The following is a 144179-nucleotide window of genomic DNA, read 5'->3' as shown; positions in this document are numbered from 1 at the left end:
ATAAATTGGGATCATGGTTAAAGGGCCGTGTAATCGAAGTCCATCAAGGAAAAGATGGTCAAATAAGGTCGGCCAAGATAAAAACTTCGCAAGGCACATACTGCCGGCCAGTTACCAACATAGCGGTGTTGGATGTTTATGACAAACAAAAGGCTAATGAAAGCGAAGAATTGCCGACCAAGAAAGGTAATGAGGATCAAACGAATGAGGAATTGGTTGAAAAAAAGGACGTAGAAACTAACTTTCTGGGCATTATCCAAGAAGGTTACAGCAAAAGCAAAGAAGATCACATCGGGAGGGATGTTGATGAAAACCCAAGAAAGAAAGAAAAACAACACCTTGTATATGGTCCTCAAGGAGACTTCAGGCAAGCAAAAGGAATGTTACTGCGGTAACGCAAGTAAATAAAAACGTACAAATAAAACGTACTCACAAAACAAGGATACTATCAAATACATGGAACGCTTTACTAATAATGCTTCTTCTATTCGCAGCACAAGCCTTTGGAAAAACAATCAATGGATTAATCGCTTACGACTGCGCAAATGCTAATATCAACATAACTAGCTATTCGTTGATGAAAGTAGCTTCTTACATGCCTCAAACAGAAAATATAACTACAATAGAGACGAAAATTCAGGTATTACAACGCAGTCCGAAAATATTAACACATGTTCGTCAATGCAAGGTAATAATTAAACGCTCGATCAAACACTGCGGGGCTTGGTCTCATACCTCTGAATATGAAAGGGGATTCGCGTATATATTAAAGGAATTTACTCCGGATGAATGTAGGCATGCTCAAGTGGTAGGTGAAATTTCACTCTCTTATAATTATAAGATTAGGGAATTACGTCGCAATCACACCACCAAGCAAGCATTAATCGGCAAGCATTAATCGTCGGCAGCGTCACGGGCTCATCGTGCGACGGAGGTGTCTATACGACACCATCTTACACGTGGACAAAGGCGCTGGTAACAGGTTGGCTGATAAATCCCCGGTCTAACAAAGAAAAACACATTTTTTTGTCAAAATTCGTTTTTATTATTCAACATAGTTCCCTTCAAGAGCGATACAACGATTATAACGACCTTCCAATTTTTTGATACCATTTTGGTAGTACTCCTTCGGTTTTGCCTCAAAATAGGCCTCAGTTTCGGCGACCACCTCTTCATTGCAGCCAAATTTTTTCCCTGCGAGCATCCTTTTGAGGTCTGAGAAGAAGAAAAAGTCGCTGGGGGCCAGATCTGGAGAATACGGTGGGTGGGGAAGCAATTCGAAGCCCAATTCATGAATTTTTGCCATCGTTCTCAATGACTTGTGGCACGGTGCGTTGTCTTGGTGGAACAACACTTTTTTCTTCTTCATACGGGGCCGTTTTGCCGCGATTTCGACCTTCAAACGCTCCAATAACGCCATATAATAGTCACTGTTGATGGTTTTTCCCTTCTCAAGATAATCGATAAAAATTATTCCATGCGCATCCCAAAAAACAGAGGCCATTACTTTGCCAGCGGACTTTTGAGTCTTTCCACGCTTCGGAGCCGGTTCACCGGTCGCTGTCCACTGAGCCGACTGTCGATTGGACTCAGGAGTGTAGTGATGGAGCCATGTTTCATCCATTGTCACATATCGACGCAAAAACTCGGGTGTATTACGAGTTAACAGCTGCAAACACCGCTCAGAATCATCAACACGTTGGTGTTTTTGGTCAAATGTGAGCTCGCGCGGCACCCATTTTGCACAGAGCTTCCGCATATCCAAATATTGATGAATGATATGACCAACACGTTCCTTTGATATCTTTAAGGCCTCTGCTATCTCGATCAACTTCATTTTACGGTCATTCAAAATCATTTTGTGGATTTTTTTTATGTTTTCGTCGGTAACCACCTCTTTCGGGCGTCCACTGCGTTCACCGTCCTCCGTGCTCATTTCACCACGCTTGAATTTTGCATACCAATCAATTATTGTTGATTTCCCTGGGGCAGAGTCCGGAAATTCATTATCAAGCCAAGTTTTTGCTTCCACTGTATTTTTTCCCTTCAGAAAACAGTATTTTATCAAAACACGAAATTCTTTTTTTTCCATTTTTTTCACAATAACAAAAGTTGCTTGACAAAAGACGCTCTGTCTCACAAACTAATTGACATACAGACGTCAAATTTTGACACGAATCATTTGAAGGTTGGTACTATATAAAAAATAATATGCATTTAATACTAGCGGCGCCATCTATGTGTCAGACCGGGGACTTATCAGCCAACCTGTTATATTACGAGTACGAGATCAGCATGTATGACTACGTGACTACAGCGGACATCGAGGAAGATCAAGTGACGCTTCGAAGTGGCATCGTGTGCCCGTACAGTGTTGGTTGGTGTTTGGATGCGGAATACGGCTATCTCACATGGGAGGTAGATCATCATGGGAGGCTGTGTGAGAGGACCGACTTTGAGATCATCAACGAAGGCACGGTCAACAAAACGTTTAACAGCAACAAAGGCGACAGCATAAACGCCGTGTATACCTTGATCACTCACGAACAGATGTTTTCGATAAGAGCGCGTGATGTGAAGCAGATCTGCGGGTTCGATCATCGATCATCGGGTTCTTCATCCTTGAATTAAACGATTATCAATCGCCATTTAAACGCAAGGCGGTAAATGGGAGAAACCTGGATCTCTTTACCTACTTTAACTGCAAAATAACATTGGTGGAAAGCTACCTAGGAAAGAAACTCAACGACGTATATACCACAGTGACGACGGAGATATGCAAGGTCGATAAGGCGCTGATGGAAACGAAATTAACGTTAGCTCGTCTCAATCCTAACGAATTCGTCTCTAATTTAATAAAGCGACCAGGGCATACAGCAGTAGTTGCCGCCGAAGTACTGTACATCCTTGAGCGCAAGCCAGTTTTCGTCACCTACGAGAGGAAGGACGACTGTTATCAAGAGATACCGGTACAGTACAACAACCGGTCGATGTTTATGGCACCAGTCACCAGAATGTTGCAACTACGAGGTACCCAAATAGATTGCACTCCTCTACTGCCAGCAAAATTCAATATCGGTGGAAGATGGTATACCACGGATCAAAGACTACGAGAAACCACACCACCGCATGAGATATCAACGGATGTCGTGACAAGCTGGTCATACACTCCCTTGCCAAGTCTAATGGAAAGCGGCGTGTATGATTACGAGAATCTACAACGAACGAAGGATATGGTATACGAACAGAGCAACAAACGAATTACTTCATCAGTTGTGCACAAGATGATATCCGGCCAGCATCCCAATCTACAAGGTTTCTCTTTCGAGGCATTAGTCTCCGAAAGCATCATTTATTACGCCTTTCACAAGTATTGGTCAAAACTGCTATCATGGTCAACCTGGCTGGGCAACGTCACATCCACGGCGATCGGAATCTACATGTTAACCAGAGCGCTGAAATTCATCATAGACACCATAATACACGGCAGAATCCTGTACGATATCTACGGCATCGGATGGCAGCTTTTGGCTTCATTCTGGGACTCACTGACGAACTTGCTGTCGCATCGCAACCACATGAAGAGGGGTCAGCATACACACGTCACACCGGCATCGGCTCCAACAATTGATTATCAAGACACTGAAGCATCTTCGAATCGTCTACCAAACACCAAAACCACTCATTATCCTGATCGCAATAGGGAATACGATTGTCGCAAGGACAGGAACGTTGTGGTCCTAAACCAACTACGCCTATCCGCTTAGATAATTAGTTTACAACTATCAACATAGTTTACAGCAAATGGCATATGCGCGCGCATCGGGAATGGAAAGATCCAAAACAAACATAATTCGACGAAGCCACATCTAATAGCGAACGCATAAACAAACAAACAAACCAGCACCCAAAGCAAGGGCATAAGGCATGTAAATGCAAGTAAGGAATAAACAATACAGAACCTACTAAGTGGCCTAAAATGCAACAGCCTAAAAATACAGAAAATGCAATGCACTTGACAGGGTAAACGGAATACGCCGAATGGACGGGTGATAAAACTCATTAAAACATATGGCCTTTGACAAGATAAACAAAACACATGGCTCTAACATTACAGAATAAGTTTTAGAAAAGTACAGCCTCCCCGACGATGTAAAATGTGGGAAAAAATAGTTCTATCTCATTTCGATCTTTTATTTCATTTCAACCCACAAATCTTAAGACACTCTGTTAGTATATAAGCAGAAAAAATTGTTAATAAACTTCACTTGTACTTCAAACCTTAACCTGGTATCTTCAAGTCATTGGGTTGGCAATCGAGTTGAACGGAGGTCCACATTTAGATACTTGTTCTGATTTTATTCAGAAGAAAAGGCTACTTGTCCGACCCGAACAATTTCGAGCGCCTTCACTTCCGTAGACATTCCAGTGAAAGCAAAGGTCCACCGTTAGAAACACGCCCTGGAAAACCAGGGAAATGCCTAACGTCCGATCCGAGTTGATCTGAAAGGTCAAACGAGACTTGGGGGAGAGTTTCAAGGTAGACCAATCTTCGCGTGGTCGATCCTACCAACGGCGGATCTCGTATCCAGTTTGTTCCCGCAGCAACAAATACAATAAACAACAACTATTGAATATGAATAATAAAACCAACTAAATATAAAATAAATAAATAAATAAACCTTCCTACGTTAGACCCACGCATATCTTCACAACTCCAACATATCGGTATTTTGAAACATAATAGCACAGAAATGAAAGAAGAGGTTGCACCCTTGGATAAGAGCTTCGCAGAACTTTGCGCGATTGAAATGGATGAAAGGAAGGAACCGCATATAAATTACAAACTTACAAAGGAACGAATAGCTACCCTTAAAAAACAATAGACGCTAATTATTTTCACATTCCTTCAGACCAAATTAAGTTTCCTGACCATAGTATGAAAATAAATCTCATTCATGACACACCAATACACTGTATACCACGACGTCTATAATACGCGAAATGGGTTAGGAAAATAGTCAAAGACCTGCTAGATAAAAATATAATTCGCCCTAGCAATTCTCCTTACGCTTCAGCACTCGTTCTAGTACGCAAAAAGAACGGAGAGATTAGGAAATGTGTGGACTATAGACCAATCAACAAAATAACAATTAGAGACAATTTTCCAATTCTTTTAATAGACTCATGTTTAGAATATTTAAGCAATAACATTTTTTTTAGTTTATTGGATTTGAAAAGTGGGTTCCATCAAGTGAAAATGCACGAACACTCTGTAAAGTATACATCATTCGTCACACCAGACGGGCAATATGAATACCTAAACATGCCGTTTGGTCTTAAAAATGCCCCATCGGAATTCCAAAGATTCATTAACTCAATTCTTAGAGAATTCATAGATTCTGAAAAATTAGTTGTTTATTTAGAAGATATCATTATTGCTTCAGTAGATTTTAATACCCATATTCAAGTATTAAGCGAAGTTCTTCGCAAAGTTCGTCAAAGTGGCTTGGAATTGCGTCTTGATAAATGCCATATCGCTCAAAACGAACTAGATTATTTAGGTTACAAGGCAAATTCACATGGCATACGTCCTAGTGATAAACATATTTTGGCGATCAAAAATTACCCTGTACCTAAAGATACTAAACAAGTTCAGAGATGCATCGGACTTTTCTCGTACTTCCGCCGTTTTGTACCTTCATTTTCCATTCTTGCTAAACCACTTACAAATTTACTTCGATCAGATAAGTCGTTCATTTTTGACTCAGAATGTACAATCCCTTTTGAAACCCTTCGGCAAAAACTAATTGAGTCTTCAGTTCTTTCTATTTTTGACCCAACTCGTGAAACAGAATTGCACTGTGATGCGAGCACAATCGGCTTTGGATCCGTATTATTGCAAAAGCAAGAAGACAACAAATTTCATCCCATTGCCTATTTTTCAAAAGCCACATCTAAAGATGAGTCCAAACTACATAGTTATGAACTAGAAACATTATCTGTCATATATGCTCTCAAACGATTCCACAGTTATGTTCATGGTATTCCAATAAAAATAATCACTGATTGCAATTCTCTCGTAGAAACTTTGAAAAACCGTAATGCTTCCGCAAAAAATAGCACGTTGGTCTCTTTTCGTTGAAAATTATAATTACACTATGCAACATCGTCCGGGAACTGCAATGAGCCATGTGGATGCTCTAAGTCGTTCATTTTCTGTGAATATAGTAAAAGAAATAGATATTGATAGCCAATTACAAATAACGCAATAACCCGGGACCCAGACATAGAAGCACTAAAAAACGAATTGGAGACTAGACCTGTGAAAGGCTATGTTTTTCAAGATGGCTTAGTTTACCGACAGTCACCTTCAAATAAACTGCAGCTTTATGTGCCTAGAGAAATGATAGATAATGTAATTCGATATACCCATGAGAAAATAGGACACTTAGGAACTGGGAAGTGTTGTGATCAAATGAAAAATTTCATTAAAAATAGCCTTAAATGTATCATTTATACTTCACCTGTAAGAAACAATAATCTCCATAGTATCATCAAAATAGCAACTCCATTTGATACAATACAAAAATATGTATTAGTAGTAATTGATGCATTCACTAAATTTGAAAAATTATACCCAACAGTTTCCACAAATGCACAAGAAGTTTTGCAATGCACTTTCACAATATATGGCTTATTATAGTCGACCTAGTCGTGTTATTAGTGATCGAGCCACGTGTTTCACATCTGCACTATTTGAAAAGTTTTTAAATGAACGAGGAATTTGTCATGTTCTAAATGCTACTAGTTCACCACAAGCAAATGGACAGGTAAAGCGAATTAATAGGGTTTTACGACCAATTTTAAGTAAACTTTCCAACTCTATAGACCACGGAAATTGGAGTTTTCAATTAACCAAAACAGAGTATGCCCTGAATAATACAGTTCATGCGTCAACTAAATTTACACCTTCAGTTATGCTTTTCGGAGTCGAACAACGTGGTCCTTTAGTCGATGAACTGACTGAATTTTTGGAAATGAAAAATGATACACATTCTAGAAACTTTGAAACCATACGTCGCCAAGCTTCTGAAAACATCGTTAAATCTCTGTTGTGGACAGAACGTCGCTCGACATGCCGTCTGGGTTGTCGCTTCAATTGACAACCGTCAGACGTTAGGCTGTCATCGGTCCACGTGCGACGTCAGGGCGCGGCCATATTCACGATCGCGTGTGCGGATGAGCACACACGGCGACAAGCAGGCAAGCGATCAGCAGGGTACGTTCGGTTAGGCTAGGCTCAGGTTTTATGTTAGTTCTTATTTTAATTAAAAGTGTAAGTAACAAATGTTTTGCGACTTTTGCTAAATTTGTGTTCAACGGACGAAAGAACATAAAAATGGCGACGAGGATTATTTAAAGTTTCTCATCATTGAGTCGAACCGGGCCTATATATATATTTAAAAAAAAAAATCGTCTCATCATCGAGTGCAGGAACATTTTTGCGAGGCCATAATCGTAAGCTCCTCATCATTGGGTTGAGCCAAAAGTTCGTGTGTAGTTTTTATTTGTTCAGTGTTGTGAAGACGTCACATATAAAAAAAATGAACTTAAGTCCAAATGAAGAGAGACGCGCTAGTGGAGTTTTTAGTGTCCATCCATCGACCGCAACGCACCAGCTACAAAATGGTTCCGGGGACCCGCCATTGCAACATCCTCCATCACTAACGCCGCAATTGCCGCCGCCGGAAAATATATCGATGGTACAAATTTTCCAACTGATGCAGCAGCAAATGACCCAGCAGCAGAATATTTTGGCGCAATTGATGCAACAGCAAGGGTCAAGCCAAAATCCTTTTTCATCGCCAGAACAAATTCTGGATTCGCTCTGCAGTCATGTGAAGGAATTCAAGTATGATGCTGAAGCTGGAACCACATTTGCCGCTTGGTATAGGCGTTACGAAGATCTCTTCGAGAGAGATGCAGCCCGCTTAAGTGACGAAGCAAAAGCCCGTTTTCTTATGCCCAATCTAGGAACCCTCGAGCACGACCGGTATGCAAATTTTATTTTACCTAAACACGCACGAGATTTTTCGTTTTTAGATACGGTCGTCAAGCTCACAGATTTGTTCGGCACAAAGGAATCCCTATTACATAAACGATATAAATGCCTGAACACGCGCAAAGAAGGATCAGAGGACTACTTGGCGTATGCTTGCCGTGTAAATCGAGGTGTGGTCAACTTTGAGCTGGGAAAATTGACAGAGGAGCAGCTGAAATGCCTCGTGTTCATCTGCGGAATTAAGGACGAAAAAGATGTGGAAATTCGACAAAGATTGCTAGCCAAAATCGAGGATCGTCCGGAAATTACAATGGAGCAAGTCACAAAGGAATGCCAGCGCATCATCAATCTGAAACACGACAGCGCTATGATCGAGCGTGAGACGACTGAGCAAGTAAACGCAGTGCAGCATAGAGGAAGACGTTTCCAGCATCATCGTCACCATACATCTGCCAAACCTTCATCCTCTATAAAACCTAGCAATCCCTGTTGGCTGTGCGGATCATTACATTGGTCTCGTGAATGTACGTATCGTTCCCATAAGTGCAAAAAATGTGGAAACGTAGGCCACAAGGAAGGGTTTTGCAAAACTAAGACTGGTTTTGCAAGCACCAACAATTATAAAGCGCATTTTCGTCGAAGACAAACCAACACCAGAACGGTTACAGTTAATGTGCAAAACGTCCGCCAGAGAAGGAAATACGTGCCACTCAACATTAATGGTATGAGTCTACAACTGCAGTTAGATACCGCTTCCGACATAACAGTCATCGGCAAAAGCGTATGGAAGCATATCGGAGCACCATCTCTATCAGCGCCATCAGTGGACGCTAAAACTGCTTCAGGAGGAATATTATCCATCATTGGCGAATTTCGAGCAAACATCATCATCGGAGAAAAGCAACGAACAGGAACTATTTATGTCTCTGAGGCAAATTTGAGACTGCTAGGTACGGATCTGGTCGAGGCATTCTCATTGTGGTCAGTGCCTATTGACCAGATATGCAATGCCGTCTACACATCATCATTCAAGGAGTTACAACAGCGTTTTCCTAAGCTTTTTGGAGTTGGAATGGGCCTTTGCACAAAGGGAAGCGTTACTCTGCAACTAAAGGAGCATCGTCGTCCGGTTTTCTGTCCAAAGCGTCCGGTTGCGTACACAATGTTGGATGCGGTTGATAAGGAGCTTGACAGGTTGCAGGAGTTGGGAGTTATAACACCGGTTGACTATTCCGATTGGGCCGCACCTATAGTCGTTGTACGCAAGGCAAACGGTCAAATAAGAATCTGTGGAGATTATTCGACCGGACTTAATGGAGCCTTGCACCCCCAGGAGTACCCGCTTCCATTACCAGCAGACATATTCGCCAAGCTAGGTAATTGTACTCACTTCACACAAATTGACTTATCGGATGCTTTTCTTCAGGTTGAAATCGATGAGCAGAGTCGAAGCCTCCTGACCATTAACACACACAAAGGGCTGTATTCCTACAACAGACTGCCACCGGGGATCAAGATAGCTCCAGCTGCATTTCAACAGCTTATGGACAAGATGCTTGTTGGCATACGTGGAGTCTCGAGTTATATGGACGACATCATTGTCGGAGGTAGGAATCATAAGGAACATGACGAGGTTCTTAATCAAACGCTCAATCGCATACAGGATTACGGTTTTACAATCCGCGTAGAGAAATGCTCTTTCAATAAGAAGCAGATCAAATATCTAGGGCATATCATAGATAGGAACGGCATTAGACCCGATCCAGCAAAAAATTGAGGCTATAGTCAATCTGCCTCCACCATCCGATGTCAGTGAGGTTAGGTCATTCCTCGGAGCAATCAATTACTATGGCCGTTTCATACCGAATTTACGCAACTTACGATACCCGCTAGATGCTTTATTAAAAGAAGGGAAAGGGTTTGCTTGGTCAGCACAATGCAAAAACGTTTTTGAAAAGTTCAAATCAATATTGTCTTCAAACCTCTTATTAACTCACTACGATCCACGACTCGAAATAGTGGTATCAGCTGATGCGTCTAGCGTCGGTCTGGGAGCAACGTTGAGTCACAAGTTATCTGATGGTACTATCAAAGTTGTTCAGCACGCGTCAAGATCCCTCACAAAAGCGGAACAAAAGTATAGCCAGATTGACAGGGAAGGCTTAGCCATCATCTTCGCCGTCACGAAGTTTCATAAAATGATATTCGGTAGACATTTTCGCCTTCAGACAGATCACAGACCCTTATTGCGGATATTTGGTAACAAGAAAGGCATCCCTGTTTATACGGCTAACCGATTACAACGTTTCGCCCTAACGCTATTAATGTATGATTTTGATATCGAATATGTGTCCACAGAGATGTTTGGCAATGCCGACATACTATCAAGACTGATAAATAAGCACGATAAGCCGGATGATGACTATGTCATTGCAAGTTTAGAATTAGAGAGGGATGTAAGGTCAGTCGTCATAAGTAATATTTCATCTCTACCAATTAGCTTCACGGAAATTGCTAATCAGACACTGAAAGACTCTATGCTACGCAAAGTACTAAATTATACACAAAACGGCTGGCCACAAAATACTACTTACGCAGGAGAGTTATCAAGTTTTTATACAAGAAGAGAATCTTTGTCAGCAGTCGAAGACTGTATATTATTTGGAGAGAGAGTAGTAATTCCTAAAGTGCTTCAAAAATGATGCCTTCGGCAGTTTCATCATGGACACCCAGGCATTCAAAGAATGAAATCGCTAGCTCGTAGTTACGTATACTGGCCATACATTGATAGGGACATAAGCGAATGCGTTGCTTCTTGTGAAAGTTGTCAGGCTGCAGCAAAAACGCCGGCACACTCAGCTCCCATTGCTTGGCCGAAGACATTGTCTTCATCGTCCAATTCATCTTCAGTGTATACCTCATGCTCACCTTCGTCAAACGAGGAATCTCCTGTCCTGTTAGCTACCGGCAATCCTACACCAGAAGACAACAATGAGGAAACGCAGCTGGTACAAGCACCACGTAGATCTTCTAGGAATAAAAGACCTCCACGTTGGTTGAACCAGTACCAGCTATCTTAAAAGGGGGAGATGTTGTGGACAGAACGTCGCGCGACATGCCGTCTGGGTTGTCGCTACAAGTAACAACCGTCAGACGTTAGGCTGTCATCGGTCCACGTGCGACGTCAGGGCGCGGCCATATTCACGATCGCGTGTGCGGATGAGCACACACGGCGACAAGCAGGCAAACGATCAGCAAGGTACGTGCGGTTAGGCTAGGCTCAGGTTTTATGTTAGTTCTTATTTTAATTAAAAGTGTAAGTAACAAATGTTTTGTGACTTTTACTAAATTTGTGTTCAACGGACGAAAGAACATAAAAATCTCAAAAAACAAACGAACAACAATTTCTTAAGAAAAATAATCCCGCACCAGTATACAACATAGGAGATTACGTAGTCATAAAAAATATAGATACGGCACCTAATTCAAATAAAAAACTAATAGCAAAATACAGAGGACCGTATATTATCCACAAAATCCTACCAAATGATCGCTATGTAGTACGTGATATTGACGATTATCAAGAAACCGAATTACCATTCGACGGAGTCTTAGAATCAGACAAATTAAAACACTGGGAGCAGCCACACTCGTTTCAAAATATCGAAAACTCTCCAGGCAACACGTTGCCGTTACGAATTCAGGCCGTAATATAAATTAAGAGAATTGAGGCCAATTCATTTGTCAGGTTGGCCGAGTTGTAGACGGTTCAAAATTATAAACCTTGACCACTTATGTATATATACTTATCCACTTATCCACCTTATGTATATAGGCCTTGACAGCTGTCACAATGACAGCTCAACATACGCCTGAAATTACGGCACTGAAAATAAATTATTATCGTTTGAGCCTCGAAAGAGTGAACACCTTCAGCCTTCAGTTATACTTCCGTTATTTCAAATTATCCGCCATCTTTACACTAGGAAAACTCAATACAAAGCTACAACATAAAAAATGGAAGTTGATACATAAACTAAAAGTCGGCTCTCAACCAATAAGAACTTTTTGAATAATTGTTGTGTAAGGTGTTCTATACACCGTGCGCGCAGCGTTACTTGCCGTTACTCGGTCCTGTCATCGTGATGACACGTGACAACTACCGAGGTATGCGGTTGCGTTCGGCTACCTTCGGCTGCGCGCGCCTCCATTTATAAAAGATCTTTTTTTAACGCGGCCACCCTAGCGAGCAGACATGTCCGCAAATGTCATGACGTCCTGTGATAGTTTTAATATGTTGTGTAAACTACAGGTTACGCAGGCGTTGTGATCAACACCAATGGCATCATCACTAATTGTTGCCAAACAGAATCCCAACACCAAACGCATATGGATACACTTGTCCGGACTAGAAAACACCGTTACCGCCGATGATGTTGTCTCGTCAGTAGTTGAACTGCTGGGAACAGAAGATGTGATCGCATTGGCTGGGCATACACGGGACGTCCACGTCCTGCCCACGTCCACATCGAACTTCGTGCAAATCCGAACATAAACGCCTATCCTTTACCGTACGCGAATTATCGGAACAACACAGAATCATAGATACGCGATTGACCGGATGACGATGCTGTGTTGGTTTGGGACTGATACCGTTGAACAGTTTTGATAACTAAACTGTTCAACGGTATCAGTCCCAAACCAACACAGCATCGTCATCCGGTCAATCGCGTCCGTACCTGATTCTGCATCCCTACAACGGTATCAGCCCTAAACCAACATAGCATCGTCATCCGGTCGATCAAGCGTCCGTACCTGGTTCAGCATCCCTTCAACGGTATCAGCCCTAAACCAACACAAGATCGTCATCCGGACGATCACCGTTATCTACGTCCTTTCTCTATATCCTTCCTTTCATCACCCGATCCCTTTTGAACACGAAACTTATATTTAAATCTGAATAAAGCAAAAGGACGCCACTCTACGTCTAACGGTCAACTGAAACGGTCATAGTTCTCTGCTCCGCAAAATCACGTCCGGACGTCGTAACCCGAAAGAAAATCTTTCGAAAAAGTTAACTGGCGCCCGAATAGGGACCTCCAAGTCTAAAAGTGAGGTGATATAAAGTTATAAGAAACCTGCACGACGACAACGAGGAAGACGTGACCAGCAATTCGTGGACAAGTCTCCCGAACAGACGCCGAAGGGTCCTCAGTAGGCAGTGCCAAACCGGATCAACCCAGAGCATCGAGCATCGGTCATCGGACGCAGCATGAGATTCAACATTGGCGCAGCATTGTTGATCGTATCGTGAGTCACAAATTATTATTCATAAGTGAGGAAATTAAAGTGAAAGTTAAATTTGATAGAAATCAGTTAAGAGTTATAATCAGTGTTTAGATCAGTGAAAAAAGTGAAAAGGGAACAAAAATTAATATTATTGTCATATGGTGAACGATAGGAAAGATAGAAGGTTTAATTGTTTCGAAAAAATAGAATGACTACTTCTGCACCTTCTAGTACTATGAGCTATGACGAGTTTGTTAGCATTGGGAAAATTCCCGACTATGTACGAGATCTCCCAACCTTTGAAGGGAAGGCGAATGAATTAATGGCGTGGGTCATGGAAGTAGAAAAGGTTCTACATATGTACGCTAGAGTCCCACGAGATTCCACCTTTTTTCATATAATCGAAGGAACAATAAGAAGAAAAATTAAAGGCGAAGCAGCCGAAGTTATTAATACCAATGGAATAGCTGGTGATTGGTCATCCATTAAAAGCACTCTTTTGCTCTACTATAAAGACAAAAGAGAACTGAAAACACTTGATCACGAACTTACTGGGATCAGTAAAAAAGCAACAGAGCCATTAAGCAGCTACTTCAGTCGTGTTAACGATTTGCAAAGTGCAATTATAACCCAAATATACACCGACCCGAAGTACTCTATCAATGCTGAAGCACACGCTTCTTACTTTAGAGAGAAAGCGTTAGAATGCTTCATTAGAGGTCTAGAAAGTCCTCTTTGCTTTTTATTAAAAAATAATAGTCCACCCAACTTAAATGCTGCTTTCAATTATTGCCTAGAATACTGCAATATGAACATGAGATCGGCACCATTTAAGGGTGAGACTCGTTCGAATCAAATACCTAGACCAAGAGATCTACACGTACCATCTCCCCAGCGGCACAGTTACCATAACAATAATGTGCATCAAACACCACCACTACCCCCAAGATATCGAAACTTCCAAGGAAACCATTATCAACAGAGGAATCATTTTCCTACAACTACCTATAATCAACCTGGTCCAAATCAACCTCGAAACAATCTTCCAGAACAGAATCTTAAACCGCAACAGAAAATTAACTATCCTCAACCGATGGAAGTCGATCCATCCCTACGATCGAATGCTATTAATTATGCCAATCGACCGGTATATGACCATAATGGAGCTCAATCTTCTCCTTGGCAGCAAAAGCAAACCTATTCAGTGGATGCTCCGCTTGAATATGTCCAAACGGCACCACCATTAAATGAAACAAATCTAACAAGTGTAACCCCTGCTGTCAGGAACGAACCAGAAACTAATTTTTTACACACATTAAACACAAGGAGAATTTCCCTTTTTAATAGACTGTGGATCAAATATCAATTTAATTTCACCCAAATTAGCTTTAGCCTACAAAAAATCTAAACCATATGATTATTCTAGTGGTACCATTAAAAGTGCTAATGGAAATTTTAAAGTAACCTCAGCAATTGACATAGCATTTTTTTAACCAAAATCAAGCCTGAAGTTTCAATTTGTTATGTATGATTTTCATCCATTCTTTCTTGGCATCATAGGCACCAGTATGCTTAAAACACTCGATGCTAACCTTTGTTTCAAAACAGATGTTCTTACAATAATAACGGACGAAGGTTATCCTTTCAAAATACCGTTGCTTACCTATGAAAATAAAAAGGAAAATCATTTACTTGATTTTCGTACCAATCATTTAAATGAAACTAACAGGAAAATGCTGACAGATGTGCTGTGTAGGAATAAGCACGTTTTTCATGAACCAAATTTAGCATTAACCTGCACTACAAATGTCGAATGTACAATAAACACCACCGACAGTATTCCCGTCCATCAAAAAGTGTATCCTTATCCTGCGGCATACACAAGCGAGGTAAACAAACAAATAAAAACTCTTTTAGAAACGGGACTAATTAGACCTAATTAGACCAACTAATTAGACCATCCCGATCAGCTTGGACATCCCCAGTCTGGATAGTACCAAAAAAGGAGGATGCGTCAGGTCAGAAAAAATTTAGAATGGTAATTGATTATAGAAAGATAAATGAAAAAACTATTAGCGATCGTTACCCTATGCCCGAAATAACATATGTCCTAGAACAAATGAAAGGGCAAAAGTATTTTTCAACTCTGGATCTTGCCTCAGGATTCCATCAAATAAAAATGAATGAAGATGACATTGAAAAAACTGCATTTTCTATAAATAATGGTAAATACGAGTTCGTAAGAATGCTATTTGGTTTGAAAAACGCTCCAGCTATATTTCAGCGTGCTATAGACGATGTTCTTAGAACACATATTGGAAAAATATGTTATATATACATGGATGATGTAATCGTATTTGGTAAGTCGGTAGAAGAACATCTACTGAATTTAGAAAAAAATTTGAAAACTTTAGATTCTGCTAATCTTAAGGTTCAGTTAGACAAATCAGAATTCCTCCACAAAGAAATAGAATTTCTAGGCCACATCATATCATGTGATGGAATAAGACCTAATACCAAGAAAATAGAAGCCATCAAACTGTTTCCAATTCCCAAAACTGTTAAAGAGCTAAGATCTTTTTTGGGATTAATGGGCTACTTTAGGAGATTTATTAAGGATTTTGCGAAAATTGCCAAACCACTTACTAATATGTTACGAGGTGAGAAAATGCAATCCAGTAAAAGAATATCGCTTGTACCAGCGCAGATCGTATGTTTTGAAAAAATGAAAAATATTTTATCCTCTTCTGATGTTTTGATATATCCAGATTACAGTGAACCATTCATTTTAACAACGGATGCTTCTGATTACGCCATTGGAGCGGTTTTATCGCAAGGAGAATTAGGAAAAGATAGACCTATTCATTTTGGATCACGATCTTTAACCAGAGCCGAAGAATCGTACTCTGTTCCTGAAAAGGAAATGCTTGCCATTATATGGGCACTGAAAACATTTAGAAATTATCTGTATGGAGCTAAATTTAAGATACTGACAGACCATCAACCGCTCACATTTACACTTTCTTAAAGAAATACTAATGCCAAGTTAAAACGATGGAAAGCATATTTAGAAGAACACGATTACGAGATTTTATACAAGCCAGGGAAAACTAATGTAGTCGCGGATGCCTTAAGTCGAATGGTATACTCCATGACAGCAACGCAACATTCAGCTAATGACAGCGATGATTTCTTCATTCCATCAACTGAAGCGCCTTTGAATGTATTCAGGCATCAAGTTATCCTTGAAGAGGGAATTGGAGATATTCAGACAACTGAACCATTCCCGAACTTCAAACGAATCAAAATAATGATTTCAAATACAAGCGAACAAACATTACTCAATGTCTTAAAAACTTATTTCGATCCTTCGAAACTTAATGGTTTATTAACCAGCGAATCTATGATGGGGAAACTACAAGAGGTATACAATAAAAACTTTGGAAGACAAAATATGTTAAAAATCCGATATACTCAAAGGATATTGGAAGACGTACCAAACGTTAAAAAATACGATACCGATTCATAGAGCCAAAAGATGGGACACAATAGGAACTGTTTGGAAATTCATTGCAGGAAGTCCTGATGCAAATGATTTACGCCTGATAAATACTACATTGAACGGGTTGATTACGAATAATAACGTTCAAGTGAAAATAAATAAGGATGTTGGCGCTAACGCTTGCACCTACGCCTGTAAACGTGGGTTGGATGGTAAAACGTCAGGACACGCATCCGGTTAAGGAAATGTGCGTGCGCTGCGTCAAGCGATCACTCTCTTTTCTATCCAACCACCGAGGAGACAGGACGAGTTTTAGTGCTCGCATCACCCCGCTCACACTCAAAACACCTGTCGCAGTAATAAACGTAACAAAGCTAAAACTCAGTAACGTTTCTCGTGTAAATCTCGTGTGAAACTAAATGGAATGGAAAGTGAGCATAGTGAAATTTCGTCGCCTCCTGCTAACTTGGCGATCGATCATCACGAAAGTAGTGGAATCTCGACGCCTCATGCTAACCTGGCGATTGATGAACCACAGAGGAAGGAAGTGGAGCCCCACGCGGGCAAATACGGTTCGGCGATATCGCTTTCTCTGTCTGACAGCAGCGATAACGAACATGTGCGCCCAAAGTATGGGCAGCTCACAGCAGCAGAGCAACGCACTGCAGATGAACGGATAAGGAGAAGAGAGGAGCTGGCGATTAAAAAAAAGCTCCTCGAGATCGAGCTCGAAATGTTGCAACTGGAGAACGAGCACGTGGAAGGCGAACAACGAGATGATACGCAACTATCATCAGACAAGCCGTCTACAATGATATCGGCAGCGATTGCAACACATACAAAGGCAATCCGTAATACATCGATAAGCATCGGAGACGCATCAAATTCGGCAGCGATAGCCGTATCCTCGGGAGAACCGAAGCTGTCCAGCACGGCGTTTGAACGCGGCAAGGTGTTTGACCTTACAACCGACTTGGTACTAGGCGCTACGATGACGATGAATCCGGCAACCGATACAACCATGGGCAGATCGGCGGAACGTGTCGCATATTCTGCAAACCGAGCAACGGCAGCTGAAACAACGAGTGTCCCATCGGCGTTAGACCGCGGTATGGTGTGCGATCTGACGTTAGATCGTGTACCAACCGCTAGCAAGGATGATCAGGTAAGATCACGTGAAGCAGAGCCTACGAGTGAACAGAAAGAAGCAAGAAAGACAATGCCTCGTGATTTACCGTCCTTTTCCGGAGCGCCGGACGATTGGCCATTCTTTATAAGTAGCTACAGACGAAGTAACATAGTGTGCGGTTATAATAATGAAGAGAATCTAATCCGACTAACGCGATGTTTGAAAGGCAAAGCATTAGAAATAGTGAAAGGTCAATTAATATTGCCTGCATCGGTACCACGTGCAATAGAGATACTTAAATTTCATTTTGGAAGACCAAAGGTAGTAGTAAATGTATTATTGAACAAAATCAAAGCGACACCCCCAATAAGAACGGATAGAATTGAAACCCTAATGAATTTTGGAGTAGCTGTCGGAAATGCGTGTGATTATCTAACAGCAGCAGAAATGGAAAGCCATTTGGGTAATCCTATACTTCTAGAAGAGTTGGTTGATAGATTACCAGGTCATTTACAACTAGATTGGGCATTGTCAAGCCAATGTTACACAGTGGAAACGGGTAGAGAAGTATCGATAAGGGAATTTAATCGTTTTATTCAGAATCTTGTCGCTGCTGCTAGTAGTTTGAAAACTCGTACGGATGTAGTACATTCGAATGTTGAAACCAAAAGGGTGCATGGTCGCGTACAACTACATGATGCGGAAAATCAGGCGAAAATATTACATTGTGCAATGTGTAAAAAGAACGGGCATGAGTTAAGGAAATGTAAAGAATTTGAAACATTGGAGCTATCTAGAAAATGGGATGTGGTAAGGCAAATAGGTTTGTGCAGAAAATGTTTAAAACCACATGGCAGAAGACCGTGCAAATTTCCTATAAAATGTAGGTTAGAAAGTTGCTTGAGGGATCACCATCCTCTACTACACGCTCCCCCAATTACTAACGCTGTCAGTACAGCCGTTCATAATGCTTATCATGTGGATCCTATACAATTACTTTTTAGAATGATTCCTATTACATTGCACAACAAAGACAAACGGGTACAGACGTATGCATTCATAGATGAAGGTTCATCATTGACACTCATCGACCAATCCATCGCAACCACTTTAGGAATAACAGGTACTAGAGAACCACTTTACTTAAAATGGACCGGTGACGTTACACGTGTTGAGGAAAATTCTGAAATAGTTTCAATGGAAATTTCTGGTAAAAACAAATCTAAACGATATACCTTAAACAATGTGAGAACAGTAGAAAATCTTAGCTTGTTTGAACAAACCTTAAGCAAACAATTTTTGGCAAAGTTTAAACATTTTGAAGGAATACCTATCGAACCCTATTACGAACAAGTACCAAAAATGTTGATAGGTATAGACCATCTTAAAATTGCCGGGCCATTGAAAATAAGAGAAGGCGAGGATTTGCAACCAATAGCGACAAAAACACGATTAGGATGGTGTGTTTATGGTGGTAAAGCTTTCGCAACTGAAGATTATCCTAGTTTTCATGTACATGGAACATTCGATACCAATATCAATACACAATTAAGAACGTATTTTGCAGGTGAAGATTTGGGAACTAAACCAGTGCCACTGCCTGCAACGAAAGAAGAAGAAAGAAGTCGCAAAATTCTCCATGAAACAACTAGGAAAGTAGGAGGAAGATATGAAACAGGTTTATTATGGAAATACGATGAAGTTGTATTTCCTGACAGCTACGGCATGGCGTACAAACGGCATAAACAGTTGGAAAGGAAACTTTTGAAAAATCCTAACATTAGAGAAAACATAACTAACCAACTGCAAGATTATGTGAAAAAACAATATGCGCACGTAGCCAGTAAAGAGGAACTGACCTCTGTCGATCAGAGAAAAGTATGGTACCTCCCGATAGGCGTCGTAACCAACCCTAAAAAGCCGAACAAGGTTCGGATTGTATGGGATGCGGCTGCAACAGTAGGTGAAGTATCGTTAAATAGTATGCTTATGAAGGGGCCTGAAGAACTGATCGTCACAATCTTACCATCTATATATTTTAGGTTCAGACAGTATTTGTATGCTGTTAGTGGTGACATTCGAGAAATGTTCCACCAAATCCGAATCAGAGCAGAGGATAAAAATGCTCAACGATTCCTATGGCAGTCAGATCCGGAAAAGGAACCCGACATTTATATAATGGATGTAGCAACCTTTGGTTCAACTTGCTCTCCAGCGTCGGCTAGGTATGTGAAAGATCTGAATGCGCAAACATACGAAAAGGAATCTCCAAGAGCTTACGAAGCGATAGTCAAAGAACATTTCGTAGATGATTTCGTAGGCAGTTTTGAAACTGTTGACGAAGCCAAAAGGGTTGCCCTAGAAGTTAAGTACATACACGCGCAAGGAGGGTTTGAGATGAGGAATTGGATTTCCAATAATGATGAAATATTATCTCATTTAAAGGAATTGAATCGAGTTGATGGGAAAACTTTAGGCGTGCATGGAGATCAGTGGAGTGAAAGAGTATTAGGAATGTTATGGCTACCCTGCAGTGACACTCTTGCCTTTTCAACAGCAATTAGTGATGATATTAAGAATTTCATTAACCTCAAGAGTAAGCCAACCAAAAGACAAGTATTGAAATGTCTTATGAGTATTTTCGATCCATTGGGCATGATTAGCCATTATACAATACAGGGAAAGATATTAATGCAAAATATTTGGCGCAAAAAACTTGAATGGGATGATGAAATAGGTGAAGAACATTACTCTACGTGGAAAAGGTGGACAAAACTATTTGATAAATTATATATATTAAGAATACCTAGGTGTTATTTTATAGGTGCATCTAGCCAATTGTATAATTCTCTACAGATGCACGTGTTCGTTGATGCTGGCGAAGAAGCATATTGTAGTGCAATATATCTCCGCGTGGAAGAGAAGGGAAAGGTGCAATGCACATTAGTTTCCGCGAAAGCGAAGGTAGCACCTTTGAAAATCTTATCAATACCAAGGTTAGAGTTGTTGGGAGCTGTGCTTGGAACAAGGCTAGCCGAGTTCGTACAAACTCATCATACCATACCTATAACGAAGCGATATTTCTGGTGTGACTCCAATACGGTTCTTTCATGGATTTTTGCGGATCATTGAAAATATAGTGCTTTTGTAGCCTGTCGTGTGGGTGAAATACTCAGTACGACCAATCCAACTGAATGGCGCTATGTACCTTCGAAGGAAAATGTTGCTGACGACGGCACAAAATCCGTCAAAGAACCGAATATGAATTTCGAATCCAGATGGTTTCAGGGGCCTGATTTCTTGTACGATCCTGAAAATGAGTGGCCACAGCTAAAGACGAATACCTTAGTTTCCGTAGAAGAACTTAAAAATCAACAACATTTACATGTGCCAAGCGAACCTTCAAAGATAATTGAATTTGAAAGGTTTAGTAATTTTAAGAGACTTCATCGAACCTTTGGTTGGATTCATCGGTTCATTAGTCATGCTAGATTACACAAGCGCGAAAACGAACACTCGCATTTAACTAGAGAGGAATTAGCGTTAGCAGAGGAAACTATTTGGAAAATCGTTCAGAAGGAAATCTATCCTAAAGAAGTTTTGATTCTTAAGTCCAGCACGGAAAATCTAAGATGTATTCCCAAAGATAGTACACTGTGGCAGTTATCCCCCTTTATGGATGAAAAGGGAATTTTACGTTGTGAGGGTAGGATCGAGATGATGGATGATTTAGCATTCGATGTGAAACATCCAATCATACTACCTCGCAACCATAAAGCAGTTGAACTACTGATTCTAAAGTATCATCAAAATATGAAACATGCTCATCAGGAAACTATAGTAAATGAACTTCGTCAAAAATTCCATATCTCTAGGATGAGGACAGAAGTGAAAAAAGTGATTGGAAATTGCCAGTATTGTAAGATCCGTAAGGCAATTCCACATACGCCTAGGATGGCACCTTTGCCACCGGCTCGTCTAGCAGTTTCACATAGACCGTTTACCTACATAGGTCTGGATTATTTCGGACCTATCTTAGTAAAAATCGGTAGAAGCAATGCAAAACGATGGGTGGCTCTATTTACGTGCCTCACGGTAAGAGCTATCCATCTAGAGTGTTGGCGCTAACGCTTGCACCTACGCCTGTAAACGTGGGTTGGATGGTAAAACGTCAGGACACGCATCCGGTTAAGGAAATGTGCGTGCGCTGCGTCAAGCGATCGCTCTCTTTTCTATCCAACCACCGAGGAGACAGGACGAGTTTTAGTGCTCGCATCACCCCGCTCACACTCAAAACACCTGTCGCAGTAATAAACGTAACAAAGGATTTAACGCTTCAGCTAACAGAAACTTTGAAAACAATCAAAGATGCGCTTAGACTGTCACGAGATTCTTCAATAGAGTTCTTTTCCCTCAACATTCTCCTTAATCTCAAATACTTGGTCGATAAATTGAGTTTGGTAGCAGATAGTATTACTCTAGGGAAATTAGGTATAGTAAATCCTCGTATATTAAACCGAAGTGAAATAGATTTGTTAATGAACGATTTACAAAAACAGAATATTCCGTTTCAAACAGTTTCAGAAGCGCTATCATATGTGACTACGAAAATAGCAACAAATAACAATGAACTGTTATTTATACTTAGCTGCCCGAAGCTGACGAACGATTTATATAAGAAAATTGAATTGTACGGTATAACGCATAAAGATAAGAAAATTCATGTTCTCAACCAATTTTACCTATCCTTAAAATCACAACTTTTCATCGTCCCGAACTTTAACAAGAACATTTACGGCTTAGAACAACTACAAGAAGATAACGGAAAATGCGTACCAGCTATACTCAGAGGACAACAAGCAACATGTGACTTCATAACAAACCCAGCAGCGATGGAAATTCTCCAACTCGATAGGACACACATTCTGATCAACTCAGCGGCAGAATTCACTATTAAAACAACATGTGGTATTAAGAAGAGAAACTTGACAGGCTCTTTTCTCCTATCGTACCAATCATGTGACATATTCGTTAATGACGAAGAGATTTATGGTATAAACGTCACATCGAAAAACCACATGCTGAACCTTACTCTAGAACATCTACACACAATGCATATGGATTTAAGAAGCGAAATGCATCAAATACGGCTAGAAGCCAAGAGCTTCACATGGAACAATTGGTCCATAACAAGCGTTATGAGCACACCTGTAATGCTGATTATTGCCGCATGTATTTACTACATTGTGAAGACCCAGAAAACGAAAACAGTGATCAACATAAACGGACAGAAACCGGCCATATCACCGAACTCAAACAACGACAACGATAACACTTGCGAAGAGAACGAGCCAAACACCCAGATAAGTCCAAACTTTCAACCGCCCACAATGATGGAAGTTTTTCGTACGGAGCCTCAAATCTAAGGAGAGGCAAGTTAACAAACGTTCAAAACAAGTACGATCACGTTCAAGCGATCCTTCACTTCCGCCGTCCTAAACAAATAATTATTCATATTCCGAGATAAAACCGTTATCGCCGTCGACCCTCGGACCATCAACGATCCTTCGCTTACCTGTTCTTGTTGTTTTTCGTTTCCTTCCACATCCTTACTTCCCGACCCAAAATATTTTGTAAAATCTTAGAAATACACCACTCTACGTCTAACCGCCAACTGAAACGGTCATAGTTCTCTGCTCCGCATAATCACGTCCGAACGTCGTAACCCGAAAGAAAATCTTTCGAAAAAGTTAACTCGCGCAAGCGAGACACAATAGTCGTCCGATCAGCCCGTATGATCCGTACGCGTCATTCTAATAGAAGCATACGCAAAATTCAGAGAGGATCTAGGATCTTACCCCCTAGTTCCTTTCATAAACATTTTCTTTGCGTTTTGAACTAAACGAATACGTTTATATGCTGACGTTAGACAAAAAAGAGTTGTAGAAATCGATAAACATTTTTCTGTGAAACTAATGGTTGTTTTGGAAATGGCTTATGATAATGAGCAAATTAAATCTTCTATTTCTGCCGGTAAATGTAAAAAAAAAACAGTACTATCGAGCATTTCCGTGTGCTTATTTCGCGTAGTCTAAAATTTGTTCATGTAATTATATTTTTTATGTAGGTTTAAGATAAACCATTGCAAATATTGAGTTCTTAAAAAAATAATATTGTTTTAATAATATCGGGAACCGCTTCGCAATGTGTTTGTGGTGTTCAAACATTCCATCACAAAAAAAACAATGCTTTTTTTCCTAGTTCTCACAACGGTTCGATCATAACACATCTGTTTGCAATCCATTCTTTTCACTTTACAAGAGCAAGGCTGCGTAAGCGGGTCGTAAGAGCAAGCCCGCTGATCTGCTCTCATGAGAATTATTTCCGATTCCTCTTTCACTTCGTGCTTTGTGGACGCCTTGTGGACGCGTCCAAGGTAGGACCTATTTTTTTTTAAATTTTTGTATGACTTCGTGGATTTCGGACGTCCAGTGGACGTACGTGTGTGACCAGCCATTCACCCTACTGTGAAAGGGCACCGTTCCCAATACAGTACGAACGCAATCTTTCAAGGTTAGAATTCCCGCTACATTCCGTGATAATGCCCTTAACCCCAGTACTTGGCCGGCTGGTCTGTATGTAAGAGATTTTATATTCGATGAACGGCATGCTAATCCGAAACCGACAAACACAAACGCTACTACCAGGAAATTCAACATGCAGCACACACCACGGCAAATGGAATTCCCACGACTACACGCACCGAGCACCATTCGCACGCAGCATCCACTACTAACACACAGAACAAGCCCGACGCACTGCCAAAGACAAATCAACCCACACTAGAGCACTTCCTTCGTAAGTAAAGACTGTGTTTCGAAAACAATACAAATGCCACTTGATGTTTATCATACGACGTTGAAACTAGCACAAAACTGCGATTCGCAATCTATCAAGTTTTACTACCAAAACACACGTGGACTTAACACAAAGATGCATGAATTTTTTCTCGCTATTTCGCTGCACGATTACGATATCATCGCATTAACGGAGACTTGGTTGGACACTTCTACACCATCTGGCTTATCCTTCGTTAACAAATACTCTGTTTATCCCACACATCGCAACATTGTTTTAAGGTTCGATATACACTTCTATTTATTCTTGATCGACTGTCTTTTCCGAGTGTCAACCAGTCAACTACCCAAGGGAAACATTTAGACCTAGCGCCATACAGAACTCAGAAGTGCTCGCTCTCTCGCTCACCGATGGGTCGACCGTTTTGAGAGAATTCTCTCACGCTTTGCATTTCTCCTGCGTCATTCTCGCACACTTGTACACGTAGCGCACATCGGTCTTGTAGGTATAGGTGAGTTTAATGAATGTGTCTTCCTTGCACATGTCTTTCTTCTCCGTCACACATAGGCGAATCGTCCAGCTGAGCGTTTTGTGACTACGAATGGGGTAGATCACGGTCTAAGCCAGTTTTTTTGTATGCGTTTTGACGTTTCCAGGCTTATCCGCTTACAGCTCGCCATACAAATGGCAAGCCAAGTTAAGCCTAGGAAGGAAGGATTAGATTGGTTTCTCAATGAAAGTACCCAAGTACCCAAAACCCAAACTCGACAAATGTCAAAACAAAGAATTTTGCTAGCTGGTCTGAGCCAGGTTAGGCCATGTTTCCTGTGTGCGAAAAAGGTAAACAATTTTTTTTTAACGAAAAGAACTGAAAAAGGATTTTTTTGATAATCATACTTGTATATTATTTCAAATACATTGAAATTAAAATTAAATTATTAAACTTAAATCGATTTTCCTCAAATTGTAGTTTACAAAAATGATCCCTTGTGTCATTCTTTATGTCAAAATGCTATGTCCTTTACAAATCTGTACAGAATGATACAGCCCGGTACCTGGATTATTTGGCAGATACAGGCTTAAAGCTTATGCTTTCTAACTTTTGGGATGATCTACCCCAATAAGTGTGTGACCCCATGTGATAATGCATTAGCTCCGCACGATTTGCCTTGTTTTAACCCAACTTTTTGATCGTGGATTAGCCTGCACCAATGCATCGCTAACAAAAAAATATTTGAAACTATGCAGTGCAGTCAGAAACGGTTCACGCACTACGCAAATTAATCGGTCCTGGAGGACTCGAGGAGCAAGAGGCTCTGAACATCAATAATACCAACACCTAATTTCAACTAATTTCCAAAGAGCATCATCCGCTATAGAGTGTAATTTTGCTCACTTAATGCACTTAAGATTTTCACGCATAGTGAGATACTGTGCGTATCAGCCATTATCCGTCCGAACGTTTTTGTTTCCTCTTGGTCCTTCATTGCCCAGTAAAAAATGCTAACACTTCTCGAATAGTCGGCTTCTTTCTAGCACACAACAGCGAAATTTTTGTGATTTGTGATAAAAGTGATTTTTTAATAAGGTTTTGAATAACTGCCAGTTAGCTTTTGAATACAGTAGGTCGCCGCTTTACGCTAATGTTTGAGACCGAACGTTTTAGCGTATATCGAGTTTTCGCGTATAACGAGTTTCCTTTGACATATCGTTTATACTACACATTGAAGAGGTGAAGAGTTGAAGAGTTGACATAAATAAAACACCAAACAAAATTATGTATTTAATCAAAGCAAGTTAGATGTTCTTTCCAGAATAATTATGACTACTTCATTAGATCAAACTATGATAAAGAAACTAATAACACATTTAAATAATAATTTATAAAACATTCCATTTATTTCACAAATGTTCAATGTTGTACGTTAAGACAAAGCTACGATGTTTGAACAAAATTATCCATTAATAGTTGTTTTTAATCAGTTTTCTTTTCATTGTATATGTTTTTATAAACCTCTATTTCCTTCCTAACTCGGTTGCTTACATTTGTTGACCTTTCTTCGTCTTCAGCCATCGCTTCAAATTCGGATAAGGCCTTTTCAATGTTTTCAAAGGCAACCTCTAACCTTTTTGAGTTGAATTTGTTTTGGTTTGATTCCTGATTTTTTTCATCGTACTCCTCGTTATATTCGTCCAGTACTTCTAAAGTATGCATTTGAATTAAATAATTGGGTGTCCTGGAGCGTTGTTTAGTAGTAAAAGTGCCTTAAATGGAATGCCATTATCTCTGCAATACTTTTTTATCTCTGGCACAAAGTTTTGATGAAACCATGAATTAAAAATGGAACGAGTTACCCATGCTTTCTTGTTTGATTTCCATATTACCGGTAAGGACGCAATTTCGACGTGTTTAAATGCTCTTGGTTTTTGCGAATGGTACACTGCTAAAGGTTTCAGTTTTAAATCACCCGTCATATTGCCTCCAATCATAATCGTAATTCTTTCTTTAGATGACTTCAAACCAGGCATTTGTATCATATCATTGAAAATATCGCTTTTTGTTGGCATCTTTTTCCAAAACAATGCAGTTTCATCAACATTTATAATTTGTTCCGGAAGAACCCCTTTTTCTACAATTATCTTTTCCAACAAATAAGGAAAATTACCTGATGCTATTTCGTCAGCACTTGCAGCCTCACCATGAATCTTTATGTTCTTTAGGTTTGCACGTTTCTTAAACCTTTTGAACCAACCTGTACTGGCTTTGAAAGAACATTCCGAATTTTCCGAAACTTCAGTACAGCCTTCTATAATATCTTGGTACAAAGATTTTGCTTTGATTTGGATAATTTGTAAACTGATAGGAATTCGCTTATTCATCATATCTTTTATCCATATAAGTAACAAATTTTCCATTTTTTCTATTGCGTCATTGCGTTTCCGAGTTGCCATTGAAAATCTGTTCGCAGAATTCCGCAAAGTGTCTTTTGTTTGAATGATGGTCCGCACAGTTGATTGTGGACGTTTTGTTTGCCGGGCTATTGCTGCATAATTTTTTCCTTCCTCGAACATTTGTATGATTTCGAGCTTTTCTGCAATGGATATCGCACACTTTTTTCATACATTTGTATTGTTTGCTGCCATTTCCGACGCTACAAAACTGCTGCTTTGAGACACTAAACTTTTTTTAAAAACCAGTACAGCTCGTGTGTTGATCGGAAAAACAATCTAAAATTTCTTTGAAATCCAGTTCGTTACAGGCTCATTCGTTTAATCATGCATGTTGAAAACTTCATCCACCCAAAACACAGCAAAATTGCCCGAGTAGAAATCAAACAACAATGGTAAACGCTATGACCTGTCATGTTTTCAAAAAATCCCGTATTGCGAAATCGCGTATATCGAGTATGGCGTACTGCGGCGATCTACTGTAGTTAAATACTTGTCTGTCAGGTTAGTTAATGGAGGTTTTGTTTCTGATTTGAAAGGAAACTGGAAGATGATCGGAAGTTAGTTCTGTGAGTGTAACTGGGTTGGAAATATCGAGGTTGTTATTTGTTAAAACTACATCAATCGTCTATGGTGAGCAGTTCGAATTTAGGCGAATCCGAAAAGTATATTGAAAATTGACCTTTTTGAATTTCCTCAAATAGGGATTTTTCTGCTTGATTAGCAGATACGTAGTTTCAAAATCTATGCCGTGCGTTAAGGTCTCCGGAAACATAATAATTATTAGCTGTATTAGTTAATTTTTTTATGTCTTTCTTGAAGTTAGCGATATTGGAATTACCACCCGGGTGATATGCGGAAATTATTGTTACAGGAGTGTTCAGAGTAAAAATCTTTACTCCGATGGCTTCAATTACCTCCAACTTAAATCCAGGTAACAATTGTGCTTTATACAGCTTCTTACAAGCAATAACGTTCCTCCTTTGGGTCCCTGAAGTCTATCAAATCTATAAACTTGGTAGTTTGGTATACTAAAGCGTTGATCAGGTTTTAAAAATGATTCTGTTATTGCCATCACATCTATCGAGTGAGTGGTAAAAAAATTAAATAAGTCTAGTTTTTTGTTTGTAATGCTATTAGCATTCCAGTATGAAATATTGATATTAGCTGTATTATTCATTTTAAGGGAAAAAGAGTTTTTGAACTATTTTAAATACGACCATGATTTGGTCTTCTTTGGATGAACATCTACGAAGATTGGCAAAAGTTTCGGTTTTTATTACCGCGAGTTCGTCGGGTCCAAATAAATATTTTTGGCTAGTATTTGTGACATCTGCGTACGATGCCGATTGAGGAATTTGTGTGAAGGAATGCGAATGTTATCTGTTTTGTGGTTCTGGAACAGGGAAGAGGTTGGGTTCATGAGGAGAGGAAAGTTATTATTTGAAAACGTTACCTGTCTAGTTTGCGTTTTTCAGGTTCGTTGATTTCCCTTTGTTGCTTCTAACTTATTTCGATTTGGATAGCCGGTGTAATTGGCTGTGTGGTTACCTCCACAGTTCGCACACTTTAACTTGTGCGTTGGTATAATCCCATCGGTACATTCTTTCGCTAATGGGCATGATGTAGAAGTGTGATTGTCACCGTCAATTTGATACATTTTGGCTGTCTAAAGCAATAATCCCCGCCGTGGCCGAAACTCTGGCAATTTTTGCACTGCATTACACCGCTTCTATTGGAGTAATACTTCCAATTCACTTTTTGATGGTCGAGTGCAGTTATCGTGCGTAGCACGTTAACTGCACTCGACCGTTCCTTTGTCGAAATGTTACAAGTACGCAGTTTGTTCGTCGTAGCGCTTGTGCTTTACTGCTAACTTTTTAATTGTCACTGGAGTCAGTTTCTCATCCATTAGAATTTGTTGTAAGTCCTCGATTGGCATGTCCATTAGTCCGAGCAGGACGATTTTCGTTGTCTTATCTTCCTCAAGTTGATAAGATCCACTCTTATCAACTGAGGTTTATTTTTTTGAAGTGGTTGAGGAGCTTTTTGTGGGTTCGATGGAACTCGTACGCACTACTATTCCTTCAAGCGTTACGTTGGTCGTGTATCGCACACCAGAAGCAATTATCTTTTTATGTATAGCCGCACCGTTGGTACTGGCCACAGCTATTGGTGGTGGTAGTTTCATCGTTTTCGCGTATCTTATGTGCGTAGTCGTATTCACATCGATTACGTCGTCGTCAATAGATTCGAGGATACTAGACGGATTCGTATCCACTTTTTTTCACTGATTTGGACGGAAGGCCTACCACGGATTTATGGAATGTGCCAAGAGGCAAAGAAGCAAGCCTCTTAGATATAACACTTCTAGCCCGGCCCATGATGGTCTAAGCGAAAAGATGTTTTGTTCAATCTAACCCTGTATATGTGTTAGGTGTTCCTCGGGAGCTAGCTGATGCACGTCCGTTCGCTATCGACAGTGAAAATGTTCTGATTTTGTCTTGTTATTGTTCAAATGTTGTATAAAAAATCATCTTCTCATTCTTGTCGAAGATAAGAATCATTATTGGATGCACAATTAGATTGTCATCACGCAGTTAGTTGCTGCATTTGCATTATGGTGCAAACAAGTAATATATTGATGATGAATGGGGATTGCTACTAAAACATAATTCACAAAAAAGAGGCTAGGGTTGTTTACGCTTTGCACATCACACACTGTTTGTTTTTGTTGTGACGTTTTTTGTTGACTGTCCCCACACCTGTTCTTAATTTATGAATATTTTCACTGGAGCAGCGTTATCGTTATTTTGGCTGCGGTAGTGTTACGGCCATTTCGGATGCGTGAAATTACCATCGTTGTACAACGAACCACCGAGAAATAAAGCTACACGTACGCCAAACGGCCAACCCGGAACAATCATTTGAACATTTCACTGGTTTTGACAGAAACACTAAAACACAACGTAGGGATCGATCGCGAACAACACATACAAAAAAACTTACTTGCAGCATGATTCCGGCCAATTATGGAAATAATTGTATTTTATTTTAACTTTAAATTCCCCGAATCAAACATCAACACTCCAACCCCCCTTTCCTTCGTCAGAGATCAAGGATCATTCGTTCCCATCCGATCTCGGTATCGTATAAATTTACACAATCCCAACTTTGGGATCATTTTCCATCACTAATCAGGAGCTTGTGTATCACCGGCTAATATGCCAGTCACAGGTGGCATTCGATGATCATCTTCAATAATTCAACGCGGGAATCGAAACTTGAGCTCTCAGATGGTTTGCTAAGGTGCATCTTATCCTTTTTGTCTAATCGTCTCTATATTGTTCGTGTTGATAGTTCAGGACATAGAACAGTTATTGGTCTGCCTGGTGTACTGCAAGGAAGTGTCCTTAGTTCCCTTTTATTAATTTGTATTGGATACTTGCGTTATGTAGGCGATTTCCAAATATGTCTTCTCTTATCTTCGACTAACGATAATTGTTTGCTTCAGTCCTATTTTCACTCTTTCTCTTCGAGATGTGCGTCTAATGGCCTACACCTTGCGCACTAAAATGTTGCTCAATAAGGTCGGTTTTCTGTGATAAATTGTCTTGTCTTCTGTTTGTATTGACTGTTTGAGCAATGCGCTTTTACGAAAGGCAAGCTTTCAAACACATTATCGGGAATTTGTATTCTCCAACCCAAATGAAGACTCGTATTTGTCAAACTGTTTTCCGTCAACTAATTGTTACGGAAAATTTCCTCACTCCCTTATTGTTTAGTGCTTTTGTTGTGCGTTTTCTACCAAAATGTACATATTTTATTTTAGAGCGAATTTAGAAGTAAAGAGTGATACGAGTGTGCTAGTCGCTGGTGATAGCTGTTACAGTTGATTCTGCTGTAGCAGGTGGTGTTATTGCTGCTACTTTAGCTAGTTTTGCAAAGCTAGTGTGGATAATGTGGCCGTTGTGAATGGCAATAGTACGATAACATGATGCATTGTCAAGCGCATCCGTTCTGCGTACAACAATAACAGCAGCGGGCTTCAACCAGCAGCGTCAGCGATTTCTTCGACAGTCAATAGTAGCAGAATCGATTTAGCAAAGTCTTATTCCACGTACACGTACCTTACGATAACGAATCACGGACCGGATCAATCGGTTGAACTTATGATTTCTTTCCTCTACTAGAAATCGTACGCAGCAGCCAACAGTTGGCAGTTGGCCTTTGGCAGTTCCAACAGTTCCACAGTATCTCCTACAACTTACTATCTCTTTGGAACCTTCACTTGATATGTTTTTAATTTAAATTTCAATTATTTCTGATCACTGAATTTGAAATAATACCCCAATTATATGTGGAATAAATACATGGCCAGAATCAGTGCAACCCCGAAGGTTTGCAATTACCCGTTCTATGCGGTGTCCTTACTAGTGTTGTGCCTAATTCATTACATCGTTGGCTCAGGCTTCATTTATAGCAGGCTTAATACTAGGGACAATTGATGCGCTATCGTTATTTGAAAAAACTCGTTTCTCAGTCCCACACTCGATATCTCGACAACAAAATTAGGCTACATGAAACTAGGCACACATACGGCACACAAGGCACACATACGGTGGGAACGTACCTATGAATATAATGACGCGTCGATTCAACGAGTATTCGAGCCACTTTAAGTTAAATCTTTCTAAATAAACAAAGTGAAAGTGGCGATCACTACAATAAAAATCAGTTCGATCTGTTTAAGCATTCTTGCTTTAAGAATGCTAGCAGTGCTAATAATAACTTCATATGTATAAAATTTCTTATTTTGGACGCAAAAATAATTAAAAAAAGTCTCAAATTATGTTTCCGGATGTTATTATGTTTTTTGTTGTATTATGTTTTTGTTTATGATGTATGTTATGTTTTTCTCAAATTATGTTTGTTATATGGACCTAAAGTTGAACCGGAAGATCTTATTGGTTTTTAACAATAAAAAATTTTACAAAAAAAGGAGTTCCGTGTCAGATGTGACCAATAAACTGTTAACTTCAAAGAACAATGTACGCACACGAAGAGCAAACGACGTCTTAGACCGATTCCTGATTTTGGTTAAGTTACGCTAGAAATTTTTCATGCCACCTCAAGGCTAAACACAGATCGGCTGAGACAAACTGATGTGGCAAGAGATTTCCCGATCGCGCTTGAGGAAGCGCTGCCGAAGGATCCCACTACCGAATCGATAGCGCTCAGAGGAGACCACCACTATGACAGCCAGCCGGACGATGAAGAAGTGCCCCTGCCATCCTTGGACGAAGTCATCAGCGCCATCAAACAGTGGAAATAGTGCCGAGCTATTCAAGATGGCGACGGAGAGGCTTGCTTCTATCATAAATCGGCTGATTGTAAGGATTTGGGACCAGGAAGAACTATCGGACGAGTGGAAACTGGGATTCATACACCCATTGTACGAAAAGGGCGGTTTGGATTGTGCTACATTCCGAGCCATCACTGTCCTGCATGCTTCCTATAAGATCCTGCCCCGAATATTCTTCTGCAGATGTGTGCCCCTTGCTTCAGATTTCATTGGAAGCTGCTAGGTTGGGTTTGTTGGAGGTAAATCGACCACCGATCAAATCTTTACTCTACGGCAAATCCTTCAGAAATGCCGAGAGCACCAGAACAAGGCGGCCTATGATTGAAGGCGGATATTATATAGATCGGATCGAGCTATGGAACATCATGGAGCAGTACGGATTCCCTGGGAAGCTGGTACGACTGTTGAGGGTCACTATGGACGGGATGCAGTGTAAAGCGAGGTTGTCGAACATGGAATCGTTCGAATCTCAACGGGGTCTGAGGCAAGGGTCGAGCTCTCGTATTTACTGTTTACTGTCTGCATCAAAACAGTTTACTGCAGCATCGTTCGTTCGATTTTGTTGTAGCCCTACCGCTATTACTCGCCTAGAGAGCGTTTAACGCAAGCTAACTCGGTTTGCCCCCTGGTTTCTATACTGACGAGATCGTGCAAACCTTCCATGTTATGCTGCACGTGGCCGGCTTGTAGGTCTTGAGCCTTTCGTCGTCAGAAGACGTAATGCTACGTGCATGTTGACCTGCTCAACAATACCATACTGATGTCCCTCATTGACATCACCGCACCCTACCGACGTCTCAGGACTAGGGATTTCCTGCGATTATCCCAGCCCCGTACCAGTGCTGGTCGGTGCGATCCGATACTTCAAATGTTTGCTGAATTCAATGCAATCTCTGATCTTCAATGCAAATCTTTGAATTCTGCATTTCATCGCATCATTTCAGAGATAGACTTCGTCTCCTGCCATGACCATCGAAACTCCACGGCTTCGTCCTCATTCTTTCTTTGCTTCATTAATTTTGCTTAGTAAATTCTGTAAACAAAATGTACATCTTAATTAGGCCTCGAGGCGCGTTCAAGATTAGTAAACACAGTATATAATTAACATCGCTCTGGAAGGTGTCATGCGTTGCGTGGGCTTCGGCATCCGTGGTACGATTTTCACTCAATCCCTGCAATTCCTAGACCTCGCGGAAAACATCCACATCATCAGAAGGACATCTGCGGCAGTGTGCGAGGCATACATCCGCCTGAAACGTAAGGCCAATAGGATTGGAATGAGGATCAATGCGACGAAGACAAAGTACCTGCTTGCCGGGAGCTCTGATTGTGATAGAGCCCCACTCGGAGGCAGAGTATCAGTGGACGGCGATCTCAAGGTGGTAGCGGAGTTCTGCTACCTTGGTACGATCATAACTTCGGACAACAATGTAATTAGCGAAATCCGGCCTGCTTGCCGGGAGCTCTGATTGTGATAGAGCCCCACTCGGAAGCAGAGTATCAGTGGACGGCGATCTCAAGGTGGTAGCGGAGTTCTGCTACCCTGGTACGATCATAACTTCGGACAACAATGTAAGTAGCGAAATCCGAAGGCGCATTGTTTAAAGAAATCGTGCCTACCACGGGCTGCACAAACTCCTGCGTTCCAGAAGACTCCAGCAACACACGAAATGCATAACGTGTTTCACACTGATACGTCCGGTAGTCCTCTATGGGTACGAGTCCTGGAATATGGTGACGGAAGACGCCAATATACTCGCTATTTTCGAACAGTGGGTGCCAAGGACTATCTTTAGCGGTGTGTACGAGCAGGGCGTGTGGAAAAGAAGAATGACCCCGAGCTCGCTGTGCTATTTAATAGAATTGATATCCTGACGGGAGTCAAAACCAGAAGGATACGATGGTTGGGACACATGGCATGCAGCCTGCAGTGGAGGAGGGCAGCGTTGGATCGAGATTCCTGAAATCGGATCGGTGACCTGGCCATGTCAGCACGATGTGCTCAACTGTGAGCAGATCAAGAAGAAGAAGAAGTCGAAGAACAACGTTCAACATGCCATAGCAAGGATCCATTTTAAGACCTTTAAGAAGTAGATAGAAAAAACGAAGTGACAAGCAGGCCACGTCCGTTAAAGCGCAAGCTCGAAAGCTGTATCATAATCTACTGCGTAGCAAATCCGTATGTGTTGTCGTGGACGATGAGTTAAATTCGACTACAAGACGCTTCTGAGAAGTCAATATTGCACGATGTGTGAAGGCCAGGATGTCGATGATGCCGATAAATCAATAATTACTGAAAAATTCGGTTAACAGAGTATGTGTAATGTGGTCAGAACCATTTGTGACATGAACGAAACTGCGCTCCAAAGAAGGACCAATCGAAACCAAGGGATACCTCAGAAAACTCGTTAAAGTAGCGGAAACAATCGAAACTTTTGCGAAAGATTTGCATAAGGTATTCAATATAGTTGCGAAGAAGTCTGTGCTGAGCCTGAGCAGTAGCGTTAAGGCAAAAGTGCGGTCGTTGGCACATGATTGACATAGTTGTTATTTCTTTCTATGCAATAAACTAAGAACACGATAGTGACATGATTATTAACTAAACAATACACATTTTGCCAAAAGTTGTATATTTTTCCGTATTTTTTATGGTGCTTATACTGTCTGGGGCATCCTATACATGGCCAGAGAAGCGCTCCGAAACTGAAACTACACCATTGTTTGGTGATTTTGTGCAGAAACGTGGATTGGAGCGTTCTCTTGCAGTCTCTTACTCTTGCTTCAAAAGATGTAATACTTTGATTCGTCACTAAATAACCTTACTTTGCACTCCAAGAAGCGTGATATATCGAAAGATTTAATTTTTTCACAACTAATATATCTTTTTCTTTTTCGCCGGCCATCGATAGTTTATCCATTTTTGTATAATCCGTTGTCTGACTATTAATAGGTCAATGTTCATGGACATTTGGTTCTAGATTTGGTCATTCATCAACTGAAGATATGAAAGGAGTTTTTTACGATGTTAACAAATAATGAAGTCTCTCAGGTTGTTGGTATTGACTTATATCGTGTCGCAGACATATATTAGGTCAACAAATGAAATTGTATAATCCTCACGATAAGGGTTAGTTGTACGTTAGTGTACATATTTGTTAGTGTACACGCATGATCAAATGTTATTAGAATTAGCAATGTTAAGCCTTATTTACACGTTATCAAGGCATTAGTAGTACACGTGATGTTAATAAAATCGCTCATCGCTTTTCAAATCAAATAAAGAATACAAATAAAATATAAATAAAAAGGAAGCGTTCGTAAGAATATGATTAAAAAAATATGTGACAACATTGTAAAAATAGCTTGCAGTACGTCCTTTATACCTTTTTCAAACTCACTCCGTATTTGGTCCCAATAAATAAGATTTCAATCAGCACAATCTAATAAACTGGTTCAGTAGCACTTGTTTGTCCGTTAATCGTTCTTCATGCTGACCCATTTTGTTTTTGAACCAGGATTATAAATGATAGAAAAACCTTCTTTAACTAGTAATGAAAAAAAGTTCAAATTTATGAATTTTTTCTCACTGTTCACTACGAGTTGCACTTCTTTTGTCGGATACTGAATATAACCATCGCCTTCTCTGCTTATTCCATTTTGCGATACCACGGCCTACCTACGGCCAAAACGATCCGTTTTGCGAGTGAAACAATAATTTAACAGCTATGCTCTCTTTACTCTTTTCATAACGATAGTTGCCCACCGTACAACTACTCATTTTTACTTTTTAATATTAGATTATAAGACTATAATTGCTAAGCCTAATGAGTGGACATATATTTCTTGAATAAAGGAGTAAACGAACGATTAAACTTGATTAAAATAATGAATGTTGTGGACTGCATCTGCATTTGATGGAAGTTTTGAGTTACTGTGCAAGGAGGAGTTCAAATGCTTTGATTAGACAAATTACAAAATGAATTGTGACCAGCTGAGACATCAGTCCTGACTATCAACTTAAATTGAAAGCTTTTCCCTATCTACCGCAATAAGGCCGATGTCGATTTCTTTCGGCATTAGATCGCAGTAACATTTTCGATGATCATCAAAGCTGGCAAGTTGTAGCTTGTAGACTTGTGGTTGGAAGTTTTGAAACTCGCATTGCTATTGGCTATATCTATAGCAGATTTGCCATGGAGCACTTGCGCAATTCATCGTCTGCTAGCGTGAGTTTACGGGTCGCATAGGCATAGCGAAGGGTAGCCTGTTGCGCTTACGTCGCTGTGTTGCTGCGTTTTATTGTAGCTGTAAAAGATAATTAAATGTCTTATTCATGTGTTTAGCGCTTGTGTTATAGGATTTGTTTATTGATCTCACATCACCTTGACACATTTGCATAATCGAGCTCATTGACGGATCTCAGACACAAAGGTTAATACGGTAACCCCTCACGTTGATTGAATCCTGGGTCGCTTCGTAGGTTTATATAATAGGATATTTCCAGCTGCAAACAGATTCATTCATTGTAGGTTGTAGATCGACAAATTGTTAAGTACACTACAATAACAGTTTAACGGTCTAATGAGAACACTCACCAAATTCCACTAAATACACACAGCTATGTTCATTATCACTCTTTTCCGTCCAAAACCTTCCAAAATAACTGTTTTTATCGAATTGTTTTGAGATTTTTTTTGTTTTAAGGACTCCGTGTCACGAATTGTTTCAGATTTCAAATCTTCCATCTCCATTCTGTTCCAATCGCTTGCGATTTAATTATCTTCTTATCACGTCGAAGTTCTGCGTATACTTTCCTCAGTTGCACAATATAGCATTATGTGGGCACAACTTAGCAACCTTCGGAAATGAAAAGTCCGATTTGCTTCATGATTGGCTCTACGAAGCAAATCACTTGCACTGGAAGTAAAAAAATCTTTTCTTTCTGAAGGTAATTCAGATTCGTTCACAATTATCCAAATTATCACTACCACCAAATGAATAGCTTTTTTCAATATACGGTTCAGATTTGCATTCAGATTTGCATTGTTAAATGCCCTTCTCCTTCTGTTATTCGCGTTCATTGTTCAGGACTTCAAACTCTTTCACTTCAAAAAGGGTTAACTTTAACTTGCACTCCGAGATATTGCTTGCTGTTCCCTGTGACTGTTCGCTCTGGTGGTGCGGATTATAATCACTCTGTAAGAGTGAGTAAAAGAGTATTATCACTCTTTTGGGATTGTAAGCACCGAGGATGAGTGAGAAAACGTGTTTTATCACTGCTTTTTTTTACTGGACGTTTTCTCACTCATCCTCGGTGCTTACAATCCCAAAAGAGTAATAATACTCTTTTACTCTTTTTACTTTTAAGAGCTTCACATGGAACAATTGGTCCATAACAAGCGTTATGAGCACACCTGTAATGCTGATTATTGCCGCATGTATTTACTACATTGTGAAGACCCAGAAAACGAAAACAGTGATCAACATAAACGGACAGAAACCGGCCATATCACCGAACTCAAACAACGACAACGATAACACTTGCGAAGAGAACGAGTCAAACACCCAGATAAGTCCAAACTTTCAACCGCCCACAATGATGGAAGTTTTTCGTACGGAGCCTCAAATCTAAGGAGGGGCAAGTTAACAAACGTTCAAAACAAGTACGATCACGTTCAAGCGATCCTTCACTTCCGCCGTCCTAAACAAATAATTATTCATATTCCGAGATAAAACCGTTATCGCCGTCGACCCTCGGACCATCAACGATCCTTCGCTTACCTGTTCTTGTTGTTTTTCGTTTCCTTCCACATCCTTACTTCCCGACCCAAAATATTTTGTAAAATCTTAGAAATACACCACTCTACGTCTAACCGCCAACTGAAACGGTCATAGTTCTCTGCTCCGCATAATCACGTCCGAACGTCGTAACCCGAAAGAAAATCTTTCGAAAAAGTTAACTCGCGCAAGCGAGACACAATAGTCGTCCGATCAGCCCGTATGATCCGTACGCGTCATTCTAATAGAAGCATACGCAAAATTCAGAGAGGATCTAGGATCTTACCCCCTAGTTCCTTTCATAAACATTTTCTTTGCGTTTTGAACTAAACGAATACGTTTATATGCTGACGTTAGACAAAAAAGAGTTGTAGAAATCGATAAACATTTTTCTGTGAAACTAATGGTTGTTTTGGAAATGGCTTATGATAATGAGCAAATTAAATCTTCTATTTCTGCCGGTAAATGTAAAAAAAAAACAGTACTATCGAGCATTTCCGTGTGCTTATTTCGCGTAGTCTAAAATTTGTTCATGTAATTATATTTTTTATGTAGGTTTAAGATAAACCATTGCAAATATTGAGTTCTTAAAAAAATAATATTGTTTTAATAATATCGGGAACCGCTTCGCAATGTGTTTGTGGTGTTCAAACATTCCATCACAAAAAAAACAATGCTTTTTTTCCTAGTTCTCACAACGGTTCGATCATAACACATCTGTTTGCAATCCATTCTTTTCACTTTACAAGAGCAAGGCTGCGTAAGCGGGTCGTAAGAGCAAGCCCGCTGATCTGCTCTCATGAGAATTATTTCCGATTCCTCTTTCACTTCGTGCTTTGTGGACGCCTTGTGGACGCGTCCAAGGTAGGACCTATTTTTTTTTTAATTTTTGTATGACTTCGTGGATTTCGGACGTCCAGTGGACGTACGTGTGTGACCAGCCATTCACCCTACTGTGAAAGGGCACCGTTCCCAATACAGTACGAACGCAATCTTTCAAGGTTAGAATTCCCGCTACATTCCGTGATAATGCCCTTAACCCCAGTACTTGGCCGGCTGGTCTGTATGTAAGAGATTTTATATTCGATGAACGGCATGCTAATCCGAAACCGACAAACACAAACGCTACTACCAGGAAATTCAACATGCAGCACACACCACGGCAAATGGAATTCCCACGACTACACGCACCGAGCACCATTCGCACGCAGCATCCACCACTAACACACAGAACAAGCCCGACGCACTGCCAAAGACAAATCAACCCACACTAGAGCACTTCCTTCGTAAGTAAAGACTGTGTTTCGAAAACAATACAAATGCCACTTGATGTTTATCATACGACGTTGAAACTAGCACAAAACTGCGATTCGCAATCTATCAAGTTTTACTACCAAAACACACGTGGACTTAACACAAAGATGCATGAATTTTTTCTCGCTATTTCGCTGCACGATTACGATATCATCGCATTAACGGAGACTTGGTTGGACACTTCTACACCATCTGGCTTATCCTTCGTTAACAAATACTCTGTTTATCCCACACATCGCAACATTGTTTTAAGGTTCGATATACACTTCTATTTATTCTTGATCGACTGTCTTTTCCGAGTGTCAACCAGTCAACTACCCAAGGGAAACATTTAGACCTAGCGCCATATAGAACTCAGAAGTGCTCGCTCTCTCGCTCACCGATGGGTCGACCGTTTTGAGAGAATTCTCTCACGCTTTGCATTTCTCCTGCGTCATTCTCGCACACTTGTACACGTAGCGCACATCGGTCTTGTAGGTATAGGTGAGTTTAATGAATGTGTCTTCCTTGCACATGTCTTTCTTCTCCGTCACACATAGGCGAATCGTCCAGCTGAGCGTTTTGTGACTACGAATGGGGTAGATCACGGTCTAAGCCAGTTTTTTTGTATGCGTTTTGACGTTTCCAGGCTTATCCGCTTACAGCTCGCCATACAAATGGCAAGCCAAGTTAAGCCTAGGAAGGAAGGATTAGATTGGTTTCTCAATGAAAGTACCCAAGTACCCAAAACCCAAACTCGACAAATGTCAAAACAAAGAATTTTGCTAGCTGGTCTGAGCCAGGTTAGGCCATGTTTCCTGTGTGCGAAAAAGGTAAACAATTTTTTTTTAACGAAAAGAACTGAAAAAGGATTTTTTTGATAATCATACTTGTATATTATTTCAAATACATTGAAATTAAAATTAAATTATTAAACTTAAATCGATTTTCCTCAAATTGTAGTTTACAAAAATGATCCCTTGTGTCATTCTTTATGTCAAAATGCTATGTCCTTTACAAATCTGTACAGAATGATACAGCCCGGTACCTGGATTATTTGGCAGATACAGGCTTAAAGCTTATGCTTTCTAACTTTTGGGATGATCTACCCCAATAAGTGTGTGACCCCATGTGATAATGCATTAGCTCCGCACGATTTGCCTTGTTTTAACCCAACTTTTTGATCGTGGATTAGCCTGCACCAATGCATCGCTAACAAAAAAATATTTGAAACTATGCAGTGCAGTCAGAAACGGTTCACGCACTACGCAAATTAATCGGTCCTGGAGGCCTCGAGGAGCAAGAGGCTCTGAACATCAATAATACCAACACCTAATTTCAACTAATTTCCAAAGAGCATCATCCGCTATAGAGTGTAATTTTGCTCACTTAATGCACTTAAGATTTTCACGCATAGTGAGATACTGTGCGTATCAGCCATTATCCGTCCGAACGTTTTTGTTTCCTCTTGGTCCTTCATTGCCCAGTAAAAAATGCTAACACTTCTCGAATAGTCGGCTTCTTTCTAGCACACAACAGCGAAATTTTTGTGATTTGTGATAAAAGTGATTTTTTAATAAGGTTTTGAATAACTGCCAGTTAGCTTTTGAATACAGTAGGTCGCCGCTTTACGCTAATGTTTGAGACCGAACGTTTTAGCGTATATCGAGTTTTCGCGTATAACGAGTTTCCTTTGACATATCGTTTATACTACACATTGAAGAGGTGAAGAGTTGAAGAGTTGACATAAATAAAACACCAAACAAAATTATGTATTTAATCAAAGCAAGTTAGATGTTCTTTCCAGAATAATTATGACTACTTCATTAGATCAAACTATGATAAAGAAACTAATAACACATTTAAATAATAATTTATAAAACATTCCATTTATTTCACAAATGTTCAATGTTGTACGTTAAGACAAAGCTACGATGTTTGAACAAAATTATCCATTAATAGTTGTTTTTAATCAGTTTTCTTTTCATTGTATATGTTTTTATAAACCTCTATTTCCTTCCTAACTCGGTTGCTTACATTTGTTGACCTTTCTTCGTCTTCAGCCATCGCTTCAAATTCGGATAAGGCCTTTTCAATGTTTTCAAAGGCAACCTCTAACCTTTTTGAGTTGAATTTGTTTTGGTTTGATTCCTGATTTTTTTCATCGTACTCCTCGTTATATTCGTCCAGTACTTCTAAAGTATGCATTTGAATTAAATAATTGGGTGTCCTGGAGCGTTGTCTAGTAGTAAAAGTGCCTTAAATGGAATGCCATTATCTCTGCAATACTTTTTTATCTCTGGCACAAAGTTTTGATGAAACCATGAATTAAAAATGGAACGAGTTACCCATGCTTTCTTGTTTGATTTCCATATTACCGGTAAGGACGCAATTTCGACGTGTTTAAATGCTCTTGGTTTTTGCGAATGGTACACTGCTAAAGGTTTCAGTTTTAAATCACCCGTCATATTGCCTCCAATCATAATCGTAATTCTTTCTTTAGATGACTTCAAACCAGGCATTTGTATCATATCATTGAAAATATCGCTTTTTGTTGGCATCTTTTTCCAAAACAATGCAGTTTCATCAACATTTATAATTTGTTCCGGAAGAACCCCTTTTTCTACAATTATCTTTTCCAACAAATAAGGAAAATTACCTGATGCTATTTCGTCAGCACTTGCAGCCTCACCATGAATCTTTATGTTCTTTAGGTTTGCACGTTTCTTAAACCTTTTGAACCAACCTGTACTGGCTTTGAAAGAACATTCCGAATTTTCCGAAACTTCAGTACAGCCTTCTATAATATCTTGGTACAAAGATTTTGCTTTGATTTGGATAATTTGTAAACTGATAGGAATTCGCTTATTCATCATATCTTTTATCCATTTAAGTAACAAATTTTCCATTTTTTCTATTGCGTCATTGCGTTTCCGAGTTGCCATTGAAAATCTGTTCGCAGAATTCCGCAAAGTGTCTTTTGTTTGAATGATGGTCCGCACAGTTGATTGTGGACGTTTTGTTTGCCGGGCTATTGCTGCATAATTTTTTCCTTCCTCGAACATTTGTATGATTTCGAGCTTTTCTGCAATGGATATCGCACACTTTTTTCATACATTTGTATTGTTTGCTGCCATTTCCGACGCTACAAAACTGCTGCTTTGAGACACTAAACTTTTTTTAAAAACCAGTACAGCTCGTGTGTTGATCGGAAAAACAATCTAAAATTTCTTTGAAATCCAGTTCGTTACAGGCTCATTCGTTTAATCATGCATGTTGAAAACTTCATCCACCCAAAACACAGCAAAATTGCCCGAGTAGAAATCAAACAACAATGGTAAACGCTATGACCTGTCATGTTTTCAAAAAATCCCGTATTGCGAAATCGCGTATATCGAGTATGGCGTACTGCGGCGATCTACTGTAGTTAAATACTTGTCTGTCAGGTTAGTTAATGAAGGTTTTGTTTCTGATTTGAAAGGAAACTGGAAGATGATCGGAAGTTAGTTCTGTGAGTGTAACTGGGTTGGAAATATCGAGGTTGTTATTTGTTAAAACTACATCAATCGTCTATGGTGAGCAGTTCGAATTTAGGCGAATCCGAAAAGTATATTGAAAATTGACCTTTTTGAATTTCCTCAAATAGGGATTTTTCTGCTTGATTAGCAGATACGTAGTTTCAAAATCTATGCCGTGCGTTAAGGTCTCCGGAAACATAATAATTATTAGCTGTATTAGTTAATTTTTTTATGTCTTTCTTGAAGTTAGCGATATTGGAATTACCACCCGGGTGATATGCGGAAATTATTGTTACAGGAGTGTTCAGAGTAAAAATCTTTACTCCGATGGCTTCAATTACCTCCAACTTAAATCCAGGTAACAATTGTGCTTTATACAGCTTCTTACAAGCAATAACGTTCCTCCTTTGGGTCCCTGAAGTCTATCAAATCTATAAACTTGGTAGTTTGGTATACTAAAGCGTTGATCAGGTTTTAAAAATGATTCTGTTATTGCCATCACATCTATCGAGTGAGTGGTAAAAAAATTAAATAAGTCTAGTTTTTTGTTTGTAATGCTATTAGCATTCCAGTATGAAATATTGATATTAGCTGTATTATTCATTTTAAGGGAAAAAGAGTTTTTGAACTATTTTAAATACGACCATGATTTGGTCTTCTTTGGATGAACATCTACGAAGATTGGCAAAAGTTTCGGTTTTTATTACCGCGAGTTCGTCGGGTCCAAATAAATATTTTTGGCTAGTATTTGTGACATCTGCGTACGATGCCGATTGAGGAATTTGTGTGAAGGAATGCGAATGTTATCTGTTTTGTGGTTCTGGAACAGGGAAGAGGTTGGGTTCATGAGGAGAGGAAAGTTATTATTTGAAAACGTTACCTGTCTAGTTTGCGTTTTTCAGGTTCGTTGATTTCCCTTTGTTGCTTCTAACTTATTTCGATTTGGATAGCCGGTGTAATTGGCTGTGTGGTTACCTCCACAGTTCGCACACTTTAACTTGTGCGTTGGTATAATCCCATCGGTACATTCTTTCGCTAATGGGCATGATGTAGAAGTGTGATTGTCACCGTCAATTTGATACATTTTGGCTGTCTAAAGCAATAATCCCCGCCGTGGCCGAAACTCTGGCAATTTTTGCACTGCATTACACCGCTTCTATTGGAGTAATACTTCCAATTCACTTTTCGATGGTCGAGTGCAGTTATCGTGCGTAGCACGTTAACTGCACTCGACCGTTCCTTTGTCGAAATGTTACAAGTACGCAGTTTGTTCGTCGTAGCGCTTGTGCTTTACTGCTAACTTTTTAATTGTCACTGGAGTCAGTTTCTCATCCATTAGAATTTGTTGTAAGTCCTCGATTGGCATGTCCATTAGTCCGAGCAGGACGATTTTCGTTGTCTTATCTTCCTCAAGTTGATAAGATCCACTCTTATCAACTGAGGTTTATTTTTTTGAAGTGGTTGAGGAGCTTTTTGTGGGTTCGATGGAACTCGTACGCACTACTATTCCTTCAAGCGTTACGTTGGTCGTGTATCGCACACCAGAAGCAATTATCTTTTTATGTATAGCCGCACCGTTGGTACTGGCCACAGCTATTGGTGGTGGTAGTTTCATCGTTTTCGCGTATCTTATGTGCGTAGTCGTATTCACATCGATTACGTCGTCGTCAATAGATTCGAGGATACTAGACGGATTCGTATCCACTTTTTTTCACTGATTTGGACGGAAGGCCTACCACGGATTTATGGAATATGCCAAGAGGCAAAGAAGCAAGCCTCTTAGATATAACACTTCTAGCCCGGCCCATGATGGTCTAAGCGAAAAGATGTTTTGTTCAATCTAACCCTGTATATGTGTTAGGTGTTCCTCGGGAGCTAGCTGATGCACGTCCGTTCGCTATCGACAGTGAAAATGTTCTGATTTTGTCTTGTTATTGTTCAAATGTTGTATAAAAAATCATCTTCTCATTCTTGTCGAAGATAAGAATCATTATTGGATGCACAATTAGATTGTCATCACGCAGTTAGTTGCTGCATTTGCATTATGGTGCAAACAAGTAATATATTGATGATGAATGGGGATTGCTACTAAAACATAATTCACAAAAAAGAGGCTAGGGTTGTTTACGCTTTGCACATCACACACTGTTTGTTTTTGTTGTGACGTTTTTTGTTGACTGTCCCCACACCTGTTCTTAATTTATGAATATTTTCACTGGAGCAGCGTTATCGTTATTTTGGCTGCGGTAGTGTTACGGCCATTTCGGATGCGTGAAATTACCATCGTTGTACAACGAACCACCGAGAAATAAAGCTACACGTACGCCAAACGGCCAACCCGGAACAATCATTTGAACATTTCACTGGTTTTGACAGAAACACTAAAACACAACGTAGGGATCGATCGCGAACAACACATACAAAAAAACTTACTTGCAGCATGATTCCGGCCAATTATGGAAATAATTGTATTTTATTTTAACTTTAAATTCCCCGAATCAAACATCAACACTCCAACCCCCCTTTCCTTCGTCAGAGATCAAGGATCATTCGTTCCCATCCGATCTCGGTATCGTATAAATTTACACAATCCCAACTTTGGGATCATTTTCCATCACTAATCAGGAGCTTGTGTATCACCGGCTAATATGCCAGTCACAGGTGGCATTCGATGATCATCTTCAATAATTCAACGCGGGAATCGAAACTTGAGCTCTAAGATGGTTTGCTAAGGTGCATCTTATCCTTTTTGTCTAATCGTCTCTATATTGTTCGTGTTGATAGTTCAGGACATAGAACAGTTATTGGTCTGCCTGGTGTACTGCAAGGAAGTGTCCTTAGTTCCCTTTTATTAATTTGTATTGGATACTTGCGTTATGTAGGCGATTTCCAAATATGTCTTCTCTTATCTTCGACTAACGATAATTGTTTGCTTCAGTCCTATTTTCACTCTTTCTCTTCGAGATGTGCGTCTAATGGCCTACACCTTGCGCACTAAAATGTTGCTCAATAAGGTCAGTTTTCTGTGATAAATTGTCTTGTCTTCTGTTTGTATTGACTGTTTGAGCAATGCGCTTTTACGAAAGGCAAGCTTTCAAACACATTATCGGGAATTTGTATTCTCCAACCCAAATGAAGACTCGTATTTGTCAAACTGTTTTCCGTCAACTAATTGTTACGGAAAATTTCCTCACTCCCTTATTGTTTAGTGCTTTTGTTGTGCGTTTTCTACCAAAATGTACATATTTTATTTTAGAGCGAATTTAGAAGTAAAGAGTGATACGAGTGTGCTAGTCGCTGGTGATAGCTGTTACAGTTGATTCTGCTGTAGCAGGTGGTGTTATTGCTGCTACTTTAGCTAGTTTTGCAAAGCTAGTGTGGATAATGTGGCCGTTGTGAATGGCAATAGTACGATAACATGATGCATTGTCAAGCGCATCCGTTCTGCGTACAACAATAACAGCAGCGGGCTTCAACCAGCAGCGTCAGCGATTTCTTCGACAGTCAATAGTAGCAGAATCGATTTAGCAAAGTCTTATTCCACGTACACGTACCTTACGATAACGAATCACGGACCGGATCAATCGGTTGAACTTATGATTTCTTTCCTCTACTAGAAATCGTACGCAGCAGCCAACAGTTGGCAGTTGGCCTTTGGCAGTTCCAACAGTTCCACAGTATCTCCTACAACTTACTATCTCTTTGGAACCTTCACTTGATAAGTTTTTAATTTAAATTTCAATTATTTCTGATCACTGAATTTGAAATAATACCCCAATTATATGTGGAATAAATACATGGCCAGAATCAGTGCAACCCCGAAGGTTTGCAATTACCCGTTCTATGCGGTGTCCTTACTAGTGTTGTGCCTAATTCATTACATCGTTGGCTCAGGCTTCATTTATAGCAGGCTTAATACTAGGGACAATTGATGCGCTATCGTTATTTGAAAAAACTCGTTTCTCAGTCCCACGCTCGATATCTCGACAACAAAATTAGGCTACATGAAACTAGACACACATACGGCACACAAGGCACACATACGGTGGGAACGTACCTATGAATATAATGACGCGTCGATTCAACGAGTATTCGAGCCACTTTAAGTTAAATCTTTCTAAATAAACAAAGTGAAAGTGGCGATCACTACAATAAAAATCAGTTCGATCTGTTTAAGCATTCTTGCTTTAAGAATGCTAGCAGTGCTAATAATAACTTCATATGTATAAAATTTCTTATTTTGGACGCAAAAATAATTAAAAAAAGTCTCAAATTATGTTTCCGGATGTTATTATGTTTTTTGTTGTATTATGTTTTTGTTTATGATGTATGTTATGTTTTTCTCAAATTATGTTTGTTATATGGACCTAAAGTTGAACCGGAAGATCTTATTGGTTTTTAACAATAAAAAATTTTACAAAAAAAGGAGTTCCGTGTCAGATGTGACCAATAAACTGTTAACTTCAAAGAACAATGTACGCACACGAAGAGACCGATTCCTGATTTTGGTTAAGTTACGCTAGAAATTTTTCATGCCACCTCAAGGCTAAACACAGATCGGCTGAGACAAACTGATGTGGCAAGAGATTTCCCGATCGCGCTTGAGGAAGCGCTGCCGAAGGATCCCACTACCGAATCGATAGCGCTCAGAGGAGACCACCACTATGACAGCCAGCCGGATCTTCATCGAGTGCCCCTGCCATCCTTGGACGAAGTCATCAGCGCCATCAAACAGTGGAAATAGTGCCGAGCTATTCAAGATGGCGACGGAGAGGCTTGCTTCTATCATAAATCGGCTGATTGTAAGGATTTGGGACCAGGAAGAACTATCGGACGAGTGGAAACTGGGATTCATACACCCATTGTACGAAAAGGGCGGTTTGGATTGTGCTACATTCCGAGCCATCACTGTCCTGCATGCTTCCTATAAGATCCTGCCCCGAATATTCTTCTGCAGATGTGTGCCCCTTGCTTCAGATTTCATTGGAAGCTGCTAGGTTGGGTTTGTTGGAGGTAAATCGACCACCGATCAAATCTTTACTCTACGGCAAATCCTTCAGAAATGCCGAGAGCACCAGAACAAGGCGGCCTATGATTGAAGGCGGATATTATATAGATCGGATCGAGCTATGGAACATCATGGAGCAGTACGGATTCCCTGGGAAGCTGGTACGACTGTTGAGGGTCACTATGGACGGGATGCAGTGTAAAGCGAGGTTGTCGAACATGGAATCGTTCGAATCTCAACGGGGTCTGAGGCAAGGGTCGAGCTCTCGTATTTACTGTTTACTGTCTGCATCAAAACAGTTTACTGCAGCATCGTTCGTTCGATTTTGTTGTAGCCCTACCGCTGTTACTCGCCTAGAGAGCGTTTAACGCAAGCTAACTCGGTTTGCCCCCTGGTTTCTATACTGACGAGATCGTGCAAACCTTCCATGTTATGCTGCACGTGGCCGGCTTGTAGGTCTTGAGCCTTTCGTCGTCAGAAGACGTAATGCTACGTGCATGTTGACCTGCTCAACAATACCATACTGATGTTCCTCATTGACACCTACGCACCCTACTGACGTCTCAGGACTAGGGATTTCCTGCGATTATCCCAGCCCCGTACCAGTGCTGGTCGGTGCGATCCGATACTTCAAATGTTTGCTGAATTCAATGCAATCTCTGATCTTCAATGCAAATCTTTGAATTCTGCATTTCATCGCATCATTTCAGAGATAGACTTCGTCTCCTGCCATGACCATCGAAACTCCACGGCTTCGTCCTCATTCTTTCTTTGCTTCATTAATTTTGCTTAGTAAATTCTGTAAACAAAATGTACATCTTAATTAGGCCTCGAGGCGCGTTCAAGATTAGTAAACACAGTATATAATTAACATCGCTCTGGAAGGTGTCATGCGTTGCGTGGGCTTCGGCATCCGTGGTACGATTTTCACTCAATCCCTGCAATTCCTAGACCTCGCGGAAAACATCCACATCATCAGAAGGACATCTGCGGCAGTGTGCGAGGCATACATCCGCCTGAAACGTAAGGCCAATAGGATTGGAATGAGGATCAATGCGACGAAGACAAAGTACCTGCTTGCCGGGAGCTCTGATTGTGATAGAGCCCCACTCGGAAGCAGAGTATCAGTGGACGGCGATCTCAAGGTGGTAGCGGAGTTCTGCTACCTTGGTACGATCATAACTTCGGACAACAATGTAAGTAGCGAAATCCGACCTGCTTGCCGGGAGCTCTGATTGTGATAGAGCCCCACTCGGAAGCAGAGTATCAGTGGACGGCGATCTCAAGGTGGTAGCGGAGTTCTGCTACCCTGGTACGATCATAACTTCGGACAACAATGTAAGCAGCGAAATCCGAAGGCGCATTGTTTAAAGAAATCGTGCCTACCACGGGCTGCACAAACTCCTGCGTTCCAGAAGACTCCAGCAACACACGAAATGCATAACGTGTTTCACACTGATACGTCCGGTAGTCCTCTATGGGTACGAGTCCTGGAATATGGTGACGGAAGACGCCAATGTACTCGCTATTTTCGAACAGTGGGTGCCAAGGACTATCTTTAGCGGTGTGTACGAGCAGGGCGTGTGGAAAAGAAGAATGACCCCGAGCTCGCTGTGCTATTTAATAGAATTGATATCCTGACGGGAGTCAAAACCAGAAGGATACGATGGTTGGGACACATGGCATGCAGCCTGCAGTGGAGGAGGGCAGCGTTGGATCGAGATTCCTGAAATCGGATCGGTGACCTGGCCATGTCAGCACGATGTGCTCAACTGTGAGCAGATCAAGAAGAAGAAGAAGTCGAAGAACAACGTTCAACATGCCATAGCAAGGATCCATTTTAAGACCTTTAAGAAGTAGATAGAAAAAACGAAGTGACAAGCAGGCCACGTCCGTTAAAGCGCAAGCTCGAAAGCTGTATCATAATCTACTGCGTAGCAAATCCGTATGTGTTGTCGTGGACGATGAGTTAAATTCGACTACAAGACGCTTCTGAAAAGTCAATATTGCACGATGTGTGAAGGCCAGGATGTCGATGATGCCGATAAATCAATAATTACTGAAAAATTCGGTTAACAGAGTATGTGTAATGTGGTCAGAACCATTTGTGACATGAACGAAACTGCGCTCCAAAGAAGGACCAATCGAAACCAAGGGATACCTCAGAAAACTCGTTAAAGTAGCGGAAACAATCGAAACTTTTGCGAAAGATTTGCATAAGGTATTCAATATAGTTGCGAAGAAGTCTGTGCTGAGCCTGAGCAGTAGCGTTAAGGCAAAAGTGCGGTCGTTGGCACATGATTGACATAGTTGTTATTTCTTTCTATGCAATAAACTAAGAACACGATAGTGACATGATTATTAACTAAACAATACACATTTTGCCAAAAGTTGTATATTTTTCCGTATTTTTTATGGTGCTTATACTGTCTGGGGCATCCTATACATGGCCAGAGAAGCGCTCCGAAACTGAAACTACACCATTGTTTGGTGATTTTGTGCAGAAACGTGGATTGGAGCGTTCTCTTGCAGTCTCTTACTCTTGCTTCAAAAGATGTAATACTTTGATTCGTCACTAAATAACCTTACTTTGCACTCCAAGAAGCGTGATATATCGAAAGATTTAATTTTTTCACAACTAATATATCTTTTTCTTTTTCGCCGGCCTTCGATAGTTTATCCATTTTTGTATAATCCGTTGTCTGACTATTAATAGGTCAATGTTCATGGACATTTGGTTCTAGATTTGGTCATTCATCAACTGAAGATATGAAAGGAGTTTTTTACGATGTTAACAAATAATGAAGTCTCTCAGGTTGTTGGTATTGACTTATATCGTGTCGCAGACATATATTAGGTCAACAAATGAAATTGTATAATCCTCACGATAAGGGTTAGTTATACGTTAGTGTACATATATGTTAGTGTACACGCATGATCAAATGTTATTAGAATTAGCAATGTTAAGCCTTATTTACACGTTATCAAGGCATTAGTAGTACACGTGATGTTAATAAAATCGCTCATCGCTTTTCAAATCAAATAAAGAATACAAATAAAATATAAATAAAAAGGAAGCGTTCGTAAGAATATGATTAAAAAAATATGTGACAACATTGTAGAAATAGCTTGCAGTACGTCCTTTATACCTTTTTCAAACTCACTCCGTATTTGGTCCCAATAAATAAGATTTCAATCAGCACAATCTAATAAACTGGTTCAGTAGCACTTGTTTGTCCGTTAATCGTTCTTCATGCTGACCCATTTTGTTTTTGAACCAGGATTATAAATGATAGAAAAACCTTCTTTAACTAGTAATGAAAAAAAGTTCAAATTTATGAATTTTTAGTTTAGTGAACTCGTAGTTTTATGAAAACTACGAGTTGCACTTCTTTTGTCGGATACTGAATATAACCATCGCCTTCTCTGCTCATTCCATCTTGCGATAACACGGCCTACCTACGGCCAAAACAATCCGTCTTGCGAGTGAAACAATAATTTAACAGCTATGCTCTCTTTGTTCTGTTCATAACGATAGTTGCCCACCGTACAACTACTCATTTTTACTTTTTAATATTAGATTATAAGACTATAATTGCTAAGCCTAATGAGTGGACATATATTTCTTGAATAAAGGAGTATACGAACGATTAAACTTGTTTAAAATAATGAATGTTGTGGACTGCATCTGCATTTGATGGAAGTTTTGAGTTACTGTGCAAGGAGGAGTTCAAATGCTTTGATTAGACAAATTACAAAATGAATTGTGACCAGCTGAGACATCAGTCCTGACTATCAACTTAAATTGAAAGCTTTTCCCTATCTACCGCAATAAGGCCGATGTCGATTTCTTTCGGCATTAGATCGCAGCTATTGCTATTGGCTATTAGATATTGCTATTGGCTATATCTATAGCAGATTTGCCATGGAGCACTTGCGCAATTCATCGTCTGCTAGCGTGAGTTTACGGGTCGCATAGGCATAGCGAAGGGTAGCCTGTTGCGCTTACGTCGCTGTGTTGCTGCGTTTTATTGTAGCTGTAAAAGATAATTAAATGTCTTATTCATGTGTTTAGCACTTGCGTTATAGGATTTGTTTATTGAACTCACATCACCTTGACACATTTGAATAATCGAGCTCATGGACGGATATCAGACACAAAGGTTAATACGGTAACCCCTCACGTTGATTGAATCCTGGGTCGCTTCGTAGGTTTATATAATAGGATATTTCCAGCTGCAAACAGATTCATTCATTGTAGGTTGTTTGTCGACAAATTGTTAAGTACACTACAATAACAATTTAATGGTCTAATGAGAACACTCACCAAACTCCACTAAATACACACAGCTATGTCCATTATCACACTTTTCCGTACAAAACCTTCCTAAATACTTGCTTTTTATCGCCTTGTTTTAAGTAATATTTTTTTTTTTCTTTTCAGGACTACATGTCACGAATTGTATAGATTTCAAATCTTCCATCTCCATTCTGTTCCAAACGCTTGCGATTTATTTATCTTCTCATCACGTCGAAGTTCTACGTATACTTTCCTCAGTTGCACAACATAGCATTATGTAGGCAAAACTTAGCAACCTTCGGAAATCAATTGTCCGATTTGCTTCATGATTGGCTCTACGAAGCAAATCACTTGCATTGGAAGTAAAAAAGTCTTTTCTTTCTGAAGGTAATTCAGATTCGTTCACAATTAGCCATACTATCACTACCACCAAATGGATAGCGTTTTTCAATATATGGTTCAGATTTGCATTCAGATTTGCATTGTTAAATGCCATTCTCCTTCTGTTATTCGCGTTCATTGTTCAGGACTTCAAACTCTTTCACTTCAAAAAGGGTTAACTTTAACTTGCACTCCGAGATATTGCTTGCTGTTCCCTGTGACTGTTCGCTCTGGTGGTGCGGGGGGATTGTGTTTTGGAGGCATCATCCAATTCTAATTATAAAGATGTTGCTTCATGGAAACGACCCTTCTCGGATGATTTCATCGATTACATAATGCAAAATAAGCCTACAAATTATGGAAATATCGATAGCTCTAAAACGCTGTATAAAGATGGGAACAACGTGTACTACAGAAAGCTCACTAATGGACATTTTTACCGAAACAAAAATAACGGAGCCTTAGAAGAAAGAACATGGCTAGTTTTTTCGGAAACTACTAAATGTATTTACTGCTATCCTTGTATCCTATTTTCCAATACATCTTCAAAATTAACCACTGGTTTTAACAATTGGAAAATTATAACTCACCACTTATCTAATCATGGATTATCGAAAGAACATATCGCATCTATGTGTTCATTGTACAAAAGGACTAGCAGATCGCAAACTATAGACACACAGTTATTGCAAGAAAGGGAAAAGGAAGAAAATTATTGGAGAGAAGTGCTAAAACGAGTTGTCAGTACGATTAAATTATTAGGTCGTTTAGGTATAGCTTTTCGTGGACATGATGAAAGCATGGAGAGTAATAGGAAAGGGAATTACATGTCCCGTTTAGAATATTTAAGTGAATATGACGAATTTTTAAAGTTACATCTACAAAAACACGGTTATCAAGGTCGTGGACATGTAAACTATTTATCGCATAACATTTGTGATGAATTCTTAGATATCATTAGCAATAACATTCAACGCAAAATTGTAACAGATATTAAATTCGCACCTTATTATAGCATCATAGTAGATTCAACTCCTGATGTAGCACATATTGATCAATTAACTTTTGTTTTAAGATATGTTACATCTGCTAATACACCAGTTGAACGGTTTTTGGGATTTATTCCGATCGATAAACATAATTCTGCCTACTTAGAACAAGAGGTTTTAGATAAACTAGAAACAATGGGTTTGGAAATTGCAAACTGTAGAGGCCAGTCATTTGACAATGCATCGAATATGTCTGGTAAATACTTGGGCCTACAAGCACGCATTAAACAGCATAGCCCAAGTGCAGTTTACATCCCATGTGCAAATCACTCACTAAACTTAGTTGCTAATTTTGCAGCTGAAAATTGTAAGGCAGCAGTACATTATTTCAGCTTTCTACAAAAATTGTTTACATTTTTTTCCTCTTCAACTCGTCGTTGGAAAGTTTTGACAGAAAATTTGAAAAAGGAAAACACTCAATCTGTAACATTTTTGAAAAGGTGCTCTGTGACTAGATGGTCGGCTAAAGCAGACGCAGTGTTAGCTTTGAAAAAAGGGTACAATGAAGTCAAAAATGCATTGACAGAAATTTGTAAAGATAAAGACGAAAAAGTAGCAACAATAGATGAAGCAAACGCACTTTTCAAGCAAATATGTAAATATGAAGTTGCTTTAATGACCGTAATATGGAACAGTCTGCTTCAGAGAATAAATGCTGTAAGTAAGTCGCATCAAACAGTTGAATGTGAACTATTGCAAGGATCAGTGTTGTTGAAATCGTTAGTAACATTTATCGATAGTTTCCGCGCAGATTTTGCAAGTGTTGAAACAGCAGCTAATGAGTTATCTGGTATTTCATGTTTTCCAGAAGAAAAACGAACACGTAAACGAAAGTTATTTTTTGAAGAAACGCGAGAAAATGAACATCAATTTTCAATTAAAGAAGAGTTCATAGTTAATACATTTTATGTTATATGTGATAATGTAAAATCTCAAATTTCTCAAAGGGCAGAGAAATACGAGTCAGTTTTAGAGCCCTTTAAAATATTTTATGACTGGAATATGTACTCTGATAGCAAAAACAAATGTATAAAACTTTTAACCGAAATTTATAAAGATGATATTGATTGTAGTGCTATAGAAGACGAAATAAAGCACTTTGTACTTTTTCTGAAAGACAACAGAGAAATCTCGAAACCATCTGCAAACCCAGGTATGCAAAATGATGAGAAGGTAGAAATTAAAACTATTTATAAAATTGCTAAAGATATGTCATGTACGTTCCCCAACACAGAAACGTTGTTAAAAATATTTTTAACCATTCCTATTTCAAATGCATCAGGAGAAAGATCATTTTCGGTTTTGAAGAGAGTAAAAAACTATTTGAGAAATTCTTTGGGTGAAACAAAACTCAACAGTTTAGCGATATTGTACATAGAGCAGGATTTGATGGAAAAATTGGACATTTATACTTTTTTAATATATTCTCTGCAGAACGGCCAGACCTGAAATAATTGGTTCTTTGCTGAAAATAAATATAGTAAAAAATAATATATTCTGAGACGTCATAATCATCTATAAATAAATAAATAAAAAATAATATATTAATATAATTTGAACAAAACAAAGCATCAAATATACATTCTTCTTTCTTTTTGGCAAATCGACCTACCCGGTCATGCCGGCCATCAAATGGCTTACTAGACTATTAGATACCACGTAGTTGCATAGTCTGGTCGTGTTGGGACTAGCGCCGTTTACAAATACAACGACGGGACGGGCCGTCTCAAATATATACATTACAGATGGCGATTATTTACCGAGCAAAAGATTATGAGATTCTAGTAGATAACACGATTTTTAGTGGGAATCATTTGAGAACTGCTGCTAGCTTCAACTTCTACAGCCGTGTTCAGACGTACGTAGAAACAGGCGTGAACGAGCGTGAACGCTGTCAGATTTCACGCTAGCCCGACGTCACGCCAGATCCTGCAATGCAGGAAAAATGAAGCGCGACGCTGCCATCGAACCGTTAACGACCAACTTTAAAATTAAATAACTTTTTAATGCGTGATCCAAAACGGATGAAATATTGTAGTGAAAATTAAGAAAAAATTATATCTTTTTAAATCTGTAAATAGTTTTCCTCAACTCATTAAAAATTATAAATGAAAAAACAGTGTCAACGCTTATGAACGGTTATGAACCGCAAGTGAAGACTCCAAAACGAATCTTTTGTGGCTAAAAATCGTAATGCTATTGCCAATCATTCTTTTGTGGTAATCGCCTTACGCATCAACGTATCCTTAAGCTGTATTTTATTTTCCAGCAGCGAGAACAGATAATAAAAATCTGCTTATGTCATCCTAAAATACTGCTCAATGGATTCATCCAGGTTTTCCTTCGCTAGTAGAAGAATTTTACACAACATTTTCACGGATAGTTTACCTTATTTATTTTTGTTTGATAAATTCAAACAAAATAAACATAACAACTGCCAAAATTTTGAAATTTGAAACGCATTTGAAACGGCGACCAAAAGTAGGTGTTTAGACGTACGTTGGACGATTCGGAGCGTGAACGGCCCGTTTGACAGCGTTCGCGCCTAGTTCACGCCTGTTTCTACACAGGTTTATGGTAGAATATGTTTCAATCTGGTTTTGTTTGCCTCAATCAATTCAACACAATTTTTTCTTATTTTTGACAACTGTCTCGCTTGCAGTTTGTTACTATGCACGATTTAGCTGAGAAACAAGCTGGGCTATTTAGCTGGGTAACAAGACGATTATACGTTTTATTTGAGCAATCTCACTTGGAAAGTAAGTGTCAAAAGTGCTTCTAATAAAAATTAATTTTATTTTAGGTAATTTTAGCGTTTTTAATAACTTCAACCCGTTTTTAAACGCGTCAACAAATAAATATTTGACATTTCTTAGCAACTCTCACCAGAATTTTTTGTGTGCAGTGTATCGTACGGTTACCGTGGAAATTGACGTAGAGTGAAATTTCTCGCCGCAAAATTTCAGTCCGTACTGGAGCTGAAGCAAATAATTGATTAGTATATAAACAAGGCATGGTGATTTTGATTTGTTCAAGTTGATGGAGTGTTTTCTATATATGGACTTAATATCGCATTTCATCAAATAAAAGTGAGAAATGTCGCGGCGAGAAATTTCGCTTCACGTTTATTTGACTGAACGTGACTATTTGGCTGTTGTATACAGCAATCAGGGTTGCCTGGGGGTTTGTAAATCGCAATTATTAATACTAATTTTATCGATTTTTTGAAAATTTTCAAACGTGCCACATCCCAACGAGCAAAATCACCATTCCTTCTCGTTTTAGCAGCTTTAATTGTGTGTTGGATAAAGCGAGATAGCATGCTGATTTTGCTAGTTAGGATATTCCTAATAGAATAAAGAAGAAAACTATTGGACGGATTAATTTTTAAGCAGAATAAAAATAAAACAAATGAAAATCGAAGTAAATATCCATTTTTTTATTCATAAGAAATGACCTGGCCGTATTGCTAAGTCAATTTCCAATATTAAACATACAGGGTTTTTCACCTGGTAGAATAACGAAAGGGACTATCACAACAAACGCAGCACATGACATCTGATCGGCCTTAGCTGGTACACGAAAGGCAGGAGCCGTAGCGTAATGATTGCACATTCAAATCAAATCGCCAGGAAACCAAATTTAAACAACAGTAAGCCGAGGTCAACAGTGTACGATTTTGAGAGTAAAAACGCGTAGTATGCGTGTCACTCACTAGGCACACATATGACTGCCCTACGTATACACGCATACGATACTGTTGTTTAGATTTGGTTGGCTGGCGATTTGATTTGAATGTGCAATCGTTACGCTACGGCTCCTGCCTTTCGTGTACCAGCTAAGGCCGATCAGATGTCATATGCTGCGTTTGTTGTGATAGTCCCTTTCGTTACTCTACCAGGTGAAAAACCCTGTATGTATAGATAAATTATTGCATACTGCCAAGTGCTTGGAATGAACTACCACATGCTTTCATTATCGTGTGACTGTTGCGAATGTCGTGTTATCTAAAACAGTTTATATTGCTTTGCTGCTATACAAGCCAGGGCTCTCATCCCGTACCCAAACTTATAAATGTAGGTACTTTAGCGTTAATAAAACCTCTTCTACCATAACACCGAATAACACCACTGGTAAATATTAAACGCAAAAAAGGAATTATCCGAAAACTTCCGCGATTGAACACCGCGTATGTGGAATCTCGTGTGACACGTTGTTTACGTGTTTTGTTAAGGGGTCGACTAAAATATTAATCTCTTCTATTTATTCTGAGAACTCAAATACAGATTAAATGAATGATAAACTGGGAGATTTTTATTTTAATAACTAAACAAAAGTTTACCAAAAGTAGTTATTATAGCAATAAAATAAAACAAAATTTTGGAGCAATATTATTGTAACACTGAGGCGGCTCGGTGGTGTATTTGGCAACGGCGCTAGTTGCCAACACAACTGGACCTGGTTCAAATCCCATTCGGACCGTCTCCCCGTAGCACGGTCTGACTAGCCTGCTACGTGGTAAAATAAGTCTAATACGGCCAGGCCGTTCTAACATAAATAAAAAAAAAAAATTATTGTAACACTAAAGTTAACAAAAACCAAAAACTTTACAAATTTCAAATCCCCGTATCTTTAAATCTACATATGTCGAGACGCCACGAAGACGCCACGCCAGGTGAAGACTGTTTTATTTGAGTTAAAATGTAAATCCCATCCGGACCGTTCCCCCGTAGTGAGGACTGGCTATGCCACCACGTGGTATCTAATACTGTAGTAAGTCCCGATGGGCCGGCATGTACGGGTAGTTCGTTAATCCAAAAAGAAGAAGAAGAAGAAGAAATTCATCGTATCATGGCGACATTGACGCCCGTCTTCACATGGCAAGACCAGGTTTCAAATAAGTCGTTAAAAAAACATGCGGTGAACTTGATTCATAAAATTTCGAAAGGTTGACGAATGAAATGTACCAGATATTCTAGCATTTATGTGACCGTCTCCTTCACTGATAATTTCATCGTTCTACTGAAAGTGCATGTGAAAGCAACCCATTACATCCGTTATATACAAAACCTTAACCCAATTAGGATGATACTGCATAATCCATTAAGGAACGCGTTTGGCCTCTCCTATATAATTTTAAATCTAATAATCTTATCATTAGGGTAATTTGCCAATTGTTGCACACTTCAGGAGACTTTTCAAAGATTTCATGTGTCTGAGACAGATAGTATCACCATTTTTACATCATGTATGCTAAGACCTAACATTTTTGATTAAAAAATACTATAAATATTTAATTTAAGCAGAAATTTTGTTAAACGTATGAAGCACAATAATAGAGATCGATGAACTATATATGATTATTGAACAAATGAAAAATAAGGGATTATTTAAAAAAAATAGCTATTTAGGTTAACTAATCGTATGAATGATCAGTTAAAATATATAGTTCAAGTTAACCAAATACGAACGGAATAAGGCCAAATTCTAGAAAATGCCTTGTAATTATTATAAAAAGGTGCTGACAATACGGCCAAAGTGGTCATAGTAAATTATAAAATAAATTGCAAATAAATATACAGTTGAAGTGGTAAACATGGTGAAATAATCTTCATTTCCTGATACAGGATTCTTAGCCGCTTGGCCTTGAACCGATGCGTTTTGACTGGTGCCGTAGTCAATATTTTCGATGGCACTTAAAAATACGGTTTCCAGATTTTGAAATTAATCTACGCATATGTAGCATAAATTTTTAATATTTCAGGCACAAAATTCAGTCAGACATTCATATGTACTAAACATTGCGAATTGAGGCACTTTAAACACAGTGTGCAACAATTGGCTAGGCAAAAATTAAATTAATACTTAAAAATAAATACAAAAATAATAATATTAAATTTTTTTTCTGCTCTTATTTCTAGCAAATTCATTTATAATAGAGTCTATGTCCAATTCTTCCATCAAATCCTGCTCTATGTACAATATCGCTAAACTGTTGAGTTTTGTTTCACCCAAAGAATTTCTCAAATAGTTTTTTACTCTCTTCAAAACCGAAAATGATCTTTCTCCTGATGCATTTGAAATAGGAATGGTTAAAAATATTTTTAACAACGTTTCTGTGTTGGGGAACGTACATGACATATCTTTAGCAATTTTATAAATAGTTTTAATTTCTACCTTCTCATCATTTTGCATACCTGGGTTTGCAGATGGTTTCGAGATTTCTCTGTTGTCTTTCAGAAAAAGTACAAAGTGCTTTATTTCGTCTTCTATAGCACTACAATCAATATCATCTTTATAAATTTCGGTTAAAAGTTTTATACATTTGTTTTTGCTATCAGAGGACATATTCCAGTCATAAAATATTTTAAAGGGCTCTAAAACTGACTCGTATTTCTCTGCCCTTTGAGAAATTTGAGATTTTACATTATCACATATAACATAAAATGTATTAACTATGAACTCTTCTTTAATTGAAAATTGATGTTCATTTTCTCGCGTTTCTTCAAAAAATACTTTAAAAAAATAAATAAACTTTCGTTTACGTGTTCGTTTTTCTTCTGGAAAACATGAAATACCAGATAACTCATTAGCTGCTGTTTCAACACTTGCAAAATCTGCGCGGAAACTATCGATAAATGTTACTAACGATTTCAACAACACTGATCCTTGCAATAGTTCACATTCAACTGTTTGATGCGACTTACTTACAGCATTTATTCTCTGAAGCAGACTGTTCCATATTACGGTCATTAAAGCAACTTCATATTTACATATTTGCTTGAAAAGTGCGTTTGCTTCATCTATTGTTGCTACTTTTTCGTCTTTATCTTTACAAATTTCTGTCAATGCATTTTTGACTTCATTGTACCCTTTTTTCAAAGCTAACACTGCGTCTGCTTTAGCCGACCATCTAGTCACAGAGCACCTTTTCAAAAATGTTACAGATTGAGTGTTTTCCTTTTTCAAATTTTCTGTCAAAACTTTCCAACGACGAGTTGAAGAGGAAAAAAATGTAAACAATTTTTGTAGAAAGCTGAAATAATGTACTGCTGCCTTACAATTTTCAGCTGCAAAATTAGCAACTAAGTTTAGTGAGTGATTTGCACATGGGATGTAAACTGCACTTGGGCTATGCTGTTTAATGCGTGCTTGTAGGCCCAAGTATTTACCAGACATATTCGATGCATTGTCAAATGACTGGCCTCTACAGTTTGCAATTTCCAAACCCATTGTTTCTAGTTTATCTAAAACCTCTTGTTCTAAGTAGGCAGAATTATGTTTATCGATCGGAATAAATCCCAAAAACCGTTCAACTGGTGTATTAGCAGATGTAACATATCTTAAAACAAAAGTTAATTGATCAATATGTGCTACATCAGGAGTTGAATCTACTATGATGCTATAATAAGGAGTGAATTTAATATCTGTTACAATTTTGCGTTGAATGTTATTGCTAATGATATCTAAGAATTCATCACAAATGTTATGCGATAAATAGTTTACACGTCCACGACCTTGATAACCGTGTTTTTGTAGATGTAACTTTAAAAATTCGTCATATTCACTTAAATATTCTAAACAGGACATGTAATTCCCTTTCCTATTACTCTCCATGCTTTCATCATGTCCACGAAAAGCTATACCTAAACGACCTAATAATTTAATCGTACTGACAACTCGTTTTAGCACTTCTCTCCAATAATTTTCTTCCTTTTCCCTTTCTTGCAATAACTGTGTGTCTATAGTTTGCGATCTGCTAGTCCTTTTGTACAATGAACACATAGATGCGATATGTTCTTTCGATAATTCATGATTAGATAAGTGGTGAGTTATAATTTTCCAATTGTTAAAACCTGTGGTTAATTTTGAAGATGTATTGGAAAATAGGATACAAGGATAGCAGTAAATACATTTAGTAGTTTCCGAAAAAACTAGCCATGTTCTTTCTTCTAAGGCTCCGTTATTTTTGTTTCGGTAAAAATGTCCATTAGTGAGCTTTCTGTAGTACACGTTGTTCCCATCTTTATACAGCGTTTTAGAGCTATCGATATTTCCATAATTTGTAGGCTTATTTTGCATTATGTAATCGATGAAATCATCCGAGAAGGGTCGTTTCCATGAAGCAACATCTTTATAATTAGAATTGGATTTTGAAACAGGTATTTCTGTTACTTGACTTTCTGTTCCACAAACAATAGATTTTGTTTCTGGATCCGGGATGCTCGGAGCATTAAAAACGGTCGAAGTGCTTGCATTTTCATTGTCAACCAAGTTCGAAGTTTTTGAAACGGTTATAAATTTATCCAAAGCATGTTTTTGTGAATTGATAAAATCTTCTTCTTTCTTCATTCTTTTGCGTTTCGCTGCTCCACTTTCGAACCGCTTCATTGTTAATATTTATTTCAAATTTTAATTTTACTTACCAAACTATGTATATCACTTAACACTTAACACTTAATAGGTATATGGTCTGGCTGGCCAGAGATGAAAAATGAAAAAAAACTTACCGGATATATTATGTTTAATAATTTTAAAACTAAAAAACTAAAAACTCTTCACTTTCACTGTGTTATGATTTTTTTTATTCTTGAGGAACCCTCACTTCTCTAAACAAATACTTTCTAAAAAAACACCACGTAAACTGAACACAGCTATATCGATCGAAGATCACAAGCCAACTAAAATAATGCATGCAATCGACCAATGAAGTGCGAAAAAGTAGAAGTAAGGTGGAACGAATGACGGACATGCAACAATTGGTAATTCACGGAATTTTTCTACCATTGTTAAACCGTGTTATGGTAGAAATTGTCTTGCTCTAAATCGTATACCTTGCTCACTGTGGGTGCTTTGATAACCTCGCGATTTTACTCCTTCGGCTACAAAATGCTCGGGCTCCCTCTACCACAACTTAACGCTTGAAATGAACCGTTTTCTGTTGTACCATTACTTCTCCTTCTTCGTTTAATTGTTCTCACTCGATTCTCGAAACGCGCCGCGCACGAGGTTGTGGGACCGTCGCGGGAGAACTTAGCGAAAACAAGCGAGGAGAAGTGCATTCACAAGCGCACAACAGTTGGTGACGCCGCTGTATCGTAGGTGATAATCGGTTTGTGTGGCAGAAGTGAAAGATGTACGCCGAGAAGGTATGTGTTAGAAGAAGACAGCTTTAAAAATTGTTTACCTCACAGGTTGCATGTGGTTCGGCACTAGACTAGGCCCCTTTATGTGTGTATCTGTACCGTTTTCGCGTGGAGGCCCCCTATACGGTGCGGTACAGAGGCCCGTGCTCGCTACCGCTGTTTGAGCGGGCGGGGGGGGGGGGGGGGGGGGGGGTTGTCAGGGCATGCAACGTTTCGTTATTCCTGGTACAAATTTCGGTGCTTTGTACTCGCGGTCTTCCTTTGCCAGCACTCGTGTAGCTTTTTTGGATTTACGGGTTTGGGTTCTCCGGCCGATGAGGCCCCCCTGATCGGCGAGGCCCCTGGCGGCCGCCACCTCCGCCCATAGGTTAATCCGCCACTGGTTGCGATTGCTGATTCATGTGTTGAAATTCGCTGAAAAAAACGCAAGTGTTCGAAGGACGGATTCCTCTGTTGACGGGAAACTCAGAGATGGAAGTTTTGTACATGTGTCGCGTAACTGTATGTAAAGAGTAGTATCACTCAATGATGGCTTTTGGTTGTGACTGACTCTCCCTTATGCCACTCGCTGTCCACTCCACTCATCGGGTCGCTCAACTTCACTGATCGCTCAAATAGATGACTCTCGCTCGGTTGGATTCTTTGGTTAGCTGTTATTCGTTCCGTTCCGTTTCCGCATCCGTCTATGACGTTTGATGGACAATTAAATGCAGTTTTTTTTTAATATTCGCTTCTTTACAATCAATGTATCGTTGTAGTTTCATGTAAAAAATGTGTCAATATGAGTGTAAACGTTATACAATACTCAATAGAATTTAATATCTTTTACGAACTAACAACAAGTGTTCTCAACACTTCACCATGATATGACATTTACCAATCATAGTTCAGATGGCATCATGAGTTAATTATAGTGTAATATATGTAGGGATTATATGAACCATTAATTTTGCGCGTGGAATTCCTGAGCCGATTTAAATAAGTGGAGATGCCCTTCGATAGTGGTAGGTGATGGTTATAGGTGGGTGAAACATATTCTGAACGCTATGACTCAGTGTGCAGGTTCCTGCTACCCTTTGTGTCGGCGAGTTTATCGTCGATTATGGTGTTCACTGTACAAATGCCAAAGAGTGTCCCGGACATCCAGCTTCCTTTAACACTAGAAACCCTAACAGATTCGGCAAAATAAATAGAACATACATCGGATTGCTAGATTTAGAGCAAATATGCATCATTTTGTTGGATATTTGTTCCATGCTCAAAATAGTTTCATGATGCTTCCATCATAGCAGTCCTGGTCCTTACTAGCCACAATCTCGAGCAATCTTTTGATTCCAACTTCTTATCGCTTAGAAAGTTTGGTAATGCGAGGAAAAGGTGATAATTGCTTGATGCAAGGACGGCCCTATGGTGTATACATTCAAACTTTGGTCTCAAGCGTCCTAGGCTTCTGGTGAGAATCTACAGACGCCAGAGATCTGGTTGAAACACAATTTGGAACATTTTGTTATGTCGCTTACAGATTGACTTTAAGAATGAAAAAGGGAGAAAATAATTTGGCAGTCAAGATAACCGGTAAAATGCCCCCTTGACTGCGGTCAGCGTGTGTAATAACGCTCGATCTCGTGTGCGTGGCCGAGCGGCCCGTGCAAGCGCTTTTGCTATGAGCGGGACGATCGAACCTCCGGCTTAAAGAGTAGAGTCCGGCGAAAGAGTGAACATTAATAACACAGAGGCGCAATGATTCCTAGACAAGTGAACCGCAGTAGGAGTAGAAATGAAACCGACAGGGATAGTAGGGACAAACGGAAACAGTTGCGTTATCCATCGCTAGCGCGGCGCGTCGTAGGCGCACGTCAACGCGTTGTAGCTAAAATAAAATCGCCTTTTTACTTCATTCAAACAAACGTTGTTTTCGTTATTTATGTTGTTAACATTGCGAAAATGATCGGTCATCAAAAAGGAGTAGCCTTCCTCGTTGCAAGAGATAAAGTGAAGCAGGTTTATTGCCCGTTTCCGCTACATGTCATGTAGGCCAATTTTGGTCGTTTCTGGTCAGTCGCTAATTTCATATGATCGAGTTGTTGACAGTAGAGATCAGAATATAGTGTTTGCCCGTACAAAAGAAGGCAACTAAAACTAAACGATACCCTTCCAGTCCCACCAACACTGAATGGAACCTTTTCTGTGCGGTAGTGATGGTTTGGTCCCCGTCTGGCGGCTTCGCAGATGGCAGCTTTCGATCAATGCTAAGACTACTAACATGTCAACTTGTATAATTTCTGTGATTTGGTCGACATTTTCGACGACGTGCCTGTCTTTTGTAGATGCATCTTTAATATCAAACATGTTGTTTACGATTTGCACGTCACACACTGTTTGTTTTTGTTGTGACGTTTTTTTTGTTGACTGTCCGCGCAGCTGTTTAATGTATATAGAATATTTTCACTGGGGCAGCGTTAGCTTAATTTTGGCTACGTTAGGGCTACGGCCATTTCGGATGCGTAAAAATTACCACCATTGTACAAGCAACCACGAAATATAGCGGCACGTTCGCCGATCGGCCAACCCGGAACAATCGTTAAGCACTTCACTGGTTTTTGAAAGAAACACTAAAACACAACGTAGGGATCGATCGCGAACATTTGATCCTGGTCACGGCACCAAACCAAAAGTTGCATAACAATTCCTTACAATAGACACAACTTACAACCGACAAACTGAATAGGACAGGGATTATACATGTTTATTGAGAAAAGTACGTATAATGCATCAACATTGTTAAACTAAATCTAAAAAAAAAAAACAAAATCCGTTGCCTACTGAACGATATGACCTTGCAATGTAAGGCTTTACGACTTATTGTGGAAATAATTATTCTGTTCTTAATGGAAAAAAAACTGTAATTGGGAGAAATTGACTACAACTTTTCGGTCCTTAATATCATTTGTATATTAATCCAGAACTTGAGACGAGGCGTCAAAAATTTACACGAGCTTGGCATCCATACGTGATGGTAATATTATCATTATAGGGTGATAGGTCAGTCCTCATATTCAAGAATGGGGCATCGGCTTTATAATAATCGTGTAGGAGGAGTCCCAAGACACTTCCGAGGCTAAAGATCTCAAGGTATCGCATCAAGCTAAACAGTTGACATTGTATTGTTCAGATATCTTTCACTTTAAACATGGTGCCGTCTTCTTTGAGTTTGTACAGGTGTTCGTGGTGCCATGACTTATTGAAAAACCAGGTATCAAATTAGGAGGTTGCCATTACAAAACTATCAACTATCATCCGAGTTTGTGGAAAATTACGAACCTCTTCGATTCTTTGTGTAGAAGCTTGTGACCATTTAGTCACATTTACACTCAGTCGGTTTTCATGTTCAGGCACAGTTTAATAATAAATAGCAAATTTTAAGAAACAAAATGACAAAGCATCCACTCATTGAAGTTTAATAAACTGGACTGAGTTTTCAATATAAAAAACGAGATTTCTTTCAGGGTACACGATATTGCTTAAAATGTTTTTGCAAGATGGCTTCTTCACCGAACACATCGTTTTTCAATAAACGCGTATTGGTTTTTCGGAATGTGTTTAGAATTACGATTTCAATGTGACGATTTCATCCAACCGTTTGGATTTTTTAACAAGTTCAGTCTAACAACCGTTTTCTACCCGTGGCTATCCTATAGGTTTTAACAATTTCTCCTGGATTTTAACGCAATGAATTTTATAGCAATGCGGGCTTCTCCTGCCTGGTTTTCTCACGACAGGACCAATGCCAAATTCTATTCCGGCCGTTCTTGAAGTAGAAATCAAGGAAAGTCTTAAATGGAATTGCAAGACCTCTGAGGTGAAAATTTCAAATGGAAGAGGGAGCTCCATTTACAATTTTTCCCCAAATAAGCAAGCCGACGGGGGATTTGGTCCCCGAATGGTCACAAATTTGTATCTGGAACGAGTTTTTCTAGCCTTGGGTTTAGCATGTCCCTACATTTATCTGGAACTATCAATTCTTCCGGGTCAAGGGACATTTGATGCACCCAGCTATCTTCGTGCGTTCCGTTTTTTCGGTCATTTTTCCGCTTTTCCGCCATTTGCAAACAGCACATTATCTTCCGCACGGGTACTCGAAAAGAAGGAGAAGACTGAAATTCGCGCTAACAGGAGTCGAGGAGCAGTCAAGGGTTAAAAATAGAGATGGATGATAATAATTTTCTACAGTCAATTGATGTATTCATTGACCCTGGGGGCTATGCTAAGAAATGTAAGGTTTAGGATATTGATTTGATACAAATATTGAGGGTGTAAGATGACGTCGTCTCAGTTTTGTATGACAGTGAAGTATGTGAACTAAAAAGGTTATGTTGAGCATGGAAAGTTTACTAACGCGAATGGAGTTTAAGAAAATCTAGATCTTCATTTAGATACTATATCGTCAGCGTTCCCGCTGTGATCATGTTTATAATGATGCATTGTTTGAAGTAAATCCAACCTAAAGTACATAATTTTTAGTCCGGATTTTAGAACATTGGTTGAACATTTGTAACTTTTCAATGCTCGTTTGATGTCGTCGATCATCGATCATCTGGGAGGATAAACAAAAGAGAGCGAGAGAGACAGCGAGTGACATCGAAGAGAGTCATTCTCAACCAAATGTCATTATTGAGAGATGCTGCTCTCACTGGACACATAAATGAAACTTTCGTCTGAGTTTTCCGCCAATTGCGGAATCCGTCCATTGAACACTTGCGTTATTTTTCCGCGAATTTGAGCGATTCAGAATGCTTGCAACACCACCAGCGTGTCGGTCGACTTGCTTCGCACGATGGGCAGGTGTCGCGGTAAAAATCCAAATTTCGAACTTGTGTTAAAAGACGTTTAGACTAAGACAAAAGATCCATTGTTCATGATTAATTATGTCTTCATGAATATGAGCAGTTCAGTTGTTATCATTGAATTTATACGTTTAATTCGAAAATAACTCCAAATTTACAATTGCTCGACGTTTAAGCATCTTCTTACAAAATATTATGCTGTTTTGCATTCCGTTAATTTATGGAGAAACGCCAAATGCCTCAAAAAGTTTGTATGAACTCGGTTATATTACGTGTTTCTTTGTTGTGAATATTTTCAAATTAAAGAACTATCCTTGCAACAACTGAGAAAATTTAACACAAAAGTAAAACCACAAAGTAAAAACACAAAAGTAAACACCTTTTTTCGAAGTCGGTTATTAAGCATGTATTATTTGCTTCTAAGTGTGTAGCTACCTCTAAGATAATTAAAATTGTTAATTTATCAATATCAGTGAGTGTGCTTTTTTCAAAAGTACGAAAAACATGTATCATGAAATATTCTTATTCGATAATGAGCTAAAGCAATATTTTTTCCGAAATTTGTTCACAATTACCCATAGTGCCTGTGGGCAGGTTAGTCCGGAGCTTGAGACATGGAGCTGCGTTTAGTTCCTCTCTGACTGGTTCAGCGAACAGTTGTGACTAATGCAACATCTTCCAAGCGCAATTGAACTCTTTTTGAAGTAAAAGGTACTTTCACCGACAAAGTGAACAGTCGTGAATATTGCAACATCTTCTAAGTGCAGGTGCCAGGAAACCCGTTTTGAAGTGAAAGGAATTGAACGCATGAACAATGAACGCGAATAATAGTGCACCTGACAATGGAACCACAATCGAACCCGACCGTATCTTCAGAAAAGCTGTCCATTGGTTGGTAGATTTAATTCGTCTCATAGTGAACGAGTCTGAACTGTCTCCAGCAAGAAAACATTATTATTGGTTAACTACAACGATGTTGCTTTATCTAGCCAATAATGGACATGGTCGTCAACTCTATGGTCTGCTGAGTATATCCCACATAGTGCTGCATTGTGCAAATGAGGAAACATTAGGAAGTGTGCAACTTCACGCGACAAGAAGATAATTAAAACGCAAACAGAATGGAGATGGAATTTGGGATTTGAAATCCCATAAGACTCGTGACACGAAAACAAAATACATGTATTAGATGAAACAAAACGACGAAAGTGGCGCTTTTGAAACGTTCTCGATGGACAAATGTGATACTGGACCTGTGACCTGTGATACTTTCGTAGAAACCTTACAAGGGTAAACAAACACGTTTTAGTGCTAAACGAATTCGAAATAGTAAACCAAAACAACAAGGAAAACAACATATAAAAACGATCGCAACAGAAACCGAGTGAAATAAAAACCAATTTTCCCACAAACAACTTCTAAATCGTTTAAATCGTCTTTCGTCAATCGTCTAAATCTTACACGGCCTTCATGAAAACCGGTTTTGTGGATCGAAGTACGCTTAAATTGTGCGCACGTGTGAAGATTGATGATGAAAGTGGCAACTCATGGATCAGCATTTGGTTCGTACGTGACGCATGGCATTTGCAAATGCGACATACTTAAATTACGCTGTAGAAGCTCACCATAACACTTCGATTCACAGCACTTTTCTAGATCAAAACCAGCGGGACGAAAGGAGTTGGTGAGTGAGCTACAACACACATATTGATTGGGTGACGAAACGCGTTACTGAAGGTGACGTTGATTGAGTCTGCAAGTTGCATTGGCGATCGGACATACGACACCTGCGGTGTCATCAACTCTACGCACATTACCAGCATCGATGAAGCGGATAATCAAAAACCAGAACCAACGCTACTGTAGGATCTGCATCAGCCCTTTCGATCCCAGTCCAATCGTGCGCAGGAAGTGCATCCTGTTGGTAAGAAGCATGTACTTCCATCGTAATAAGACGAGAAGTCGTTTCATAAAGCAAGTGCCAGCTCCCATGGAAGTTGTTCCAGATGCGGCGGAAGACGTTGCGTCGTGATGTCGGCATGAAATTTGCTTTTTGTGAGGGAAAGACTGCTAATCCGTGAACAGATGCAGATACTTCAAGGGAAATATGGTTGCTGCAATTCTAATATTATTTTGTTTAACTTCAAAGTTACGTGAATCCTGTAAGTTGTTAACGCCAACTATACATGTTGATGAAGATGAACAGTACGGTCTGTAAGCGAAAATATTACTTACCTGACAGCTTATATGTCGCTGGTATAGGAGCCTGGGTATTCCAGGTTGAATTTTCATACTATTATTTAATCGTAAGAGTTGTATTGTAAAACTTCGAGAGCCCAATTTGTAAAGATAGATGAACCGTACTGATACCTGGTACCTTAAAAACGAAACGATGAGGGGGTAATTCAAAAACGCAAAGTGAGAGACGACGCAAGTTAACTTCTATAGGCTATTGACACTGTTCTGTTGACACTGCTGGCATTTAAAAATATTTACAAGTACAGTATCTGACAAAAAAAGTACAACTAGTGCAACGGCATGGAAAAATGGTTATTGCAATTGATATCAGATGTATTGTCAAGAATAATTACAAATTCAGATGTGTTCTCAGGAACCATACCAATACTAAAAAACGAAACTTTGTGTATGGTTACGATAAGAGCAATGACAAAGGAAAATCAAATTGCTATTTAAAAGGAAGAACAACAGACAGGGATTGGTCACCCCACAATGGTGGAAGCAGATAGACCATCAGAAGTAAGAAAACTATTTAAACTGGAAATGGACATAAGAAATAATAAAATAGGGGCTCGTAGTGAACAATAAAACTACTAAAAACACGCTACGAATAATTGAAATCGCAATTTTTAGAAAGCGAAAATAAGCCAAACATTACAGGTTGCGCTGCATCAAATATGCCTAACGGAAAAGAGGTAAAATAAATAAGCAAACAAGTGAGCACTACCAACGAATGATAGAATTTTCGAATCTTACTCACTGCAAACAATCAAAGAAATCGCTAATAAGGTGAATTCCGCTCGTGAAATTGTCAAATTTACTCAACCTCCAAGCAGGAAGAAAGGCTGATAATTATTTTGATCATCGTGTGACCTCTTTGGGAGGACATATAAGCCAGTATAGACACTGTTGCAAAATATGAGACAAATATCGATGGAACAAACGTCAATGAATATCAATAAGGCTATTAAACATACGAAAGAGGGAAAAATCATGACGGTAGCTCCCTCAAAGCCCTATAATGTAATTTCTATAGATACAATAAGAACATTACCCAAATCCAATAATACAAACAAATATGCAATAACATTACAATGCAACTTAACAAAATATGTAACTGTATTGACAAAATTATATATTATATATTAACAAAATTATATAATCATATATTCACAATATTATTTGCTTTAGCAGAAAACTTTATGCTTATTTTCGGAACTTTTATGGAATTTAAATCCAAGGGCCAAGAATTAGAATATAACAACGAAGTTTAGAGTAAGATTTTCAGAAGCATTACAATTTGAACAAACATTTGCAGCAGGGCTCCTGAAACAATCTGTTTTTTGGAAAAAATAACAAATGTATGAAAGAATATTTTAGAAATTATTCGAATTAACACCACGATGATTGCAAGCAATAGACAAAGTTTTATGTATCCATTTACAATAGCAAAGGACATAAAGTTGCAAAATATAATCCATATGAATTAGTATTTGGCAGAAAAGCATATGTTTGTGTCGTCAAGTTATTGGCTTCGTTGATTTGAGACAAAACTTCAAGAGGTTTACTTTTCTAAGCTTACACCGTAAGCTGCACTGAATGTCGTTCAATCTATGATATGTTTATGTTTTAGAAAGAAATCTGGTGAATTTCAACCCATTATAGCAAAGGTTTTTCAAACCTGAAAAATTCCCAGAGGGTAATTCGAAAAGGCACCGCATAGAACGGATAGTTGCATACCTTCGGGGGCTGCTCTGATTCCTAGATGGATCCCCAGACCCCAGATGGATCCGAATGCAGCGTTCGTCCAATCAAATAATGCTACATTAATATGCCCCATATTCTATGCATCCTGCCGGGCGACTGTTCCAGCAGTACTGTATCGACCAGTACAGCAAGATGAGATGCAACGCCTGAAATATATGTGTGAACCTTAAGCATAGCTTCAGGCACCGAAGCGGGCGTGGGCAAAATAGAACTTTCTGGTGCTGAACAAACCATAGACCAACCAAACCAAACCACGATTCCTTTATATATTTATTAGTTAGTCAGTTGTACTATTTTGTATAGCCCAATGAGTAAACAACACTAATTTAAATTTAATATCAATAATTTATGTTCCAAATAACCGGGCAACTAAATTGCTAGGGAAAGTTTCTGTGTTAGAAGACTGGATCTATGGCCTTAACAATAAGATCAAATACGGAAAGACATCTCCCTTGCGTACACTTCGGAGTTCTTATTCGTAGCCCTGTAACCGGGCCGTTGAGCTAGTCAATAGAATCAAATAAAAGTACCTCAATATTATCATCAGACGTGCAACTGGTCAAATATAGGAGTGATTATTGTAATCTTTTACAATTCCAGGCCGTATTTTTCCGAAAATGTTGGAATTGTCCATTTTTTCATTCTTCATACATTCTTATTTCATTAATTTCTCATATACTCCACAAAATTCACTTCGTCTTTCAGCAGCAGGGGAAACAATTATTATTATTATCATTTTTATTGTTCAATGGACGTATGTCAAATTGAACATGGATTACATGGATTATAAATATTACATTTTACATTTTTCATTTACATTTACATTACCAATCTTAATTAAAAATTATCCTATCCTATTCGTCCACGTAAGTAACCTGTTAGTTTTAAATGCATTTGTGCTAATGTGAAAGTCATACTGTTTGCAGAACTCATTAAATGTTTTGCACATAACGATCAATAAGTGTAGTTTCTGTTCGCGAATGGAATTTTTAATAATTCCCTAGTTCTAAGCGTTCGTCCCGGTGAGTATAAATTAATTTTCTCTAGCAAGTATGGGGCGTCCATTTCATTGGCAAGGAGCTTTGCTACAAACGTTGCCTGGGCTATATGTCGTCTGTAATAAAGTGGATGTAAACCTAACCGTGAGCTGCGGTCAAGGTAACTTACTTTACTTGCAGGACAAAACCACGAAACATTACGAAGTGCAAGCCTAGTAAACCTGCGCTGTACCGACTCTAGTCTGTTAGTCCAACCTGCGGAATGTGGCGTCCAGGTTACAGAGTTAACTTCTAGCATCGAGCGTACTAGCGAAGCGTAGACTGCCTTTAGGCACATTGGGTCACTGAAGTCTTTTGCATTTCTGATTACGAAACCTAACATTCGATTTGCTATATCTATCATAGTTTTGTAGTGTTTCTTAAGTGTTAGTTTACACTCAAGGATAGTTCCAAGGTCCCGAATTTCAGTTCTTCGTGCCAGTTTGTTGTTGTCAAGAGTGTAGTTATGTAATACTGGGTTCTTCTTACGGTTAAAACTCACAATGCTACATTTATCGACACATAACTTTAATCTGTTAGACGCACACCAATTGGAAAGTAAATTAAGTTTTTTTTGCAATTTTTGGCTGTCGCTCGTACTATTTATCATTCTATATATCTTTATGTCGTCGGCATTTAAAAGCATGGGTTGGTCAGGAATAGCAAATTGCACGTCGTTCACGAATAAAAGCAACAGTAAAGGCCCCAGATTACTGCCATGTGGGACGCCAGATGAGCTATAGAATGCTTCAGAAGTAGTGCTATCTATTTTCACTCGATATTTACGCTGCGATACATGGGATGCTAACCTCAGCTAATTTACCTATACGAGCGAGTTTAGCCATCAGTAACGAATGGTTTATGCAGTCGAAAGCTGCTTTAGAATCGGTGTACACCGTGTCCTTTTAACCACCTGAGTTCATAGCTTCGATACACTCCGATACAAATTGCATTAGATTCGTAGACACAGAACGCTTTGAAACAAAACCATGTTGATTCACAGAAACATAAATTTTGCACGAGGATAGTAACGCATCATGAACAAAGATTTCAAACACTTTAGCATCTGAGAAACAGAGATGTAATTCGTCTGTAATTGTTTGCATCACTTCTAGAATCCTTTTTATGGATCGGTGTCATAAATGAATATTTCCAGGCGTTTGGAAATTCACGTTGGCACATTGACTTTAGCAGTAACTGCATTAGAGGGACGCATAACTCTTTTGCACATTTAAAAAAGCACTGATAATGGGATTCCATCAGGACCGACACTATTGGATGGCTTTAATTTTTTTTATATCTGCCATAACTGTCTCAGGTGTAATACAGAGATTATTAAACGAAAAATCGACCGTATTTAGCGCCACAGACGAAAGTATATCACTTATAATATTAAGGTCATGATTATTATCTAAGAACACAGAACAAAACTTTTTGACAAATAACTGGCAGACGTCGATTGGTGTAGATGCTTCATATTTGTTAAGAGTCATTCTTGCGGGGATCGAGGATCGTTTACGTTTGCTATTCACGTAGCCCCAAAAAGTATTTGGATGCAAGTAAAACTTCTTTAGCATATTGTTGGTATACTGTGTGCGTCAGGCCAGATGTAATCGCCTATACTTTTCAGATATATTATGATAGATTGTTCTATCCACTTGTAACTGTGTCCGCTTGTACTGTTTGTAAGCTTTTAATTTGCCTATCTTAAGGGATTTTAATTCACGATTTGAACATACCGGATATTTTATGCGTATTACTTTTTTTGGACAGCATTCGGTGAACGCATCAGTTATCTTAGTGACAAACATATTAGTAGCCGTGTTAATGTCTAACGATGAATCACAAAACGACCAGTCAGTGTTTTGGAATATTACTGACATTTTTTTAAAGTTAGCTTTGGAAAAGTCATAAGCATTGAATGCTTTAACGGAGAGATTCCGAGCACTATTATTCGCAGTCAATGTAGCAAACTCGCTCTTTTTAGGTCATTCTTTGAGGAGTTTAGACTTTCCCAGCCTGCTATCCCGCTCTATTGCCGCGATTAAAACAAGATTTATTGCACAACTGCTCTGCAACAACCAATAAGGATGGTGAAAAGGTCACTTAAAAGGTAAAAGGGGCACTTCCGATTTTGAAACTGCTTTTGCTTTTGAACAACAACAAAATGCAAGCAAGACTTGCTCGTTGTTCAGCGCGTAGACCAGATTTGCTTATTGAACATCTGTTCAATGTTTAATGTTTGTAGACTGCCGGGTTAAACTTATTTTTGATCCCAGTTACCATCCGTTTACGAAAAGTATCTATTTCTTTTCGCCTCATCGCGACTTCGATGACAGCTGAGAATACTATCATGCGAGTCAACTTCGATAATTTCTGTGATTTGGTCCACATTTTCGACGACGACCTGTCTTTTCTAGATGCAGCTTAAACATAAAGAATGCCTCTATAAATCCAACATCTCATTGGACATCCAACATTGATGTGAAAGTTTTGAGCGTTTGGAACATTCCTTGACCATAGCACCACTTTCGAATGATTTTGGCATTCAATGTCTCGAATAAGTGTCAATGGAATAAAGCGAATGAAAATGCTAGATATTGTTGTAGTCGTGAACGGTCTTCTTAAGTGATATACTAGGTGATTGTAAATTACGAACTGACTGAGGGCTGACTATCTTGAGGCCTGCGCAGGGCTGAGCTACGGGTAAATCTAGTCAACGAAAGTCATAACTGGGTAACTTGACCTCTTGAGATTGTAGTACCACTTTTTTTTATTTTTATTTATTTCCATTATGATGGCCAAAGGCCGTATGATCGACAAAGTTTGCCGAAATTAAACAGTTACGGGCATTTCCTCCCAGTTATGAGCCTTATCCCGGGCTTGCTCGGTTGTCTTATAAACTAACTTATAACTATGGTTTGCAGTGGCGGATGGTGATGTGAAGTTGTGGCTATTGATGCGGATTTAGTGGTGGTATTGCGGGTTGAGGCATTGGTGGTGGTGGCGATTATGGTGGTGGTGGCGATTATGGTGGCGGTGATGGATTCGTTTCTGGTGATGCTGATTCTGGTTGGTTGGTCGGTTGGTGGATATTGGTTGTTGTGACTGTTTGTGATGTTATGCTGGGCTATCGATTTTGTTGCAGGTCTATTGTTGGAGTTGTGCTATGGACCGGTGACATAAAACTGGCACGAAGAATTAGTGTAACATATACTAGTTACAGATAGAAACGATACAACCGTGCACATTGTTTTTTATTCTGCCTCCGTGGATGTTCGGAGATGCTGCCGTGTCCCAGAGGGGTCGCGTTGGTGTCGGAATCTATGTGGCATAATACGAATATGACGTAGGACAACATTTAACAATTAATAGATCAATTGGAAGGATGACAAGAAATTTAAGGAAAGGAATCAAAGGATAAGACCATTTTCTCGGCAGAAGCGGTATATAATCATCATATACCTCAAGTCCTTATTGGCTAGCACGTCGCGCATCGGTGCACCCGGTTGTAGCCCGATTCCCCGGATTGCTCTCAGCAAGTCAGGTCGGGCGGTCTCGAATTCCACGCAGTGCCATAGAAGGTGATCCACATCGTGGAATCCTACACCGCAGCCACATACCTTCGTGTCCGACAGGTTTATGCACTGTAGATGTGCATCAAGTGCAAAATGGTTCGACATAAGCCGAGACATCATACGTATGAACGCACGATCCACAGAGAGCCCACCAAACCAGGGCCGCAAGGACACTTGCGGAGAGATCGAGAAAAAGAATCGCCCAAGTTCATCCGCTTCCCACCTGCTCTGCCAGCGAGACAGATAAAGTTGCTGTGGGGAGCGTAGGTACTCATGGGTTGAGATAGGGCGGTCGTAAAACGCGCCTTCGGTTGCGCCTTTTTTGGCCAGTGAGTCTGCCTTCTCATTGCCGGGAATTCCACAATGAGAAGGAACCCAAATTCGTGAAATGCGAAATGCTTTCTCAAACAATGAGCCAAGTACTTCCAAAATTTTGTGAATAAAATAGTCTTTGCTCTTAACAGCCTTCTCTGTTTTTAGCGCCTCAATTGCGCTTAAACTATCAGTATAGATGAAGTACTGACCGGAAGGACTCGCAGCTATGATAAGTAGCGCGTAAAATATTGCGGCCAACTCGGCAGTGTATACACTGCATGGTTGCCTCAACTTGTACGCGGCCTCCGTTGTTATGCCAAAAACACCGAAGCCCGTACCCTCCCCAGAAGACGATCCATCAGTGTAGAACTGTTTTGAAAGGTCTAAATGGCCAAACTTGTTCCTAAAAATGCCCGGAACGACCTTCGGGCGAAGATCATTAGGTATGGTCTTGGTTTCCTCTCGCAACGAGGAATCTGTACAAACAAAAGAACTGTAGGCCTCAGGAAGGGCAGCACGGTTTATTGTTTGTGAGGCGCTAGGGTGTACTTGTAGGGAAACAAAATCATTAAATACATCAATGATTTTGCTCTTTGAACCTGCCCCTAATAGTGCTTCAAAATTCTCAATAATCAAGGGATTTGATACTGAGGATCGGACCAGAAGACGAAGTGAGAGCAGCTTAAAACGAAGTTTCAGCGGCATCACTCCGGTCATCACTTCTAGGGACATGTTGTGAGTGGATTTCATGCTCCCTAGTACGAGTCTAAGACATCGGTACTGTATTCTTTCTAGTTGTAACATCAACGTTTTGGGTGCCCAATGAAAGCATATGCTTCCATACTCCAAAACGGATAGCACCGTAGTCTTGTACAATCGCAGGACATCTGATGGGTGTGCCCCCCACCAAAAACCTGTGATTGTCCTCAAAAAGTTGATTCTTTTGGAACACTTTTGTACCAGATGGGCGATGTGTGTGTTCCATTTCAGTCTAGAATTGAACCAAACACCTAGGTATCGAAAATTGTCGGATATTGATATCTTTTCCCCGTACAAAAAGACATCAGGTTTTGGTTCAAATAGTCCTCTTTGTCTGTTATTTACGGTATCGCTAAAACAAGAGAAGACTACCATTTCGGTTTTTGAAGCTGAAAACGTGATACCTAGACTATCTGCCCACTTGGTGAGATTATCCAAGGTGGTTTGCAAAGCTTCTTGTATATCGATGGTGCTTCTGCCCGCGACTGAAATAACACCATCGTCTGCCAATTGTCTAATGCTGCTGTTGGCTGCCAGACAGGTGTCTATATCCTTTACATAAAAATTGTATAGCAGGGGGCTCAAACAGGACCCTTGTGCTAGTCCATGGAAGCTAGTCCGTTTCATTTTTACGTGACCATTATTAAAATTCATTATTTTTTCCGACAAAAGATTGAAGAGAAAATTGTTCATCTTCGGACCCAGTCCCGCATTTTCTAGCTTTTGACACAGTTTCCAAGGAGAAACTGAGTCAAAAGCCCCCTGTATATCCAGAAAGATACAACCCATGTTTTGCTTGCGAGCACGAGCAAGTTCAATTTCTGTTGTAAGAAGCGCTAGGTAGTCGTTTGTACCCTTTGCTTTGCGAAAACCAAATTGGGTAGCTGAAAGAAGGCCGTTTGATTCAAGCCATTCTTCTAAACGAAAAAGAATCATTTTTTCAAAGAGTTTTCTCAGACACGAAAGTAACGAAATAGGGCGGTACGATTCGTGTCTTGATGCCGGTTTACCCGGCTTCAGAATGGTGGCAACCTTCACCTCTCTCCAGTCTGGCGGGACGATGTTGAACTCCCACAGTTGGTTAAATAACTTCAACAATCGTTTCTTTCCCACGTCTGGTAGGTTCTGAAGCAATTTACTTTTCACCTGATCCAAACCTGGGGAAGAATTGTTGCTAGACAAGAGAGCAAGGGAAAACTCCATCATGGTGAAAGGTGAATCCATCCTAGGATCACTACCAGGCGCATGTTGAGAGAAATTTTGCGCAGGAACGAAGTCAGGGCAGAACTTGTAGGCAAAATCCTTTAACCAGTCGCCGGAAAAACTTTCGCTCTCATTAATATGTTTGCTGCTCCGCATTCTTCTGGCCTTTCTCCAAAGTGACTTTAATGAAACGGAGGGCTTCAGTTTTTTGACGTAATTTCGCCAGTAGCCTTTCTTTTTCGCTTTGAGGAGATTTTTGCACCTTCTCTCCAAAATTTTGTATTGTGTATGTTGCGGATGGTTTTAGCACCAAAGGGAAACAATAATGTAGATTTAAAGTGTTGTATTATAAAAAAAAGAAAATCACAAAATTAGTGCATTTCCCGATGGTTTGCGGTCAAAGAGGTCGAAGGCGCGTCCTTCGGCCCTATTTATGCCTTTTTTCCTGCTTCGTCGCCATCGCAATCGTGGTTATAATGATGGTGGACACTGTCACCATCCATCCATCCTCCTAATCTTAGAATCCTACAACAGCGCAACTGTTGTAGGGTAACACTGCTAACTCAATACGTAAACAACGCGTTGTGCTCGCATTCACAACATTCTCCCCACCAGTGTAACGCTCCCGTGCGTTACACTATCCTAACGTTTGTTTACTTCTGATTCGTACAATCTGTCAAAACCTACGCGGCCTACTATTCGCTTATCCTGCTGTTCCCACGTCCAAAACCGCAATTTTTGTCGCTGGTCTTTCCAAAATACCATTGGCCGTTTGTACTCTCGCCCGCCTAACCTGATCATCCTTGGCGCGGGTCACCTCGAGTACGCGTCCCATAGGCCAGGTATTCCGAGGTAAGTTCCCATCCACAATCAACACTACGTCTCCCACCTTGATCGGTGGCACCGGGTGGAACCATTTTGTCCTGCGTGTGAGTGTTGGCAAATATTCCGCTATCCACCGCTTCCAAAAGATATCCGCGTTCACTTGCACAGCACCCCAAGACGTCCGTATGGCTGTCGGCGAATCGTCGAAGCAGACGGCCGGCTTACTCCCGTCGGGGCTTCCCAGTAGTAGGTGGTTTGGCGTTATTGGGCAGTCGGATTCCTCGTCGAGTGGTACGTAGGTCAGCGGTCTAGAGTTGATCATCATCTCCACTTCAGCCAATGTTGATATCAAGATTTCATCCGTAGGGAGACGTGGTAGATCAAAACCGCTCAAGATTTTCTTCACTGACTGCACGAGACGTTCCCAGCTTCCGCCGAAATGGGGTGCCGCCGGCGGGTTGAACTTCCACTTCAGCTCCGGACCGCTGAATCTTAACTTCAGCGCGTTCTCGTCTACATCCTTCAAGGCGACCTTAAGCTCTTTCGCCGCACCAACAAAATTAGTGCCTCGGTCGCTGATTATTTCCCGAGGGGAACCTCTTCTTGCGATGAACCGCCGAATCGCTAAAATACACGAAGCAGTCGTTAGTGCGTGTGCTACCTCTAAATGCACTGCTCTCGTCGTGAGGCAGGTGAACAGTGCTCCCCAGCGCTTCTCCGAGTGCCGCCCCACTACCACAAAAATTGGTCCGAAGTAATCCAGCCCAGTGTATGTAAATGCTCGCTGGCTTACTGCTACTCTCTGTCGGGGAATATCGCCCATTAAGGGTGGATTTGGTGCAGCATTTCTTATCTTGCAGTGCTGGCAACCACGTCGAACCCGGTTGAACTCCACCAGCACCTTCGGAATGTAATACCGTGTTCGGAGTTGGCCTACCACCGTACTATGGCTCTGATGGCAATATCGCTCGTGGAAGTCCCTGATGATCAGATCCGTGACGGGATGTCGCCTAGGTAAGATGATAGGCTTCCCCAGTGAAGCACCCAGTGGTGTATAATTATTCAACCTCCCCCGCATTCTTAAAATACCTCTTTCGTCGATTTCAGGAGATAATTTATACAGCGAGCTATCTGGTCCGATCACTCTCTTCCAAGGATGTTTCTGCTTCGCGCCACTGCTCAGCCGTCTGATGTCAGCGGCAAATCCATCCAACTGTACCCATATGTACAATGACCGCTCCGCAGCAAACAGCTCCTCCTGCGTCAGCGGCCCTCCAACTTTCTCTTCTCGCCTAACTCGTCGTTGCAGGTTCCCAATGTACCGGTGAATGTAGCCCACCGTTCGCAGCAACTTCTTCCATCGCGAGAAGTGGGTGAAATCAACTATAATGTTGACTACAGCGTGGTGTGATACGCTCTTGCGTATTTCCTCCGATGTTTCACCAGGATCGTTGTTATTAATTGGCCACTTTTCCTCCGCCTCCCACAGGAACTCTGGCCCGCGAAACCATCTGCTGGATGAGGTCAGGTCGGGATCTCCTTGCCATTTCGTTCCGTCATCTGCTACGTTGACCTTAGTGGAAAGCCATCGCCATTCATTAGTGTTTGTTATTTCGAACAATTCACTCACCCGGAAAGCGACGAATGTGCTAAACCGCCTATGGTCCGACCTAATCCAGCTCACAACGTTCCGTGAATCCGTCCAGAACATCCTTCTGTCGATCTTCAATCGATGTGTCTTGGTGATATGGTCCGCAAAACGTGCTCCTATTACAGCTGCTTGAAGCTCCAGCCGTGGTATGGACAGAAGCTTCAGTGGAGCAACCCGCGTCTTAGATCCAATCAGGGCGCACTCCACAACACCATTCTCTTCGAAGCGTAGGTAAGCAACCGCGGCCATCCCACTCTGGCTCGCATCGGTGAAAACATGTAGTTGCACGTTTGATTTATTCGCTGACGTTAGGGTTCGATAACACCTCCCGATTGTCAGCTTCTCTAATTCCGGCAATAATCCAACCCATCTTAACCATTTCCTTGCAGCTTCACCTTCGATTATTTTGTCCCAGTGTATGCCGGATCTACATAAATCCTGCAGGAGAACCTTGAGGAACATGAGGAAGTGGCCAATAAGCCCCAAGGGATCGTAGATCATCATAAGCGTACTTAGCACTTCGCGTCTTGATGGTAATCTACTACCTGCCAACAGCTTCTCGTCGATACGCGGATTTATACGAAAGGTAAATGTATCATCAGCCGTATTCCACCACATACCTAAGACTTTTTCGGTGTCTTGATTCGAGCTCATGTCGATGCATATATTGTTGTTGGCTCCCCACCGTAGCTTGTCCACAACTTCCTTCGCGTTAGACAACCAATTCCGGATCTCGAAACCGCCCTTCGAATGCACGAACCTCACGTTCTCCGCCAAAGCAACTGCCTCATCGACAGTTTCGACACTCGCCAACAAGTCGTCTACATAATGCTCGTACTTGATACATTCCGCTGCTCGGGGAAAGCGTTCAGCAAATCTATCCGCGTTGAGATTCTTTACGAAGTGAGCGGCCGCAGGCGAGCAAGCAGCGCCGAAAGTCATCACGGAAACGGCATATACGCTAGGTTCTCCATTCTGCTTGCTGCCATCGTCCCAGAAAATCATCTGGCTTCGTTGATCAACGGGATTCATGCGTACCTGGAAAAACATTTCTCGTATGTCTCCAGTTATGGCAATTCGATTCTCTCGAAATTTGTACAGCACCTGTACAAGCCCCACTAGTTGGTCCGGACCGGTAAGCAGGAATGTGTTTAAGCTCACCCCATGCACTTGCGCAGCGGCGTCAAACACCATACGCAACTTCCCGGGTTTATTAGGGTTGTAAACTGGGAAAATCGGCAAGTACCAGTCCCTATCCTTCCTCTCCATAATTTCTTCTTCCGGAACGCGCTGAATGTACCCTTTCTCTGCATACTCGTGCATCTTATTGTTGATCGCCCTCGCTAATTCCGGATTTTTGTCACATTTCCTTTTCAGGCACGCGTGACGTTTAAGAGCCATCTCGCGGCTGCATGGGAGGCGCACATCATCATACTTCCATAGTAAACTTGTTTCGTAGCGGTCTTCTAACAGGCGCGTTCCGGTATTTAGCAACTTGGTCGCACGTTCTTCTTCCTTCGAAACAAGTTTACTTGAAACGCTTACTCCAATCGAATCCAAAGAGAAGTATTCCTTTAACGCCATGTTCAGCTTCTGATCGCTTTTCCCATTACAGGTACACAAATGGAAATTATGATACGCCGTAGTACTTACGGAGGCAGGTGTGTAGCACGGACCAGACACTGTCCACCCGAGTCTCGTCTTAGCGGCGATCGGCTCGTTGAAACTCCCTTCCACGCAACGCAGCGGCTTACCCAGATGAATATCATTGACGCCGATCAGGATACGTGGTGTTGCATTCGTGTAGGGAACAATCGGGAGTCCCTTCAGATGTGGATATAACTCCACCAGCTTCCCGATCGATAACGTCTGCGCCGGCAGCGAGAGATCACGCAAGGTGTGCGCCTTCCGAATGTCGAACACCACTGCTCCTTGGTGCACACCCGAAATCCGCAGCTGAACTTCCCTCGAATCGGATTCGTCGCGCTGTGTATCGTCCGTCCACTTCAAACACAAAGGGTTCAACGTGCCCTCGATTCCCAATTCGTCAATCAGCCTGCGATCAACAAATGTTGCCGAAGACCCTTCATCTAGGAATGCAAATGTTGTTATGGCAGTCTTCTCTCCGTGCACTACAACGGGAACATAGCGGAAAAGTGTGTTATTGTCATTACCAACGTGAGAGTTCAGTGAATGAGTAGTTTGTGTGTTCTTGCGTGATAGTGGTTTTTGTTCCGTGTAATGTAACAGTTTGTGATGCGTTTCCGAACAACCGTCGGTACCACATCGAGTCCTTACGAAGCAAGTGCCCCTATGTGTTCCCAAGCACGTGACACATAGTTTGCGCCCTTGAATGTGCGATCGCCTCTCCCGCACCGTCATTTCCATAAACCGTGCACAATCGGCCAGTGTGCGGCAGGAATCGTGACACAGCGCACAATATGTTTTCCGCGTAGTGTTGTGTACGTTAACGTGCGCGTGTGCTTTTCTTACCGGTAGTGGCCGTGATGTTTCGGGTCGCGTCGTTGGCTCGAAGGTTTTCGAAGCGGCGCTCGCAGCCACCGCAATCTCTGAAAACCACTTGTCGAACTCCCTGATGGTTTCCCGCGACAGTTTGAGCTTGTAACGAGCCCACTCTAACCTGCGCTCGGCGGGAAGCTTCGTTACCAGTTCTCTTAGTAACGTGACGTTGCAGTCGTAGTCCTGCAGCCCCGAAACCTCTATCGTAGCGCACATTTTCCGCACCATTTTTCCAAACGCGGCTAGCGTCTCCAATCGTTCGGTCCGAACGGGGGGTAGCCTCCTCACCTTTTCCACCAGATCGTCCACTATGAGATCCGGTCTACCGTACTCAGTGCACAAAATCTCCATCACTTTGGCCAGACCATCCGGTAGCAGCATGATGTGGTCGACCGACTCCAGTGCTGGCCCCCGTAGGGCCTTTTGTAGGCGGATCAGGTTCTCATCATCACTAAACCCACAGAGAACAGTGGATCGCTGATACGTCGCGTAGAACAGTCCCCACTGCCCTACGTCTCCGGAGAAAACTGGAAGATCCTTCGGGATTGACCTCCGCGCTTCCTCTTGACTTGGCGTCAGACGGGACACGCGAACCTGCATCCCGGGATTCGGCGCCATTGTCGAATTCGGCCCCGGATTTTTCTCCTGCTTGAAATGCCGTTCAAGCCTTCCTTCACGGTGCATTTTAATGGAGTCTTCCACCGCACGCCTCCACTGCGCGTACTCTCGTTCTTGCGCCGCTGCTTGGTCCGCTGCCCATGTCGTGTCGTACTCCGGTGGACATCGGGTTGTTGCCGGGGTCAAAGGTTGATGACCTCGGGCGTCGTCCACCATCCCGCCATCGTACCGCAACGGTGCCGGAGCTCTGCGTGTTACCCACGCACCCGCGGTCGCAATTGGGGTCACCGGTGGATGACCCGAGCCGCCATTATTAATATCGTCGTCATGGTGACGACTCAACGGCGTCGTTCCGACGCGGCTCGTTTCCTGCAACCAGGCTGCCGTTTTAGCTACATACGTGCTTACCTGGCTGCTGCGGTCCGAAATTTCCTCTTCGAGCTCGATTTCGCGCAGCTCGATCTCCAGCTCCTTTCGGGCGTTTTCTAGTTTGAGCTGCTTTTTCTGCAGCTCGATTCGCCTTCTCCTTACCTCCAGGTCCTGGGGTAGAATGGCGGGTGACACATCCCCGTCCTTCGGTGGTTCCTCCACGACGCTCACACGCCTTCCCGACGGGTTTGCCGATGTGGTCGCCTGCTGCTCCGGCAGCTCTACGACTTCCTGGCAGCTAGTGTCCAATGCTCTGTCCATCACAACTTAACTTTACTTCACTTCGCGAATTACACTACTCCCGATGGCGAGATTTACATGCGCGCGCGTACCGTTCGATCGCGATCTTTACACGTACTACGTTTTCGACGATTTAAATACGTTTTTGAATGTACCGAACAAGTGAAAGTGATCTAATTTTGTGAAATGTTCCGGATGGTTTTAGCACCAAAGGGAAACAATAATGTAGATTTAAAGTGTTGTATTATAAAAAAAAGAAAATCACAAAATTAGTGCATTTCCCGATGGTTTGCGGTCAAAGAGGTCGAAGGCGCGTCCTTCGGCCCTATTTATGCCTTTTTTCCTGCTTCGTCGCCATCGCAATCGTGGTTATAATGATGGTGGACACTGTCACCATCCATCCATCCTCCTAATCTTAGAATCCTACAACAGCGCAACTGTTGTAGGGTAACACTGCTAACTCAATACGTAAACAACGCGTTGTGCTCGCATTCACAACAGTGTATACAAATTTCTGGAGCCAGTGTCTCTAAAAGCCTTAAAAGCCGTCCGCTTCATGTTAAATACCGCTTGACAATCCTTGTCCCACCAAGGAGTGGGAGGTTTTTTAAATGTCCTTGCTTGGTGGGAGCCCCTTGTTTGGGCGGCAAGGGCGCACTCGATTATTAAGGATTCGAGTTTTTTATATTCCTTTTCAGGAGATAAATCGGGTTTATCAAGGAAGAGTGAAGTGGTCATAAGTTCACCGTATCTCACCCAGTTGATATTTCTCGTTAAGTCACATTCAACGATCGAATTATCTACTGAGTATCCTCCCTTAATGTGAGAAATTGCTATCGGTAAATGATCACTGCCGATAGGGTCTTGGATCACCTTCCAATTAAAATCCAAAGACAAAGCTGAGGAACATAAGGACAGGTCCAGTGCACTTGCCCTACTCATTGCTGTTTGCATCCTAGTTGCCTCCCCTGAGTTAAGTATTGCAAAATTATGTTTGTCGCAGAACTCTTTGATAATGGGCGCGCGGATATCATCCTTTTCACATCCCCAGTCTAAACCATGGGAATTGAAGTCTCCCAGGATTAAAAGTGGCCCAGGCAAAACCACTGCTAGGTTTCCAAGATCCTGTTTGATCTTTTCAACCCTGTTCTTTTCATCCTTAGCTATCGGGGGGATATAGATAGAGGCAATAGTCACGTGAAGATCGCCTATCTTTGCCTTTATTGCGACTGTTTCTATTACATCCTGTTTAGGGGTTGCTAGTCTTGAGAAGGTGTGACTCTTTCTAATACCAATCAACACCCCTCCTCCTCGGTTGATTCGATCTTCACGGATTAAATTATATCCCGGGAAGGTTAATTTTGTTTCGGGCGATAGCCAAGTTTCACAGAGAACGAAGACGTTACAATTATATTCACCAATTATGGCTTTAAAAGAGTCTATTTTTCCAATCAAACTTCTACAGTTCCATTGTATGATGGTAGCCATTTTGATTTAGTCATCAAGACGAACCATCATACTCAAGTATGGCCATTGTGTCAGCCACTGTTTAATCATCCCCTTTAGGTACGGGAGAGCCCAAGTAGCGATCATTTGTAGCGGGATTGGGAGATTCAAGGACAAAAGAAGGGACTATAGGATTTCGGTCAAGGAAGGGGTGTGAGTGCATCAGGCGGACGAGGTAGAGCGGACGGCTCAACCTGAAGCGGGCAGCCCAGGTGAGCGGACGGCTCAACCTGCATCAGGCGGACGAGGAAGAGCGGACGGCTCAACCTACAGCGGGCGGACAAGGCAGAGCAAACGGCTCAACGTACATTGTGAAGAACAGCCGATAGTGAGGAGCTATCCACGTGAGTGGACCGCTCAGCGCGATACGTTTGAGAAAGCAGTAAACGACAAATAGGTGGGCGGACAGCCCAGCCTGCATCGCGTCGTGTCCCTTGTAGTACCACTTATTATAAAGAATAAAAAAGTCATTGGCTATTTCCTACAACCTATTTTTAACAAAGGTTTTCTTTTACAAACTATATTTTATTGATTTCATTCCAGCCATTTTCATCCACTTTCGTTTAGGTACAATGTCAATGGTATTTTAATGTCTAAACTGATTTAACTTGTTTTGTTGGCCATTGATATTTTCCTGGGTGTCATCATTTTCCACAACCTCCAGGCGTGTATATTTTTTGTTTTGTTTTGAGAGAGCGTTATCCGTAGATTCATGTTCTGTCGCTTTTGCTCAAGCAATCGTAAAACACATTTTAAACATAAGTTACTGTACCTCAAGTTACATACATTTACATACTTATACATTTACGATCGAAGTCCAAAAATATTCCTTATACGATATTAATGAAAAGATTCTGTATAGTCCTTTGAAACTGATACGTATAATTTGTAACACTACAGCTGCACAGTTAGCTAAGTTGATTAACTGGTGGAGACTACTTTGTTTGAAATAACTAACATTGTGGACCGTGCCTTGGAGATGTTCGCATCTATAGCTGTGAATCGAAACGTTTCAATTAAAGGTTATTTGTTGTCTATTTATGCCAAAAGGATTTGGTGGATATTTTGAGATTTTATATAAGAAAACGTTAAAATGGTATGCTTTGAAAATTTTCAAATTGAAATGTAGCTAGCTGATACATCAATTCTAATAGACAATTCTCACGGTCATCGAATCCGCAAAATGTGTCACCGCTGGCATTTTAAACGCGCATTGCTTAAGCTACATCTGTAGCAGGCTGGTCATGAAGCACTTGCGCGATTCATCATCTGCTAGCGCGATTTTACGGGGCCCGCAAAAGACATCGTGAAGGGTAGAAGGGTAGCCTGTTGCAATTACGTCACTGTATTGCTGCTTTTTATTGTAGCTGTAAAAGATAATTAGATTTCGTAGTCATATGTCTAGCGCTTGCGTAATATTTGTTTATTGATCTCACAGTACCTTGATAGATTTGCATAGTCGAGCTCATAGATGGATCTCAGAAACAAAGGTTGATGGTAGCACCACTCACTGAACGAATTCAAGTTCGTTTCGTTGGTTTGTGTATTAACATATGCGGCTGCAAATAGATTTATCCAACGTAGGTTGTAAATGGAATCATTGTGCATATATGTGTTCAGAGTCTGAGTACTCCCAATATACAATTTAATGGTGTAATGAGAATACTTACCAAATCTCACCAAATGTACTCCATTATCACTCCAAGCACCTCTCAAAAGCTCAGTTTTAACACCTTGCTTCAAGTATTTTATTTTCGTGGCTCCATGTGTTTTCTCGATTATTGTCCAACTGTGTGTTCCACCTATCCTGTTCTGCGGCGTTGTCCACTTGTTAGAAACTCTTGCTGTGCGTTATGCACTATTATATGACTATACGACAGCAGAACTTCGTAATCTTCTGCTACATTTGTTTCGTTTAATGCTTCTCTGTATATTTGGTTTGTAATGGAAAAATAAAATCGTTTTCTTGCTGAGGGTGCGTCTGACTCGATCACAATTTTCCAAACTAGTTTTTGCAACCAACAGACAGCATCTCTCAAAACACTGTGGAGATCGTCAATCGTGGGTACAGAGCGATGTGCCCTTCTTCTATTATCCGCGTTCATTGTAGATTTCTGATTTGTTGCAACCTTTTGTGCTCTGAGTGGCTCACACGCGTATTCGTATCAATTAGCGAAAGATTTCCTTTCAAGGGTTCACTTCTTGCACTTAGAAGGTCATGTAATAACCACAAACTGTTCGCTTTGCCGGTGAGAGCGAAACTAAATGAAGCTCCATGTTGCCCGTTGCAGTATATTCAGCCAATGCACAATGGGCAGTTGTGAACAAAAGTTGGTATAATACATTCTATTGGAAAACAATCTTATGGAACATGTAATTGTAAATGCTTCACTTTTTCAAATAGAGCTTTGACAATTCATGTTTCTATGATGGAAATATAATAAATCCGGCTGTAAAGATTACAATTTTGTCGCAATTAATTAGAAGATTTTTGGCCCGCCAAAGGTCCATCGTGCGAGTTGAGTATCGCGACAGTGCGCAAGTGTTGTCTGGAGCATTCGTAAATGCTGCTTCATAAATTCTGCTGTAGAAACGCAAGTGTTCGAATGACTCATTCCACGTGTCATTCACAGTAGCCAGGGGGCGCAATCATTCATGCAAGCAAAACGATCATCGACAGTGGTACGACGAGAGAATTGTGTTGTCTCGTTTTTACATTCTTTTCACATGCTGTAACGTGCGTCAACTCTACGAAACTCTACAATTTGTGCTTTCTCTATCCCTCTTTTCTGCATTCTGTTCTTTCGATTTCTGGTCTCCGCTGAGAATAGTTGCGTATCAAGCACTTTTGAACTCTGGTGTTTGAGAGCGTAAGGGAGGAGAGTTTGTTTTATATATCACGATGTCTCCCTTTTATGTGTAAAGCGATTGTGCGTTCGTTAATTTGGGTAAAATTCTGCTAGTTTGCATCTCTTTCTCTCTTGCACTGAGGTATTTTGAATCGTACAGACTGTGGTTTCGATCAGTAAAATACGCCATTATTCGTTTAATGATATTTTGCACGCAACTATTGTGGCTACGAGTTTGTTAACGATAATTTCGCAATGCAAGATACTCTATGAGTATAAATGTACATTATGATCGATGTATATATGTTTTCCATTTTCTTCAAGTGAGATCTTCAACTCATTGTAATCCTACGAGACACTACCGTTCACATTTGTTAAATTTCGCGATGGCGGGATGAAAGTGTTTGGTTTGGGAGCCCAGTGTCAAAATGACCGTATTAAACATCTGCTTACCTGCTGTTTACACAAAATGCAGGCGCGAGACACAGAAACCACGCTTCCGCATCTTCCGCATCAAACGCTGGATAGTTAATTCGCAAACTCGATACCGCGATCTTCTGCTTCTCTTCCTAGGACTCAGCGGGTGGAGTGGTCAAATTGTTTATTCGAGAGGCCGGAAAAAAACCGAAAAGATACTGTTTTCAGTTTGTATAGAAACCGATAGCCCTTATTAGACCTTAGACCTTCACTTGTTTTCTTTGTCGCGCAAAGGCGAGGTAACGTGCGCGCATTCCTCAATAAAAACGCGCACGAGTGATGTGACTGTTTGCATTGCATGCAAATTGTAAACCGGTTTTGGATTATTATTACTCTATCTTGCTCGGGCACATGGAATAGTGCTTGTAATGCGTGAGTAGAAGCAGCAGAACACTCTTTTATTGTCAGGTTTTACGAGCGTTTCAAGTCCGACCATCCAGTTCCATCGGAACAGGGAAGACAACAGTGCAGGATCGACGAGGAGGGTGCACAACACACACTCCTCTGCAAAGAGTACTACACATCTCACCGCATCGACAGGGTTCGAGGTCGAGGAGTTTTTTTGTTTTTTGATTCATTTTATAGAGGCTTTGGACCTTCTGGCTGACATTCGCCTCTTGAGGTCGAGCAGTGGTTTAGCGGTGCTGCGCCAAGACGCTAATTCCTTTCCCTCCGGATCTAGATGACCCCGGACGGTGGTTTACAAATGCCCGTGGCAACCGTATCCACCCTCCACTCACGTGTTCGTCTGTTGAAAATTCCGACTCCGTTAGAAAGCAAAGAAAAAAACGCAACACAAGTGATGTTTGGAGCGTTGTAAGCGAGCAATTTCGCGATGGACAGGAGACTCCAGACGAAAGTTTCATTCATGTGTCGCGGTGCTGCATAGGTCAGCATCCCTCAATGATGACAGTCGTTTGTGATTGTGACTCTCCTGATGCGACTCGCTATCTAACTCGCTCTCTTTTGTTTATCCTCCCAGATGATCGATGATCGGCGACATCAAGCGAGCATTGAAAAACTGCAAACGCTCAACCAATACGGGCTAAAAATTTTGTAATCTAGGTTTGATTTTGGAGTAAATCAACGCATCATTATAATAATATTATTTCTTTTTTTCTTAAACTCCATTCGCGTTAGTAAACTTTCCATGCTCAACATAACTTTAAGTTTAACATACTGTTCCGTCTCCTACAGAACGGATTACATCCATACCGCATACTTATCCCTAGCGCATTCCCATCCCTAGCGCATTCCCATCACTAGCGTGTACCCATCCCTATCGCGTTCCCATCTTGAAGTGTCAGAATTTTACCGCCAAGCGTGGAGGGAGTAGTTATATTCCTGAACCATTAAAGAAGTGAAATATTCCAAACCAAATCAAAAGTGTTACAGTCCACTTATACCAGATTATGTTAAGCTCACCCTGACGGAGTTTGTACAAACACATACTTTACTGTATGGTCCCGACTTTACTTTACATACAAAACTGAGACGACGTCATCTTACACCCTTTTCAATATTTGTATCAAATCAATGTCGAAATACTAACATTTCTTCCTGTTGCATTCCGCTAGATTGATCGATAACATAAAGTGAACTCACTAATTTATTTATGTAAAACACAATTACAATACAACAGATTAAAACACTTTTATCCGTCCGGTCAGTCAACGCTCTCTGTTCTCCGTCCTGAGTTGTACCACGCTCTTACTACTATGGTATACTTACTACTTACTAATGGTAGCGCGTTACTGTCAATGAGAGTAACAGCGTTACAACACAGAATGGTTTCTTTATCTTTATACTTTATACTTTATACTATCTTAAGCGGTGTGTACGAGCAGGGCGTGTGGAAAAGAAGAATGACCCCGAGCTCGCTGAGCTATTTAATAGAATTGATATCCTGACGGGAGTCAAAACCAGAAGGATACGATGGTTGGGACACATGATTAAATTGCCGAACTCATGTCCCACCAGGAAGGTGATTGTCAACGACCCGTTCGACATGAGACGCAGAGAAATGAGGCGCAACGAGTTCGATGGCCTGATCAAGTAGAGTAGAACCTGTCGAGGATGGGATGCAGCCAGGGGTGGAGGAGAGCAGCGTTGGATCGAGATTGCTGAAAACGAATTGGTGACCTGGCCATGTCAGCACGACATGCTTAACTGTGAGCGGATCAAGAAGAAGAAAAAGAACAACGTTCAACATGCCAAAGCAAGGATCCATCTAAAGACCTTCAAGAAGCAGATTGAAAAAATCGGAGTGACAAGCAGGCCACGTCCGTTAAAGCGCAAGCTCGAAAGCTGTATCATAATCTACTGCGTAGCAAATCCGTATGTGTTTTCATGGACAATGAGTCGTTAAATTCGACTACAAGACGCTTCTGAGAAGTCAATATTGCACCATGCGCGAAGTCCAGGTAGTCGATGATGCCGATAAATCGATTATTACTGAAAAATTCGGTTAAATTAGTATGAGTAATGTGGTCAGAACCATTTGTGACATGAAGGAAACTGCGCCCAAAAGAAGGACCAATCGAAACCAAGGGATACATCAGAAAACTCGTTAAAGTAACGGAAACAATCGAAACATTTGCGGAAGATTGGCATAAGGTGTTCAATTTAGTCTGATGAGTAGCGTTAAGGCAAAAGTGCGGTCGTTGGCATATGATTGACATAGTTGTTATTTCTTTCTATGCAATAAACTAAGAACACGATAGTGACATGATTATTAACTAAACAATACACATTTTGCCAAAAGTTGTATATTTTTCCGTATTTTTTATGGTGCTTCTACTTTCTGGAGCATCCTATAGCCAAAGAAGCGATCCGAAACTTCACCATTGTTTGGTAATTTTGTGCAGAAACGTGGATTGGAGCGTTCTCTTGCAGTCTCTCACTCTTGCTTCAAAAGATGTAATACTTTGATTCGTCACTAAATAACCTTACTTTGCACTCCAAGAAGCGTGATATATCGAAAGACTTTGTTTTTTCATAACTAATATCTATTTTTCTTTTTCGCCGGCCATCGATAATTTATCCATTTTTGTATAATCCGTTGTCTGACTATTTATAGGTCAATGTTCATGGACGTTTGGTTCTAGATTTGGTCATTAATCAAGTCAAGATATGAAAGGAGTTTTTTATGATGTTAACAAATAATGAAGTCTCTCAGGTTGTTGGTAATGACTTATATCGTGTCGCAGACATATATTAGGTCAACAAATGAAATTGTAACATCCTCACGATAAGGGTTAGTTATACGTTAGTGTACATATTTGTTAGTGTACACGCATGATCAAATGTTATTAGAATTAGCGATGTTAAGCCTTATTTACACGTTATCAAGGCATTAGTATTACACGTGATGTTAATAAAATCGCTCATCGCTTTTCAAATCAAATAAAGAATACAATTAAAATATAAATAAAAAGGAAGCGTTCGTAAGAATATGATTGAAAAAAATGTGACAACATTGTAGAAATGGCTTGTAGTATGTCCTTTAAACCTTTTTCAAACTCACTCCGTATTTGGTCCCAATAAATAAGGTTTCAATCAGCACAATCTAATAAACTGGTTCAGTAGCACTTGTTTGTCCGTTAATCGTTCTTCATGCTGACCCATTTTGTTTTTGAACCAGGATTATAAATGATAGAAAAACCTTCTAAAAAAAAAAATTTCTAAATTTCTAAAAAAAAAAAAAAAGAAAATTTCTTGAATAAAGGAGTAAACGAACGATTAAACTTGTTTAAAATAATGAATGTTGTGGACTGCATCTGCATTTGATGGAAGTTTTGAGTTACTGTGCAAGGAGGAGTTCAAATGCTTTGATTAGACAAATTACAAAATGAATTGTGACCAGCTGAGACATCAGTCCTGACTATCAACTTAAATTGAAAGCTTTTCCCTATCTACCGCAATAAGGCATGTCGATTTCTTTCGGCATTAGATCGCAGTAACATTTTCGATGATCATCAAAGCTGGCAAGTTGTAGCTTGTAGACTTGTGGTTGGAAGTTTTGAAACTCGCATTGCTATTGGCTATATCTACAGCAGATTTGCCATGGAGCACTTGCGCAATTCATCGTCTGCTAGCGTGAGTTTACGGGTCGCATAGGCATAGCGAAGGGTAGCCTGTTGCGCTTACGTCGCTGTGTTGCTGCGTTTTATTGTAGCTGTAAAAGATAATTAAATGTCTTATTCATGTGTTTAGCGCTTGTGTTATAGGATTTGTTTATTGAACTCACATCACCTTGACACATTTGAATAATCGAGCTCATGGACGGATATCAGACACAAAGGTTAATACGGTAACCCCTCACGTTGATTGAATCCTGGGTCGCTTCGTAGGTTTATATAATAGGATATTTCCAGCTGCAAACAGATTCATTCATTGTAGTTTGTAGGTCGACAAATTGTTAAGTACACTACAATAACAATTTAATGGTCTAATGAGAACACTCACCAAATTCCACTAAATACCGACAGCTATGTCCACTTTTCCGTCCAAAACCTTCCAAAATAACTGTTTTTATCGAATTGTTTTAAGATTTTTTTGTTTTCAGGACTCCGTGTCACGAATTGTTTCAGATTTCAAATCTTCCATCTCCATTCTGTTCCAAACGCTTGCGATTTATTTATCCCCTTATCACGTCGAAGTTCTACGTATACTTTCCTCAGTTGCACAACATAGTATTATGTGGGCACAATTTAGCAACCTTCGGAAATCAATTGTCCGATTTGTTTCATGATTGGCTCTACGAATCAAATCACTTGCATTGTAAATAAAAAAATCTTTTCTTTCTGAAGGTAATTCAGATTCGTTCACAATTATCCAAATCATCACTACCACCAAATGGATAGCTTTTTTCAATGTATGGTTCAGATCTGCATTCAGGTTAGCATTGTTCGATGCCTTTCTCCTTCTGTTATTCGCGTTCATTGTTCAGAACTTCAAACTCTTTCACTTCAAAAAGGGTTAACTTTTACTTGCACTCAGCAGATATTGCTTGCTGTTCTATGTAACTGATCGTTGTGGTGGTGCGTTCGCCAACTCGGTTCACTCACGCTCAGTAAATAATTACGGCTGTTCGCTTTGTCGATGAAACAGGAACTAAACAAAGCTTCATACCGCTCGATGCGGTCTACGCTGCCAATGCACAGTGTCGAGATATAATTTTATTTTTGGTAAATAATATAACAAAATATAAAAATTCCTCGATACATGATACACGATGATTTCTTCTGAATAAAAAACATTACCAGTTGACAATGGTAAAATAGTAATTCTAATTATTTTATCGAAAGATACAGATTCAAAAACAAATAATTTGTATCTAATAAACGATGTCGAAAAACGGTAACTTTTGCTATCTTTTAAAAAATAAATTAACTTATATGTTGTATATATACTTTGACCATTTAACAGCATACCTATTACAAACTTTTTTCGGAACGTCATCGAAAAGCCAAATAAGCAAAATATGTTCGAAGAAGATGTTAAAACATCGAGCTATGGTCAATATTGAGCAACTGTCGAATTTTGCGTTTGAATTTAATGACAGTAAATTATCTGCTTATATGTTTGAAAATATAACTATATTTATATGACACAAACAAAAACAATGAATCTTTCGAATTTATTTTGGTTTAAATGGATTTTAACACAATATCAAAGTTTAGGTTTTTGCCACGACATACGCCCATCGTGCGAACAAAGTCGAGTGCAAAGCACGTAGTGTTGGAAACGTTGCGATTGCTGATTCATTTGTTGAAATTCGCTGAAAAATAACGCAAGTGTTCGAAGGACGGATACCTCAGTTGACGGGAAACTCAGAGATGGAGGTTTTGTACATGTGTCGCGTAACTGCATGCGTAGGTCAGCATCCCTCAATGATGACAGTCGTTTGTGGTTGACTCTCCCAGATGCAACTCGCTGTCTCTCTCGCTCTCTTCTGTTTATTCTCCCAGATGATCGATGATCGACGACATCAAGCGAGCATTGAAAAGTTACAAACATTCAACCAATGTTCTAAAATCCGGACCTAAAATTTTGTACTCTAGGTTTGATTTACTTCAAACAATGCATCATTATAAACATGGTCACAATGGGAGCGCTGACGAAATAATTTTTAAAAGAAGATCTGGATTTTCTTAAACTCCATTCGCGTTAGTAAACTTCCATGCTCAACATAACCTTTTGACTACACATAGTCTACTATCATGTGACAAAACTGAGACGACGTCATCTAACACTCTTTTCAATATTTGCATCAAATCAATGTCCTATTCCTTGTTGCTTTCCGCTGTCTGATAAGAGAAATGGCAGACATGACCAAGTAGATCTTCACGCCTATAAGAAGAAGGCAAGAAAAAGAAAGAAGAAGAGAGATCGTTGCCTCGTGGCACAGTCTATCAGCCCATCGTGCGAGTTGAGGATTGCGAAAGCGCCGCAACTTTTGTCTGAAGCTTCGTAAATGCTGTAAATGGGGTAGATCACGGGATAAGCTAGTTTTTTGTATGCGTTTTGACGTTTCCAGGCTTATAAGCTTACAGCTTCCCATACAAACTCCCAAGCCAAATAAGCCTGGGAATCGATGGTTAGATTGTTTTGCTTATGAAAGTGCTCGACAGCTGCTCGACAAATATCAAAACAAAGCATTTTTCTAGCAGGTTTAAAGTAGGTTAGGCCATATTTCCCATAAGCTTAGGATGTTAAAAAAGGAAAAAAAAAATACATAAATACGCATAATTAATAAGGTTTTTTTTTTTAATTTCTAGTGTTCTGGAGTTTAACAATAATTATTTTTATAAAAAAATCAGTTAAAAAAAACAGATGAACATACCGTTTGTTGTTGCGTTGTGATGCGCAAGCTCATTTAATTTAGCTCAACCTCGTAGCTTCTATCCTTTTAAAAAATATGGTGATGTATTACTTTCTACTTCATGGAACTGTTTCGTGCATTTATACATTTTTACCGTTTGATGTCAAACTTCAACAACACGGAACCCAAACTAAGCGATCTAGTAACTAACATTTTGTAGTCCTTTACTTTAATTAAACCCGTTGCGGTTAACCGTTGTACATGGAATTTTATATAAAAGATCCTGGCATTCTGTTAGATTCGAGATTCACCGACTGCTTTAAAATTAAGCATGTGCTGTTAAGAATAAACAGAGATCTTAATTACCTGCAACATTTGGAATGTCAGTTTTGAAAAATGGGATGCTTGAGAGTGCTATACAATTTCTTTGGCTGAAGTATGCTTCTTTGATTAGTGTCCTTCCTTAATACGGCTATAGCACGAGGGGAATGATTCGAAGAAGTTTTCACACGACAGCGCAAGGTGTATGGAAATACATGTTCAACGAAACCTCCGTACTCTAAGCGTTGCCAGTTAGTTCGTTATAGCTCTTCTCTTCAAAGCCATGAACGTCCGTTCCTTATACTTCTCGATCTCTGGCTTACTCATGGTACAGCAATCATCGCTCGTAATGAGAACGTCATAACCATACTGACGGGAAGCCAGCAAATAATTCGTTCAGCTCTTATCAATCTATCAGCATTATAGGCTGCTTCGATGGTCAATCACTGTTTAAAAAAGTTTTTTTAGTGCCGCACCATGACCGTCATGATCTGGATTATATTCTTCGAGTCCGGCCGTATCAGTGTCTTCCACTTGCTATGTTCTTCATCGTTGATACAGTAAAATGCTTCGGATATATTCGCAACGTCGTTCTAAGGATCATGCTTCAAACTCGAACGTTTGTCAGTTAACACACTAAACACTCGAAAATGCGACATGCATGTGATTTCTCCTTTTATTTATACACCAGATTTAGCTACATACGGATCGCATACCAACTACACCGCCTACTTTGAACACAACTTTACTATAGAACGTTGCGTTCGCTTGCTATGTTTTACACGTTCAGCACCGCATCACTCGATTAAAGGTGATGCCAATGGTTAACGCCTGTATCACCGCCATCGCTATACAAATTGTAGTTAGTAGTATCGTAACGCCGTAACGTTTCCATGGTAACATCGTTTTTCGGTACACTCTTCGATCATTTTCTGTGTGGTGCATTCACCATTTCACATTTTTGCTGCAAAACTTACCCTTTCAATGCCTGCTACGTGATTCCAGCGCTAACAATGCAGTTTTCGATGAGTACTGTTGTTTTATCATTGGAAGTTATTTTGTATGTATCCAAACTTTTTACCGCGCGCGATTCGAGAGTGTTTTTAACTGTTTTTCTTGGGTATCAGTTGCCACGCGGTCCTCAACAGTTTTCAACCGGTATTTTAAAGAGATTTTCAAAATTAATTTCCTTTCACTCGGTGATATAGTGAAAACGATACCAAATACAGAAACAATGACCTATGACGGCTAAAATTTCAAAGTCGAAAAACAAATAAATTTTAATTACAATAGTTTCAACGTACCGGACATAAAATATTGTTTTGCTTACCGTTATCCATTCCTCAGCACTTTTTAATGGACGCCCATGCTGGTTCAATTCAACAGCAAGCTGTTGCCAGAATGCTTTTTGGTTACCCTTAACAAAGCCCTTGGCAATATCTGGCCGCTGTTCCATTAAATCAACCAGTTTACTGAACTGCGCTTTATTCGTTATTGGTCTAGGATTCCTAGAGTAAAGAATGTATCAATTATCGAAAATTTCAAATCTATGCTTAACACGTTAGTTGCCGGGTATTTTCTTCAAAGTCAGTTATTTGATTTACATATAACTTATATACTTTTGGCTATCAAACATAATAGCCATGGTTACCAACGTGTTTAACAATACATTAACAACCTAATTGCTTTTACTTACATGTTGTCGCTAGGATCACAAAAAGGATGTTTCTTTAAACACAGTATTTAAACGAATGAGAACGAGAGAGCGAATGAGATATAATCCTTTGATTTTTTTTAACATGTGGCGTGACGGGTGCCGGGTTAGTTGTCAGCATCGGATTGAATTCTTGAGTTCTTCGCTCGACTCAACAATTGATAATTTTTTAAGTTGAATGTTTTTTTTTTTTAATGTTGAAATAAAGGAACTACATCCTTTATAAATCAGATAAAATTGTTTTTGACTCACGATACGTGAGGAAATTTCTTAGCATGTATTTACGTATTCCCATAAGTATGAGTATAAAAAACGGTTTGAACATGCTTGAACCAATCTTTTGAAAGACATGTAAATACCGAGTAGGATTAATATGCTCATAAAGGTTTTTGAACCGGCTTTTCTTGTTGAGACGGCTCAATTGACTGAGATATAAATAAGGTTAATTATTATAAGTATCTATGTATATAAAAAATGTAGATACAAATTTAAACTAAAATAAAAAAATTAATATCCTGAAATTCTCGGTACAGAATACCTAATGTCATTCTTTATGTCAAAAATCTATGTCCATATGTGATTGATGCAACCCGTTACCGATTCGCCGCTCGAAATCTGCTCGATTATTTGACACATACCGGCTTAAGCTTAAGCTTTCTAACTTTTGGGATGATCTACCTCAATGCTAGAACAATGACAAGCTCTGCTGAAAACAACGCAAGTGGTCGAATGAGGGACCAAGTGTCACCGGGTGCATGCAAAACGATCAACGGTATTGGAATGAGGAGAGAAACGCAATAAGAATATGGTACGTCTTCTCCACAATTGTTCGATTGTCTTCTCCACTGATCGCTCAAATAGATGTCTCTCGCTCGGCTGGATTCTCTGGTAAGCTGTTATTCGTTTCGTTCCGTTTCCGTACGCGTTTATGACGTTTGATGGACAATTAAATGCAGTTTATTTTTATATTAGCTTTATATCATCATGTGGAATAATAAATGTGAAGCTGCCCTACAGCGTTACTGCTGGTATAACCTGTCAAGATCAGGAGCGTTGTTGACGACAGCACCGCATGATTGGGTCAACACGGCCTGGTAACTGATCGACGGAAACAAAATGCAAGCAAGTCAATTTTAACAAATAAATGATAGCATGCAGGATAAAAATGCTGACTGCGATTGATCAGCATTAAGCTATAAGAAATATTGAAATAGTAGAAAAATGCTGACCGGGATTCAATCATCTTCAAGTTGTAAGCAATATTAAAATGCTGACCGCGATCGATCAGTATAAAACTAGTATATAAGCTGGAATAAATCTTAAATAAAGCGACTTTCAAACCAGAACTCACCAAAGAACTAGCGTTTGATTATTCTCGCCAAGTCGCACGGTAAATTCTACTGTCTTGGCTCTTTCCCAACGAGTTTAGATTCGTTGCGGAAACTTTAAGCGTTATAGTGGCAGCTAAAGCTAACAACGGAAGCGGCAGTTGACACGTACTCTCTTCTAGATTCATACGCCGGCTAGGCAGGACGTTTCATGGGGTAATTATTAAAGTTAGATTAGTTAGGTAAGTTAGGTTAGTATAGCTTAAAATTCTTACAAATGTTATAAAAATTAATAAATTTTAATACAAAAATATATATACATCAGATATCCCTGCAATGCTTAACTGCGAACAATATTTATATGCAGACGATTTTGCTATCTAATCATCATCCAAATTTCCCAAAACCTTAAACAGATCACTAAATAACGCTTTGAAATCATATAGCAGAGATTGTAGGAAGTGGAAGTTGAAAATAAATGGTGTCAAATCAAAGGCTATATTTTTCACGAGTTACACATCAACACGCAGATTACCACAACAAAATTTGAATATAGAGTTATGGGTATGGAACCACAGCTGTTCATTAAAAACCGAAAAACGTGTTTGTCGTTTGGGCGCTGATGCCGATCTGACATCTGACTGATCTGTTGATTGGATGCAGATGTAAAGCTGTCGGTGATAGTGGTGATAGTATCGGTATCTAATAACCATCTATGAAGTTCACGTCTTTATCTTCTATTACACGAATTTCTTTGTAGCGCTCTTGGTGTTTTAATTTGCTTCTTTTTCACAAAAACATGGTTTCTTCTTCTGAAAGGCTAGGTTCTTCTCTTGTTTCATTCAACTTGATAATGCTTTATTTTTTTTTCTTGCATTTTGTGATGGACGTCTGAATACATTTTCTCCTTCAGTTGTATGCGCTCGTCGAGATATGATGGTATCGGTTGATCACTTCTAAGACCGCGAAACAATTCATTTGGCGAGAGTTTTGTTTCAGAATGGATGGAATCGTTATACGTAGCGATCGCCAAATTCATTTTCGTTAATTCTGTTAGGTCTTTTGTGCTTTCCTTCTGAAACAAAATGTTGTGTATTTCTCGAATTGTTCGATGAACGATTTCAACCGTGCCGTTAGACGATGATTGGGCTACACTGGTGTAATGGAATTTGATCATATTGTCGTTCAAAAACGATTGAACAGCGATTGATTTGAAGCTACACTCCTGGTCCATTACTAACAGTAAAGGTTTTCCTATCTTAGCGATAAATGTGGATATTCCTTTCAGGATATGCACAGTATTCCGTGTTCTTATAGGGACCGCCAGAGCTAATCTTGAGAATCTGTCACAAAATGTGAGATAATATTTATTCTTCATGATAAATATGTCTGTATGAACAGTTTCGAACGGCCTTTTGGGTGTTTCTGTTAGTTTGAATTTGATCTTATACGGGTGTCTTTCGTATTTGGATATTTTACACAACACACACAGATCAATGTTTTTGACTATTTTGGATTTAATTTTCGGAAAGAAATACTTTTTCTTAAGATGTTTTGTACTTTCCGTTACTCCTCTATGGCAGGTACCGTGATACGTTTGAATAATTTGGTCTTGCTCTAGTTTCAAAATGTTCGTGTCACAATATACTTCATTTACATAATCAGGGTCGGCAAATTTTTGAATAATCTCAGCTAAGCTATCTTTAGTGAAGACGGGTCTTTTAATTATTATTCTACAATATTTGGGAAAGTTTCTAAATGTTTCTTGGCTATTTTCATTATGTTCTAGAAATATTTGATTTCTGAATTCTTTAATCGGTCTTTCAGTACATGGAATGTACTCATTATCAACTGTATTTGAAGAATTTTGGGCCATTAAGCTTTCAGATAAATTTACGTTTATGGCTGGTTCTATTCGCGAAAGTGAGTCAGCATTGCTATTTGTAGTTCCTTTTTTGTACTTTATATCGAATTCAAATTCTTCTTGCTCTAATTTCCATCGTAGTAATTTTCTATTCAAATCGTTTTTTTGTCTTAGCCATAATAAAGGTTTATGGTCTGTACGAGTTTCGAACTTATTACCGTAAATGTATGTTCTGAAATGTTTTATAGCATAGATAATAGCGAGAAGTTCTTTTTCCGTAGCAGAATATCTACACTCGGTATTAATGAGAGTTCTGGAAGCATACGCTATGGGATGTTCCTATGAATCCTCGAATCTTTGCGAGAGAACGGCTCCCAATGCAAAATCACTTGCATCTGTTTCAAGGATGATTTTTTTTTTAATCAGGATATTTGAGGATAGGGTCTAAAACTAGCAATTGTTTACAATCCCTGAAGTCGTTTAAGAAAGTTTCATCGTGCACGATCTTCGAATCTGTTTTAGACAATTTGTTAATGGCTTGGTTACTTTAGCAAAATCCTTAATAAATTGACGGTAATACTCTAAAATTCCAAGGAATGCTTTAATTTTTTGTAACTGTTTTAGGTAGAGGCCATGAGACAATTTTTTCGATTTTATTCGGATTAGGCTTGATACCCTCTTGTGCCACAATGTATCCCAAAAATTCACATTCTTTTTGCAAAAATTGGCATTTATCAATTTTAATTTTTAAATTGGCCTGTTTTAATCTGTGAAGAACTTTCTGTAGCTTTTCGATATGCTGTTGCAATGAGCTTCCGAAGACGATAATATCATCCAAGATAATACCCTATGCTACATGTACCGATTCGTTAAGTATGTTATTCATTGCTCGCTGAAACGTAGATGCAATGTGGTGAAGTATATACTACGTCCTAACTTGTCTAATATTTCTTCTATATTGGGTATCGGATACTTGTCATCAATCGTCTTTTCGTTAAGTTTTCGATAATCAACGACGATTCGCCATTGTTGTTCGCCTTTTGAATCGGGCTTTTTCGGCACGATCCAGTTTGGTGAAGTCCAGGGAGATATCGAATGCTGGATAATGCCATCAGCAAGCATTTCGTTAATCTGCTTTTGTATTTCAGCTTTGTGAATGTATGGGTATCTATAGGATTTGCAGTGCATAGGTATTTCATCTACCGTGTTAATATTGCATTTCACAGATGTAACGCAAGATAGTTTTTCGTAGTCCCTGGCAATGATGGAAATATTTTCATACAGCACTTTTATCAAATGTTCCTTTTTTTCTTCTTGATTTAAATTATATTTTCAATTTCAATTTTCGAAACAATATCAGGCTCTTGCATTGTATTGTTAACTTCGACTTTGAAAGTAATTGCTGGTTTGGTCCAAACATTTTATTTCCTTTTTTCTTCCAAAATTACTTGCAAGTGCAGTAATATAGCCATTTTTTGCCACATAAAACCCTGATGGAATAACGATATCGTTAACGCGTATATCTTTGGCCAAAAACACATTGCCAGTTTGTTGTGATACGGGTACCTGAATTTGTGTCACAGAATTGGCCTCCACTGTATGTGTTTCTGGGTTAAGAGTTCGTATGCTCAGGTCTATGCTTGTATTCGGAAAAATAAGTTTATTTTTACCCGTATCTAAAACAGCTTGGACTTCAGAGAGGCTTTCATACCCTAGAATGCCGTCGAAATAATTATTTGAAATAATTACACACTATCGATATTGGTCTACAATTTATTTCCTTCGATTTTCGAAACATGTTAGACACAATAAATTTTTTTATCGATCCACTATCGATTAAAATGTTTACGCTTCTATTATCGAAGTGTATCAATATGTAAGGCATGCCAATTACTGCGTTTACCTATGAGGCAGGGGTGTAACGACCTCTTGAAAATTTACTTCGTTATCATAGTGCTGTTCCGCATCCTCGCTAGTATGCGTGAATACCTTCAAACCTGTTCTTGTCGTATCGTCAACTTCCATTAGTGCGTGCTTTTGTTTATAGATGTTTAGTTTCTCGGAACTATTCGGCTTTTTAATAGTGTTGGTAAATGTATTTTGTTTATGTGTTCCAGATTTTGAAATTTGCAAAGGAACGAATATGTAGTTTCCAAATCTTCAGGTTTAACAGCATGTACGTAGCCAAAATATTCTTTGTTCAACCCTTTTACAAAAGCAGCTAAACATTATTGGTCTATAAAATCATTTATAGCCTGCCAGTGATTACTATACAAATCTTTTTTTCTTGCCAAACACTTCATACTATGGGCAATCTCTTTTGTACGCTTGTAGTACAGATGGATCGAACAATCTATTTTCATAGACCACAACATCGTTTGATACGTAGCCATGTCTTTTTTGTCGCCAAATGAAGCATCTAATACTTCGATGACCTCATCCAACGATGTAGGATTACCATATCTCTAGCTTTACCTTCCACTTTATTTATCACTACCTGTTCATACATAGCGTAAACTGCGGCAGAGACAATAGGCTGATACATGCTTAGTGTTTTTTAACAGTGGCAATCCATGATGCCAAATGAGTTTTATTTCCATCGAACGATGGTATACTTTTCAAAGGGTCAGGAGCTTTGAAAAGATCGTTTTGATTAACACCCGAAGGTCCGGGGGAAGAGAACACGTTTGGTTAATCTAGCTGTCTAAATAATTCGCCATTTTGCAACTGGAGAGCGTTCATGCGCTGCTCCATGACAGAAAAATTTGCCATAAGCGCTTGGAGATCGGCCATCGAGTTCCATTTTTTTCACAAAAGATAGTGCTTTCGCTTTTGGAAAGGGTTGACTTCTAGGAATAAGCTTTTTACAACAATGTTTACCTCAGTGGGAGTAGGTACGGTGCCTATTGTCCTGATTGTAATCCTCTAAGGTGTTTTAGTTTACCTGAATGTCACCGCAAATCGTCCACGGGTCGGGAGATGGTTAACACCGAATGATACCACAAAATAAATCACAGGTCACTGCACTTATCACATGGAATACTAAACCGCGATAACTAATACCGCGATCGGTCAGCATTAAGTTAAGCAAAACTGAAAATTGTATAAAACTGCTGACCACGATCGGTCAGCAGAAAATTAGTATATAAACTAGAATAAATCTTTAATAAAGCGACTTTCAAACCAGAACTCAACAAGAACTAGCGTTTGACTGTTCTCGCCAAGTCGGACGGTAAATCCTCATGTCTTGGCTCTTTCCCAACGAGTTTAGATTCGTTATGGAAACTTTAGTTACTAATGTTAGAACTAATGTTATAAGGCTTCCTATCGTACTTGTTTTAGTTACAAATCGCGCAGCTAATAATATAATCACGAATCCTTTTTAGCATACATGAAAAAAAATATGATCGTCGCAGTTGATTTTCTACTTCACATATTCCTCTATGTGCCCCATCGTGCTCTGATGTTACAAGAAAGTTCTGTTATTCGGGGATTGTAACATCTTCCAAGAAATTTGTAGTAATAACGAAATGAACTTTTGTGAATTGGTGGTTACATAGGGTTTCATAGGGGGTGGTTACATAGGGTGGTTACATAGGGTATAAACGCCAATTTAATATTTTTGAGTTCTAGAAAGAGGTTTTTATAAAAGTAAGTGGTTTGTGATCCGTTATCAAAGTGAATTTTTATCCAGCTTACACTTTTTAACTGCCCAAATTATTGCGAGGGCCTCTTTCTCAGTTGCAGGATAATATGACTCAATACTATTGAAGGTTCTACTAGCAAATGCTATAGGTCTTTCTCAATTGTCTCGAATTTGTGACAAAACTGCTCCCAATGCAAAATTGCTTGCGTCGGTAGTCAATATGAATGGTAATTCAAAGTTTGGATAAACAAGAACTTGATCAGAACCAATTATTCGTTTAAGTTGTGTGAGTGTCTTCTCGTAATCATTATCTACGTGCAATATTGTTGCTCCTTGTTTGAAGTATTTTGAAAAAGGCCTTGTTATTTTCGCATAATCTCTAACAAATCTACGATATTAGCCAGTCAGCTTGAGAAACTGTTTAATTTCTTTTTGATTTGAAGGCAATTTCCACTCAAGGATTTTTTCTTATTTGATCGGGATTAGGCTTAATACCATGCTGAGTTCTTATGTGCCCTAAAAATTCAGTTTCTCGTTTGTGGAATTCACACTTGTCTACTTGGATTTTTAGATTGAATGACGCTAATCTTTTTAAAACTTTATCTAAATTATCTAAATGCGAAGTTCAATTAGAACCAATTATAATAATATCTTCCAAGTAGACAAAACAAAATGAACCAATGTATTCTGCTAATACGTGATTCAAAGCACGTTGAAACGTTGCAGGCGCGTTTTTCAACCCAAACGGCCGTTTTTTGGCGATGTATGGGATCCATTTCTGTCTGGTGGAATCCAGATTTTAGATCAAGCGTCGTAAAATTTTCAGATTTTCCCAAACAATCTAAGATTTCCTCTATTTGAGGAATAGGAAACTTATCATTGATAGTTTTCTCGTTTCGTTTGGGGTAATCTATCACTACTCGAACTTTTCGCACTTATGATATGTCGGTTATTTTGGTACAACCCAAATGGGTGACGAGTATGGACTGTTAGAAGGTACAATTATACCATTATCGAGTAACTTATTAATCTGTTCTTCAACGTCTTTTTTGAAATGGTTGAGAAATCGGTAGGTTTTTGTGTACGTTTTAGTTAATATTCTGTGCTTTATTACGGTAGTTGAAGAAAGTTTTTCATTGTGCTTGAGAAGTACTTGCTGATTTTCCAAAATGACATTTAAAAGATTATCTTTCTCAAAAGGTGTTAAATGTTGCGAACGTATAAGCATGTTTATGGATTGTTTATCAAGTTGATCAGTATTTCTCAGCGCAATTCGAAATTATGAACTTTCAGATGAAATGTCTGTAATAATTTTGGACGTATTCGGGATTGGCTCAAAATATTGACCGCAGACTTATTTCCATTTGAATTATAAAGCCCTGGCTCAATTATGATATTATCACATAGTTTTGAATAAAAAAGAACAAACCAATCACCATTTTCTAACGTGTTAATAAAAACAAAATGAAGAAAATATTTTGGAGCAGGACAATATTTTACGAATGGAACAGTTCTATCTCCAAAGTAAATTATTTCTTTGTCATAATCAACCAATGCTCTACATTTAGCTAAATATTCTGATCCGATAATTCTATAAAAAAAAACATGGAAAATCATTTCGTAATAGAGTTAGTCAGGATGATTTTTTCCAATTAATTTAATAATTCCTTTTCGAGTTGCGTTATGGTTTCTAACTATATTTTTGATAAAAGTATTATTTGCTTGCATTGAAGAAACAATACCGCTTCTTAGAATATTTTTGTTGGCACCAGTGTCTATAAGCAATTTAAATTGATTTGCGGTTTCAGGATGTGTCCCTTTTATGTATGGTAGAAAGTTTAATTCGGTGCTTTTGTTTTTACAGCCTCCCAAAAATTTACCAAAATATCATAGTCGTCGATTTTTGACGCTCGAGGTTCATTTGAAGCGAACGTTTCATTCGAATTGAACCCTTTTCTGTTCAATGTTAGTTTAGCTCTGCTAGTCTCCGTTTCCATAGGAACAGGATAGTTAGAGGATAAAGGTGGCGTGCTACTAGTGTTTTGCTTGTTATAACTTGATCTCGGAGACTGATTCATCTCTTTGCGGAATATATTTGAATAAGTTGGCAAACGCTCTTGAGGTGATTTCGAAAACTTTGGGTTTGTTTCCACTGTTTTTCTTGATTGCACATTAAGTGCTGTAGATTCGTAAGATTTAAATTTGCAAAAAAAAAAACGAACATGCTTCTTCTAAATCTTCAACACGTGCAGCTTGAACATATCTAAAATATGGATGAGTAAGTCCAGCAATGAATGCAGCTAAGCTTGTTCATCTATAAAACTGTTAATTGCAGACCAACTGCCTTTATATTTTTCATTCCGTTTGGCCAACATTTCAATTTTTTTAATAAACTCCTTTGTTTGGAGATAATAATTTCTCCATATATTAGAATTGCTTTTCATTTTATTTTGCCATAGCTGGCTCATATGAGTTGACAAATCAAATTTATCACTTAATCCTTTTAATAGAATTTCTTTCACCTCAATCAATTCATGTGGGGTGCCCTCGAGACAAATTATGTCTGAATGTCTTATCAATGAATGATGTCTTATGTCGCCCCTGCACAATATTTATAACAGCTTCCTCATACATTCGGAAGATAGTTGGATCAATGTTATTTTGAAAAATATTCAGAGCATTTTCAGCTGTTTTAATCCACAAAAATAATGTTTTTTGTTCCCTTCAAATACCGGTATCGCTTTTATTGTATCCGGTATTTTGTAAAATGCGTTTATCGACAGGGTAGGGTCAACGCCCAAAGCAGTACCGTTGCTTGAACCATCCTTGTTCGTAGATGACAACGATAGGATTTGTTGCGTTTGACGCTCCTGCGTTAGGGCAAGTGTCTGAACAAGGTGCGTAAGCTGCTCGATTTGTGATTGTATTTGTTCCATGGCACGATTATTTTCGATGTGTAAATTACCAATTGGAAGATCTGCTTTTATTGGTATGTGAGAGAGATTATCCGAATCGTGAGATAACGGAACTGAATCTGATGCACTTTCTGTAACAGAATTTCTCCAATCCATGTACAGGGATAACCACGTTAGTTACATAATAATGAGGAGAGTATAAATATCGAACCTGTTATGCCAAGGCAAAAACAAAAACCGTGTACCAATAACACAGTATATTTATGTAACCAATAAATAAACATTACTACTACTTCTCTACGGACGGCCCGGTGGCATGATGCAAGCGGCGCCGGTCTTCAAATGAACAGACCGGACCAAAATCCCATCCAGACCAATCCCCCGTAGCAAGAAATGACTATCCGGTTACTTGCTAAAATAAGTCATTCGTTTACCATTAAAAAAACAATTCTTTACCATATTACCACTGTCAAATAACTATCAAATGAAAACATCTGTTATGAAATATTTCCCACAAACCGAACAAGCTCGGTATAAGGCTCATAACTGGGAGGAAATGTCAAAAAACATTTAATTTCGGCAAACTTTGTCTTGGCCCCTTGGCCGCTGTTGCGTTACCGCAACAGACTTTTCGAATCTTCGATTTAAATACGCTCCTTCGACACCACAAGTTCTTTCAACACGTTTATTAGACTTTCACGAGTGTACAGAGGGATAGAGGGTTAAAAAATTTACTTGTGTTCAGCTAGTCAAAAAAGAGGCTCGAATGAGCGCCGGCACGTGCTTATTTCTAGTCGATCCTTGGACGTCCACCCAGCCTCTTCGGTCATCGCTCCAACGCTGTTTCGGGCTCCTTCGGGTTCTGCGAGTCGACCTCGAACGGCTGGGTATAACAATTTCGGTCGGACTGTTTACATTTGTTAACAGCCGTTGTAATGGAAAATAAAAAAAACAAGTAAAAACATCTTTCCCCCAAAAAATTTATCATTAAGGTTTTCTTTTACAAACTATATTTTATTGATTTCGTTTCAGTCATTTTCAATCACATCTGTAAAAGCACACTGTCAAAGGTACTTTAATGTCTAAACTGATTTAACTTGTTTTGTTGGCCATTGATATTTCCCAGGGTGCCATCATTTTCCATAATCTCCAGGCGTGTCTATTTTTTGTTTTGTTTAGGGATAACGTTATCCGAAGAATCGTGTTCTGTAGTTTTTGCTCAAGCAATCGTAAAACACATTTTAAACATAAGTTACTGTACCTCAAGTTACATACATTTACATACTTATACATTTACGATCGAAGTCCAAAAATATTCCTTACACGGTATTAATGAAAAGATTCTGTATAGTCCTTTAAAACTGATACGTATAATTTGTAACACTACAGCTGCACAGTTAGCTAAGTTGATTAACTGGTGGAAACTACTTTGTTTGAAATAACTAACATTGTGGACCGCGTTTTGGAGATGTTCGCATCTATAGCTGTGAATCGAAACGTTTCAATTAAAGGTTATTTGTTGTCTATTTATGCCAAAAGGATTTGGTGGATATTTTGAGATTTCATACAAGAAAACGTTAAAATGATTTGATTTGAAAATTTTCAAATTGAAATGTAGCTAGCTGATACATCAATACTAGTAGACAATTTTCATGGTCATCGAATCCGCAAAATGTGTCACCGTTGGCCTTTTAAACGCGCATTGCTTAAGCTACACCTGTAGCAGGCTTGTCATGGAGCACTTCGCGCTTCATCATCTGCTAAAGCGATTTTACGGAGCCCGCAATTGACATCGTGATGGGTAGAAGGGTAGCGTGTTGCAATTCCGTCACTGTATCGCTGCTTTTTATTGTAGCTGTGAAAGATAATTAGATTTCGTAGTCTAGTGCTTGCGTAATATTTGTTTATTGATCTCACAGTACCTTGATAGATTTGCATAGTCGAGCTCATAGATGGATCTCAGAAACAAAGGTTGATGGTAGCACCACTCACTGGACGAATCCAAGGTCGTTTCGTTGGTTTGTGTATTAACATATGACGGCAGCAAACAGATTTATCCATTGTAGGTTGTAAATGGAATCATTGTGCATATGTGTGTTTAGAGTCTGAGCACTCCCAATATACAATTTAATGGTGTAATGAGAATACTTACCAAATTTCCCCAAATGTACTCCATTATCACTCCAAGCACCTCTCAAAAGCTAAGTTTTAACACCTTGCTTCAAGTATTTTATTCTCGTGGCTCCATGTGTTTTCTCGATTATTGCCCAACTGTGTGTTCCACCTATCCTGTTCTGCGGCGTTGTCCACTTGTTAGAAACTCTTGCTGTGCGTTATGCACTATTATATGACTATACGACAGCAGAACTTCGTAATCTTCTGCTACATTTGTTTCGTTTAATGCTTCTCTGTATATTTGGTTTGTAATGGAAAAATAAAATCGTTTTCTTGCTGAGGGTGCGTCTGACTCGATCACAATTTTCCAAACTAGTTTTTGCAACCAACAGACAGCATCTCTCAAAACACTGTGGAGATCGTCAATCGTGGGTACAGAGCGATGTGCCCTTCTTCTATTATCCGCGTTCATTGTAGATTTCTGATTTGTTGCAACCTTTTGTGCTCTGAGTGGCTCACACGCGTATTCGTATCAATTAGCGAAAGATTTCCTTTCAAGGGTTCACTTCTTGCACTTAGAAGGTCATGTAATAACCACAAACTGTTCGCTTTGCCGGTGAGAGCGAAACTAAATGAAGCTCCATGTTGCCCGTTGCAGTATATTCAGCCAATGCACAATGGGCAGTTGTGAACAAAAGTTGGTATAATACATTCTATTGGAAAACAATCTTATGGAACATGTAATTGTAAATGCTTCACTTTTTCAAATAGAGCTTTGACAATTCATGTTTCTATGATGGAAATATAATAAATCCGTCAGTAAAGATTACAATTTTGTCGCAATTAATTAGAAGATTTTTGGCCCGCCAAAGGTCCATCGTGCGAGTTGAGTATCGCGACAGTGCGCAAGTGTTGTCTGGAGCATTCGTAAATGCTGCTTCATAAATTCTGCTGTAGAAACGCAAGTGTTCGAATGAATCATTCCACGTGTCATTCACAGTAGCCAGGGGGCGCAATCATCCATGCAAGCAAAACGATCATCGACAGTGGTACGACGAGAGAATTGTGTTGTCTCGTTTTTACATTCTTTTCACATGCTGTAACGTGCGTCAACTCTACGAAACTCTACAATTTGTGCTTTCTCTATCCTTCTTTTCTGTGTTCTGTTATTTCGATTTTTGGTCTCCGCTGAGAATAGTTGCGTATCATGCATTTTTGTACTCTGGTGTTTGAGAGCGTAAGGGAGGAGAGTTTGTTTTATAAATCACGATGTCTCTTTCCCCTTCCCTTTTATGTGTAAAGCGATTGTGCGTTCGTTAATTTGGGTAAAATTCTGCTAGTTTGCATCTCTTTCTCTCTTGCACTGAGGTATTTTGAATCGTACAGACTGTGGTTTCGATCAGTAAAATACGCCATTATTCGTTTAATGATATTTTGCACGCAACTATTGTGGCTACGAGTTTGTTAACGATAATTTCACAATGCAAGATGAAATTATGACAGAATATTATTAGTACAGAAGATTAAATGTACATTATGATCGATGTATGACATATGTGTATGTGTATAACTTTTGAATCCTTTGAAAAGAAAGAAATGGTAAAAGAAATTACAACTTGATGTCATCTTGCCATCTCCACACCGCCACATCAACTCTACATCACCACGTTCGTTCAATTAAAAAAGTCATCATTTGATAATAAAAGATTGGTTATGTGTAGAAAAAAACATTCAATATGTGAACTTGAAATCGTTTATTTACAAGGATTTCCAGGCATCGCCTAGTCGTTATATGAATATTTTAATAAAACAACTTTCTTTTAAGCGGCACAACATCCCTAAAATGTCTAAGCCTGCCTTTTCTGACCTATTAGACTTATTTATCAATATTATTGTTTATGTTATTATATTTCATTTTCTTTTTCATTCATTTTCCTACATGTGATGTACACATTTATAAATCTAAACTGTATTTAACCATGTAACTGGATACTCAGACCATCCTATGGGAGAAATGTCCAGATGTGATTTTCTATCGATCTTGACGTGTGTTAGCAACATCACTTTCTCTAATCATTCATTTACTCTGTCTATTGTGTATTGCTAAATTACTTGCTTATTTTTATTCAATGTAGAAAAAGGCAAAGAGGAGATAAAATACTTGGACCCTGGACCGTATGACTTTAAAAGAATCGTTGGCAAATCAGGAGCGGAATGTGAGAAAGTAGGTTGTAGTTATGTGACCAGGTGCTATAACGCTCGAATCTCTCTGTTTGCGACACTGTCAGCAAACAATAAATAGTCAATCGTTTAGGTTGACTTCGAACTTCTAACACTGTTTTATTCTTCTGTCTGATCCTGATGTCACTTATTGGCAGTTGTTGTTGTTCAGCCCTGTAACCCTCTATTCATCAACCTGGGGTATTAATGTATAGCCTTCTATGCTTCTATGCTATTCTGGGCTGTAAATAAAACGAAAAGGCAAATTATAGTATTGCGATTCCTAATTCAAAAGCATATAATAGAAAATACAGCAAGAAATCCGCGTAACTACAGGAAAAGAAAAGCGATACTCACACATCAAATGGACGCCAAACTTCACGTATGTGCTCCAACGTCAGCGTCAGACCGTGTTTCTTCACCTGATTATGCCTGAAAATGGCTAATCTCGCCACAGCTTCAGTTTCGAAGTGAACTATGCCATATCCCATGGAACGACCGAAGCAGCGCAGTATGAGTACCTCCGTGATATTGCCGTAGATACGGAATAAATTATGCAGCTGGTGTTCAGTAAAAGTTGTGGGCAGTCCTGAGATACGCACATACCCGGCCTTTAAACGCAACATCTGCAGAGTTCCGAATTGTAGCGGTGAGATCGGTTCAGCGATGTCGTGGTCGTGCGCATGTTTTATTTGCAGCTTGAATCCGTCCCCAAGATCCATACCATTGCATTCCTGTAGCGCCACTTCCGTGCAAAGCGTGGATTTGAAGGTAACGCGGGCAAATCGATACCCGAACACATGCCATCGGATGGCAACGTGCTCAATTTTGCCTTTGGTTTTGAAAACGTCCCCTAGGATGGTTTCGTTTACAAAATCACTTAAGTTGGTGACGTGCAGTGTTGTATTAGTTAAAATGTCATTGTTCGTATCCATGGATGCGGCGGCGTACAAATATCTACCGTAAGCCAATTTGCCATTGCATTGTCTCGCTGCGTCGATTGCATGCGATTCATGTGCGTAGGCAATCACTGCGTAGCCCAAACCTAATTGGCCAGCTGTGCAGGGATAGCAAAGTTTCGTAATATATCCGTAATGCCGAAACTTCCTAAAAACATCATTCCAGCTCAACGTGTTGTCCAGGTTGCCAACATAAATTGTGAATCGTTCAAGCTTGAGCAACTCCGCTATTGCTTGTCTCTCCTCTACACAGCTCTTAAAAACTATTAAACGACAAACCAGCAACATCAAACGAATTACTCACTGTTTCTAACACACGCTCTACTCTCTTACCGTATAAAGGTTTCTGCATATTCACTTTTTTATGCCTGGGTTTAGAAACGAACTACTCTTTTCAGTGTGTACACAAACCGAGTGCTATTATTCGACTGCCACCTTCGTGCACATGCGCGCATACTTGAAGCAAAGGGCGCACGAGTGATGTAACTGCATGCATTGCATGCAAACTGTGAACCGGTTTTGTTGAACCACTCTATCTTGCTCTGGCACATGGAATAGTACTTGTATTGCGTGAGTAGAAGCAGCAGAACAATATTTTATTGTCCGGTTTTACGCGAGTTTAAAGTCCTTCCAGGTATTTGGTTATTTTACTGACAGAAGCAGTCTGGTTCGGATACAGCAGGAAATGCAACAGCGAAGTCGAACCCGGCTCATTTTGGAAAACCTTGCGGCAGATATTTGCACCCACACGGACACCTGGGCCGCAGTACGGACAGCCACTACTGTCATCTTCAACAGTTGTAGAATGGGGTGAGCCGGACGACGACACGACGAAGACGACGATAACGACAACGATAACTTCGCTAAAGCATTGTGATGGTGGCGATGCAGTATCCAAAGAACTTTTAATGTCTATATTCTCCCATCATTCTTTCTTTTAGGTGAAGCAGCAGAGCCAACAGCGACGGTACAGCGATGGGACATCAGATCAGCGGAGGATCGACGAGGAGAGTGCACAACACACACTCTCCTGCCAAGAGTACAACGCATTTCAGCGCATCGGTAGGGTTTCGCTAGGGTCGGCTCGGTAGGGGTCGGCTCGAGGAGTGGTTTAGTGGGGCTGCGCCAAGACGCTAATTCCTTTCCCTCCGGAACTAGCGGACGTAGCGCACTATTCATCGGACGGACGATGCCGGACGTTAACAAACGCCCGAGGCAACTGTATCCACCCTCCACCCTCACGTGTTCGTCTGTTGAAGATTCCCTCTCCGTTAGCAAGCAAAGGAACGTTGTAAGCGAGCAATTTTACGATGAACAGGAGACTCCCAGACTAAAGTTTCATTCATGTGTCGCGTAACTGCACGCAAAGAGCAGCATCCCTCAAGGTGTGATTGACTCTCCCTGATGCCACTCGCTGTTGACTACATGTAGTCTACTATCATATGACAAAACTGAGACGACGTCTATACGACGACGTTTACACCCTTTTCAATATGTGTATTAAATCAATTTTCTAATTCTAACATTCCATGTTGCTTTGCGCTAGTTTGATCGATCAGATAAGGTGAATAAGTATAAATATCGCACTATGTAGACTAAACTGTTCAATATTATGATAACGTTGCCGATCCCACACGATAGGACCGATCTCATCCGTTCTCCCGTAGCAAGGACTGACTCTCCGACAATATGGTAAAATAAGTCTAGCAAGCAGGGGCGGATCATCCAAGCAGCGGACTAAGCGACCGCGTAGGGCCCCGAACTTTAAGCAGCCTCAACATCCAGATTTTCCTGAAAAACTTGTTTGCTGCAACCGCTTCCTCCCCTACGTCTCAGCAAAATTTTCTGAGGTAACTGACATCTGGCTATTTACTCATTGTGCGACCAATAGTGGGACCCTGCGTTCGGGATATTGGTCAGGATGGGATGGGACAACGAAATATTAACATTTGTATTCTTTGGCTTAGGACTCATTTATTTATGTAAAACACAATTACTGTATGAATTTTCACTAGTGGCGAAAGTAACTCTAATTTGTACCATTTGCGATGTGATAAGTTTGGCTTTCTCTTTGCTACTGTTTATTCAACTGTCTCTTTGAGTTCATTTTACAATTCATGCGTTCATGCAACTTAATTCTACCATAGTTCATATTCCTAACATGTTGCTTCCTGTTTACATATATAGCTCCTAGAGTTGTCAAGTGCGAAGATAGATAAACAAAACAAAACTATAACTTGACATATTTACAAACTAGCTAAACCCTAGAAATCGAACATTCCGGCCACCAAAAGAGAATTCTTTTAATCTAGTACTAATTCTATAATTCCAATTCTTGTTTGATTTAATTCCTGTAGCCGTTTAATTCGTGTAACTAATTCCTATTGTTTACTATGTGATCGGCAGTGTAAACATTGCATATGTCAGTCGTGACAATGATCCTACTTCCATTCTAGCACTTGGTTTGGTTGTGAGCAGACTGATCCTCTATAGGATTAGGTAAAAGCGCAAGTCTACTCACTGCTCTAACAATTTCCTTTCCTGACCCAGTGCGTAACGTTACAACTCTTACTACGCCGTCTTTACCTGGGTGCAGTGCTATTATTCGCCCTTTCGGCCACACACTAGGTGGCACGTTATCTTCCTTTATAATCACCAATTGGTTCACTTCTAACTGTATCGGTGACGCGTTAGAGTGTTTTGCTCTAGCCTGGAGTTGCTGTAAGTACTCTGGGTACCATCGTGCCCAAATCGTTTGTACATGTTTCTGCACGAGCTGGTATTCTGTCAATCGGTTGTCTTGACGATTACTAAAGTCAACCTCTGGTACCGCTTGCATATTGGACCCTACTAGGAAATGGCCTGGAGTTAAGACTTCTAAATCGGCCGGTTCATTCGACAATGGTACTAACGGACGTGAATTGAGGCATTGTTCCACTTGCGCGAGAAGGGTAAGCATGTTTTCTTGCGTAATCCTACTAACTCCTATCGTTTTAGCTATGTGCCTTTTCGCTGATTTCACTGCTGCCTCCCAAAGTCCTCCAAAATGAGGCGCCCGTGGGGGAATGAACTTCCATCGCATTTCATTTTCCGCACACCAATCAAAGATTAATCTCCTATCACTATCATCAGCTTTCAACATTTTATAAATGCGGTTCAATTCGTGGGCTGCTCCCTTAAACGTGGTCGCATTATCTGAGTGTAACTCAGATACCTTGCCCCTGCGTGCGACAAAACGACGTAATGCTGCCAAAAACGCTGTCGTGGTGAGATCGCTCACCAACTCGATGTGAACTGCCCGCGTTGAGAAGCACACGAAGATCGCGATGTATGCCTTTGTTGGACTCCGGTTCCGGATCGTTGATTTCAGAAGAAATGGTCCGCAATAGTCCACACCGCTTACTGCAAATGGTCTCGTCGGTGTCACTCGTGATTCAGGCAAATCAGCTACTGCCTGCTTCACCACTACCGGCTTGTTCTTAAAACAAGTGTGACATCGATGGTAAACGCTCCTTGCAAGATTTCGACCACCAATCAACCAGAAACGTTGTCGAATCGTTGCCAACATCAACTGCGGACCAGCATGTAGTAACTGCAGATGATATGCTGATACTAACAGTGTAGATAGGTGATGTGATGCCGCAAGGATGACGGGGTGCTTAACATCCTTGGAAATGTTTGCATTTCCCAGCCGGCCACCGATGCGTAGCATACCTCCTTCATCAAGGTACGGTGACAACCACTTTAGCTTCGATGTTTCACCAACACGTTTCCCTCGTTGCAGGTCGTCCAGCTCTTTCGCGAATGAATCCCGTTGTGCTAGCTGGCACAACCTCAGTTCCGCACTGCGCAGTTCCGTCGCTGTAAGCGAAGGAACAGCATTTTCCAACTCCTTGATAGAAGTCGGCTTGTTGGACTTGCTCGTTGATACCTTGCTTGCTCGGCTGCATTCGATGAATCGCAAGCAGTAACCCATTACTCGTCTCAGTTTGCTGTATGACGAGAACCGTTCAAAGAGTTTGTCACGGAATTCACACTTCGCTATGACAATTAGTGACACCTTTGCTCGTTCTTCGATGTCACCGTCATCCTTCGTGGGTAGTGGTACCGATTGTGGCCATTCATCTTCGCCGAGAACCAACCAATGTGGTCCATGCCACCACCGATCACACTTCAGCAACTCGTCTGGCTTTAGTCCCCGTGAAATGTCATCTGCCGGGTTATGACACCCCGGAACATGACGCCAGCATGATATCCTCGTTTCCTCCTGGATTTGGGCCACCCTGTTGGCCACAAATGGTTTCCATCGACGAGGAGGAGACTTCAGCCAGTACATGACTGTCATCGAGTCGGTCCAACAGATAGTCATCGTAGATGTCGTTAGCACTCGGCTCACTTTCTGGAACAATTGCGTCGCTAATCGTGCGGCGCACAGCTCCAACCTGCCAATCGAATGGGTGTTTGCCCGAGAAACGACCTTTGATTTGGCAGCTAATAGCCGCACCGTAGTTGACCCCATGGATTCTGCTCTCACATAGCAGCAAGCTCCATATGCAATTTGCGATGCATCAGCAAATACATGCAATTGTAGGCTAACCATTTCAGCCTGGGACACAAAACGAGGCACACGTACTTTGCGTAGCAAATATAGCGTTGAGTGGAAACTTCTCCACTCTTCCTGAAGCTCGCCCGGTAATGCACGATCCCAATCCCAAGCATTTCCATCATGCCTCAGACTCCATAATCGCTGCAGGAACATCTTAGCCAGGATGATGGTCGGACCCAATAGCCCAAGAGGGTCGAATATACTTGCCGTATACGACAAGACCAGACTTCTCGTTAATACTTCAGCAGGTGGTGGAAGATTGACTTTGAAGCAGAACATATCATTGGCTGGTTCCCAAACCAACCCTAGCGTTGATACTGCTTGGCCATCCTGCCATTCGTGCATCGTTTTGATCGCAAGATCCTCTAGTGGGACATCTCGTAGTGCAGCAGGAACATTTGACGCCCACTTCTTCAATGCAAAGCCGGCTGAATCCAGCATTTGCGAAATTTGCTTGCGCACTTCGATGGCATCTGCCAGGTCCGCTGCACCGGTCAATAAATCATCCACATAGAAGTCGTGTAGAACTGGATCTATCGCTTTGGGGTACTGGCCCTTGTGGTCGTGTGCAATCTGTTGCAACGTGCGTGTGGCCAAAAATGGCGCTGAGGCAGTGCCGTAGGTAACTGTTTGCAACTCGTACGTTGCTATCGGGTCGGTGAATCTTTCTCGGTACCGAATTCGTAGCAGTTTGTGATCACTTTCACAATGACGAACTTGTCGATACATCTTTTCGACATCTGCTACTAGGGCTATGGCGTGCTTTCTGAACCTTAAGATGATCGTAAACAAATCATCTTGTACCGTAGGGCCTATGAGCAGCGTATCGTTTAACGAGTACCCAGATGTTGTCTTGCAGGATGCATCGAAGACAACACGTACCTTCGTGGTCGTACTCGTTTCCTTCACCACCGCATGGTGAGGGATGTAATAGTGCGGAGCACTATCATCAACAGGTTCGGTGAGTTTTCTCATGTGTCCCAATGTTTCGTATTCGGACATAAACCTTTTATATTCTCTGTCCATTTCAGGATTGTTCAACAATCGTCGTTCAACGGCAACGAGCCGTCGATCGGCTATCGCTCTAGATTGTCCCAGTACAATATCAGAATCGGTCTTCTGCGGCAAGCTTACTACGTATCGACCTTGGCTATCACGCGTTGTAGTGGCCGCATAATGCTTCTCGCATTGGTCCTCTTCTATGGACAACGCGGGACCTTCTAGGATGCTTTCTGTTTCCCAGAAGCGTTGCAGCATAGTGTCAAGTGAGGCTTGACTGACGGTGGTGAGGCAGGACCGATGGCTCGAAGCCGATGTGTGGGAAGTATTCCCAGAGACTGTCCAACCGAAGGGCGTCTCTACCAACCATGGTCTGCCTCTACCTAGTGCACGCTTTTTTCCAGTATGCATTTCCCAATATGCATCACTACCGATGACGATATCGATCTTCCCTGGGATGTGGAATGATGGGTCTGCTAACGTGACAGTCGGAATCTTCCATGATGTTGTGTCGATCGGTGTTATTGGAATCTCAGCAGACGGTGATTTCAAAATCAGAAATTCCATAGTGGATGCAAACTGCCCTGACTTCGATTGCACTGCAGCAACGACAGATCGGTTAACCTGTTGTACCGCTTGACCGATACCTATGATCGAAACACTAACCTTTGATCGCGTGGTAAGCAACTTTTGCGCTAAGGATTCCGAAATGAAGTTGCACATGGATCCTGAATCCAAGAGCGCTCGTGCTTCATGCCGAATACCATGGTCATCGACCACCCAAAGCAATGACGTCTCAAGAAATGACATCGCTTGTTCGGCCTTTGCCGCCATCGACACTTTCGGACGTGTGTTGTCATAGTGAGTGACTTACATGATCTCACTTGGTGTGACTTACATGATGATTAAGTGACTTACATGATCTCACTTGGTGGTTTTGGTTCAGGCAGTTGAAGCATAGCTGCTCCTTCGCCACCACTTCTCGACGACGCTGGACATCCCCTTTCAGGAACTCAGGACAGCTGCGAAGATTGTGCGCCTCTTCGCAACCCAACGGGCAAGGTAGCTGCATGCGGTTGGACTGGCCATGCGTCGATTGCTGTGTTGTCGCTGCATTCACGGCAGATTTCGGTCTGGATCCAACCTTTCGCTCGCCGCCGGCCCCCATTGCCGCATTGACCTTTATGTCTTCCGAGAATTCCCGAGTTGACCTGAGAATTATTACACGACTTTGTAAGAACTCGATGAGATCCTTATACTTATCTCGAGGTGCTTGCGACGAATGCTTTTCCCAAGCCAGCATAGTCGAGGGATGCAGCTTGAAGAACATCAAGGTGGTGAGCGGAGCGTCCCAACTGTCGACAGGTTCCTTCAGCTTTTCTAAGCCGTCTACATGACGCTTAAACTCGACGACCAGGTGTGCCAATTCATCCGCAGATTCCGATTTTACCGCTGGGAGATGGTGAATTTTCCGCAGATATTGCCGGATCAACATACGCGGGTTGTCGTAGGTTTTCAACATTGCGGCCCAGGTGCCAGCGTAATTGTCTGCTATCAGCGTGGTGTGCTCGAAGAGCAAAGCGGCTTCCCCCTTCAGTGAAGACAACAGGTACTGAAGTTTCATGATCGGAGGAATCTCTGCTGACGAATCGATCATCGATACAAATCGATCACGGAAGGAGAGCCACTTCGTTGAATCACCATCGAAGGATGGTAATCCGATTTTCGGGAGTCGTAAGCTTGGTCCCGAATGACCCGACGAACCAACACTCGTGTTCGCAAACAACACTGAAGCATTTAGCGGATTTGCTTCACATGGCTGCTTCTGAAGCAAGAATCCCTTTATTTTGCGATACACATTGTCCATTTCGCACCTTTCTTGCAAATACGTTTCTAGAGATTCCGCGGACTCATCCAACTCTTCGAGTTTGGAGATTGCATCCATAAAATTGGCATTATGTTGCTCCAACTGTTCCAAACACACGGGAATTTCATTCACATCACTATCAGAATAGTTCAATTTGAACTGCTCAATGTTCTTGATCAGCGTTTGAGCTTGGCGCCTTTTTAACTGCGCGGCTTTAATTTTCTTTTCCATCTTAACGCACTTCACTAATACTTCGATACGGCTGTAGGGTCGACGATCGTTACAACTTGCTATCTTGCATGCAAGTCCTTCAAATGATGGTGGGAACGACTGTTCGAAAAGATGGTCACTTTTCGCGATGGCGATGGTGAAGTGACGCTACGCTCTTCAGAACGCTAAACCAATTACGCCTTTTCGTTGATGCGGCGCATCAACTCACAACCTTCACGACACGTGAACTAAACGTGCACAATTGCGGAACAGGAACAGAGTGTCTCTCACAAACGCCTACGTAATACACGTTTGAACTAAATTCGTGCCTGTGGTGCTAGGCGACGATCGTTGTGTTTCACCGTGCTCACACAACTATAGCAATGCCAAATCACTTATCCCTCAATTCACGTAGTGAAATTGAAATATCACAATCAGCTGGTTACTTTCACCAAATCCGGTTCGAAGGACCAAAAAATGTATGAATTTTCACTAGTGGCGAAAGTAACTCTAATTTGTACCATTTGCGATGTGATAAGTTTGGCTTTCTCTTTGCTACTGTTTATTCAACTGTCTCTTTGAGTTCATTTTACAATTCATGCGTTCATGCAACTTAATTCTACCATAGTTCATATTCCTAACATGTTGCTTCCTGTTTACATATATAGCTCCTAGAGTTGTCAAGTGCGAAGATAGATAAACAAAACAAAACTATAACTTGACATATTTACAAACTAGCTAAACCCTAGAAATCGAACAATTACAATACAACAGATTAAAACACTCTTATCCGTCCGGTCGGTCAACGCTTTCTGTTTTCTTTCCTGAGTTGTACCGCGCTCTTACTACTATGGTATACAGCGTTACAACACAGAATGGTTTATTTATCTTTATACTTTATACTATCTTAAGCGGTGTGTACGAGCAGGGCGTGTGGAAAAGAAGAATGACCACGAGCTCGCTGAGCTATTTAATAGAATTGATATCCTGACGGGAGTCAAAACCAGAAGGATACGATGGTTGGGACACATGATTAAATTGCCGAACTCATGTCCCACCAGGAAGGTGATCATCAGCGACCCGTTCGACATGAGGCGCAGAGAAATGAGGCGCAACGAGTTCGATGGCCTGATCAAGTAGAGTAGAACCTGTCGAGGATGGGATGCAGCCAGGGGTGGAGGAGAGCAGCGTTGGATCGAGATTCCTGAAAACGAATCGGTGACCTGGCCATGTCAGCACGACGTGCTCAACTGTGAGCGGATCGAGTTTTTTTACGATGTTAACAAATAATGAAGTCTCTCAGGTTGTTGGTATTGACTTATATCGTGTCGCTGACATATATTAGGTCAACAAACGAAATTGTAACATCCTCACGATAAGGGTTAGTTATACGTTAGTGTACATATTTGTTAGTGTACACGCATGATCAAATGTTATTAGAATTAGCGATGTTAAGCCTTATTTACACGTACACGTATCAAGGCATTAGTAGTACACGTGATGTTAATAAAATCGTTCATCGCTTTTCAAATCAAATAAAGAATACAAATAGAATACAAATGAAAGGGTCGCGTTCATAAGAATATGATTAAAAAATATGTGACAACATTGTAGAAATGGCTTGCAGTATGTCCTTTAAACCTTTTTCAAACTCACTTCATATTTCGTCCCAATAAATAAGGTTTCAATCAGCACAATCTAATAAACTGGTTCAGTAGCACTTGTTTGTCCGTTAATCGTTCTTCATGCTGACCCATTTTGTTTTTGAACCAGGATTATAAATGATAGAAAAACCTTCTTTAACTAGTAATGAAAAAAAGTTCAAATTTATGAATTTTTAGTTTAGTGAACTCGTAGTTTTATGAAAACTACGAGTTGCACTTCTTTTGTCGGATACTGAATATAACCATCGCCTTCTCTGCTCATTCCATCTTGCGATAACACGGCCTACCTACGGCCAAAACAATCCGTCTTGCGAGTGAAACAATAATTTAACAACTATGCTCTCTTTGTTCTGTTCATAACGATAGTTGCCCACCGTACAACTACTCATTTTTACTTTTTAATATTAGATTATAAGATTATAATTGCTAAGCCTAATGGGTGGACATATATTTCTTGAATAAAGGAGTACACGAACGATTAAACTTGTTTAAAATAATGAATGTTGTGGACTGCATCTGCATTTGATGGAAGTTTTGAGTTACTGTGCAAGGAGGAGTTCAAATGCTTTGATTAGACAAATTACAAAATGAATTGTGACCAGCCGAGACATCAGTCGTGGCTATCAATTTAAATTGAAAGCTTTTCCCTATCTACCGCAATAAGGCATGTCGATTACTTTCGGCATTAGATCGCAGTAACATTTTCGATGATCATTAAAGCTGGTAAGTTGTAGCTTGTAGACTTGTGGATGGAAGTTTTAAAACTATATCTATAGCAGATTTGCCATGGAGCACTTGCGCAATTCATCGTCTGCTAGCGTGAGTTTACGGGTCGCATGCACATCGTGAAGGGAAGCCTGTTGCGCTTACGTCGCTGTGTTGCTGCTTTTTATTGTAGCTGTAAAAGATAATAAAATGTCTTATTCATGTGTTTAGCACTTGCGTTATAGGATTTGTTTATTGAACTCACATCACCTTGACACATTTGAATAATCGAGCTCATGGACGGATATCAGACACAAAGGTTAATACGGTAACCCCTCACGTTGATTGAATCCTGGGTCGCTTCGTAGGTTTATATAATAGGTTATTTCCAGCTGCAAACAGATTCATTCATTGTAGGTTGTAGATCGACAAATTGTTAAGTACACTACAATAACAGTTTAACGGTCTAATAAGAACACTCACCAAATTCCACTAAATACACACAGCTATGTCCATTATCACACTTTTCCGTACAAAACCTTCCTAAATACTTGCTTTGTATCGCCTTGTTTTAAGTAATAGAATTATTTTGTTTTCTGGACTACATGTCACGAATTGTTTCAGATTTCAAATCTTCCATCTCCATTCTGTTCCAAACGCTTGCGATTTATTTATCTTCTCATCACGTCGAAGTTCTACGTATACTTTCCTCAGTTGCACAACATAGTATTATGTGGGCACAATTTAGCAACCTTCGGAAATCAATTGTCCGATTTGCTTCATGATTGGCTCTACGAAGCAAATCACTTGCACTGGAAGTAAAAAAATCTTTTCTTTCTGAAGGTAATTCAGATTCGTTCACAATTATCCAAATTATCACTACCACCAAATGGATAACGTTTATCAATATACGGTTCAGATTTGCATTCAGATTTGCATTGTTAGATGCCCTTCTCCTTCTGTTATTCGCGTTCATTGTTCAGGACTTCAAACTCTTTCACTTCAAAAAGGGTTAACTTTAACTTGCACTCCGAGGTATTGCTTGCTGTTCCCTGTGACTGTTCGCTCTGGTGGTGCGTTCGCTAACTCGGTTCACTCACGCTTAGTAAATAATCACGGCTGTTCGCTTTGTCGATGAAACAAAGCTTCATACCGCTCGATGCGGTCTACGCTGCCAATGCACAGTGTCGCGATATAATTTTACTTTTGGTAAATAACATAACAAAATATGAAAATTCCACGATACATGATACACGATGATTTCTTCTGAATAAAGAATATTACCAGTTGACAATGGTAAAATAGTAATTTTGATAGATACAGGCGATAGATACAGATTCAAAATTCACTATTCACTTGAGTCAAAAATCGTCCTTTTATAGCAAAATATGTTCGAAGTAGATGCCCAAACGTCGAGATATTGTCAATATTGAGCAACTGTCGAATTTTGCGTTTGAATTTAATGACAATAAATAATCTGCTTATATGTAACAATTAAATAATAACTATATTCACATGACACTAACAAAAACAGTGAATCTTTCGAATTTTATCTTGGTTCAAATGGATTTTAACACAATATCAAAGTTTAGGTTTTTGCCACGACATACGCCCATCATGCGAATAAAGCCGACTGTAAAGCACGTAGTGTTGGAAGCGTTGCGATTGCTGATTCATGTGTTGAAATTCGCTGAAAAATAACGCAAGTGTTCGAAGGACGGATTCCTCAGTTGACGGGAAACTCAGAGATGGAAGTTTTGTACATGTGTCGCGTAACTGTATGTAAAGAGCAACATCCCTCAATGATGACATTCGATTGTGATTGACTCTCCCAGATGCAACTCGCTGTCTCTCTCGCTCTCTTTTGTTTATTCTCCCAGATGATCAATGATCATCTCTTATCAGATCGATCAAACTAACGGAAAGCAACAGGAAGAAAAGTTCGGAATAGGACATGGATTTGATACAAATATTGAAGATGTAGGATGTAAGATGACGTCGTCTCAGTTTTGTATGACAGTGAAGTATGTGAAATTAAAAGGTTATGTTGAGCATGGAAAGTTTCCTAACGCGAATAGAGTTTAATAAAATACAAATTTACATTTAATATTATTATAATACTCCAAAATCAAACCTAGATTACAAAATTTTTAGTCCGGATTGGTTGAACGTTTGTAAGTTTTCAATGCTCGCCTGATGTCGTCGATCATCGATCATCTGGGAGAATAAACAAAAGAGAGCGAGAGAGACAGCGAGTTGCATCAGGGAGAGTCAATCACAAACGACTGTCATCATTGAGGGATTCTGCTCTTTGCATGCAGTTATGCGACACATGAATGAAACTTTCGTATGGGAGTCTCCTGTCCATCGCGAAATTGCTCACTTACAACGCTCCAAACACCACTTGCGTTACGTAACGTTGTTTTTTTTTTTTGCTAACGGAGAGGGAATCTTCAACAGACGAACACGTGAATGGAGGGTGGATATGGTTGCCACGGGCATTTGTAAACCACCGTTCGTCCGATGAACAGTGCGGGGTCCGCTAGTTCCGGAGGGAAAGGAATTAGCGTTTTGGCAAAGCCCCGCTAAACCACTCCTCGACCTCAAGAGGCGAATGTCAGCCAGAAGGTCCAAAGCCTCTATAAAATGAATCAAAAAACAAAAAACTCCTCGACCGCGACCTCGAACCTTGTCGATGCGCTGAGATGTGTAGTACTCTTGGCAGGGGAGTGTGTGTTGTGCACCCTCCTCGTCGATCCTGCACTGTTGTCTTCCCTGTTCCGATGGACCTGGATGGTCGGACTGGAAACGCTCGTAAAACCTGACAATAAAATATTGTTTTACTGCTTCTACTCACGCATTACCAGCACTATTCCATGTGCCCGAGCAAGATAGAGTAATAATAATCCAAAACCGGTTTACAGTTTGCATGCAATGTCACATCACTTGTCAGTCACATCACTCGTGCGCGTTTTCCTTGAGGAATGCGCGCACGTTACTTCTCCTTTGCGCGACAAAGAAATAAAGGTACAAAGGTGCAAGGTGAAGGTACAAAGGTCTAATAAGGGCTATCGGTTTCTATGCAAACTGAAAACAGTATCTTTTTGGTTTTTTCCGGCCACTCGAATAAACAATTTGACCACTGCAACCGCTGAGTCCTAGGAAGAGAAGCAGATCGCGGTATCGAGCTTGCGAATTAACTATCCAGCGTTTAATGCGGAAGATGCGGAAGCGTAGTTTCTGTGTCTCGCGCCTGCATTTTGTGTAAACAGCAGGTAAGCAAATGTTTAATACGGTCATTTTGACACTGGGCTCCCAAACCATACACTTTCATCCCGCCATCGCGAAATTTAACAAATACGAACGGTAGTGTCTCGGAGGATTACAGTGAGTTGAAGATCTCACTTGAAGAAAATGAAAAACATACATACATCGATCATAATGTACATTTATACTCACAGAGTATCTACCATTGCGAAATTATCGTTAACAAACTCGTAGCCACAATAGTTGCGTGCAAAATATCATTAAACGAATAATGGCGTATTTTACTGATCGAAACCACAGTCTGTACGATTCAAAATACCTCGGTGCAAGAGAGAAAGAGATGCAAACTAGCAGAATTTTTACCCAAATTAACGAACGCACAATCGCTTTACACATAAAAGGGAAGGGGAAAGAGACATCGTGATATATAAAACAAACTCTCCTCCCTTACGCTCTCAAACACCAGAGTTCAAAAGTGCTTGATACGCAACTATTCTCAGCGGAGACCAGAAATCGAAAGAACAGAACGCAGAAAAGAGGGATGGAGAAAGCACAAATTGTAGAGTTTCGTAGAGTTGACGCACGTTACAGCATGTGAAAAGAATGTAAAAACGAGACAACACAATTCTCTCGTCGTACCACTGTCGATGATCGTTTTGCTTGCATGGATGATTCCGCCCCCTGGCTACTGTGAATGACACGTGGAATGATTCATTCGAACACTTGTGTTTCTACAGCAGAATTTATGAAGCAGCATTTACGAATGCTCCAGACAACACTTGCGCGCTGTCGCGATACTCAACTCGCATGATGGACCTTTGGAGGGCCAAAAATCTTCTAATTAATTGCGACAAAATTGTAATCTTTACAGACGGATTTATTATATTTCCATCATAGAAACATGAGTTGTCAAAGCTCTATTTGAAAAAGTGAAGCATTTACAATTACATGTTCCATAAGGTTGTTTACCAAAAGAATGTATTATACCAACTTTTGTTCACAACTGCCCATTGTGCATTGGCTGAATATTCCGCAACGGGCAACATGGAGCTTCATTTAGTTTCGCTCTTACCGGCAAAGCGAACAGTTTGTGGTTATTACATGACCTTCTAAGTGCAAGAAGTGAACGCGTGTGAGCCACTCAGAGCACAAAAGGTTGCAACAAATCAGAAATCTACAATGAACGCGGATAATAGAAGAAGGGCACATCGCTCTGTACCCACGATTGACGATCTCCACAGTGTTTTGAGAGATGCTGTCTGTTGGTTGCAAAAACTAGTTTGGAAAATTGTGATCGAGTCAAACGCACCCTCAGCAAGAAAACGTTTTTATTTTTCCATTACAAACCAAATATACAGAGAAGCATTAAACGAAACAAATGTAGCAGAAGATTACGAAGATCTGCTGTTGTATAGTCATATAATAGTGCATAACGCACAGCAAGAGTTTCTAACAAGTGGACAACGCCGCAGAACAGGATAGGTGGAACACACAGTTGGACAATAATCGAGAAAACACATGGAGCCACGAGAATAAAATACTTGAAGCAAGGTCTTAAAATTAAGCTTTTGAGAGGCGCTTGGAGTTTGAGGTTTGGTAAGTATTCTCATGACACCATTAAGTTGTATATTGGGAGTACTCAGACTCTAAACACACATATGCACAATGATTCCATTTACAACCTACACTGGATAAATCTGTTTGCTGCCGTCATATGTTAATACACAAACCAACGAAACGACCTTGGATTCGTCCAGTGAGTGGTGCTACCATCAACCTTTGTTTCTGAGATCCATCTATGAGCTCGACTATGCAAATCTATCAAGGTACTGTGAGATCAATAAACAAATATTACGCAAGCGCTAGACATATGACTACAAAATCGAATTATCTTTTACAGCTACAATAAAAAGCAGCAATACAGTGCGGTAATTGCAACACACTACCCTTCTACCCTTCACGATGTCAATTGCGGGCCCCGTAAAATCGCGCTCGCAGATGATGAATTGCGCAAGTGTTCCATGGCAAGCCTGCTACAGTTGTAGCTTAAGCAATGCGCGTTTAAATGGCCAGCGGTGACACATTTTGCAAATTCGTTAAAGTCTTCCATTACATAGAGTAATATCTGTCTTGTTGAACTGGTCGTATTCAACCCTTTTCCTATAACTCTACAATCTACAACTCACCGGCTTGACGGACATTGAACATGTTCACGCATTCTGACACCAAAAAATATCGACAAGCCTCCTTACAGTAGGTAGGTGTGATGTGCTAGGTATGATACCTTTATTAGTTCACGATCGAGAATGTTCTAGTGCTGATGCTGGAGCACCTTTTATAATACAAATGTATGATGGTGTTAGTGAATTCAATATGCTTATTTTTAGGATTAGTATGCGTACTAGTGTATCATAATACATTACAGTAGGGAAAATCGAGAATATACCATTAGATTTCATATCCGAAAAACTTCCGGCCTATGACAGCTAGCGATATAGTTTGCCGTGCATATGCTCTCCATGGCTTTCTGCAATATATACGTTATTGTGTGTCATCCTAAACGTTGTAGTGTTGACCGATCGAAACGAAGACTGCCATCGGTCAGCAATAGTTAGGTACAAAACCGATACGTTATCAAATAAACGGAGGCATTTTCAACCCAAACGAAAACGAGTCAGAACTTATTGAACTCTAGTCGGCGTGACCTGCGCCTGTCTAGAGAAAAGCGCCGCGAGGTTAGCTTCACGCATATATAAGAATATATAAGAATAATGTGTACCTCAAGTGGCAGTGATGGTGCAATGTTCTGTAAATGGGGCAGATCATACCATAAGTTAGAAAGCTTAAGGTTTTAGTCTGTATCTGTCAAATAATGCAAGTACCGGGCTGTATCGTTATGTACAGATTCGTAAAGGACATAACATTTGGACACAAAGTATGACACAAGGGATCATTATTGCGAAATTACAATTTGATGGAAATAGACAAAAAATTAAGAATTTATCTTTTAATTCAATTTATTTGAAACAATATGCAACTCTGATTATTAAAATAACCCTTTTTCTGTTATCTTAGAACAAAAATATTGTTCCAATTTTGCGCTCACGGGGAACATGTCCTAACCTGGTTCAAACCAGCTGGCAAAAATCTTTATTTTGAAATTTGTCAAAAATAATCTAATTCTTCTTTCCTATGCTTAACTTGACTTATCATTTGTATGGCGAGCTGTATACATACAAAAGTCAAAACAAATACAAACAAACTGACTTGGAGCATGATTCCGGCCAATGATGGAAAGAATTGTATTTTATTTTAACTCTAAATTCCCCGAATCAAACATCAACACTCATACCCCCCTTTTCCTTCGTCAGAGATCAAGGATCATTCGTTCCCATCCGATACATACATATCCGATACACAATCCCAACTTTGGGATCATTTTCCATCACTAATCAGGAGCTTGTGTATCACCGGCTAATATGCCAGTCACAGGTGGCATTCGATGATCATCTTCAACAAATCAATGCGGGAAGGCTCCCATTCTCGACCGAAGTAAAGGCGGCATTGAGTTCGTGTGCGGCTTACCGTTGTAACGTTTCACCAAATAAATTGTTGTAATTTTAGTGTAAATAAACATCATCCTTTTAAAGAACACAAAATACTGGAGATAAACGCTGCTGAAGACATGTGGGTTATTAAGCTAAGAGTTTTTTTAGATTATCGGCTATATCTCATAAACATCCAATCATAATTCTAACGGATCTTTTAAGAATCGCAGAAGTCGAACATTTCAATAACTTTTGAACACTAGTATTGTGAAATCAAGTTTGAACGAACGGTGAATAAATGAACTAACGCAACTAGCTACCGAAAAAGAAATGCTAAAAAAATGTAAAAATGAAAAAATGAAAGTAACGATTTATTTCGTCTCCAAACTGGAACAGTTCAAATATAAACATATTTAATTTTAATATCACATACAGATTTGTATTGAAGTAAGACGACAAATTAGAAGAAATTCCTTGTTTGAATTAGTATCTTGAAACAGGAATTAATTAAGCAGTAAGACGACAAAATAGAAAAACATTGTCCTTTTTTATTTAGGATCTTTATTTGGAATTCGATAAAGAAATAAATGGTGGTTCTTGGTCTTCTTCTTTTTCTTCTTTGGCCCGCTCTTAATGTTGAGCACGTCGTGCTGACATGGCCTGGTCACCAATACGTTTCCAGGAGACTCGATCCAGTGCTGCCGCTCTCCATCCTCTGCTGCACCCGATCTCCGACAGGTTCTGCTCCACCTGATCCAGCCACAAACTCGCTGCGCTCCTCTGTGTCTCGTGCCGAACGGGTCGCCGACGGGACCTTTTTGGTGGGACACGAGTCCGGCATCCTCATGACGTGCCCCAACCAGCGTATCCTTCCGTCCTTCGCCACCGTCAGGATGTCAGGTCCCCCAAACAGCTCAGCAAGCTCGTGGTTCATTCTCCTCCTCCACCCGTCGTGCTCCAAGATACCGCCAAAGATCGTCCTTAGCACACGGCGTTCGAAAACACCGAGTGCATTGGCATCCTCTGTGAGCATGGTCCAAGACTCATGACCATAGAGGACAGCCGGCCGAATCAATGTACGGTATATTGTGCATTTCGTGCGCAGGAGAAGGTTTCTGGATCGTAGGAGTTTGTGGAGCCCGTAGTAGGCACGATTCCCCTGAACAATGCGCCTTCGGATTTCGCTGCTTACGTTGTTGTCCGAAGTTATGATCGTACCGAGGTAGCAGACCTCCTCTACTACCTCGAGATCATCGCCGTCGACCGATACGCTGCTTCCCAGCATGGCCCTATTACGGTCAGAGCCTCCGGCAAGCAGGTACTTTGTCTTCGTCGCATTGATCAGCAATCCAATCCTTGAGGCTTCGCGCTTCAGTCTGGTGTACGCCTCGCACACCGCCGCAGATGTCCTTCCGATGATGTCGATGTCATCCGCGAAGCCAAGGAATTGGATAGAATGGGTGAAAATCGTGCCCCGCATATCGATGCCCGCGCTTTTCTTGACACCTTCCGGAGCGATGTTGAACAGCAGACAGGAGAGTCCGTCACCTTGCCTCAATCCCCGGTGAGACTCGACCGCATCCGACATCCGACCAGCTTTCCCGGAAAGCCATACCGCTGCATCCGATCTATGGTATCGTAGGCCGCCTTAAAGTCGATGAACAGGTGGTGCGTGGAGATTTGGTGCTCTCGGCATTTTAGGAGCATCTGCCTGAGAGTAAAGATTTGGTCGGTCGTCGATTTTCCTCCAACAAAACCGGCTTGATAGCTCGCCTATGTTAATACACAAACCAACGAAACGACCTTGAATTCGTTCAGTGAGTGGTACTACCATCAACCTTTGTTTCTGAGATCCATCTATGAGCTCGACTATGCAAATCTATCAAGGTACTGTGAGATCAATACACAAATATTACGCAAGCGCTAGACATAAGACTACAAAATCGAATTATCTTTTACAGCTACAATAAAAAGCAGCAATACAGCGACGTAATTGCAACACGCTACCCTTCTATCATTCACGATGTCTTTTGCGGGCCCCGTAAAATCGCGCTAGCAGATGATGAATCGCACAAGTGCTCCATGACAAGCCTGCTACAGATGTAGCTTAAGCAATGCGCGTTTAAAAGGCCAGCGGTGACACATTTTGCGGATTCGATGACCATGAGAATTGTCTATTAGAATTGATGTATCAGCTAGCTACATTTCAATTTGAAAATTTTCAAAGCAAACCATTTTAACGTTTTCTTATATAAAATCTCAAAATATCCACCAAATCCTTTTGGCATAAATAGATAACAAATAACCTTTAATTGACACGATTCGATTCACAGCTATAGATGCAAACATCTCCAAAACGCGGTCCACAATGTTAGTTATTTCAAACAAAGTAGTCTCCACCAGTTAATCAACTTAGCTAACTGTGCAGCTGTAGTGTTACAAATTATACGTATCAGTTTCAAAGGACTATACAGAATCTTTTCATTAATAACGTATAAGGAATATTTTTGGACTTCGATCGTAAATGTATAAGTATGTAAATGTATGTAACTTAAGGAATAGTAAATTATGTCTAAAATGTGTTTTACGATTGCTTGAGCAAAAGCGACAGAACATGAATCTACGGATAACGCTCTCTCAAAACAAAACAAAAAATAGACACGCCTGGAGGTTGTGGAAAATGATGACACCCAGGAAAATATCAATGGCCAACAAAACAAGTTAAATCAGTTTAGACATTAAAATACCATTGACATTGTACCTAAACGAAAGTGGATGAAAATGGCTGGAATGAAATCAATAAAATATAGTTTGTAAAAGAAAACCTTTGTTAAAAATAGGTTGTAGGAAATAGCCAATGACTTTTTTTTTCTTTATCATAAGTGGTACTACAATCTCAAGAGGTCAAGTTACCCAGTTATGACTTTCGTTGACTAGATTTACCCGTAGCTCAGCCCTGCGCAGGCCTCAAGATAGTCAGCCCTCAGTCAGTTCGTAATTTACAATCACCTAGGATATCACTTAAGAAGACCGTTCACGACTACAACAATATCTAGCATTTTCATTCGCTTTATTCCATTGACACTTATTCGAGACATTGAATGCCAAAATCATTCGAAAGTGGTGCTATGGTCAAGGAATGTTCCAAACGCTCAAAACTTTCACATCAATGTTGGATGTCCAATGAGATGTTGGATTTATAGAGGCATTCTTTATGTTTAAGCTGCATCTAGAAAAGACAGGTCGTCGTCGAAAATGTGGACCAAATCACAGAAATTATCGAAGTTGACTCGCATGATAGTATTCTCAGCTGTCATCGAAGTCGCGGTGAGACGAAAAGAAATAGATACTTTTCGTAAACGGATGGTAACTGGGATAAAAAATAAGTATAACCCGGCGGTCTACAGACAATAAACATTGAACAAATGTTCAATGAGCAAATCTGGTCTACGCGCTGAACAACGAGCAAGTCTTGCTTGCATTTTGTTGTTGTTCAAAAGCAAAAGCAGTTTCAAAATCGGAAGCATTACCTTTTAACCATCCTTATTGGTTGTTGCAGAGCAGTTGTGCAATAAATCTTGTTTTAATCACGGCAATAGAGCGGGATAGCAGGCTGGGAAAGTCTAAACTCCTCAAAGAATGACCTAAAAAGAGCGAGTTTGCTACATTGACTGCGAATAATAGTGCTGGGAATCTCTCCGTTAAAGCTTTCAATGCTTATGACTTTTCCAAAGCTAACTTTTAAAAAATGTCAGTAATATTCCAAAACACTGACTGGTCGTTTTGTGATTCATCGTTAGACATTAACACGGCTACTAATATGTTTATCACTAAGATAACTGATGCGTTCACCGAATGCTGTCCCAAAAAAGTAATACGCATAAAATATCCGGTATGTTCAAATCGTGAATTAAAATCCCTTAAGATAGGCAAATTTAAAGCTTACAAACAGTACAAGCGGACACAGTTACAAGTGGATAGATCCATCTATCACAGTATAACTAGAAAGTATAGGCGATTACATCTGGCCTGACGCACACAGTATACCAACAATATGCAAAAGAAGTTTTACTCGCATCCAAATGCTTTTTGGGGCTACGTGAATTGCAAACATAAACGATCCTCGATCCCCGCAAGAATAACTCTTAACGAATATGAACATCTACACCAATCGACGTTTGCCAGTTATTTGTCAAAAGGTTTTGTTCTGTGTTCTTAAATAATAATCATGACCTTAATATTATAAGTGATACACTTTCGTCTGTGGCGCTAAATACGGTCGATTTTTCGTTTAATAATCTCTGTATTACACCTGAGACAGTTATGGCAGCTATAAAAAAATTAAAGCCATCCAATAGTGTCGGTCCAGATGGAATTCCATCATCAGTGTTTTTAAAATGTGCAAAAGAGTTATGCGTTCCTCTAATGCAGTTACTGCTAAAGTCAATGTGCCAACGTGAATTTCCAAACGCCTGGAAATATTCATTTATGACACCGATCCATAAAAAGGATTCTAGAAGTGATGCAAACAATTACAGACGAATTACATCTCTGTTTCTCAGATGCTAAAGTGTTTGAAATCTTTGTTCATGATGCGTTACTATCCTCGTGCAAAATTTATGTTTCTGTGAATCAACATGGTTTTGTTTCAAAGCGTTCTGTGTCTACGAATCTAATGCAATTTGTATCGGAGTGTATCGAAGCTATGAACTCAGTTGGTTAAAAGGACACGGTGTACACCGATTCTAAAGCAGCTTTCGACTGCATAAACCATTTGTTACTGATGGCTAAACTCGCTCGTATAGGTAAATTAGCTGAGGTTAGCATCCCATGTATCGCAGCGTAAATATCGAGTGAAAATAGATAGTATTTCTACTTCTGAAGAATTCTATAGCTCATCTGGCGTCCCACATGGCAGTAATAAGCCTTTACTGTTGCTTTTATTCGTGAACGACGTGCAATTTGCTATTCCTGACCAACCGATGCTTTTATATGCCGACGACATAAAGATATATAGAGTGATAAATAGTACGAGCGACAGCCAAAAATTGCAAAAAAACTTAATTTACTTTCCAATTGACGTGCGTCTAACAGATTAAAGTTATGTGTCGATAAATGTAGCATTGTGAGTTTTAACCGTAAGAAGAACCCAGTATTACATAACTACACTCTTGACAACAACAAACTGGCACGAAGAACTGAAATTCGGGACCTTGGAACTATCCTTGAGTGTAAACTAACACTTAAGAAACACTACAAAACTATGATAGATATAGCAAATCGAATGTTAGGTTTCGTAATTAGAAATGCAAAAGGCTTCAGTGTCCCAATGTGCCTAAAGGCAGTCTACGCTTCGCTAGTACGCTCGATGCTAGAAGTTAACTCTGTAACCTGGACGCCACATTCCGAAGTTTTTACTAACAGACTAGAATCGGTACAGCGCAGGTTTACTAGGCTTGCACTTCGTAATGTTTCGTGGTTTTGTCCTACAAGTAAAGTAAGTTACCTTGACCGCAGCTCACGGTTAGGTTTACAGCCACTTTATTACAGACGACATATAGCCCAGGCAACGTTTGTAGCAAAGCTCCTTGCCAATGAAATGGACGCCCCATACTTGCTAGAGAAAAATAATTTATACTCACCGGGACGAACGCTTAGAACTAGGGAATTATTAAAAATTCCATTCGCGAACAGAAACTACACTTATTGATCGTTATGTGCAAAACATTTAATGAGTTCTGCAAACAGTATGACTTTCACATTAGCACAAATGCATTTAAAACTAACAGGTTACTTACGTGGACGAATAGGATAGGATATTTTTTAATTAAGATTGGTAATGTAAATGTAAATGTGAAATGTAAAATGTAATATTTATAATCCATGTAATTCATGTTCAATTTGACATACGTCCATTGAACAATAAAAATGATAATAATAATAATTGTTTCCCCTGCTGCTGAAAGACGAAGAGAAATTTGTGGAGTATATGAGAATGAAATTAATGAAATAAGAATGTATGAAGAATGAAAAAAAGGACATTCTCAACTTTTTCGGAAAAATACGACCTGGAATTGTAAAAGATTACAATAACCACTCCTATATTTGACCAGTTGAACGCCTGATGATAACATTGAGGTACTTTTATTTGATTCTATTGACTAGCTCAACGGCCCGGTTACAGGGCTACGAATCAGAACTCCGAAGTGTACGCAAGGGAGATGTCTTTCCGTATTTGATCTTATTGTCAAGACCATAGATCCAGTCTTCTAACACAGAAACTTTCCCTAGCAATTTAGTTGCCCGGTTATTTGGAACATAAATTATTGATATTAAACTTAAATTATTGTTGTTTACTCATTGGGCTATACAAAATAGTACAACTGACTAACTAATAAATATATAAAGGAATCGTGGTTTGGTTTGATTGATCTATGGTTTGTTCAGCACCAGAAAGTTCTATTTTGCCCACGCCCGCTTCGGTGCCTGAAGCTATGCTTAAGGTTCACACATATATTTCAGGCGTTGCATCTCATCTTGCTGTACTGGTCGATACAGTACTGCTGGAACAGTCGCCCGGCAGGATGCATAGAATATGGGGCATATTAACGTAGCATTATTTGATTGGACGAACGCTGCATTCGGATCCATCTGGGGATCTAGGGATCCATCTAGGAATCAGAGCAGCCCCCGAAGGTATGCAACTATCCGTTCTATGCGGTGCCTTTTCGAATTACCCTCTGGGAATTTTTCAGTTTTGAAAAACCTTTGCTACAATGGGTTTAAAATCACCAGATTTCTTTCTAACATAAACAAAACATAAACATATCATAGATTGAACTCTAAACTTCGTTGTTATATTCTAATTCTTGGCCCTTGGATTTAAATTCCATGAAAGTTCCGAAAATAAGCATAAAGTTTTCTGCTAAAGCAAATAATATTGTGAATATATGATTATATAATTTTGTTAATATATAATATATAATTTTGTCAATACGGTTACATATTTTGTTAAGTTGCATTGTAATGTTATTGCATATTTGTTTGTATTATTGGATTTGGGTAATGTTCTTACTGTATCTATAGAAATTACATTAAAGGGCTTTGAGGGAGCTACCGTCATGATTTTTTCCTCTTTCGTATGTTTAATAGCCTTATTGATATTCATTGACGTTTGTTCCATCGATATTTGTCTCATATTTTGCAACAGTGTCTATACTGGATTATATGTCTTCCCAAAGAGGTCACACGATGATCAAAATAATTATCAGCCTTTCTTCCTGCTTTGAGGTTGAGTAAATTTGACAATTTCACTACGGAATTCACCTTATTAGCGATTTCTTTGATTGTCTGCAGTGAGTAAGATTCGAAAATTCTATCATTCGTTGGTAGTGCTCGCTTGTTTCCTTATTTATTTTACCTCTTGGCCGTTAGGTATATTTGATGCAGCGCAACATCTAATGTTTGGCTTATTTTCGATTTCTAAAAATTGCGATTTCAATGATTCTTAGCGTTTTTTTAGTAGTTTGATTGTTCACTACGAGCACCTATTTTATTATTTCTTATGTCCGTTTCCAGTTTAAATAGTTTTCTTACTTCTGATGGTCTATCTGCTTCCACCATTGTGGGGTGAACAATTCCTGTCTGTTGTTCTTCCTTTTAAATAGCAATTTGATTTTCCTTTGTCATTGCTCTTATCGTAACCATACACAAAGTTTCGTTTTTTAGTATTGGTATGGTTCCTGAGAACACATCTGAATTTGTAATTATTCTTGACAATACATCTGATATCAATTGCAATAACCATTTTTCCATGCCGTTGCACTAGTTGTACTTTTTTTGTCAGATACTGTACTTGTAAATATTTTTAAATGCCAACAGTGTCAACAGAACAGTGTCAATTAGCTATAGCCTATAGAAGTTAACTTGCGTCGTCTCTCACTTTGCGTTTTTGAATTACCCCCTCATCGTTTCGTTTTTAAGGTACCAGGTATCAGTACGGTTCATCCATCTTTACAACTTGGGGTCTCGAAGTTTTACAATACAACTCTTACGATTAAATAATAGTATGAAAATTCATCTATTCTACTACTCTATTCTATTCTATTCTATTCATCTATTCATCATCTATTCCAGCGACATATAAGCTGTCAGGTAAGTAATATCGCTTACAGACCGTACTGTTCACCTTCATCAACATCTATAGTTGGCGTTAACAACTTACAGGATTCACGTAACTTTGAAGTTAAACAAAATAATATTAGAATTGCAGCAACCGTATTTCCCTGGAAGTATCTGCATCTGGTCACGGATTAGCAGTCTTTCCCTCACAAAATGCAAATTGCATGCCGACATCACGCCGCAACGTCTTCCGCCGCATCTGGAACAACTTCCATGGGAGCTGGCACTTGCTTTATGAAACGACTTCTCGTCTTATTACGATGGAAGTACATGCTTCTTACCAACAGGTTGCACTTCCTGCGCACGATTGGACTGGGATCGAAAGGGCTGATGCAGATCCTACAGTAGCGTTGGTACTGGTTTTTGATTATCCGCTACATCGATGCTGGTAATGTGCGTAGAGTTGATGACACCGCAGGTGTCGTATGTCCGATCGCCAATGCAACTTGCAGACTCAATCAACGTCACCTTCAGTAACGAATTTCGTCACCCAATCAATATGTATGTTGTAGCTCACTCACCAACTCCTTTCGCCCCGCTGGTTTTGATCGAGAAAAGTGCTGTGAAGCGAAGTATCATGGTGAGCTTCTACAGTGTAATTTAAGTATGTCGCATTTGCAAATGCCATGCGTCACGTTACTCGAAAGTGTCTAATTGCGAAAGTGTCCTCACCCGATTGTAACGTAGTACACTGGTGTTTTGTAGTGTACGTGTAGTGCAGGTCACGGCCCTATGAGTGGTCTTAGGGTTTTTACCTCGAGTTAATGAAGTGAAGGTAATTGAGTGAAAGTAATCTTCACTCGAAGCGTGCGACATGAAATCCTCCATATTACGCACACATTCGTCGAACTCCACATCCCACGTCGCGAATGTGGTATGTTCTATTCCCGTCATACAGTCTTACGACGCATGGCTCACCGGTGACCGTTAGAAATGTACTCGCTGTCCTAGTCGTGACTCGTCCCTGCGCTAGCTGATTCTGCATCTTACGTACGAACCAAATGCTGATCCATGAGTTGCCACTTTCATCATCAATCTTCACCCGCGCGCACAATTTAATCGTACTTCGATCCGCAAAACCGGTTTTCACGAAGGCCGTGAAAGATTTAGACGATCGACGAAAGACGATTTAAACGATTTAGAAGTTGTGTGTGGGAAAATTGGTTTTTATTTCACTCGGTTTCGCTTGCGGTCGTTTTCATATGTTATTTTCCTTGTTGTTTTGGTTTACTATTTCGAAGTCGTTTAGCACTAAAACGTGTTTGTTTACCCTTGTAAGGTTTCTACGAAAGTATCACAGGTCACAGGTCCAGTATCACATTTGTCCATCGAGAACGTTTCAAAAGCGCCACTTTCGTCGTTTTGTTTCATCTAATACATGTATTTTGTTTTCGTGTCACGAGTCTTATGGGATTTCAAATCCCAAATTCCATCTCCATTCTGTTTGCGTTTTAATTATCTTCTTGTCGCGTGAAGTTGCACACTTCCTAATGTTTCCTCATTTGCACAATGCAGCACTATGTGGGATATACTCAGCAGACCATAGAGTTGACGACCATGTCCATTATTGGCTAGATAAAGCAACATCGTTGTAGTTAACCAATAATAATGTTTTCTTGCTGGAGACAGTTCAGACTCGTTCACTATGAGACGAATTAAATCTACCAACCAATGGACAGCTTTTCTGAAGATACGGTCGGGTTCGATTGTGGTTCCATTGTCAGGTGCACTATTATTCGCGTTCATTGTTCATGCGTTCAATTCCTTTCACTTCAAAACGGGTTTCCTGGCACCTGCACTTAGAAGATGTTGCAATATTCACGACTGTTCACTTTGTCGGTGAAAGTACCTTTTACTTCAAAAAGAGTTCAATTGCGCTTGGAAGATGTTGCATTAGTCACAACTGTTCGCTGAACCAGTCAGAGAGGAACTAAACGCAGCTCCATGTCTCAAGCTCCGGACTAACCTGCCCACAGGCACTATGGGTAATTGTGAACAAATTTCGGAAAAAATATTGCTTTAGTTCTCATTATCGAATAAGAAAATTTCATGATACATGTTTTTCGTACTTTTGAAAAAAGCACACTCACTGATATTGATAAATTAACAATTTTAATTATCTTAGAGGTAGCTACACACTTAGAAGCAAATAATACATGCTTAATAACCGACTTCGAAAAAAGGTGTTTACTTTTGTGTTTTTACTTTGTGGTTTTACTTTTGTGTTAAATTTTCTCAGTTGTTGCAAGGATAGTTCTTTAATTTGAAAATATTCACAACAAAGAAACACGTAATATAACCGAGTTCATACAAACTTTTTGAGGCATTTGGCGTTTCTCCATAAATTAACGGAATGCAAAACAGCATAATATTTTGTAAGAAGATGCTTAAACGTCGAGCAATTGTAAATTTGGAGTTATTTTCGAATTAAACGTATAAATTCAATGATAACAACTGAACTGCTCATATTCATGAAGACATAATTAATCATGAACAATGGATATTTTGTCTTAGTCTAAACGTCTTTTAACACAAGTTCGAAATTTGGATTTTTACCGCGACACCTGCCCATCGTGCGAAGCAAGTCGACCGACACGCTGGTGGTGTTGCAAGCATTCTGAATCGCTCAAATTCGCGGAAAAATAACGCAAGTGTTCAATGGACGGATTCCGCAATTGGCGGAAAACTCAGACGAAAGTTTCATTTATGTGTCCAGTGAGAGCAGCATCTCTCAATAATGACATTTGGTTGAGAATGACTCTCTTCGATGTCACTCGCTGTCTCTCTCGCTCTCTTTTGTTTATTCTCCCAGATGATCGATGATCGACGACATCAAACGAGCATTGAAAAGTTACAAATGTTCAACCAATGTTCTAAAATCCGGACTAAAAATTATGTACTTTAGGTTGGATTTACTTCAAACAATGCATCATTATAAACATGATCACAGCGGGAACGCTGACGATATAGTATCTAAATGAAGATCTAGATTTTCTTAAACTCCATTCGCGTTAGTAAACTTTCCATGCTCAACATAACCTTTTTAGTTCACATACTTCACTGTCATACAAAACTGAGACGACGTCATCTTACACCCTCAATATTTGTATCAAATCAATATCCTAAACCTTACATTTCTTAGCATAGCCCCCAGGGTCAATGAATACATCAATTGACTGTAGAAAATTATTATCATCCATCTCTATTTTTAACCCTTGACTGCTCCTCGACTCCTGTTAGCGCGAATTTCAGTCTTCTCCTTCTTTTCGAGTACCCGTGCGGAAGATAATGTGCTGTTTGCAAATGGCGGAAAAGCGGAAAAATGACCGAAAAAACGGAACGCATGAAGATAGCTGGGTGCATCAAATGTCCCTTGACCCGGAAGAATTGATAGTTCCAGATAAATGTAGGGACATGCTAAACCCAAGGCTAGAAAAACTCGTTCCAGATACAAATTTGTGACCATTCGGGGACCAAATCCCCCGTCGGCTTGCTTATTTGGGGAAAAATTGTAAATGGAGCTCCCTCTTCCATTTGAAATTTTCACCTCAGAGGTCTTGCAATTCCATTTAAGACTTTCCTTGATTTCTACTTCAAGAACGGCCGGAATAGAATTTGGCATTGGTCCTGTCGTGAGAAAACCAGGCAGGAGAAGCCCGCATTGCTATAAAATTCATTGCGTTAAAATCCAGGAGAAATTGTTAAAACCTATAGGATAGCCACGGGTAGAAAACGGTTGTTAGACTGAACTTGTTAAAAAATCCAAACGGTTGGATGAAATCGTCACATTGAAATCGTAATTCTAAACACATTCCGAAAAACCAATACGCGTTTATTGAAAAACGATGTGTTCGGTGAAGAAGCCATCTTGCAAAAACATTTTAAGCAATATCGTGTACCCTGAAAGAAATCTCGTTTTTTATATTGAAAACTCAGTCCAGTTTATTAAACTTCAATGAGTGGATGCTTTGTCATTTTGTTTCTTAAAATTTGCTATTTATTATTAAACTGTGCCTGAACATGAAAACCGACTGAGTGTAAATGTGACTAAATGGCCACAAGCTTCTACACAAAGAATCGAAGAGGTTCGTAATTTTCCACAAACTCGGATGATAGTTGATAGTTTTGTAATGGCAACCTCCTAATTTGATACCTGGTTTTTCAATAAGTCATGGCACCACGAACACCTGTACAAACTCAAAGAAGACGGCACCATGTTTAAAGTGAAAGATATCTGAACAATACAATGTCAACTGTTTAGCTTGATGCGATACCTTGAGATCTTTAGCCTCGGAAGTGTCTTGGGACTCCTCCTACACGATTATTATAAAGCCGATGCCCCATTCTTGAATATGAGGACTGACCTATCACCCTATAATGATAATATTACCATCACGTATGGATGCCAAGCTCGTGTAAATTTTTGACGCCTCGTCTCAAGTTCTGGATTAATATACAAATGATATTAAGGACCGAAAAGTTGTAGTCAATTTCTCCCAATTACAGTTTTATTTCCATTAAGAACAGAATAATTATTTCCACAATAAGTCGTAAAGCCTTACATTGCAAGGTCATATCGTTCAGTAGGCAACGGATTTTGTTTTTTTTTTAGATTTAGTTTAACAATGTTGATGCATTATACGTACTTTTCTCAATAAACATGTATAATCCCTGTCCTATTCAGTTTGTCGGTTGTAAGTTGTGTCTATTGTAAGGAATTGTTATGCAACTTTTGGTT

The 144179-nt window shown here is 40.0% G+C and overlaps 3 protein-coding genes across 3 annotated transcripts; 1 reads left to right on the top strand and 2 right to left on the bottom strand.

Moving 5' to 3' along the window:
• The first annotated feature begins 9227 nt into the window (after positions 1 to 9227).
• On the top strand, positions 9228 to 23411 carry LOC128710718 (uncharacterized). The gene is made up of 3 exons (XM_053805585.1): positions 9228 to 9441; positions 16835 to 17022; positions 22311 to 23411. Exons 1-3 carry the CDS (start codon positions 9228 to 9230, stop codon positions 23409 to 23411), a joined length of 1503 nt encoding a protein of 500 aa, XP_053661560.1.
• A 1870-nt stretch (positions 23412 to 25281) lies between these two features.
• On the bottom strand, positions 25282 to 85675 carry LOC128710702 (uncharacterized). The gene is made up of 5 exons (XM_053805584.1): positions 80165 to 85675; positions 27878 to 27954; positions 27510 to 27601; positions 26888 to 27045; positions 25282 to 25461 (listed from the first exon to the last, which is right to left on the bottom strand). Exons 1-5 carry the CDS (start codon positions 85673 to 85675, stop codon positions 25282 to 25284), a joined length of 6018 nt encoding a protein of 2005 aa, XP_053661559.1.
• Positions 85676 to 86813: 1138 nt separating this feature from the next.
• LOC128710686 (uncharacterized) lies at positions 86814 to 122097 on the bottom strand. Its single transcript, XM_053805583.1, has 4 exons — positions 120918 to 122097; positions 117675 to 120838; positions 87469 to 87605; positions 86814 to 86817 (listed from the first exon to the last, which is right to left on the bottom strand). Exons 1-4 carry the CDS (start codon positions 122095 to 122097, stop codon positions 86814 to 86816), a joined length of 4485 nt encoding a protein of 1494 aa, XP_053661558.1.
• Between the last annotated feature and the right edge of the window lie 22082 nt (positions 122098 to 144179).

Source organism: Anopheles marshallii, chromosome X, assembly GCF_943734725.1.
Source record: "Anopheles marshallii chromosome X, idAnoMarsDA_429_01, whole genome shotgun sequence".
NCBI lineage: Eukaryota > Metazoa > Arthropoda > Insecta > Diptera > Culicidae > Anopheles > Anopheles marshallii.
This window is presented reverse-complemented; position numbering and strand designations above follow the sequence as displayed.

Bases quoted from the DNA above. Each gene is read 5' to 3' on its own strand.
- LOC128710718 (XM_053805585.1), top strand. From the start codon at position 9,228: ATGTTGGATGCGGTTGATAAGGAGCTTGACAGGTTGCAGGAGTTGGGA. The intron at 9,442-16,834 runs GTAATTGTACTC...ATATACTCAAAG, and splicing joins AGACATATTCGCCAAGCTAG to GATATTGGAAGACGTACCAA. The intron at 17,023-22,310 runs GTTGGCGCTAAC...AACGTAACAAAG, and splicing joins AAGTGAAAATAAATAAGGAT to GATTTAACGCTTCAGCTAAC.
- LOC128710702 (XM_053805584.1), bottom strand. From the start codon at position 85,675: ATGGACAGAGCATTGGACACTAGCTGCCAGGAAGTCGTAGAGCTGCCG. The intron at 27,955-80,164 runs GTTAGGCGGGCG...GTATGAAAAAAG, and splicing joins CCCGCGCCAAGGATGATCAG to TGTGCGATATCCATTGCAGA. The intron at 25,462-26,887 runs GTAAGCAACCGA...AAACTGGCTTAG, and splicing joins ACGAAGAAAGGTCAACAAAT to ACCGTGATCTACCCCATTCG.
- LOC128710686 (XM_053805583.1), bottom strand. From the start codon at position 122,097: ATGGAAAAGAAAATTAAAGCCGCGCAGTTAAAAAGGCGCCAAGCTCAA. The intron at 120,839-120,917 runs GTAAGTCACTTA...CACGTCCGAAAG, and splicing joins AAACCACCAAGTGAGATCAT to TGTCGATGGCGGCAAAGGCC. The intron at 87,606-117,674 runs GTGAGCGATCTC...CTTTATAATAAG, and splicing joins GGGCAGTTCACATCGAGTTG to TGGTACTACAAGGGACACGA.